This window comes from Rutilus rutilus (assembly GCF_951802725.1).
Source record: "Rutilus rutilus genome assembly, chromosome: 15".
Classification (NCBI taxonomy): Eukaryota; Metazoa; Chordata; class Actinopteri; order Cypriniformes; family Leuciscidae; genus Rutilus; species Rutilus rutilus.
Genome location: NC_140220.1, coordinates 4261070 through 4404927, shown reverse-complemented (window position 1 = coordinate 4404927; position 143858 = coordinate 4261070). Strand labels below are relative to the sequence as shown.

Here is a 143858-nt window from a genome sequence, read left to right as displayed (position 1 = left end):
CTTTGTTGAAGGGAGCCAGAACGGGAACTAGTAAAACGACAGTTAATCCTGTGAATTTCCTCTTGGATGAGCGCTGGTCATTCCAAATACAACTGTACTGGTGAAGGCTTATTTCTGCTGGCCGACTCTGGATAAGTGCGTTGCTGATTCTGTGAACGGCTGCCGGGTGTATATGCACAAGATGTCTTAGACTGCACACCGAAGGCGTCAATCTTCACTCCTAAATCTCACTTTGGTCAGAATACCATGCACAGTTTTACAGAAGTTTAACAGCACACCATTAAAACTGCAGTTTCACTACAATTCACAAACTGAATCCGTGCAGCAATGCATGTAGTGACCCTCTTAAAATCTGCCCGGTCTAGAGAGCTTCCTGATGTGGTTGACCACTGGAAAACAGCTCATAGTTACGCAAAGGCAGACTGGTCATCTTTACAACCTCAGCTCAAACAAAACTTTTTTAATATGTTTCAAATGACCTGTGCAAATCTAGCGCCTTAGTCCTCCCTAAGAAGTGCTCTTTCCGCCTGCTACCTTGTCAACGTGACTTTACCTAGTAAAGCCTAGACTTCTGGGAATTGTGTAAAGCCAACTAATCACATTGGATCTTGCTTTTTTGCCATAATGTGTACAATACACAACAGACTGTCCTTGTTAATTGTGTCATTTGGATGTTTTTTTATTTTTTATTTTTTATTGTATCAGTGACATAATCTGATACATTAAAAAATATATTGTTCCCTTACCTTTAATTTAGTTAACTACTTTTTGAAAGTAACATGTAGCTTATGAGCTTGTAAAGCTACATATTAATTGTGATTTTGTGTGCAGATTTTTCTCTCTCTCCCTCTATCCTCCACAGGTTCCGGTTCCCGTCATCATTAGCAGGTCTGTGTCAGCCAGCGGCCCAGAGGGAGTTCAGAGAGGACCTGAGTTGTGAGATGAGGTGAAAGCCGCCCATATTCCCACAGTGACGGTACAGTCTGTTCACATTATCAGGTTACAGAATCCATGGCAACATGGGACATATTGGCATTCTGGGATTAAGCGAGACCAGCCTTGCTCAATCTTTTTCTTTCTTTCTTTCTCCTTTCTTTACATACACTATTGTTTAAAATGTTGCGGTCTGTACGATTTTGGGAAATAGTCTCTTTTGCTTGCCAAGGCTTCATTTATTCGATCAAAAATACTAAAAACAGTAATATTGTGAAATAATATTACAATAACTGTGTTCTATTTGAATATATTGTAAAATGTAATTTATTCCTGTGATCAAAGCTGTATTTTCAGCATCATTACTCCAGTCTTCAGTGTCACATGATCCTTCAGAAATCATTCTAATGTGTCACATCCAATATGCCTTTTAGATGTTTTTATTAATATGATTATGCATTTGAATCTGCTCTTTAAAAGATGTGCTTAAAGGGATAGTTCACCCAAAAATGTAAGTTTTACTCACCCTTAAAGTTGTTCCAAACCTGTAAGAGTTTCTTTCTTCTGTTGAACACAAAAGAAGATATTTAGAAGAGTATTGGTAACCAAACAGCCATTGACTTCCATAGTAAGGAAAAAAGAAAATACTATGGAAGTCAATGGCTACCGTCAACTACCAAGGCAATATATTTGTGTTCAACGGAAGAAAGAAACTCATACAGGTTTGGAACGACATGAGGGTGAGTAAATGATGACAGAATTGTCATTTTTGGGTGAACTATCTCTGTAGGAGATGTTTTTAGAGAAAGCCCTTGCAACGCCCTAAGAGCCACCCAGAAAACCATAGCAACACTCTCAAAACAGAATACTTGCATAGCAACACCCTGGCAACCGACTGGAATGCCTGGCAGTTACTTTTACATGAGCATTCTACACTATATGCTTCATCCCGCTTTGATTGTGCATGAGTTTTCTCTTTTTATTGGTTGATACTGATTGCTCATTAGAGGCTGGATGGCTTTTAATTAAAAAGCAATTTCGTGTGTGTGAGTCTTAAACTAATTAGGAGCGGCAATTACCCCAAACTGTGACTGCGTCCTCCTACCGGCCACAGGAACAATGGACTGTCTGTCAGCGTTGGTGTTGCCCAAGCATAACAGATGTGTGTGGACACACTAGACAATGGCGTGGCTGGATAAGTGGGTTCCTGATCTCAGAGGCGGGGTGGGGGGGGGGAGGACGGCAGCTTGTGTCCGAGACCAGGGAGAACTCCACAGGACCAGCACAGAGCCGGATCCGTAATACACTCTCTCTCTCTCTCTCACACACACACACTCAGACCTGTCACGGCCCCTGTGGAGACGGACCCTGCTGATCGGCTGCTAATGGACATCTGCCATAAATGCCTCGCACCCGTCGCTCTGATGAGACGGAGATTAGTGTCTCTCGTAGACGCACGTCCGCTCACCTCACACAAACAAAGCAAACTGTCAAGAAATGATGCGAAATCCACTCGGCTAAGTGGAAAATCCCCTGTATGAAGTAACACGCAGTCCATGAGGAAGGACGGATCAGCCGAGATACGTGTCAGTCCTTCTGAACCGGGGCCAATTTTCAAATTAGCACTGATTTCTCCCTGGACAACAGCCGGCTTCTTCCCGAGTTTGCTGCTTTACATAGCTTTTATCTTGGGAAGCTTAGTAGTTGAGTTTAAAAATATAGTTTGCTTCTAATAAAAGTAGCTAACTTAATTAAAGCAATGCTTTTTTTTAATTATTCATTTTTTTAATAATTTCTTTACAGGCAAAATTATGATTGTTTTCAATCGATATTCCCCCGTCTTCCTTTGGTCGGACCAACAGATCAAAACACACGCCATTGTTTGAAATCATTTTATGCCGTGATGCAGGTTGAAGTTTAAACTAACAGAACAATTTTATTAGTAATATTAATATACTATTGTAGTATTTATGTATATATTTGAAGTGGCTTTTATTTTATATTTTAGTTTGAGTAATTTTGATATGTGCTTTTGTCATTTATATTAGCCTTTTTATATTTCTATTTAGCTTTAATTTATTTGACAACTTATTGTATGTTTCAGTTATTTGCCAAGTCCCCCTGTAGTCAATAGTTTTATCCCTTGAAACTCATCCTTGATCACCAAAATGACATTATTTAAATGTTTTTTTCTTAAAAATAAATTTCTTCATGCCTTAAAATAGCTTGAATGTAACTCGACACCCTTGCCTCATTTAGTATGCGCGGTTCTATGAATATGCAAATGAGCCCCGCCTCCACTCACTCACTCAGCTCAGAGATCCACTAGTTGACGATCACACGTTGATCTGATTGGTTACAAGGTAGTTTGTGACGTCAGAAACACCAGCGATTTCAAAGCGTGTTTCTTGAGACTGTCTTTGGTTCACTGCAGTTTTAAGGAGGAAATACTCAGCAATGCTGTCGACTTGGTAAAGCATATTAAAAACACCACATAGACACATAAACAACATTAAAACCTTGATTTTCACCACAGATGGACTTTAAGTTCAAAGGTTTCCATTTAATATTTATATTTTATTTTATTGCAGCTACATTTCAAATAATTAGTTATAAAATAACTATTAATTTATTTTTAATAGTTTTAGGTAACAATAAAAACACTGAGCGGGAGAAAGTTACATATATATATATATCAATTGGACCCATAATTCTTGACAGAACGCACATGTAAAATGCTGTGCAGAGACCCAAATAAATCATTGAATCGTTTGTTTGAATCAGTTCATTAAGCACCATAATCTCTTAAATGAATCGGCCCTCCCAGGACTACATTTGAGAGACGACGTGCGTTTGACTGTTGCTTCAGGTTGCATTATGTTTATGCAGCATAAAAACCAGCCTTTTGTCACACTACACAACTCATTTATTCCTGGAAAGCTCCAGAATAAGTCAAGTAGTGTTGCTGATTGAGTTGCTTATTCCCTCATGCTGGAGTTCAGAGATTGTGTGTTTGCTGTCAGGAACAGCATGGCAGCGTGTCGTAGAGCATGTTGGAATGGCGTGTGAGGACATGTTGGTGAAGAAGGCAGCTGGAGGAGAAACCTGTGTGTGTGTGTGTGTGGCTCGGACTCGCTGGAGGATGAACCTGTGTGTGTGTGTGTGTGTGTGGCTCTGACTCGCTGGCACCTTCAGCCACAGGAATCCCCTCATGTGAACAACTCATTATTCACTTTTGTCCTGTCTTTGTCTCTGTGGCTGAAGCTGTCAAACTTGTCATTGCCGGTGGAGCGCTGTTATTCCTCTGGGATTCTCTCTCTCTCTCTCTCTCTCTCTGTGTGTGTGTGTTGGAAATGGAATCACAGCCATGTGAAATGGATTCGCTGTCGCCCGTTCCTGGTTCACTGAAGGAGATGCTCGTACTCCAGTAATTTTTAATCAGCACAAAAGCCTGTGAGAGTTATATTCAGATGGATGCTTTGCAAATGCTTTGTGTTTCTTCCGGTTCTTCATTTTGTGTGACTAACATCAGATTTGTGGTTTCTAGCAGCATTTATTCATTTTGGTTGACGTTAGTTTATACGCGTAGATTTTTCTAACATTTCAAGTTCTATAAGTTAACATTAGTTGATGTGGTGTGCGCAAACATGACAATGAATAATTATATACACACTAATATTCAAAGCTTTGAGTTTTTGTTTTTCAAATAATTAAAATAAATAAATAATTTTATTCAAGCAAGGATGCATTTAATTGATCAAAAGTGATCATCATATTAGAATGATTTCTGAAGGATCATGTGACACTGAAGACTGGAGTAATGATGCTGAAAATACAGCTTTGATCACAGGAATAAATTGCATTTTAAAATATATTCACATAGAAAACAGTTGTTTTAAATTGAAATAATATTTCAGAATATTATAATTTTGCTGTATTTTTGATTAAATAAATGCAGCATTGGTGAGCACAAGAGACTTCTTTCAAAAACAAAATTTTGAATATACTGTATAATGTTTATTGATTAGCATTGACCTATATTAAATTTAGTTTGTCATCTAGTATTTGAAAAAAAAATTGGTCTTCATTGCTAGTTCATGATACCTGATGCATTAACTAATGTTAACAAATGTAATCCTTTTTTTAAATGTTATCATTATGTCAAGGATGCTCACATTTTGTCAGTGATCATATTTTTAACATGCATTAGCAAAGATGGTTTTGGGCTGAAGAATTGGATATATAATCTTTTACTCTGGTGAATTCTGCTTATCTGTTGTGGTATAAATCAATAACTCTTTTTATTTTGACCTTATCTCTCTTCTGTCTCTTCTCTTCACAGGCCGCTGTTCTGTCATGTGACTATCACTGAGACCCTGAGTGCTTTTTTCTCCTGGTTTGATGGAATTGTCTTGTCTTTCTTCTAGCGAGAGCTTCAGCACAGCTGATCGCAGAGGTCTCCACACACTCCGTGTTCTGGGAGAAAGTTGGAGGAGTTTCATCTGAGGTCACACACGTCTGAGGTCACACTGAAGGTCTTTCTTCATCCACGACTGATATTCAAAAGCCTTTTTCTGTGTCAGAAATCTACAAATGAATGACTGTTTTCATATAGGTTTCCTGAACACTTTCCCCATGGCCCAATCTCACACCATTGGTTGAGGTAATGTTACTGTGGTTTGGCTGCTATTTATTCATTTATTTGGTTACACTTTATTTTAAGGTGTTGTAGTTACATACTTACTCAGATAAGTATATTAATTAATGTTCTTACTATAGAGTAAGAGTCAGGTTTAGGGTTAGTTACTTGTAATTATGCAAAGTTCACTGTTATTACTATAGTAAGTACATGTAGTAACATTTATTCACTGTAATATTCTGTAATTTTGATCCTTTGTTTCTGCATCTAATCACTTTTTTTAAACAATTTTGGTATTTATTTATTCTTTCTTTTAATTCAATTAATTTTATTTATTTAACGTTATTTATTATAATGTTCTGTCATGATCTATAATGTTCAATTGATGTTTTTTCTCTGCATCTAATAACATTTTTAACAATTAAGCATTTCTATTTATTTATTTAAATAAACATTAATTTAACATTTTTATATATTTTTTTACATTTTATTTATTTATTTAACATTTATTTATTGTAAAGTTCTGTTTTGATCTATCATGTTTATTTTTTGTTACTTTTTAACAAAATTAATTAATTAATAAATATTATTATTATTTTACTTAAGGTAAATATTACCTCCCTCCCTCTTTCTTTCTTTCTTTCTTTCTTTTCTTCCTTCCTCCCTCCGTTCCTTCCTCCTCCCTCTTTCTTTCTTTCTTTCTTTCTTTCTTTCTTTCTTTCTTTCTTTCTTTCTTTCTTTCTTTTCTTCTTTCTTTTCTTCCTTCCTTCCTCCCTCCGTTCCTTCCTCCCTCCCTCCATTCGTTCGTTACTTCCTTCCTTCCTTCCTTCCTTCCTCCCTCCTCCCTCTTTCTTTCTTTCTTTCTTTCTTTCTTTCTTTCTTTCTTTCTTTCTTTCTTTCTTTCTTTCCTTCCTTCCTTCCTTCCTTCCTTCCTCCCTCCCTCCGTTCCTTCCTCCCTCCCTCCATTCCTTCCTTCCTTCCTTCCTTCCTTCCTTCCTTCCTTCCTTCCTTCCTTCCTTCCTTCCTTCCTTCCTTCCTTCTTCCTTCCTTCCTTCCTTCCTTCCTTCCTTCCTTCCTTCCTTCCTTCCTTCCTTCCTTCCTTCCTTCCTTCCTTCCTTCCTTCCTTCCTTCCTTCCATCCATCCATCATACATGGTCTCTCTGCCTTGACAAGTCAAAAGCGAATGTTTATTTTGAACCAGAACTGATTAATCATTAATAGGATGTGCATTATGCCTCTTTCCATAGTTCAAAGGCTCGTGAAACGACTGTGTGTGTGTGTGTGTGTGTGTGAGCGTTCCTCACCTCTTGCACCGTAGCATGTTTACTCTGAGTGGAATTTGTTAGTCTCTGTCTCTCTCCCTGTCTCTCTCTCCACACGTGGCTGGGTAAAGAGGATTAAAGTGATGCAGCGCTGCATCTGTCTGTCCTCCAGCTTGCAGCTTTCAGTCCCCAAGCTTTGATGTGTTAAATGGCGCGTCTTCAGTGTGTGTGTGTGTCAACCTGAAAGGCAGGGGAGAGCAGAGAGGATGTAGAAATGCATGTGAAGAAATGAATCATGGGTCTAATGGAGCGCACAGCCTGTGTAAACCATTAAAGTTCCCTCAGCGCTTGACAAATGTACAATATCATCAGCCTGGCAGATAGAAGGATTAGCCGTGTTTTTTTTTCCGTTCGTTTGTGTTTCCATTTGAATTCATCAGCATTCAGGAGAGGTTCGTTTGCTCAATTAATCTTTCTGTATGTCTGTTTACTCATTCATTGGCTCTGTGGCGTCTTACTGCAACACAAAGCAACAGGCGTTCTGATCGCCGATAGCATTCAGCTCAAGCCGAGGCTGCTTAATTCGCACTTGTAATTTGTGTTCACAAATCGCCGTTGATCACGACCCTAGCGTATAAATCTACAGGTATTGTTATTAAAATGAGCGCTGTTCTCTCTGCTCTCGTTGCAATGACAAGAAACAAAAGAAAGCAAACAAAAAACTAAGGGAAACAAAAGGTCAAACAAAAGGTTGTGGGCTTATTCTTTTAACATTTCTATGTAATGATTGTCCAACGGCCGTGTCACTAAGTAGTCTACTGGGGAATTACAATGTTTTTGACATATACTAAAATATGCTTTGAAGTACCTTGGAATGCCATGTAAATATCGTGTTACATGAAGTTAAATTAGTAAGGTATCTCTCAAAGTATGGTATATTGATAGTACCTCATTATTTTTATGACTAAAAATGCCCAACAGATAAACACACAGATATACAACGAAAGAGGGTCCCAAGCCATAGTCTAGAATTATCAGAGAGATTTGGATCAGTAATGACCCATATCACCCTAACAACCACCCAGCAATGGCCTAGAAACCATTTAGAACACTTAGCAACTGCCTAGCAACACCCTAAACACCACCCAGAATAACGTAGCGACAACGTAGAACAGCATCCAGAAATCTGTAGAATCGCCCTATCAGAACACATTAACATCTACTTATCAACATCCAAGCAACGCCCTAGAAACACCTTAGCGACCACCTAGCATCATCCAAACAACAACCCATAACGCCCGACCACTCAGAACATCTTAGCAATTGCTTAGCAACTGCCCAGAAAAGAGACCACTCAGAATGTCTTAGAAACTGTCTAGCAACCAGTCAGAGCACCTTAGCAACACCCTAGCAACCTACCAGAAATTCAGAGGAATGCCCAATCAGAAAACCCTTGCAGCCACTCAGAACCCCTTCGCAAACCGCCCAGTAAACATTAGTAATGCCCTAGAAACCACTCAGAATACCTTGGTAACTCTTTAGTAGTACCCTAGCAACCAAAGTATAACCACTCAGAATTATTAGCGATGGATTTAACGATTGCTGGGGAAATTATTAGTCAGATTTCACCAGTGGGTTTTTAACGGCAAGCACCACTTACCTTTTCTTCTGAAAATGTAAAAATGTAGTGTTTTAGGTTTTGTTGTTCCTGTAAAGGCCCCATTGTTATACAGTACACTTGGCATAAATAGACCTGAAGAAACCACAGAGGCCCCTTAAACATTCGGCCCGGCCCTCCTCGCAAGGTTTCAGCTCCTCAACCGGGTTTAAACAACATTGTTTCTGGGCCTGTAAAGAATACATAGTGTCTGCCCTGGGGTGAAAAGGCTGGGCGGCAGGCAGATCAGGGAGGGGGCCGAGTCTTTATTAACCCTACAGTGGCCAGCTAATGTGATTGAAGAGGTGCCACCTGGCTGTGTGTGTGTGTGTGTGTGTGTACAGTCAGCTGCCGTAGATTGGGGAGGACCAGGTGCTGAGATTCGGCTCTCCTAATTGTTGCCATGTAACAGCGCGCTTGACTGCACAGTGAGGCTTGGGGCGAGAGGATTAGAGCAAAGAAAGACGCTGTTGCTGACACAGAAGTCCATTTTCTTTCTTTCTTTCAAGATCCCCCGCCCCACCCCCTATCCTCCACAATCCCGGCACTCCTCCCAAGAAAGACCTAGGGATGAGGGCGGACAGACAGAGGGAGAGAACCCGGCCGTATTGTTTAATACACTGGAGGTGGAGACCTGGAGTGGATTTTGAGAAAGCGAGATATTGGCTCCATCTGTTTACGAGCTTGATGACTCTGAAACTCATCGGAGACCGAGACACTCCTACACCTCATTAAAATACAGTCGACTGTAAATCTCTGAACCTCGAGACGAATGAAAAAACGCTCAATTGGAGATATTGATGGGCTACTCTTGCTCCAAAAAGTCTGGAATCAAAACTTGAATATTTGAATATGAACTCAAACATTTCTCTCAAAACCAAATTGTTTCTTTATATTCGCTTAACTTATTACTGCATGTCAAGAATCGTCTCATTTGTGTTTTCATTTTTCCTAAATAATTTTTGTCGAAACTCTGAGGCAAATTTGATACTCATGAACAATATAAAATAACATTTAACTCTTTCCCCGCCAGTGTTTGTTAAAAAACTTGCCAGTCGCCGCCTGAATTTTTGATCATTTTCACAACATTTACGTGGCCCCCGAAATCTGAACATGCAATATGTCAAAATAAAGAACAAAGTCTCTGCTTTAAAACAACAACAACAACAACAACAAAATGTTTTATTCTTAGCTTCATGCATTATTTTTTTTATAAATACTTGAATGTGGGTAAGTTTTACAAAAACAATTTTTTTTTCCAAATTCGGAAATCACATTTCTTTTTTCATAGACTACACCGTGCATTGTTTTTGTTTTTTGCTTCTTTTTCACCTGTGTTTTGATCAGGAGATTCTGTACTCTTTCAGAAAATGCGTAATAGCGCCCTCTACCGTATAACAGTGGAAATACGGTAAATCGGAAAATTCCGTCAATGGCAGGGGAGCGTTGTCTCAAAGTGACAAAAAAATTGTCAATGGCGGGGAAAGAGTTAATAGCACTTTTTTTTTTTACCCCAACCAACATAGGTTATGATGTGCATAGAAGTGTTTGTATTGTATTTCTTGTGTGTTGCATTGTGAATGCACTTAAAGGCCATCTGCATCCATGTGTGTAAGTGGTGTGAACACCATACTCAGTGCTGTAATGTCTGCGGTCCTCTGGAGATCTCCGTCTAAAGCTGAATGTGAGAATGACAACCCCTGTCTCAGCAAACACGCAGCGCTTTTACTAGTTAGCCCACCCTTTCCCCCCCCTGGCCTCGGGAGACTCCGTCAAAGCCCGCGGAGAGACGCGAGTCAACCTCTCCTCTGTCCTTTCAAGCTCGTTACAACTTGTGTTTAATGCAACGCTGCTCTTAGAACCGTTCGTCTAATTGTTCGCCATTGTGTTTAACCCATCTGAGCCTCTGACAGCACTCAACAATTGGAAACGCAGTCGCAGGGTAGCAGTTGTCAGCGCGAGCGTGCTAATTTGAATATGCAGCGAACGGGGGGCTTTCAGAGCGAGACAGAGAGGGAGGCCATATTGAGAGCCGCCATCTGTGTCCGTGTCGCTCCGCGCGGCCAAAGCAGGGACATCCCATATGTCACAAGAAGCCCCGCTGGGGATAGCACTCTTGTTGCTGTTTGTTGTTGTTATTTATTTACAAAAGGCCCTAGGAATGAAAAAATCGAGCTGGGTTTGCGGTGCCAGGTCCGAAGGGCCGATAATCTGGCATCGTTAGGTCCATCTAACGAGCAGACTCCATGTCAATTGGCCTCTCTCTGTGTGTGTGTGTGTTTACCATCTGCAAGATGGTATGCGCACATCTGCTGAATCACTGTGGCCCATTGGGCGTTGGACCGACGTGGGACCATGTGGTGCGGTGGCAGAGACGGTCCCCTGAGCTTTCAGTGACAGGCCTGGCCTACTGACATCACAGACACACCTCTTCATCTACTGACATCATGGGTAGGCACTCAACTAGAAATAAAGGTGACAAGTTAGCCTCAGGCTGATTTCACACTAGAGATTTTGAAGTCAGAGTTCGGTTTGTCTGGTTGGTGTGCAAGCTGTTTAACAAACTCAAATGCACATCACCCTTTGAGCTGTATCTGGAGCAGGTTTTCCTCCACCTTTTCAGTCTTATCTATCACATGTTTCCTTGGTTCTGGGGGACAACCATAGAGAAACTAGACCTAAAAATAAATATTAAGACATTATATAGGCTACTATTAAGGGATAGTTCATACAAATTCTGACATCATTGAATCACAGTCATGTTGAACACAAAAGATGTCTGTTTTATTGTTTTGGTCCATATACTGAACTTCAATGGGATCCAATGTTTTGTGTCTTTTCCGAAAAAGAAAAGGTCATGCAGGTTTGGATCTACATAAATCAGTGGTGTCCAATCCTGCTCCTGACTTGACCTGAATAATGCCACTATTGTCTTTTTAGAGCTGCGTTACAGCAGAATTAGTCTCATGTTTGATGAAGTTTGCATCGTTCATTCTATTATTTTCGTTTATTACTGTGAAGCTCCTTTGAAACAATCTGTATTGCATAAAGTGACTTGACTCCTGGAGGGCCTCAAGCCGAGTTTGCATTACCTTTCAAATTGCGCAAATTGAAATTGCGAAATAGAAACACGTCAGTTTTGCAAAAAAACTCCCATATATCGCAAAAATGAGATGCTTTTTCAGGCAGTTTAAAAAGGAATATTTCGCTAAACTGCAATGGAAATTTTTGCGCATTTACAGGTCACCTGACGTAGATGGCGCCGTATGTTTGAACAGAAGACGAGACAGAGCTCTTTATTAAACTCATAAAAGATAAAAGAATTATGGGAATACTGGATTCTAAACCACAAAGAAATGCCACAATCAAGACCTTTAAGCAGATAAGAGGGAGAAACACCTCATATGTGCCGCTCCCAAGTATAAGGGTCTTTCCTTGCCATTAATGCTTGGATAACAAGCCTACGTCTCCTTTGATTAAAAATAATGGCTAGTGCGGTGGCTGCGTAAACCTACCAAATCCGTCGCCATGATTTTTGGAATGACTTAACGCGCGCAAAAAAAAAAAAATTTCAGTCGCATAACATCAGTTAATGAAAATGCCGTTCTTTCGCAATAGCTTTTTATCGACCAAAAAATATATAGTTTTGCTTAAATCTGTAATGGAAACGTGGCTACTGTCCTGCAGACTTCAGCTCCAACCCCAATTAACCACACATGAACCTGCTAATCAAGGTCTTCAGGCATACTGGAAACTTCCAGGCAGGTGTGTTGAATCAAGTCAGAGCTAAACTCTGTAGGACAGTGGCCCTTGAATACCCCTGGCTGACATAAATAATGAGAGAATTTTCACTTTGGGTTAACTATCCCTTTAAGTTGTACTCTTGGTTTTACAGGTTTAAACAATACCAAAATCTTACCTGGAACCTGCTCAAGTACCTCCTGGTTAGGAATCACTGGTCAAAGGTTGGATTAATGTGGACTCTTGAATTGGTATGCAAGAAATTTGTGCTCTTGATGACATAATTTGCCTGTTTTAGTACAATGCATTGGTTGCATCTATTTCAGGATGCTTGTTTTGATAGTTAAACCAAAGAGACAAAACCATGGGATTCTGTTGTCTTCCCCCTCTGAGTTGTTACCTAGTTACAGTGGTAAACAGCTGCTGCTGGTGCTCAACAATGGCGCTCACACACGTTGGTGACACAAGGGTGCCGTGATGACCAAATAATATAGTGGGGAAGAACACCTGTAGTGACCAAAAATGGTGGAATTGGTCTCGAGATTCAGACCAAGCATCTCCACCATAACCACCTCTTTTTCCTCACTTCTTTTCCACATTGCGGAGTGAACATTCTGGGAAATTGACTCAGCCCTTACTGTAAGAGAATGCCCCATAGGCTCAATTAACCTGCCAGCACAGCGCTCTCTTCCCCCTGTGTTAATTAGATGGCTCCAGTGCCTGCCAGAACAGCGCTGAGACGTCGCTGCGCAAGAACTGGGCCGCGGGACACTCCCCTCCCACAGATGCCCACTGAGGTCATCTCTAAAGCAGGAATGGTAACTAACTCCTGATTCCAGCTCAATTCCGGATGCACCCCATTTCAAGGTAATGAGACAAAGACAAAACCTTCCTAGCTTGCAGACATCCAAATGGTACAAAAGCTACCCTTTCAAAAGGTACTAATATGCACACTTTCGATACTGATATGTACCTTTGAGGAACTTATATGCACTCTTTATTTACATTCATGCATTTGGCAGACGCTTTTATCCAAAGCGACTTACATTGCATTGCAAGGTTCACATTTACATTCTTATCAGTTCTTGCTTTCCCTGGGAATCGAACCCATGACCTTGGCGTTGCAACTGTTTGAGCTACAGGAAAGCTGTTTATGGGGTAAATAAGGTACAAAGGTGTTATCTGAGAGTGCACTGGAATTCCTACGGGTCTTCTGCAACTTTTTGGACAAACACGGCAACACTTTCTCCTTGTCATTCATGAGAGAGAAAATGAGTCATACAGTTTTGAGGTGTCATGTTTTAAGGTACGTGCACAAAACATCTTTCCCTGACTAATGCGGTGTCCATGTCAGATTTATTTAGCCCAAATGTGATTACTCACGAGTGTAATTACTTTAACAGCATTCATTTTCCTCGACACACTCACCCTCGTGCTGACGCATCGTGGACTTCTTCCTGAAAAAAGAAAACGCTTGCTGCATAATCAAGCTGTGCCTGTTGGTGCTGGCCGTAAACTGATCTATACCGGCCCTGAAATGCATATGAAAATGCAATTAGTGCGCTTATTTTGAGTAATGGAGATGAGATTGGATTAGCAGGCTCTGATTCCTTCCTCATCATGACAGCGGACGCATTTTCTTGTCCGCTTTTAGCACCTTGTTAAGAAGCGGGAGCTGATGAGGTTAATTGGAGTCTTTCAGCGTAGCTTTAATGACTCGAAGGGGCAAATCTCGCGACTGGCAGAACGCGTGGCACGTCCGCACAGACCCAATTCTCATAGGCTTGGATCTTGTGATTGGCTGAATGTCAACAAGGCAATTATCCGCAGGGATTCAGGTCGGCCCAGTTGAGGAGCGCCAGGGAAGGGCATCTTGATCCGTAGAGGTTAATTAGCTGACCTCATCCAATGGAGGATAACTTGTGAAGGTAGCCGCCGTTTTTCCCATGTGCTGGGATGTTGTACTCCTTTTCTCTGAGCCCTGACCTTCTTTGCTAAAAATTGTGTCTGTTTTTTGTTAATAGCTGCGTCTTTGTATTCTGAATGCTGTCCCTCTTAAACTATCACGCATCTATAATAGATTTGTAGGGTCTTCTGTCTTGGGCTTGTGCCTTGCGTCTGGTCAACACACCCACTCTAGACCACATTGAATGTCAGAGTAGACCGTTGCTGACCCTTCATGACCCTCACGAACGTTAAGTCATCCATCTCCAAAAGGACAAACAATATGAAGTGAACAATGAATTCAAAGGGCTTTCCTTCACTTAAATATGTTCAATAGTAATGGTAAACGGATGCATTGATTTGCGCTGTCCATGGTACTTTGAAACGTTACATGCATGCTTAGTATATTTCACTCAAAAGAACTAATAATAATGTTTGGATTTAAGTACTGTGTAAGATAATACATTTTGTTTAGTCCTTAGCCGGTTTTTCTTTTTATACCAAATGTTCTTTTCGCAAAATTAGCAATTAAGCATTTTGAGAGAGCTGGTTTGGTTTTTGTTCTAAGCAAATTAGAAATGAAATTGCTAAACTGCTTGTAGCTAATTCATTTTTGTGCTTTACTTCAGTACCTGAAGTCGGTACCCAAGTATACATGATGTGTTGATACTCAGGGAGCTAGATATAAACATGTCAACAGTTTAACAAACCATTGCTCTGCCATGACAATAGTTGACCTAAAGGAGAAAACTGACTAATGGCCACTATAGCGCCCCTTGTGACCATGCTGAGCATTTTACAACACATTTCAGATGCTTTAAAGTCACACTGAAACGCGCAGCTTTATTCAGTGTGTTGACGTAATATCCACTGAAATAGGAATACAGGGCGGGGCATATCGAGCAGCTCCTCCCCTTTTTAATATAGCCAGTAGCGTTTCGTTTATATCACAGCTCGGTAAAGCCGCAGTTTCCTCCTAATCTCTAACCGTTTCTCCTCATAATCTCCTCCATATCACTTTAAAATAAAACATTCTGTGCAGAATTCAATTGGGTCCGATACGTTTTGTGGTCTGCGCCGACTCGCGCATATGATCCGCTATGTATTATTGTGTCTCTGGACCGGAGCAGACTGTGTGCGCTACGGGGGTTCGTGTTACACTAACGTGAAACTAGACTTCATTCGCCCCAATGGAAAGCATATTTACACTGTCTGAATCGTTCCGTGTCCCCTATATAGTGCACTATGTGCCCTTCGCCATGAAGAAAATAGTAAATGTGTGAATAAGTGACTCTTCAGATTCTAGAGAGCATTTGATTGGACAGAAAATCTGATGAGATCCATATTGGTGGAAGTGATAGACTGTAAGTTTTGAATGCTTATCTTCTAAATGCGAATTTTGTCATTGTTTTAGAGCACTCTAGCTTATAGACAACAGTAAGGCTAACATATTCATACAAAAAGGCAAAAAACTTCAAGGGGACTTTAATGTTTGGTGATAACATAGTAATGGTATCAGATAGTGCTTTGATTAAAATACTAAGTTACTGAATGATTACCATATTCATAAACTATTGCATTTGAAAGGTTCTAAAACAAAATATTTTTTCTTTCTCAAACACAATAGAATTGAATCAGATGTTACACAAATTCGCTAAAACCGAAGCACTTAATCAACAATGAACTTCCATATAGCTTTGATGCTTTCAATCTGTTGCAGCACAAGTCATTAATACATTGACTAAATGCATAAATAAATATTTAAAACTCAAAACAAAGACACAATCAGCAAATGAGCATTGCTTTTTGTTTGTGAGTGTGAGAGCCCTTTCAGCTGTCCTCACATTGTATTCTGTGCTGAATACCACGGTACTCAGGAAATGACCCTTTATGACATGGTCCTTGTTGCTATGGCAGCGTGGATAGTGATACACTTCCCATTCCCAACAGAACGCAACATATTTTTAATGAAATTGCTTTAGGTGGGAGGTCCGTCGTGAACCTTTGGTCTGCTGTCTTCAATGGATGGCAGATATTCTGTTCTCCCCCAGCTAATAAAGAAGAAAGGTTTGTGTGGAAATGTGCTCAGGACACACCGCTGAGTCTGTCTGTGCATGTCTGCAGGAAAGACGGGTCACAAGTGAGATCTCTTTACAATTTCTGTTATTTATCCTAGTTGGCGAGCAAATGGAAACATTGGGAGACTGTTGATGTGTCTCGTTCAGAGTTTCAGACTTGTCTCAAACTGCTCGGGTTTGACAAGATACCGAAGTCTAAAATAATGTTCTTTATTTGTCACGTACACGTGATGCAAGTGAAATGTTTTGGTTACACTTTATTTTACAGTGTCACTGTTACATATTTGACATGTGTTTGGTGTAGTAATAGCTATAAATGATGCATAATTACATGCAACTAACCCTAAACAAAACCAAACCCAAACCCTAACCCTAACCCTATAGTAAATACATGTACTTCTTCAATATTACTCAGTACTTAAATGTATAGTTACAGTGTAACAAAGACACCTTAAAATAAAAGCGTAACCCTTTATTTTAAGATGACATAGTTACATTTGTACTTAAGTCAAGTCAAGTCACCTTCATTTATATAGCGCTTTTAACAAGATTGTTTCAAAGCAGCTTCACAGTGATAATAGGAAATTAAAGTAACAGAGATTGTTTTGGCTTTAAGTACTAAGTGATATTAATTAACTACATGGACTAACTATAGAGTTAGGGTTAAGGTTTGTTTAAGGGTTAGTATGCATAATATTATGCATAATACTCTATAATGTGTAACTATAAAAATAAACGGTAACACTTTATTTTACAGTGTCCTACTGTCCTTGTTACATATGTTACATGCACTTACCATAGTAATAACAGTAAATTATGCATAATTACATGCAACTAATCCTCAACCAAACCCTGATCCTACCCTAACCCTATAGTAAATACATGTAGTTGCTCAGTACTTAAATATACAATTACACTGTAACAACAACACCTTAAAATAAAGGGTTACACTTAAGTACTGAGTAATATTAATTAACTACATGTACTTACTGTAGGGTTAGGATTTGGTTGAGGGTTAGTTGCATGTAATTATGCATCATTTACTGTTATTACTATGGTAAGTGCATGTAACATATGTATCAAGGACACTGTAAAATAAAGTTTAACCAAATAAACCCGTTTTTTTCTCTCTTAGTTCTTTGTCCCACAGTGCAACTACATACAGAACCAACAAGGAATTATGGACTATCAAAGAGCAATCTCTGAGCAGTAAAATATTAATGAAGGCTGGTTTGTGTTTTTGAACAGGATGCATGTGTTTTTAATGATGCTGGAATTCTGACGTGTGTGTGTGTGTGTGTGTCTCTTCTCTGACAGCGTCCTCAGGTGCATGGTGTTGCGCTCTTGAATCGGGCTCTTTCAGCGATTTGTCACGGTTCTGTTGGGCCCTGCTGCGACGGCACGTGCCAGATCTCCACCACAGCGCTCTGCTCCCTGTGTGCCAGACGGCCCAGCACTGCTGTCACCCGGGCACCGGCTCCAGCCCTGCCAACGCAAGCACACACAACCCCTACCCAGAATAGATGCAGGCACAGGGGCCAGACAGAAACCCCCACAGGACACACACACACACACACACACACACACGCACGCTGTACCCTGCAGCTCTGCAGACTGTTCATTTGCTCGAGTCGGGATGAGACAAGGTCAGATTCAGGCACAGCTTCCAACTTTATGGTTTCATCAATGTTCCATAATAATTAAAAGTGATAATTCTGATTCTAGATTGTGATTGGATGAGACTCTCTTAAAGCCATTGTAAAATATACAAAGGCAAGGCAAGTCGCACATTTTACACACAATGGTACAAACACTAATTCTATTGGCCTATTATTGCATGAATGCATTGGGAACTATAAATAGTCTACATGTAATGTCAGAACTGTGGTTTATTGTGATTATTATTAATAATGTAACTAGTATTTATTTATTGTTTAATCATATTTCTGTTGCTGCTGTTTTCTAAGAGCATTGTGCCTGTAAACCAGTGGTGTTGTAGTTGTGTCTAAAACTGAAACCATTAAAAATCATTTTTGGTAATTAAAATAAAGTGAAAATAAAATAAAATATAGATATTAGATTAAGAGAAGTTGTTTATTTCAGTAAGGCAACATTTCTTATTTTCTCGTAACTGAAACTAAAACTGAAATAAAATAAAGTTAAATAGAAATAAAAAGAAATTACTTAAATGTGAACTAAATTAAAATAAGGGCTAATTCAAAATATTAATAAAATCTAGTATATAAATGATAGTACAATAAAATATTCAAAACACACCACCTCTTGCATTTTAAAGCAATTTAAGCATTTTAGAAATAAGTTTTTTAAAGCAGTTTAAATATTTCTTTCTTTTTCTCTTTCTTTCTTTCTTTCTTTCTTGTACAGTAAATGAGTAATGAATTCTTTGTTGCTGGTGAAGAGGAGGGGTGACGGGTGAGTGTTTGTTTCCATGCATTCATTAAACAGCAGCTGAAACTCAACTGGAGAAAAGAACACACACACACACACGTTTACAGAGGTATGTAAATGAGGAAATACCAAACACTTCTCAGCCAACAATCCTAAACCCCAAAGTTTACAAAGGCAAGAAAAAGCATGATATACTTTTATTTATGAATAATAAAGACCTCTGAGGATTTATCAGCATTTTATCCTCAAGCTAGTGGAAATATGTCTCTCTTTCCTCTATATTTTTGTGTTTTTTCGCCAAGATGCATTTCAGCCTCTGTTGCATGTTCAACCAAACCGAACACATGAAACACACACAGGTTGATGTCATAGATCACATAGTCTGATGTAATCGCTCCAAGCACTTTGGGGAGAGACCTCATCTGTGTGTGTGTGTGTGTGTGTGTGTGTGTGCAGTCTGACAGTGACTGGAGGAGGCGGGAGCTCCAGGTTCATCTGCATAATTATGGTTTCGCTTCCTGAAACACAGGCCACGCCCACCGACGACCTTTCATCAACCCGAATACTGAACAGCTCAGAAACACAGCAATGAGTGTGTGTGTGTGTGTGTTGATGCTTGTAGATTCTTCTGAGGTTGTTCTCAGTTCTAGGGTTTTTTATCATCTACTATTAGTATCATTTAATTTGTTAAATTTACAATTTAAGGTGGCACAGAAGTGCTTCTGAAGTGGCAATTCGGTGTCTTTACACAGACTGTTGCATAAACGCATTTACACAGCAGTTTTAATAGTGTACTTTAGTACTATAGGGACTGAGGTGTGTCAGAGCATGATTTAGTCTGGCTTTTATGCAGCATTATGTCTTTACACAGAATTGTGAGCCGGCACAGAGCAGCCTTAAATCAGTGCCTTACATCAGTTAACATGAACTAACAATGAACAATACTTTAATTTCAACATTTACTAATACATATTTGAATATTTTTTTTGGCATTTTAACGCACTGTGAACTAACATGAACTAACAATATATATATATATTTTTTTTTTACTAATGTCAACAAAGAATCATAAATGCTTTAAAAAAGATAGTGTTAATTGTTAGTTGACGTTAGCTATATGAGACCTCACTGTAAAGTGTTATCTAGTTTTGTTTGTCCCTTTCTGAAACTACACACTTTCACACTTGAAATGTGTGTCCTGTTAAAAGTGTCTGATGCGGTGGTTTTGGGCTCTTGCGGTCTGGTTTGGTGAATGCATCGGGACCGGCGTGCTGCCATGCGCTCTGATCAGTGAATAGATTTACAAGCATTAGGGTCGGGGTATTGTGTGCTGCTTGTGAACAGGAGGTCCCAGTCTTTTGTGTGGATCAGCTGTTCCCCCCCCACAGAAAGCTGTCTGCAAACCTCCTGCTGGACTGTGCCGAGGGTCCGGGGTCCCAAAACACAATAGACATGTGCCACGTTTAACTGACACTCCAAACCGGCCAACACTTAACACACACACACACACACACACACACACGCGCGTGCGCACACACATACATACATAAGGTTATTTTTACTGATACGCATGTTCAAGAATGTCAGCCTTCTGTAGAGAAATGATCTCTTTGATTTCAGAGTTGTTTCTCCAAGACCGTGGAGGGACTTTTGTTTAAAGGGGTCCTATTATGTTTTAGTGTTTTTTATTACATTTTTAACTTTCTTTAGTGTGTAATGATGCTGTTTGAACATGAAAAAGATCTGTCTGTCTGTCTGTTTATCCATCCATCCATCCTTTTGTCTATCTAGCCATCCATCCATCCATCCCTTTATCTGTTTATCCTTCCCTTTATCTGTTCATCCATACATCCATCTGTTCATCCATCCCTCTATCTGTTCATCCATCCATCCATCCATCCATCCATCTGTTCATCCATCCCTCTATCTGTTCATCCATCCCTTTATCTGTTCATCCATACATCCATACATCCATCTGTTCATCCATCATCCATCTGTTCATCCATCCCTCTATCTGTTCATCCATCCATCCATCCATCCAGCCATCTGTTCATCCATCCCTCTATCTGTTCATCCATCCATCCATCCCTTTATCTGTTCATCCATCCATCCTTTTGTCTATCTAGCCATCTAGCCATCCATCCCTTTATCTGTTCATCCATCCCTCTATCTGTTCATCCATCCATCCATCCATCTGTTCATCCATCCCTCTATCTGTCCATCCATCCATCCATCCATCTGTTCATCCATCCCTCTATCTGTTCATCCATCCTTCTGTTTATCCATCCATCCATCCATCCCTCTATCTGTCCATCCATCCATCTGTTCATCCATCCATCCATCCCTCTATCTGTTCATCCATCCCTCTGTCTGTTCATCCATCCATCCATCTGTTCATCCATCCCTCTATCTGTTCATCCATCCTTCTGTTTATCCATCCATCCATCCATCCATCTGTTCATCCATCCATCCCTCTATCTGTTCATCCATCCCTCTGTCTGTTCATCCATCCATCCATCCATCCATCCATCCCTCTATCTGTCCATCCATCCATCCATCCATTCATCTATCCTCTTTCTAGCTATCAGTTCATCCATCCATCTTTCCATCCGTCCTTCCGTCTGTCTGTTTATCCATCCATCCATCCATCCATCCATCCATCCATCCATCCCTCTATCTGTCCATCCATCCATCCATCCTCTTTCTAGCAATCAGTTCATCCATCCATCCTTTCTAGCTATCAGTTCATCCATCCATCTTTCCATCCATCCATCTATCTATCAGTTCATCCATCCATCTTTCCATCCATCCATCTATCTGTTCATCCATCCATCTTTCCATCCATCCATCTATCTATCTGTTCATCCATCCATCTTTCCATCCATCCATCCATCTATCTGTTCATCCATCCATCTTTCCATCCATCCATCCATCTATCTGTTCATCCATCCATCCATCTGTTCATCCATCCATCCCTCTATCTGTTCATCCATCCCTCAATCTGTTCATCCATCCATCCATCCATCCTCTTTCTAGCTAGCCGTTCATCCATCCATCTTTCTGTTCGTCCTTCCGTCTGTCTGTTTATCCATCCATCCACATTTTTAAGAATCTCTGAGCTACAGCGCTGTGAATTACACCTTTATCTGCATGTTGAATCGGATGGAAAGTTTAAATACTGTGCCTAAAAAAGCCTTCATTCTCTTTCACAGCCACACCATGCTGTGTATTTTCACCCTACTGTAAGTTTTTGTTGCCTGTGTGTGTGTGTGTGTTAGTTCACAACAGCAACACCTGCCATACTGGAAAATGCCTTGAGGTTTGTGTGCTTTTACTGTGAGCCTGAAAGTGCAAGTGTTTACTTTCCTCTCCGTGTCTTTGTCTGAGCGCAGGCCAGATAAGAGCAGACCAGTGTTTACTTCTGAGGAGGAGAGAGGGAGGACAAACAGACGAGTGTGACCTGCAGCAGGCAGGTGTGACCTGCGCAAGACACGCTTACACACACGACACCGCCTCAGATGAACAGACGCATTTCCTTTCATAATGACACATTGTTGTGACACACCAATCACAAACGCATGCATTGTAATGCTCTTTCATAGCGGAGGATGCTAATTTTAAATAGAAATCTTTTGATCAATTTAATTCATCCTTGCTGAATAAAATGAATTTCTTTCAAAAAATAAAACATTACTGACCCCAAACTTGTGGTACACATCCAAACGGAAAAAGAAAGATGGTACTACCGTGGTGGTTGTTGGTATTTTATTGTTAGTGAAGGAAGTGCAATTAATCAGTCTCATTCTCTCTCCCAGCATGCACCAGCTCCCTGGATCCGGCCTCAGATGATGGATACCAGCTGAAATGTGTCCAGTTAAATCATTAGGACACACACTACAGGCCAGTCATTCAGAGAGGCAAGTAAAGTCAACATCCAGCCCTCTCAATGATGCTGAACTAACGCTGATTGATCACTGCCACACTGTGTGTGTGTGTGTGTGTGATCGGTTTCAGCTGTAAATCATACCAGTTTGTTGTTTGCTGTATCTTCAGATGCCTTTACCTTGTTTTGTTCTGGTTTGTAAATGTCGGCCTCAGTGTGTGTGTGTGTGTGTGTGTGTGTGAAAGGCTTTATCTGCTGTTATCTCCGCCGGCCCGCTCTGCAGCTGCTCTCCACCTGTCACTCACACAGGGAGTGGTGCTCGTGGTGCTCGTGGTCTGAGCTGTGTGTGTGTGTGTGTGTGTGTGTGTGTGTGCATGCGCATACATGCGCGTCTGTGAGTTCGTGATTACAGGGTCGCAGAGGGTTGCATTCTGTAATAAAATACACTGATGGAATGCATGCAAACATTAATTAATACTGAAGACGAGTATTGCATGTGTAATTTCAAGCAGTGATGTGATTATATTTCATTTAAAGCAATTTTTACAGCATTTTTCTAATTCTTGTGCATATGATTCATATGAGTTTTTTATGAGTTCATGCTACTTAAGAGACTGCATGGAATATTTCTACTTAACTTTTGTATACATTTTTTTGTGCTGATTATATTCTGTATATATTCTATATATATATGCTGTTTACACTAACAGGTTTTATACAAAATGTAAATGAGATATAGGCCTACTATAATTAACAGATTTTTGGTTGAATAGTAGACGAGAACATTTATCATAAATATGAGGCTGGGCAAAGTCGTCACTTGTGTGTTATATGTGTACATTTTATACAAAATGTGTTTTGGTCTACCAAAACAATGGTTTTATTTTAATTTTTTTATATTAAAATTCTTTGTATTACTGTTTACATTTTTGTTTTACTGTTTAAATTTAATTGAAAGGCTATTAAATAACAGGCAGCACAATTAAACACATAGAGATTTGTTTTACACTCTAGATAAGCGTTTCGTTTTTCAAACAAGCACATTCCTCTCCAATCCGTGTCAATTAACAGCATGCTCCTGTTGTGACGACTTGCCCCAGTATAAGGCTCAACATGTGAACAATCACCATATCCTGCCCTGTAACAGTGGAGAAGTCATTCATTGGGATACAAAATGTGACAACTAGCCCCGGGCTCTCATATAACGATATTTTTGTATGAGTTTCTGTCAGATCTGTAAGGCTCTATTTCTCAGCTGTGAAGTGAGGAGGTTTGTGGCCGTGAGTGTGTGTGTGTGTGTGTGTGTGTGTGTGTGTGTGAAGACTCATGACCTTTGGGAGGCGTCTGCATAACAGCAGTGTGTCTGAGCATTGTGGGATTTGGTGTCTATGGTGAACTCTCTCTTCAGATCTGCAGAAAGTCCCCTGCATGCCGACACCAAGCAAGGCTATTTTCTGTTTTCTTTACAGTATTTTCAAAGAATTTCAACCATAATTTCCCTTCTTCCAACCAACCCAGAGACTCCCAGTGTAAATTATTTTTTCTTTTTTCTCTGCATCCCCATTTATTAACTTTAATTAGTACATTGACATTATTACAGTGCATTATATAATGTATAACTGATCATTAATTAATTCAAATACTTAAAAAATGTATCATTTTAATTATTCAATTAAATTTTTTTTCTGATAAAAATATATATGCTAGTATTTCTGGGATAGTTTACAATTAACATAGAAATACTTCACCATTTCTATTCACCTTTAGCTTTTTAAAGTATCATTTAAAAAGTTCCATTTAGTCTCCGTATGATGTCACGAATTCTATAGGAATTAGAAAAATGTTTCAAATAGTTTTAGATGAAGAATTGCATCAATAACATCTTTAATATAACTATTCCCTGCCCTATACCAGTGGAAAAGTAAAACAATCACTTTTAGCTTTTTAACTGGCCATTTAAAAAGTACAAATATTCCATTTGTTCTCCGTATGATGTCACACATTCTACTGGAATTATTTTTTTAAATTTTTCAAAAGTTATGATGCTGCTGATGGTTAATAATCAGTTGTGATGAGGATGTCATTAATCACGGACACACAGACTGTTTTAGGTTGATGTGTTTTATTAAGTGCAGACGTATCTTGGTACAGAATCCAGTTGGACACATTTCATTGTATAAGATGATGATGATGATGATGATGATGATGTATTTCTCTGTGTTCACAGTGTCTGGGTTTCCACATGACAACACGCACCGGAATGTCACATCAAAAGTGGATCCCATTTTGACTTTTTGGACTGTTTATTATTATTATTATTATTATTCTTTTAAGCATTTTTGGACAAATAGCAACTGCAGAAACACACAAGCGCCGAACATGAAAAACGTAACAAATAAATTAATAAACGATTGTATCTAATGCAAGGTGAATTTCAGACTTTCAGCAGACGAAGATCGATCTTTAGATCAATGAATGAAACATTTGGCTGTCGAGACAAATTTCAAAATCAATCACAAATGAATTAGGCGAGCAAATAATTTAAATAAAACATTTGAAATAAATAAATAATAATGATAAGATAAATAATCACAAACATTTACACACACAATAATAATAATAGCAATATAAAAATGAATATCAGCAACTGCAATCACTCCAACATTTACATGATTAAGGCAGTTTTACAGCATGTCGAGATCTAACTCAAGGCATTTCTGGCTACACTAAAGGGAGAAACCCTTGTCAGTAGGTTGTGTTGAAAGCTACAGTCAAAGTCCACAGATTCACAAGCTCTATTAAAGCTAGAAACGATGGAAACGTATGTACAGCCTGTGAATTCAAGGCATGTTCTAGGATTCTTAGGTCTAAAAGCTAAAAGCACTTGTGCGGAGATCCTAGAAAAATAAGCAAACAGTCTAACCTGTTGTACCTCCTCCAGATAAACTACCTTACACGGTTACAAGGTTCTGCATTGACATCGATGCTTCCATGATGGAGAACTTTAAAATGTTCTTCACACTAGGAAAAAAAAAAACAGTTTTTTTTTCTTTTTTCTTTTTTTGTGGAACCAAAAAATGGTGGTCGCTGCGAAAACCTCCTTTCGGAACCTTTGTTTTTAAGAGTGTGGATTTGAAACCAGCAGGATTCGCATCCAGGTGCTCATCCAGGAGGATTCTGTGGGTTAAGGCAGTGCTTCCAGACCCGTTTTGGACAACAGTTGTGTCAGATCCTAAATGTGCACTGTTCTGGGACTGGGAAGCACTGGTTTAAGGCACAGCTTCAGCAGGCTGGACGCACCGGCATCTGAAGCAGGATGACCTGCCTGTTCTCCGACGGGTGGCATTTGTTGATGTGTCTCGTAAGTCCCGGTGAGCTGTAAAACATGGCGGGACAGTACTTGCACGGATACACCTGCGCCGAGTGCTGCAGTCGGATGTGCCTCTCCTGGCTCATTCTGCTCGGGAAGTTTTCCCCGCACACCGGGCACAGGTGGCACTCGGACGCGCTGAGATTCAGAGGCGCTTGGCTTTGGGGTTTATCGCACGCTTCGTGAAGCGCCGTCACGTGCTTTTTCAGGTACGCTTGACGTTTGAACTTCTTCCCACAGTGCGGGCAATCATACAGACCGTCTTCCGACCCAGACTCGGAAAGTCCAGGACTAGGAGTGTCCCTGTCGCTGGAGGTCTCGTGCTCTTTTTCAGGCGCGGGCGTCTTATTGCTTTCCGGGTTCCCCGGTTTGGGCTTGTGCCACCGCCGGTGCGAGGCCAGGTTCGCCGGGCAGCTGAAGAGCTTGTCGCATTCGGGGCATCTGTACTCGATCCGGACGATCCTGGAGCACTTGTGCTGGGCCAGAGAGAAGGGATCAGCGTACGCCTCTCTGCACAGCTGACACACGAACTCTCCGAGCGGCTTGTCTCCTCCTGCGCACTGAGATCTGGGCTTCTGCTCCAGTGGACCTTCTTTAATCTTCAAGCCCAGCACTGGAGAAGTGGTCATCTCGTCCTCAAACTGCAGTTTCCGCATAGCTTTGGCTTTCTTGGACGCGGCTTTGCCTTTGCGCTCTGCGTCGGGTGCGGGTCTTTTCGTGGTTGTTGTGGTGCCGGTTCGGTTGCTGTTGCTGGTGCCGATTTTAAGATCCACGGGCGCGAACGGCGCGAGATCGGAGCTGTTGGGCGCCGCCGGGAAGGACTCCGCTGAAATAGGCGAGCCGAGATTGAAGCGCCTTTCCAAACATGCCCTCTCGTGCTCTCTGCTCACGGGTCGGGTCGGGCTGTACATGGATCGGTAGACTATCTCGGGGTTCCCGAACTGCACCGGTGATACCGGGCGGCGCGCGCACAGCGCGTCCTGCTGCGCGGCTGGAAACGCGCCCTGCTCATCCTCATCCGAGCGGACGCGGTAGGAAACAGGTGTCGCTTTCTTATTTCTTTTGACTAAAAATCCTCTGGGCATCTTCGCCAGCTGAAAGGCACTTCAGACGGGTTGAAATCAGAGGCACACCTGGTATACTATATTTGGACGCGTGCGGCGATCTTTCCATCACGGAGGCATAGCAGCAGTCTTTTTAAGCAGGAATGATGACATTGTTCTCGCCCCTCGCTGCCTCGTCCAATCAGATGGAGCTGGAATCCCTATGGATTTGGAGATGGGAGGGTCTGCAGATTGCTCGGGCAGATGTACCTGAGGTTTATTATATTAGGATGCTTTAGGCACACGCTGGTTCCTCCTCTTTTCACGCTTTGATGCGTCCCGTCAATGCGCACGTGCCCTGCCTTTGTCAGCATCCTTTAGGGGCTCCTTCACTCTTAGAGCATCAGAATTTCAAATTAAAAAGGGGGAAATGGCAACAAAGAAGTCGTGCAATGTTCAATTTTTAATAGGCCCATACTCGCGTTTGACAAGCAGCGCGGTTTAACAAATATGTCTTGAAATCAGTTTGTGCAGCGAAAGGGCTGCAAGGTGCATGCGTAATTTGTCTCGAAACTAATTAAATGTATAAATCAGACGCCTGCAGGCTTAGGACATGTGCGACAGTTGAATGCGGGACGTATTAATCACTCTTTGCGCGCATACATAATTCATAAAAGAGGCTCCTCTCGTTTGCATCACAAAAGACACGCTTGCGCGAGCTGCCGGGACAGACGCACATCATCCTTCTGTTCAAACGGACTCATTCCGGTCTCAGACTCACCCGTGCCATCATCATCAGCAGCAGCATCATCATTGTGCTCGTGCATGTGATGATGTCATTCCAATGCAACGGTCTCGTAATAGCGGAATTTCGCGTAATCTCCGGCGTTATTGTAGTTCCAGACTAGCACGTTTGTTGTATGTGATTTCATAACTCGTTGTGAGGGTTTTAGAGGAACATATTGCCTTTTTTAAATTTCCACATACAATATCTTTTTTTGGGGGGCCAGATGGTTTACTTGCCTAACTTAGACAAGCACATTTGTTGCACCTGATATCTGATGTGCAAACATTTTATTTTATGTTACTATTTCACTTGATTTGCATTTTAGAGAAACCTCTGTAGTTTTTTTTTTATTGCCCTTTTAAATTTTTAGTTATTTCCGAATTCAAGACCCAGCTTTTAGAAAAACACATTTGTTGCATCTGAAATAGTTTCATTTTATTATTATTGTTTTAAACATCAGATCTGGTTGCATTACTACCCATACATGAGCTATATGACGGTGGACTGTTGGATCATGCGCCTGTGATTTTCTGCCCCACGTTCATTATCATACAGCTGCTGCTGCGCTCTCATTCTGCTGCTCTTATCTCTGCTGCCTTCAGATCTCCACTTAATATACAACCCTATACTGGATAGCACATACACCGAGTATTCAAACCAGCAAAGTCAGTTATTTTTAATGAATTGTCACTCAGTACACACCAAATATTTGCATTTGACAAAACCAGAAGCTTTATTTATTTGCTCAACTTCTTTGACCCCAACCCCCCACAATGTGCTCCCCCCCCCCCCCCCACACACACACACAAACATATGGTGCAGCAAATGTAAAGAAATAAAGAAACAAAAGATAAAGTACTGAATAAATGCCCCTAAATGTAAAATGGATATTGATTAGAGCAGTCCCGGCCGGGCGTACATAGTCAGATGGTATCTGTTGTACCTCAGATAATCCAGAACACTCTTTCTCAGAGCAGAATAAGCCTCGCTTTTCTGAAACACCTCGCTGAGACCCGTCAGCTGATCGGACTCTGCTTTATCGTCCACTATCTTCTGAAGAGCCTCTTGAATTGACACCGAACCACTCTCACCCTGTCAGGACAAAACACAATACAAGTCTTGTTTTTAAAATATGCGTGTTCGTTCTTAAAAAAAAACATTTTTGGGTGACAAGTGAGATGTTCTTTAATTGTATCTTATAGTCCCCCCCCCCCACATTTATTTCCACATTCAAGACCCAATTTATTGCAAGATGGTTTGCCAGACGTGGACAAACACATTTTTTATTCTGTAGTTTGTTTTATTTTTAACATCCGATCTGGTTGCATTTCTGCCCACCAGAGCTAAATGTATAAAATACATTGCATTAAAATGATCGGTGCATGACGTGTACATGTGCAACCATGTTACGTATTTGCATTACCGTGTTTATCTGACATCAACAGATGTTTTGGAAAGAGGGTAAATGCTTTAAACACAGATAACATAGATGTAAAGCAAACCGACCTCTAGTTTGGCCGAGTCCATGATTTGGCGCACCTCCTGTTCAAAGTCAGCAAAGCGGTCGTGATAAAGAGCCAAGCACCAGCTCTCTTTAAAATAACTGGGGAAAGAGGAAATAAAAAAGTGACTTTTGGATTTAAAGACTAGTTTGAGGTCAGTATGTTTTTTGATTTGAATACTTTTATTCAACAAGGATGAATTAAAGATCATGTCATGTATGTCATGTTTGAAATGGTCTGGAGAAGATCTGTATAAAGATAATTGTTCCTTTTGCATTCCATGGAAAACAGCCGGCAGGTGTGGAACGACATGAGGGTGAGTAAATAATTACAGAACTTGAATTTTTGGGTGAACTGTCACTTTAACTCTGGATGTTCACAATGTTCATCTAACATCCTCCATATAGCAGCACGGTTGATAAATTATGTTCATGATCGTCTTTAAGATCGGCCGTTCTCCGTAATGACATTGAGCGCCGACCACATTCAGTCACGACAAAAGACCAGTGAAGAATCCCATTTTAATAAGTGTGATCAGCACTGATGGGTGGGTGGCTTAACTATTGTCTCCTGGTGGTGTGGTGAAGCGGATTGCACACCTGCATAAACAGATTACTAATGCAGGACAAAGGCTCTGGTGGTGAAGGGGCAGTGGTGGGAAAGTTTTGGAGCAGAGGTCACACTGTTGGAAATGAATCTTCATATAAAGTGTGACTAGATGAGGACAGATATGATTACGGGTTGGAGTGTCATAAATTATCCTGTGCATTAACTCAAGGGAATTAGTTGTTAGATTTGCTGTTTCGGTATTGAAATGAACAATCAAAACTTGTTCTAGGGTGAATCTAACAAGAACATGTGTAGGCCAAATATCTCCACAAAAAAAAGAGGGAAAACTATACACACACACATATATATATGTATATAATGCGCTCTGAGAATAATATAAAATAACTTATCAGTAAAACATCCAAAACTCTATGACAAATTTGTAATACAACAAAATACCGTCCCCTTTTGTTTTTAGGGTGAAATTTGACTTTCTTGTTAGATTCCTCGTTTTTCCAGCATGAATAAGGTGAGTATCATGTTAAATTGGTTTTAAGAATGTTGTAGTGTAGAATTTTGCTTCATTTGTAGATTTGAAATTAGTCTTTGATTTGACTAATTGTAATTTAGGATCAGCCCTGATTTAGACTGTAACAGAAAAATGAATTTTTGTAACGAGATTTATGTGACAAGGCTGGACCTGTACATGTCATGGACCAAACAATCGTGGTAGCGTGAGCAGAGGTGATTCAGCAGCAGCTGGTGTTTCCTGTAGAGACACAGGAGGTTGGAGACAGGAAGTGCATTCTTCGAGAGGCATGTGATGCTCTCCACCACATCATCCTGGCTGAGATGCAGATGAAAGTAGTTCCCCGTTTCAGTGCGGCCCGTCACCATGTCACGACCCTGCAGGACGGATAATAAAGATGGATGTTTTTGCAACTCTTAGGGTGTGTTCACACTTGTCATGTTTGGTTCGATTAAAGCGGACTCTGGTACGATTGCTCTGTTAGTGCGGTTCATTTGTGAACACTGCCGTCCGAACCCTGGTGCACCAAACAAGCGGACCGAGACCGCTGTAAAGATGGTTCCAAACTAACTCTGGCGCGGTTTGACTTAAATATGAACACAACAGACCAAAGACATGTAAACAAACCAAAAACGGGACATGATGTCACAAGATGCGACCCTAAAAAGGGTCAGTTCGGTACAGGCATCAGAACCGCGTCTCCTCGCAGCAGATCTTCATTTGTGTGTGTGACGGAGGGATTCCTGTCACTGTCCTGACTCCTTTACACATTTTATAAGCTCTTCATGAATTCTCAGCTCCATCGTATGTACATGCATTTAGCCCTACACACAGCATTGTCTTTTAATTTTAATTTGTATATCTTTAGGTTCGGTGTTAAAAAAGACATAGTGAATGCTTAGTAAACCAGGATTAAATGTATCATTTTCTGTTTTGGTCTGGACCAAAAGAACCAAGAGAACCGAACTACAAGTGTGAACACACCCTGGTAATCTACTAAGATTGTTCTCTGATATGATGCAAACTAATATTTGATTTTGACCTGCAGAATTTAAACGTACTTTCTGAGCTGATGGAGCTTCATGGCCTTTGGATGTCGGTTTTGCGACATGGAGATAATTGTAGCCGCCTGGTAATCTTCCCCCTGTGAATTCAGAGTATTTTTTTACAAGTTATTCCTAATAACTCTTGTTTTTACAAACACAAAATTAATAGCATTTCCCCACCGAACACCGCAAATATGATTATAAAGCAGTTTATCTCATATCAGACACTGTGTTTCCGTGTAACAGATGGTCCATTATGCTTTAATCACTTAGCCTGTGATTAGATTATGCAAATTAACTGTCAATAGTGTGGTGTCGGTCAGAATTAGATGAAATGGGGGGGAATCTGGGTGACACAACACAAGCTAAACGTCTTAAACCCCTGCTTTAATGTACAGGGCTTGTGATTCAGAAATTCAGAAGGAGAATAGTGACCTTGGATCTTGGCTTGAGTGTAGAGAGGAATGAGCTGTTCCTCATCAGACGGTGGGTTGGCGGGACGCTCCAGGGTCGGGTCACATAAGGGCAGGAGAACAGATGCCAAACTCTGCCCCACCTCCTTGGAATTAAAGCAGGAATCGCTCCATTGGTCAGCATGGTAACGGCGGGAGTATTTGGTCAAAGGGCCAGCGGCGTATATGGAGGGGTCGTTGGTATGAAAGGTGGTATCTACCACCAAACGGCCATCGAACACTAAACAGGCATCATTGGCGGCCTTGAAGGCGTCGCGGTCGACAGTTTTACAAGAGAAGCTGAAGAACACCTGTAAAAAATTGAATGCAAGTGACAAACATGCAGCATTTAAAGTGTTTTCCACATCATGATGGACTAAACATCCAACGGCTCATATCACGAAGAGCGCAAATGTCCTTGATCTTTTAAAATACTTTGAGGGTCTATGAAATCATTCTGTTCAAATCAAAATGTCCATTTTTGGGTGAAAGAATATTTTAAAAGCACAGCAGGAAGATAAAGGAAATGTTTAATAAAAATCAATTTAGTCTTAAAACTAAAATATGTACATGTTTGGGGTCAGTAATCTATATTTTTTTTTAACTTTTATTCAGCAAGGATGTATTAAATTGATGAAAAGTGACAGTAAAAACATTTATAATGTAATATGGAAATATGAACATCAATAATAATAAGAAATGTTTCTTGAGCAGCAAATCAGCATAATAGAATGATTTCTGAAGGATCATGTGACACTGAAGACTGGAGTAATGATGCTGAAAATGTAGCTTTGATCACAGGAATAAATGACATTTTACAATATATGAAAATAGAAAACAATTGCTTGAATAATATGTCACAATATTAGTTTGTACTCTATTTTTGATCAAATAAATGCTTTTTTTGGTGAGCAGAAGGTGAGTTAATTTATTAAAAAAAATAAAAAAATAAAAAAATCTTACTAACCCCAAACTTTTGAATGGTACTGTGTTTTTTGGCACCAAATCCTTTACTAACATTATAAGCATGTGTAATACGACTCCTTTATACATGTGAACTGATGTTTAAGAATGTTTTCTGTTCCTTACCGCACACTCCAGTCGTAGGATCGGACCATCAGTGGTGAAGGACACCGCTGTCACAGGATCTGTGTGTTGTCCATCGTTGAGTTGCTTCAACAGGCAGTCATGATGAACTTGGACTTCCTCCTTTTCCAGAGCCTGTTTCACTGCGTGATCCACTGAGCCATCATGGAAACAGGAAGATGTGTCGTCTTTGGGAGGATGGACTACGTGAATCCGGCGGCCGCTGACACCGAGGCGCATGAGCGTCTCCACACAGGTGAACACGTCTATGGTGTTTCCATATACCACAGCATCGCCTGCGGACACACACACACACACACAATTCCGTTTGGTGGTGCTTCACTTACACACTTCGCATTTAATAAAGTGGCCTGATTTGACAACCTAATTGTAAAAAGCCACTAGACTTCCTCCACATCCACACCAAAGGTAATTCATCAAGTTACATTCCCTCCAATAGAAAGATGGTTTACTTAACAGTAAAATAAACTTAAGGACATTTACCCTCCACAAGGGGGAAGGGGAAGCAATTTATTACGGCCGTTTGGAGAGATAATATCAGTGGCTATGAAACAGAGAAGGGTCACTTAGCAACCTGGAGAAGGTCCCATTAGGATTGAGGATAGGAAAGAAAGAAGGAAGAGAAGATGAAGGAAGTGATGTCCTTTCACAGCTGCATCTAAACAGTGTCAGAAACCCTCTTAGTGCTGGATTGATTTAATTGAGATCTTTTGTGAAGGATGGCCTTTGATGTTAATATTAGAGTCCTCAAGTATAAAAACTAATCTGTTGGAGCTCACAGAGCGCACATGCATGATCCTGTATAATGACAGATGGTTGGTTTGTAAAATCATTTTATATACGAGTATTAGTTTGGCTGTGTTTAAAATAAAGCATAATATTGCTGTTACCATTATCAGAATAACACATTAATGTATACAAAATAATATTGAATGTGTGTGTGGCTTTGAACGTGGCACATCCAATCACATTTGAGAGCCAGAACTGTCTGTTTTATAGATGTGGCGTTGTCTTCTACACATCTCTCACACATATAATAATAATAATAATAATAATAAACTTTATTTTAATGTAGCGCCTTTAAAAGTAGCATCTCAAAGCGCTTTACATAAAAATATGAAATTAAAAGGTACACATAACAGTGCAGTCAGTAAAAAACTAACCAAACAATTAAAGTAAAAAGTCAATAAAATAGCAAGCATAGTAATGACATGAATCACACAAGCGCTACCCTAAAAAAGTACGTTTTAAGGGACGATTTAAAAACACTAAGGGATTCTGCATTCCTAATCTCAGAGGGCAGGGAATTCCACAATTTAGGAGCCAAAGAAGAAAAAGCCCGATCACCCATAGTTTTTAGCCATGTTGTTTGGACAGTTAGAAGACCAGCTTCAGAGGAGCGTAGGGCACGTGTAGGAGTGTAGGGGGTGAGAAGCTCACACAAATATTGAGGGGCCAGATTATTCAAGGCCTTATAAGTGAGCATGAGAATTTTAAAATCGATACGGAAACTAACAGGAAGCCAGTGCAGTTTCTCCAGGACAGGTGTAATGTGCTCCCTTGCACTGGTCCATGTCAGAATTCTAGCAGCTGAATTTTGTACCAACTGTAATTTGCTTAGGGTAGCTTTAGATACTCCAGCCAGCAAAGCATTACAGTAATCAATACGTGAAAAAAACAAAGGTGTTGATTAATTTTTCAGCTACAGAGAAAGTCAACATGGGACGCAATTTGGCAAAAATGATGTTTTGACTGTGTTCCGAACATGATGGTCAAATGTTAAATTGGCATCAAATATCACCCCCAGATTTTTTAGTTTAGTTTTGAATTGCAAAGCAGAGCCATCCACACTTAAGGTTATGGACTCTGCTTTACGCAACTGATGAGGTGAACCAATAAGCATCGCTTCAGTCTTGTCACTGTTTAAACAGATTTTTTAATCTCAGTAAAACATCGAGAAAGGAAAGACACAGGCATATTGACATCAGGTTTTGAATGTATATAGATCTGAGTGTCATCAGCATAAAAGTGAAAGTTAAGACCAAGTGTTCTTAAAAGTTGGCCAAATGGAAAAATGTAAATACTAAAAAGTAAAGGGCCCAAAACTGATCCCTGGGGAACACCAGAGTGCACCACACTGACCTCAGACTTGCAATCACCCATCACAACAAACTGCTTACGATCAGAGAGGTAGGACTTTAACCACTTTAATGCAGAATCGGAAACTCCAAAGATAGTCTCTAAGCGGGTGATTAAAATAGAGTGGTCAATAGTGTCAAAAGCGGCACTAAGATCAAGAAGAATCAGTATAGATAGACGGCCAGCATCAGAAGCCATTAACAAGTCATTAGTGACTTTAACTAGCGCTGTTTCTGTGCTGTGGAGTTTTCGGAATCCAGACTGAAGTGGCTCAAAAAGATCATTGGAGGAAAGATGAGAAAGCAATTGAGAAGCCACTGTTTGTTCTAAGATTTTGGCGAGGAATGGAAGATTAGAGATGGGACGAAAATTATTCAGATGATCAAAGTTCATGTTGTTAGTTTTTGGTACAGGGGTGACAGCAGCAATTTTAAGTGCTGCTGGCACAATACCAGTGCACAGAGAGTTATTGATAATTCTCAAAACAACAGGAGAGAGGGAATCAAAACATGATTTAAAAAGACAAGACGGTATGGGATCAACTCTAGAAGTTGAAGCTTTCAGTTTTGAAACCATATTACATAGAGACTGGGGGTCATGAATTGCAAAATTAGAGAGAGAGATACCATAAAATGCAGCAATATTTAAGGAGGCGGCAGCAATAGTATGAGTGGTGACAATGTGGTTACGTATATTATCAATTTTGGTGCTAAAAAACTCCAAAAACATATTACAAAGGTGAGTTGAAGCAGGAACATTAGAGAGGCTGTGATTTTTAAGCAGCTTGTTGATTGAGTGAAACAGTTGTTTGGGGTTTCTCTGATTGCTGACAATTATCTGAGAAAGATAAACAGATCTAGCTGACACAATTTCAGCCTTATACTCAAGTAAGCTGTCTTTCCAGGCCTGGTGATGAACAGTTAAACCTGATATGCGCCATCTACGCTCCATCTTGCGACACAAAGCCTTCATAACACGCAGATCATCATTGTACCAAGGAGCGGAGCGTGCAAAAGAAACAGATCGTGATTTCAAAGGAGCCAGCGTGTCCAGGCCAGACAACAGCACAGAAACGTTATCATCCAGATCATCAGATAGAGAATCACAACTTAAAAAAGTGTCAATTAAATCTGAAAAGTCAGTGGGTTCAATCGATCTCCAATTGCGATAATTAATGATGCGAGAAGTGGAAGTGTTCATGACAGGTAATTCCATGTTAAAGAAGACAGCCCGGTGATCAGACAGACCCAAATCAGAGGTTGACAACTGAGACACAAATGAACCATTGGTAATCACAAGGTCTAAAGTGTGGCCTTTGTCATGCGTAGGACAGTCCACGAGTTGGTCTAATTCAAAGCACTCCAATATGGACAAAAAGTCTTTTGTTATTGCATTGTCTTTTATATCCATATGGATGTTGAAGAATTCTTTCAAATCTGAGGCAGATAAAAGACAACATATCTGATAATTCAGACAGAAAGTCTTTATTTGTCTTAGGACATGCAGTCCTGTAATGCCATATATATCGATGCCAGTATATGTTAAACAGGATGTTGTAATGGTGGTCATTTACATATCATCTGCGTGGTGAATGAATGCAGCGCTCAATGCCCTGTCCATGGTGCTGAAGCACAGCCACATCGCACAACACTCAACCTCAGAGCACAGGGACGTTTTCAACCACAACAGGATTTCTGCCAAAACTATTATCAGCTCATTTCTGTTGACAACTTATTCGGAGCCAGGCCCAGCGATGCCTCTCTGGTTGACCCAAATACAAATTCTCATGCCACTAAATTGATATCTTTCCTATGCAGACGGTATAATTAGCATTCACTGATAATTGCGCTACTTCCCGGATTATTAAAGGAGGCTGTAATTAGTAAATATAATAGGCTTAATCAGACAGATAGCGGTGGCTCATCTCGGCCTGTGGAGATTAATTCTTAGCTCACCCTGCTAATATTAATATTCCCCTGTAAATGGATGGAAGGAGATTAGATTTCACTCACGCTAATTAGCTACTTGTTATGCTCTGACAGTTGGATGCAGCTTTAGAAGAACAGTGGCTTGGTTTTATGAGATTATGCATGAGAGAGGCCATGTCACACTGATCTAGACTCGGCTCTATTTAAATGTGCAATAAATGCACCTGTCAGTTCCACGAAGTTGTCCATGAGCCACAGGTGGAGGTTTGAGCAGTCGTGCTGGTCGTTGAGGGTGAAGAGGTTAGACGGAACGGGCCACGTGGATCTGTGCCTGGGATGATGTAGGTTCAGACTGCTGGGGGTCTGGTCAATGATGTCGATACTGGTGAGATTGGGCATCTGAAGGGTCGTTAGAAAAAATAAAGAAAATAAAAATATCTCATATATATACACACACATCTATACAGGGCTTGACATGACCTTTTTGCTCACCAGCCACTGTGGCTAGTGGGTTACTAGCCGGTCAGTATTTGCACTGGCCACAATTTTGACATTGATACCATGGGGAAAAACTGGCATTTAGATATTTTTATTATAATATGGCATCATGATGATCCATTATACTGTTACATATGCGTTTTCTTTCTCAATCTCAACTGTTTATGTTCACTTGAAACAATGACTGTGTTTGCGTGAATACTCGCCAAGATCGGCATTTTGACATTATTTTGTGTGTGTTTGACTGATGAATCGCAATAAGCAGTGAAAAAGAACTCAATTTAGTACTGAGAGGCAGCTTTATGTTCACGCACTTTGGGTGTGAGCACAAAGTCTGCGGGAATGAGTACAATTATGCGCAATCCCACGCTGAAATTCAAGCCAAGTGAGGGTGTGTGTGTGTCAACTCGCTGTCAGAGAGATATAAACATAAATAATAAATAAATACTTGTTGTATTTAAATGATTTACCTATATTTAAAGTATTTATTTCAATTAATTTAATATAATTCATTTATTATATATTTCCTGCTTCTCTCTGCAAATGTATTGTCAGACTCAAATACAGCAGCATCCACACAAGCTGATTTCTCATGTACTAATTATTGTGCTCGGCATGGATAACAAATTAGCGTTGCATTAATTTGCAAACACTTGAGCTAAGCTGGCACATAATACACATTTCATAATTCATAGCAACATCTTGGTTCATTTGAATTGTTAATGTTGTGTCGCGCGTCTCTGACCTGATACTGCAGGCCGGTGCAGAGGATCAGATAGTCATAGTTCACTCTATCATTTGCCATCAGCTCCACGTGTTTGTCCTCGCGGTCGATGGCCTTCATCTTACCCGTCACCACACTGATCCAGGAGCGCAAAGACAGCTGGGCATGATCCTGATCGCTGTAGCAGTGGCTGTAGAGGAACAGATCCTGAATCCGTGAAAAGAGCAGTCTTCAAGAGGAAATCTTTCAGTGAAAGCGCTTTAGATTCTCAATGCTCAAGGTTAACTGACTCATTCACTGTTTCACGCTATAATTGAGATGCTGAGAATCAAGGTTTCATGTCTAAGCTCTTCCTCCAGAGCTCTGATACAGTGTGTCTTATCAGATGTTTGGATCGGTGGATTGGATTAGATGTGGCAGTCATGCAGAACCACTAACAGAAGTGATGATAAACAGCTCAGTTCCTGCTTTTCATCACGAGCACCAGGAAGTGAAACCGCACTAATGTCAAATTTAAGGTAAGACCTCTTGGTCAGAATCTCCTGAGAGACCAAAGCATTTTTAAAGTAATACTTCACCCAATTTTATCTAGATTTATTCGTTCCAGCCAAGTATTATTTGTTCCTCTTTGAAGAAAAACATAAGATGTTCTGCCAAACATGATGATTATGTTTTCCAGTAGAAATATCTAAACATTCTTTAGTCGAGATACACTTAAGAAGTCAAATGACTTAGTCTTAAGTGTTGTTTTCTGAAAAAAATGTGTCTAAATTAAGTAAGTTTATACTTGTTTTAGGCATAAAATGTTTTACACTGTATAAAAGTGTCATGAAAGCAGTCCAAAACTATAAATCTCAAATCTCATTTGCAGTCATTTCTGCATTTTGATCAGTCAACAAATTGTATACATTTCTGCAATTTTCCACTGACTTTATTGTACTTTTTTAAACTTTTTTTTTGAGCTATGCAATTCTGCCATCTAAACTGGTCTCCCTAAGAAATGATTAATAATATTTATTATAATTAATTGACTTTCTGGATTGCAAAATATAAGTCAATGTTTCAAGTTTGGACTTCAGTGAGGGGCCAGAACAGCTTTAATGCTTTAGCACTTCACATCTGTATGACAGAAGGGAAATAACGCATTTTTCCCCCTCTCTAGTGGAGTGGAAATATGCCGCTCGGAGTCTAAATGCCTCTCGTTTGTAATGCATCGCTCACCTTGTAGCCAGAAATCTCATGTTATCATCAGAGCAGCGATCTGGAAGACCGTGAGTGGAGATGAGAGTGAGATTGTTGAATCGAAGATGAGGACTGGTCAAATACAAGCACGAGAGAGAAATGTGTGAGAATCAAACATCTTTTTATCAACTTTCTACATTTTGACGTTATAACTCAGATGCTCATATACTCTTTCAGGTATAGAAAACGTGTCTGGCTATATTTGATTTGTGCTCTTTTGAAGAACAGACCCTGTGTAGAACAGATCTTGTCCATTTTGGATAATGAGGCTATTTTTGTCCAGTTTTTTGTTCTTTTTTTTTTCTGTCCGGAAATGAATACCATTGAATGAAGAGAGGACAGTGACGACGTCTGAACAAAAGCATGCGGGGTGTGTGAGGTTATTCTGCAAACACTCGACGGACAGATGCTGAAATCCCTTAATTTCCAGCGCAGCGCTGGCCTGCATTAAAGCGCTTTCTTCTCCAACCATCACAGTAAAAGCCTTTCCTTTTGTTTTGTCTTTTTTCCCCCTCTTGTTTTGTTTCCTGTGTGTAGAGGTCTCCCCCCGTCACCCTCCTCCCATCCCCTCAGGAGTGTAAAAAGGTCTCTTGTCATGTAAATGACCTGTTTTGTATGTGCAAGAAAGACATGATCTCTATCAGTGGCGGGAGAGGAAATCAGGCTAGCGTGTGTAGAAAGAGGAGTGTGTGAGGCCTGCGGACCGTCACGATTGATCAGACGGGAGACGCTGGACACACACCCGCAGGTCTGCGTTCTAGCGCTCTAAGCCATGCAGACAGACAGAGCTGCTACTGTCATCTTCAGATATCTGTCTTTCATTCACTTAACTCCTTCCTGCATGTTTGATTTTTTGCACAAACATTTATATGCAAATTTTATAACAGCACTTCGAGCAGTGCACAAAATAGGGTTGAAAACTTAAATGAAGTCAATTTATTTATTTTCAACAAATGGATTCATTCTATTATGCATTTTATTTTCTATTTATTTTCTATGGGGTTAAAAATAATAAAAGAAATAAAACAATTAAGAATAAATTGATTTGTGTTTTATTAAATTGTTTAATTAATGTTCATTGCTAAAATAACATTAACATTTTAAAATATGTATCTAAATATGTATAACATTTAAAATATTTCAATACATAATAAATAACACATAATCAATAACATTAAAATAAATTTCAAGACCATGTATACGTTAAAATATTTAATTTGGGACATAATAAATATACTTAATAATAAATAGAAATACAGTACATTGATGTTAAATTAATGTTTATTGCAAAAAAAAAAAAAAGTAATGTTAATTATTTTATTTAATCATTTAATGTTAATAATTTAATGACATTTTTTTTTTTTTTTTACATTTATACAAATATATGAAAATATTACTAATACAAATAAAATGAAAATTGCTCATTTAGCCTAAATGATGTATTCAGTAGAGGTTACCTAGTTTGGGACCAGATGTTGTAGTTATTGATAAACACAATTTAAAGAAACATTTGTTTGATCATACAATTTTTCATACAATAAGTGTTTTTTGTTTTGTTTGTTTTTAGCTTGAAAAATGCAGTACACACTACCGTTTGTGAAAAATTGAGAAAATGTGATTATCTACTACCTTTTTGACTATTTTTATTAATATTCTCTTAGTAATAAATTATAAAATTACTTGAAGAACAGAATTTGTCCATCTTTTATATTAGAAAAAAAGAAATCCAGAATGTGTGTCAATGTGAAATGTTAATCTTGTGTGTGTGTTTTCTCTCCACAGGCTGTTCTTGACCACCAGCTCACAGCGTTCTGGCCTTATCAGCAGCTGACAGGCCTCTATTGTGGCCAGTGTCTGACTGCTAAGTTTAGGGGCCAAGCAGGGGCCAAGCATCTTTATCGGTCCTCTATGGCCCCGCGTTTCACCCCATCCTCAGGGATGATAAAGGACAAGTGAGCGAGCATGAGGGGGGCCAACGGTTTTGGCTTGACAGATAAGCGCTGTCGGCCATGGCCTCCACATTCTCCATTAGTCAGGCGGCCTCTACAGGGGCTGACCGGCCATAAGTTTAGTGGACACTAACTGCCTCATTAGTCAAGTCATTAGCGACAGCAAACACCAATTGCAGCCTAGAGAACAGTGGCAGGGCTAATTAAAGGGCCAGCGCGTGACCTCCGCACACTGCCAGCTCTAGACAGCTGCGTGCCCACAGTGCCTGCCAAAGCAGCAGGAGTTAACACACACACACACACACACACACACACAACCGCAGAGCGACCCCTGGTTGCCAGGCAGTTATCAGCTTTCAGGAAACAAGAACAGCCTTAAATCACAGCTTTGTTTGGTCAAGCGCTCTGCGAGAAGCTGCATTCGAACGCCTGACATCTCCTGAAATCCTCTCGATAAAATGACATTCGGAAAAGTTAAACGTGTGTCTTGTGTACACTGATGTTTAAAAGTTTGGAGGCCAGTCGATTTTTTCAAAAAGAAAGTAATACAAAATATTTATAATTTTAAATAAATGATGTACTTTTGAACTTCCCGTTAAAACCATAAAGGCTGTATCCAGATCTGATGAAGGACCTGCACCTGGACACGACCACAACGCAGTCTTGAAGTGTCAACTGGTCCCTCCCCTGTGAAGGCCTCCCTAGAGTTCTCAACGGGTCGGGTCGGCCCGACAAACCCGACGGGACCCGCGGGTTCGGGCCGGGTTCGGGTCGAAAATATAATCAAATGACTCGGGTTGGGTCGGACCTCGGGCTTAATCTTTTCCGCTCAGTAAAAAACATTTATTAATCATCGCTGCTGTTCACCGTAAAGAAAGTCTGGCTGCTGTGTAACGTGCATCATGGAGAGGGGCGGGGGCAGACCTGACGCCGCTGCGTGTGCGGCTGCGAACCTTTATAGCCTGGAGAAGAAGATGGAGTTGGTGAGAAGTAAACTTGCCGCAGGTGAATTCACCGTCACTACTACAGCCTATTTATATATTTAAAGTTTATTGTTTCAGTTGTTTGTATTGTTAAAAGGCGTGAACATTAAAGGTTGATTTGAATTCCCATCTGCTGGTCATGATAATACGTGTATGAGAGAAAAAAAAAAAAAATCCGACGCGGCGTCGGGCCGCGGGCCGGGTTCGGGCAGATAATTCATGTTTATGTGTCGGGTTACATCGGGTCCGGGCTTTAAAAGCCACGGGCCGGGTCGGGTCGGGTTGTAATTTTCAGGCCCGTTGAGAACTCTAGGCCTCCCTCCCTTCCCTTTAATAATGGAGCAAATAATTCCGGTTCACGTGGCTACGCGGAAGCGATAAAAATTCAGTATTATACATTTTAAGGCCAGACAAGTAGTTTGTTGAGGGTTGGTTTGTAAAGAAGGACTACACGCCTGCGCACATATATATTCAAACGCGCATACCTTTAGACTAAACACGTGATACGCATGTGCGCGCCATCAGCGTTCTCACAGGTTCGTGTTTTTAAAGTTCACGCAGAGAGAACTTAAGGGTTTTCTGTTAGAACGGTGTCGTGTTAGCGCCACCCTAAGTTAATAACTAATGATCGTTGCGACGGAAGTGAATCAATCAAAACTAACTTTAGCTGGACAATAACTTTATTCTAGAGCTGCTGTAGAGCCAAGACGGTCTCTGTTACTTTAATTTCCTATTATCACTGTAAAGCTGCTTTGAAAAGGTGACTTGACTTGACTAAATCCTGAAAAAATGCATCAGTTTCCACAAAAATATAAAGCAGCACAACTGTTTTCAACCTTAATAATAAATGCTTCTTGAGCATCAAATCATATTAGAATGATTCTGAAAGATCATGTGACACTGGAGTAATGATGCTGAAAATTCAGCTTTGATCACTGGAATAAATTACATTTTACAATATATTCAAATAGAAAACAGTTCTTTTACAATATTACTGGTTTTACTGTATTTAAATCACATAAATGCAGCCTTGGAAAGCAGAAGAGACTTCTTTCAATAAAAAATTTACAAATCTTAACTGCCCCAAACTTTTGAATAGTAGTGTACATCACATTTTCAAGAAAGACTCAAGATGTGGTAATTTACGTTTTTTCTAAAATGATTTAAATCTTTTTTTATTTATTTAAATGGTTTAAATATCTGTTTTCTCTCAATCTAGAATTTTTTTTTTTTTTACCACAATGTGGACCTGATATTTCAGTCAAATTCTTTCCCGTCTTTCCCCTCGGAACCAACACTTGGTTGGGAATCATTTTTTTAATAAAGATAATCAATATTTTATTTGAAGAATCTACAAATGGCTGTTTTTCAAATTCAATGCATTGTCTTTCTTTAGAACACAAAGAGATCTCTGTCCAGAGGCAGAAGGATCCAGAATACAGGTATTAATTGGCGTGTGTTGGGCTGAGTGTTATTATATAAAGCCCTAAGCTCAGATTTCATGCAATCATTGTTTCGCTCAAATCCCTGAGGGTCACTCTCACTAATTATAACTACACTTGAGACGATGTTCCCCCACCCCCCCCCCCCCTGGAAAAAAACCCTGTTTCAGACAGAAATGTCTTGCTGTGTCTTCAAAAAGAAATCATAAATGCTATTTAGGGCTTCTTTACCTGTGTCGACCATTTGATTGAAGTAGCGTTTCAAAAACGGCATGCTTACCTGAATGTCAGTGCTTCAAGAAAAGATAAACCAGTGTCGGATGCTCCCACTACCACGATTCTGGCATTGATGGTGACCTTCGGCTCCATGGTGAGTTTTCTGTTTGTGTGGTACAGGGCAAAATGAGCCTGTGAGGAACAAATGAGAAAACAATATCTTTAGTGTCATCTAACCCATATAAATGCTCACCGGTGGTTAACTGGAACGGGTTTTTCAGTGGCTAATGCTGATATTGACACCTAGAGAGTGGGGCGGTCAATAACTAATATATATATATAAAGGACAATTCAATTGAATTACAGCAAATGGGATGTTAATTAATCATTTTATTCAGCAAGGATGCATTAAATTGATCAAATGTGACAGTAAAGTTTGAAAATATATGTTCTTTTGAACCTGAAAAATGTAGGTATCCCAGTTTCCACAAAAATATGAAGCAGCACAACTGTTTTCAACATGGATAATAATCAGAAATGTTTCTTGAGCAGATAATCATCTTATTAGAATGATTTCTGAAGGATCATGTGACACTGGAGTAATGATGCTGAAAATTCAGCTTTGATCACAGGAATAAATTACTTTTTACAATATATCCACATAGAAAACCGTTCTTTTAAATTGTAACATTTCACATTCACAATATTACTGCTTTTACTGTATTTTAATCACATAAATGCAGCCTTGGTGAGCAGAAGAGACAAAAAATATAATGAAAACTACACATTTGTTTTCCTAACACGCGGTTTATCATATTTGTGGTCATTTGAACCAGCAGCTCAACCGGGCCTTATTGTTGAACCCTGGATAATCTCATAAGCCTTAGCTTGTCAATGCAGCGAAATGGTCGTGTGTTGGATTTCAGGTGTATGTTTGTCCTTTAACCAGTGAGTTAACAGCTAACAGCTAATCTTACTTAGCGGCTAACGGTAATTGCAGTTTTCCTAAAAGCACTGCTGATGTCCTACACACAGACTAGTCCATTTGGAAGGGTTTCCCTGCATGACAATAGTTTAATCAGCGCGAGAGTGACAGTATGTTTCACTGAGCACTTATTGAGCTAGAAAGATACCAGCAAACAGGAAAAAGCATTGCATTAGCGAACGCTATAACTCGTCTAAAATATTGAAATGTGCCGAGTTCCATTGAAAGAATGGAAACCCACTCTATAAAAAACAGTGCAGACCACTTCAATAGGCTCTGCACCTAATATGAAGCATTGAAATGGTCAATTCTTCGAGCAGATTTACAGAGAGGGACATGTTTGGCCGTCTCTGAATCAATTGAAAGCGAACAGCTGCCGTGTTCTCCTAATCATTCTCTCTCTGCTTCTCTAATTGGCCCTTGAGCATGAATAATTTGAGGGATTTGTTCTGTGGTACACCTTATCTGATTTAACATGAAAGAATAGAGACGCGGTGGACTCTGGGAAGGGAGAGGCCCAAATTGTCATTGTAATTTAAGGAAACGTAGCTGATTACACGGCCATCAATGATTGGCTCTTCAAAGTCATTCATTAATTGCTGTAATCAATGGCAGGGACTCAAGGAGGTTTAAATTCTGGACATGTTGGGCCACTTGAAGGCAGAAATCAGAAAACGCACAACAGGAATCATGTGCACGGAAATCACACAGGCGTCATTTTCTGAAGTTTTGAATGTCTTAAGTTTTGAACGTCATTTTCTGAAATTTTTATATACACACGCACACTCACCGGCCACTTTATTAGGTACTCTTTGCTTACCAGTACCAGGTGTTGGACTCCTTTTTGCCTTCAGAACTGCCTTAATTCTTCATGTCATTGATTCAACAAGGTGCTGGAAACATTCCTCAGAGATTTTGCTCCATTTTGTCATGATCGCATCACACAGTTACAAATCTCCCGTTCCAGCACATCCCAAAGGTGCTCTATTGGATTGAGATCTGGTGACTGTGGAGGCCGTAAACAACATGACAGCTTGGGTCTGTCTGTCTTTCATCAGCAGTTCAGGTGCTGCTGCTGTAACGCTGTAATGGGTGTTTCTTGACACACTTTGGGGCCCATAGTATCAATTGAGCATTGTTTAAACACCACAGCCAAACTGAGTATTGTTACTGACCATGTCCATCCTTTATGACCACAGTGGACCATCTACTGATAACTTTGTGATGCTATCATGACAATATGGAGCAAAATATCTGTGGAATGTTTCCAGCACCTTGTTGAATCAATGACATGAAGAATTAAGGCAGTTCTGAAGGCAAAAGCGGGTCCAAGGTACTAGCAAGGTGTACCTAATAAAGTGGCCGGTGAGTGTGTGTATGTATATATATATATATATATATATATATATATATATATATGTATATATATATATATATACATACCGTACTCTACCTTTAAAAATTTTGAGATTTTGTAATGTTTTTGAAAGAAGTCTCTTCTGCTCACCAAGGCATGCATTTATTTGATCAAATTGTTTTATTGTGAAATATTATTACAATTTAAAAGAACTGTTTTCTGTGTAATTGTATCTGTAGTGTAATTTATTCCTGTGATCAAAGCTGAATTTTCAGCATCATTACTCCAGTCTTCAGTGTCACATGATCCTTCAGAAATCATTCTAATATGATGATTTGATGCTTAATTCTTAAAAAAAAAAAAAAATTGTGGAAACGTGATACATTTTTGAATAGAAAGTCCAAAAGAACAACATTTATTTGAAACCTTTGCTTATAATGTTAAAATCTTCACTGTTACTTTTGATTAATTAAATGTATTCTTACTGAATTAAAGTATTAATTTCTTAAAAGCTCTCACTAACCTACACTTTTGAATGCATATATTGATTTTGCTATCTATTTTTGTTCTTTCTATTTTTATAATAATAATTAAAAAAGAGAGATTAAAGCATTTGAAAGTCACCCACTGATATCGATAGAATGCTCAGCATTCAGAATTTAAATGATGATATTTGATGATTCATCATATTCAAACAAGTAAAATATGATGTCATTGTAATAGTTTACATACTGAATTGTGATGTGTCTTTCTCTCTTGTACATCTTTAACCCACATACAGCTGCTGTGAAGATGGCACAGAAGATGTGTGGCAATCAATACAGACTGTGAAAGTGTTTGAAAACGGCCCGTATTTTTGTGATTCTGTTCATTTCTTCAAAACTGTTCTTAGATGGTGTTCATCTGCTCCTGATAATGATATGACAATAACGGGATGTCAAACCGGAGCTGACCCTGTCCTCTCTGCTCAGGTAAGGCCAGCACATGTGCGTCCGTATCAAACACTGGTGGACGTGCAGGACTTCTATATGCAGACATAATGCCCTTCGTAACACAACACTCTATTGACGAAGACCGAACAGGTGCTTTAACTCTGATTAATTCATCTGAACCAGACGGAGGATTAACGCAGTCATTGCGCTCTTATCTGCAGGGCTGCCTGGACACCGGCGTTGCTGCGCTACCAAATGGAGCTTTCTAAAGTGGACTGAAGGGTGACAGCTTGTGTTTCTTGCTAATGCACTACACACACACACACACACACACACACACACACACACAACTGCATATGACACAGCAGCTCAGTTCCAAAATCTTGTCATTATTAAATGTAAATCATTGTCGTATTTGTAATGTTTTTGAAAGAAGTCTCTTATGCTCAATAAGGCTGCATATATTTGATCAAAAATACAGTCAAACGGTAATAACAATTTAAAATAACTGTTTTGTATTTGAATATATTTTAAAATGTAATTTATTTGCGATGGCAAAGCTGATATTTCAGGAGCCAGAACTATTTTTTAATAATAAATTGCTTTTATAATAAGCATTTCATTAATGTTGTCTACCATCTTGGATTGATAGCAGTGCATGCAGCGATTGGCTTTGTGAAGAATGAATAAGATGCAACTTTAGCATCTGACTGACTACAAGAAAATACCTTTTGTTCAGTTAATAACTGTTGTGTGACCTCTCAATAAGTAATAAGTGGGTCGTTCATCTTTTACCTGTGAAAGCTGTCCCCTCCTCTATCTCATGCTGAGAGTGTATATGTGTGATCTGTGTCAGCAGAGAAAAAGTCTTTCTCCTTGTGTTACATAAATAAACACAATGCATGAAACGCATATCCTCTTGTCCGCCCTGTGATTTGAGTGCCGTCAGATGAAAAGCGTTACATAAACAAGTTGTGAACGTACCTATGATTCCTTAAAATGGTGTCTATTTAGGATTTGCAACCCACCTATACAAGCTTTTTTAGACTTGTGTTTGTGTTTCGCCAGTGGGATAGACAGCACCTCAAATGCTCTACTGAGGTGTTTTATTGAAGAAAACTGTGAATTAATGTGGGCTGAATGTGCTTTTATAACGCCTCATGATTAATTTAGCTCATTTAGATTGTATTGATGAAGAAACATTGTGTGAAGTGAAATCCCCCCTCTGGCTAGGGGTGTGTGGAATCTCACTCAGGAGTACACACACACACACACAAGCACGTCTACAGCAGATGTTGCTTGTTCTGATGATGGCTGGATAAGAACGCTGCTGCTTTACCTGTTAGAAACCAGCGTAAACATTCACCGCCATCTGCCACCATCCATCCATCTGTTTCTTTACAACTAGATGTTCAATAACCTCAGGCAACAACGGCCCTGTGGTCTGCTTCATATGCGGCTAACGATTCTGATACACAAAACGCATAATGAGTGGAATAATGCAGACAGCTACAACATTAATTATTGATAAACGTAAGTGTGAGAAACAAAGATGTCATGCTGTCCCTTGACAGTTTAGGGATGGAGAGTTACAAGTGTGTCAAATTACAAGTGTGATCATGGCACATTCATTTACTGCACAGCACCATCTTGTGGCACATCATTTCCTACTCAATGTGCATTGTTATTATTATTTGAAATATAGAAGGTTAGGGAGTTAAACAAACCCCTAGCCCTAAGTAGAACAGTTCAGCATGTAACTAGTCCAAAACTGGGGGCAGTTGCATAAACACAGCCACTATGTTAAGACTGTGTCTTAAAGAGGGCCTATTATGATTTTTTCCATGTCTGTCGTTCTTGTTTAATGTTGCTGTTTGAGAATGAAAAAGCTCTGCAAAGTTATAAAGCACAAAGTCCCTCCAGCGGGAGTTATTCTCTATATCAGTGTGACTGTTTCTGAACTCCCTGAAACGCCTCCATTGTAGTCTTGAGTTTCTTCCGGGAACGAACACGTCACAATATTCCTCATTTAAATAATTAATCTGCAGAATAAAGGGGCGGGGCCTGGTGGAGTTGAGGGGCGGGACATTTCCCCAAATGCGCTTGAAGCGATTGACCAATCACAACACACTGGTCCAGCCGACCAATCAGAACACAGTGTGCTTTTCTGAAGGAGGGGCTTCATAGAGACAGGAACTAAACAGAGCGTTACTGACAGACTGGGAAGAGAGAAGCTGCAACAATGGAGAATATGGGACAAATAATGTGTTTTTTGAACATTCAAGCATGAAAACCTAGTAGACCCCAAAAACAAAATCAAGACTTTGTAAAGGGGCATAATAGGACCTTTTTAAGAACTAGTCTGACTTTTGACCAGTCAGTCTTACTTTTCGGATACAAATTAGACCAATCTTTCTTTATGTAACTGACTTAAAAAAGTTATGACCAGTCTTAAAGACAAAAATGTTATGACTAACATGTCTATTCAATCTGCCATTGTTTGTGCTACATTTATAGATACAAATACAACAGCCAAGCATTATGGTGGTGAGTTGCATGGAATAGTTAACTTTAAACTAGATGCTACCATTGTGTTTCAGTATTTAATTGTCAAATTACTTTAAATGCACAGGAATCTGGTTTCGGTCTGACCTGTTGTTTGGTGATCTGCTGGGACGGCGCGTTGATACCCAGCTCTTCCAGCGGGTAGATTATCTGTCGTCTCGGGCTCACCGGCACCATGTAATTCAGCACTGTTGTCAGAGAGTGATAACTGACATTCTGAGAGCAAAGAAGGACAAATTAAGAAATGTTTGAGCAGATAACGTGGAATGAAAAGGTCGCTGGTTTAAACTCTGAACCAGAAATAAAGACTTTTGATTGCAAACTTGTGAAACTCTAGAGCAAGGGTCCCAAAAGTTTTTTGTCAGACCTTAGACCAGGGGTGTCCAAACTCAGTCCTGGAGGGCCACTGTCCTGCAGAGTTTAGTTTCAGTAGAGTTTATTTCAGTAATAAAATAAGGCATTTGTGGTTCTCTGATTTTGGTTAATGGTCACATGACATGCAAGTAAACAGATAAAATATTTAAGCTTTTTTCAAGTGTTTTATTTTATTTTATTTTAAAATAGCACTGTTTATATATATGGTTTATTATTATTATTAGACATAAATGTATTATTGCTGCAAATTACAATTGTCCTGAGAAAAGAAAAAAATCTATATTTGATAATTATAATAACAATTTGACACTACAAGTTACAACAATAATATACTATAATATTCGAACCCTCAAACTTTTATTTTGGACGGAATACTGGTGATGCTGGAAATTATTAGGTCAAATTATATACAATTTTATTATTTAGTAGCTTTTCATCAACACACAAACTCCCATTTGGGAAACCTCTGCTCTAGAGGACACACATGTGAAATCTTTTGCCCACCTTATGGCTGTAATGGGGTGGATGGAGGAGGTAATAGAGGCAGGACTTGTGTGCCAAGCGCAGCACCTCCTTTAAGATATATTTAGCGTGATGCTGGAAAACGGGGTTGAGGAGAATGTGAAACAGTCGACCGTGTTCCTCTCGCTGCTGATGGCTAAAGTACACGAACCTCTCGACGTCAAAGTTGGCTCGGATGAACTCGATGTCCTGGGAGAACGAAACACGCGGCAAACGATTGATGGTAAGAAACAGCAAACACCATGCCACGTCATTAAATATTTACCTCTTCATCTCTGATGATTATCAAACCAATAACTCGCCCCTCGACCTGCGCCACAAATGCCCGGAGAGCAGTTCCATCCTGAGAATGAGAGACAATGCTCAGACATCACAAACACAGGTCTGTCGACGGACTGAGACAGTCTAGTGTGTGGTTGGTGGCAGACCTGGTCTTTTCGGGCCTGCAGGAACAGATCCAGATCTTCACTGATGGACTCCCGTTGGCTGAGACTCTCAGTCAAACTCTGGATTGCTGGGATATCTGATGACACTGCCACACGCACCTCCAACGTCCTGATGGACAGAAAGATATTAGTCTGACACATGAATCCAAACAGCATGCCTGTCAGTATTTTGTAGAATACTTATTTTGGTAGCAATTTACATTAGTTAACATGAACTAACAATGAAAAAGTCTTCTAAAGCATTCATTCATCTTACAGTAGTTAATGTTAATTTCAACATTTACTAATACATTAATAAAATCAAAAGTTGTATCTGTAAATATTATCTAATGGACCCGTGTTAACATGAACTAACAATAAACAGTTGTATTTTTATTAAATAACATAAAAAAATACATATATATATATATTGCTCATGTATATAGTGCTCATTAACTAATGGGATCTTATTGTAAAGTCTTACCTTTATTTAGCATTATTTCTTTAAAAGTAATGAATTAATTTCTTAATGAATGTAGAAATGTTGCCACTTGATTAAAAAACAACTGTGGCAAATATGTTAGAACACACAGTATAATTGATTTATCTTCAGTAGATGATCTTTTGAATCTGGTTTTATTCACTAACAAGGCCACAGTATTGTTCTTTTAGTACATTATGGTTTCAACCATGCTTCATTTTACAATTCATCTCCAAGAAAAGGAACAATGGATGCTTCCTTTGGAGATTGCTTTAGATGATTGAGAGTGTGTGTACCTGAGCAGAGCCCAGCGGTGACACAGGTAGAGTTCCTGCGGGAAGATGCTGGTGTCACGAGGGGCGACTCTGATGAAGGACTGCAGCAGTGGGAAATCTGGAGTCAGTTTAGGCACTGAGATCACACAGAAGTCCCGATCCTGTGGAGCACATGAACACCATTACAATTAATATCATATTTATTAGATTTATTATGTTACATGTCAGATGTAAAAAATGTAAAGCACACATGGACACATGGTTGTGTAGAAATGCAACTGGGTTTGACGGGACTGTTCACTAACGTTAGAAAGTTTCTTCACTTTTTAATGTTTTTGAAAGAAGTCTATTCTGCTCACAAAGGCTGCACTTATTTCTATCAAAAATACAGTAAACAAAGTAATATTGTGCAATCTTATTACAATTTAAAAGAACTGCTTTCTATTATAATATGTTCAAATGTAATTTATTCCTGTGATCAAAGCTGAATTTTCAGCATCATATACTCCAGTCTTCAGTGTCACATGATCCTTCAGAAATCATTAAAATATGCTGATTTATAATAACATATCACATGTTGAAACCAGTTGTGCTGCTTAATATTTTTGTGGAAACACACATTTTTTTCAGCATTCTTTCATAAATGAATAAAAATTGAAATAGAAGTATTTTATAACTTTATAAATGTCACTTTTGTCCAATATAATGCATTCTTGCTGAATAAAATAATTGTGTCTTATTGACCCCAAACTTTTTAAAGATCATGCTTTCTTAAACCGGTATGACTTTTTCTTTCACAGTACTTAAAAGGAGATATTTTAAAGAATGTCACTCAGCTATTTTCCAGATGTGACAAAAACTTAATAATCTATGAATATTCATAATAATCTATGAACTACCTTTGGTACTTTTCTGTAGGGGAAAAAAAGTCATAGAGCAGCTGGAGCAACATAAGGGGGAGTAAATGATGCCAATTTTAATTTTTGGGTGAATTGATACTAGTGTATTGAGTATTTGGGTGATTCCTTTAATAAGCTGATTTATGTACTTACCGGAAACAGTTTAAACAGGTACGGCAAGAAATCGGCTGATCTTTGAGGAAAGAAGACGACAACAGAAATTATCATTTATGAGCATCATCTGTCCTGTAAAAGCAATGAGAAAGGCTGCCATGTTGGGCACTAGAAAGCGAGTGTGGCCTCGTTGGTCCCGCTGTCACTTTAAGCATTCTACTCATTAATTACATGTTCATGCTCTGTGGGTGGGACAGGCCTCCATATTCCACAACAGCTGGCCAATAAGGTGGCACACAGACCAGCTCAGCAGGAGCCAAATAACACTCAGACTGATTTTTACAACAGCTCTTCACTGAAAGCCACTGGAGCTCGGCCAGACAGTTTTCATTTAGCCAAATTTCATTTAACCAGTACAAATTCTACTGACTTTTGGTAGCTTACATACTTTAGAGGAGCTATATTTTTTTTTACACTTTTATAGCTTTTTCCCATTAAAGTCATGGTTTCTTGCACCAAAAGCAGTCATATTAGAGTTTTTTCATGAAACCTGTCCACCCTCTCTGACACCTTGAATTAAACTGGCTGTTCTGGTAGTTGCTAGAATGTTCTGGCAGGCTTTACAATGTTTTGGGTGGTTTTACACTGTAAAAAATTATATTTAAAAGTTGTAAATGAAACAAAGATTATTAGAGTAGGTTTTACAAGAAAATAAAATGTTTAGCCTTCCTACTTTAAATTTTCAAGTTTAATTCAATGTGTTACCATTTCTTTGTCATTATTTGTGGAATTTACTAACATTTCCACCCCTCTGTTCTAGTCTAAGACGTCCTTACCTCATTTCAAACTTCTTTTCCATGGTGAAGAGCTGGATGCAGAATGCATTAGGAGGCCCGTCTGGATTAGAGTCCACTGAGGCTTTAATGCTTGACTCAACATACTCCAGCTAATTAGAAAAATCAATAGAGAGACAAAAGTAGGCATTTTACATGAGATACTTGACATGAACCATATTTTAATAATGGTTCCTAAATATAGTAACCATTATTAAAATGCAAAAGAAGTGAGAAATGTCTCAAAGATGATGTTTAGCTCTGACCTGAGATATGCCAGAAGGCTCGTCTTTACTCTCTTTTTCTGCCGTCAGTTCACCCTGTGAATTTCATTTGGATTAGTAAAGGAGCTGGAAATCCTACATAAATGATCCCTAATGAGCACCGTTAAACATGCTGAACGTGTCTTTTGACACTCACTTGCACAGGTTCTTTGGCTTCAGAAGATTCCTGGGCGTCGGTGACATGGTTTTCCTCCTCCAGTGGTTGCGGTTCTTCTGGTGGTTCCTCTTGATGTGCTGAATTAGTCTTTCTCAGTCCTTCAAATGCTCCAAGTTCAAAGCACTGATTGAGAAGCTTCAAATCCATTTGACCACTTACAGTGACAAAGCCTACGACAGCTCCTTCACTCTGTGTAAGAACACACACACACACACACAAAAACAGTTTAATTTGAATAATATTGCATTTTTTGCATTACAGTAAAAAAAATAGTTTTTTTAATCATATGATAAGCATTATTTGGGGTAAAATAATGGTACTAAATAGGCTTATTTTTCTTAAAGAAACATATAATTCCTTTCTATTTATTTTTTATTTTTGGGGTGAAATATGACTTGGACATGATCCTGACAGATTTCATGAAATTCGCCCATATATAATTTAAAACTCTCATAAAAGACCTAGAAAAACAACACCTCTGTAATAATTTATGAATTTTCTCTGGAAAAAAAAATGTTTTTTGTAATCCTCCTGGGCAATGTAGTACAGTTGCCCTGCTGAATAGACGGGACATTCAGACAAAAGGCAAAACCGCTACAGATGTCTGGACACAATATGTTCAGTGTGAGTATGTCTTGGCAGGGCATGAGCTCTCATCTGCCATATGTTGCATGAACACATGTCAGCATGCGCCGCAGGGGAGAGAGTGGGGCGATCTGTCGTCCTGTCATTCCTGAGAAAACACGAACTAACACAATTCCTGCCCCACTTTTTTTTCAATAGATAGAAGCAAGAGGCATGCAAAATTCTCTAGATGCTCTCCATTTTGTTGTCTAAGAGAAAAACCTGATAGATAAGTAAAAAAAATAAAAAAAAATTCATATGTGCAGATAGGAAAAATGACCTTCTTCTTAAACCAAATGATCTGAGCTTTATTATCCACATTCATTGTTTAGCTCTAAAGATGCTATAAGCTCCCAATTGTAAAAAAACCAAACAACAACAACCGTGACTAACTTCACAGACGACTGTACGGTTCTCCTCATCTTCAGCCTCGATGAGCTCAGACAGGAAGTACGGCCCGTGGGACTCCACCAGTGGCGTGATCTGCTCCGCAAATATGTGCATGATGTCATCGAGATCCTCTACTCTGGGGAATTTGAAGTTATTGCATCGGGAATTTAATTCATCGCTGTGCTGCAAATGTCCTGTATAAACTCTATATTGATAGAAACTGTGTGCAGCAGGACAGAAACAGTCTAGACGTGGATTATGATCGGCTTTACACCAGATGAAATACACAAATGTCTGAGTGAATTTCACAGAAACATGGCTATGTCATATTTCACCCCAAATACAAGTGAAGAAAAATAGAGAAATTATATTTTGCACAGAAAAAAATAATATTTTAGGACCATCACGATTTCTTTCAATTGTGACATTATTTTTTATGTCAATTAAGCACATTTCCCCTATTTTTGTACGGTTTATGGATGTTTTACTTTGTAGTTCTTTGTTATTTTCATTGTTCTTATTGATGATTCTCATTAGTTTTGCATTGAAATATTTGTCACTAATACAGAAAACATTAACAATTTTAAATTTAAATCAGCATAACAGTACCATGATACCAAAATGCTTTACAATTAAAAAAGATTACATATATATGAATATAAATTGTAATTAAATATTTTAACATTTATTATATTAACTAAAAATCGAATAAAATATACTAAATATATATAAATAAAATATAAAATTAAAATTTATTTAAAAAATTTGCTTAATTCTTATGAACAAAATGTCACAATACAGTGAAATATGACCCAGCCATGTTCTTCTCCATTTCCATGAGATTCACCAGTCCATGAGTGAGTGAGAAGTGTTTGTAAACCTGGCTCTGCGGATGTGAAGTCGAGGGCAGTGACTGTGTCGATGACAGACGTAGGCCGAATACTGAACTTCCTCCTTAACAGGAGTCAGGGGTTCAAAGATATTCTCCAGTGCTGCCCCTGATATGAAAAGCATGACAGAAACATGCCTTAACACGTTGAACAATGTTACTATCAATGCCAGCATACAAAACATATCCAAAGTGATAATAATTCTTACCAAGTGAGCCTCTGTAGGGAGTCAGAAGGCAGATGTATTCCAGCTCCACAATGGCATTGAAAACTGTTCTGGAAGTTGCATCGGAAGGAAATAAAAATCTTTGATCATGAAATTTGATATAACGTGATTGAGTGGATACAGGAAGGCATTGCTATACAGTCAATACAATTTGTGCTGCCTAAGGTCATATTCACTCTAACCTAATAACAATTGAAAAATCTGTCTTGTTTTATTAAGTTAAATATAAACCAATGAGCAAGTCTGTGTGTATTCATGTAATAGGGCCGAACTGTAATTCTTATAGGTGAACTTCACAAGGCCTGTTCACCTTTACAAAGGAGTTTGCTTTTACCTCACTATCTCTTTAGCGCCCCCTATGGAGAAACCAGGCTGAGCCACAAAAAGACGCAGGAAAAGAGTGTTCATGGGCTGGAACAAAGAGAAACAAGATTATCAGGGGGCGTTAAAAAAATATATGTTAAATATTAAATGGACACCATGTCATATTTGCTTTGCTTACAGTGAATTTCTGGCCATCTACATGATTCTGAAGTAAATTCTCCCAGCATGCCTGATCCACTAGCTCTTCAATGGGGTGATCTGAGAAAGATGCATGGGCGAGCACTTCACTCTTAGTGGTGCTCAGGGTCACGGCTAAATTTGCTTTCTCACTGCAATGAGAAATTAAAACAAAAATATCCTTTATAATTGTCCAATTTACACTTTAAAGGGATAGTTCACTTTGAAATTAATTTTTGATATGTTTTAGCTTACCTCAAGGGCATCCAAGATGTAGGTGTCTTTGTTTCCGCAGTAGTTTCAATTTTGATATTTTTAGGTCAAACCGTTCTTGTCTGTCAGTCATATAATGCATGTCGATGGTCACTGGCTCAAAACACAAGCACAGAGTCCAAATTAAAACAATTCCCCACGTCCAAATGAAACAATTCCCCATCATAAGTACACATTGATGGCCTAAGACACGAAACGAGCGGTTTGTGTGAGAAAACGAACAGTATTTATATCGTTGTTATCTCTTGAAAACAGCACACGTCCAAATGATCTGACGGCGCGGGCGGGTATAGATATATAAATAGATGTCGCCTTGGCTACTGCAATTCATTGGAACGAAACCGTAGCCAAGCGACATCTAGTGTATATATCTATACCCGCCCGCTGGCGGGTATAGATGTATACACTAGATGTCGCCTTCGCTACTGCAGTTCACTGGAACGAAACCGTAGCCAAGGCGACATCTATGTATATATCTATACCCGCCCGCGCTGTCAGATCATTTGGACGTGTGCTGTTTTCAAGAGATAACAACGATATAAATACTGTTCGTTTTCTCACACAAACCGCTCGTTTCGTGTCTTAGGCCATCAATGTGTACTTATGATGGGGAATTGTTTCATTTGGACGATGGGGAATTGTTTTAATTTGGACTCTGTGCTTGTGTTTTGAGACAGTGACCATAGACCTGCATTATATGACTGACAGACAAGAACGGTTTGACCTAAAAATATCAAAATTGAAACTACTGCGGAAACAAAGACACCTACATCTTGGATGCCCTTGAGGTAAGCTAAAACATATCAAAAATTAATTTCAAAGTGAACTATCCCTTTAAATATGGCACAGAAGTGCTTCTGAACTGGCAATTTGGTGTCTTTACACAGACTGTGGCATAAATGCATTTACACAGCAATTTTAATAGTGTACTTTTGTACTACAAAAGCTGAGGTGTGTCATTTAAGTCTGGCTTTTATGCAGCATTATGTCTTTACACAGAGCCGGCACAGAGCAGCCTTAAATCAGCACTGTAAAGAAGCCTAAAGAAACAAGTCTGAGCAATAACCTACTTCTGATTTTGACTGTGACCTGAGAATGTTTTTAACGTTTCCTGATTTTATATAATCTATGGGTAAATCTCACAATATCCAGCTCAGAAAAGATCATATTTCACACCAAAATCATATAGTATATATACTGTATATATATATATATATATGCAGAGTTCAGATGCAAAGTGCCATCTGAAATTTTCTTATAGAATGATCATATTTATCAAGCTCGTATATTTAAGTTCAGTAATTTCACTTAAATGACAATTAATAGGTAATTTGCATTGCCATTTAAGTGAAATTACTGAACTTAAATATACGAGCTTGATAAAAATGGTCATTCTATAAGAAAATTTCAGATGGCACTTTGCATCTGAACTCTGCATATATATATACATACTGTATGTGTGTGTGTGTGTATATATGCTAATGATATATATATATATATATATATATATATATATATATATATATATATATATATATATAGGTGCTGTCAAATCGATTAATCCCGATAAATCACATCTAAAAGATGTTTGTGTTTATATAATATAGGTGTGTGACATACACACACATGTGTAGTGTATGTATGTTTGTATATAGAGGTTTCATTTTGATTTAGTTAACACTTACAGAAGATGGATGACATTGAGTCTCCCAAACACAGCAACAGCTGCAGGCCTGATCAGATGATCGATCTCTTCAGCATCTGACCATTCTGTCCTCCTCACAGTCACACTTTCAGCTTCACCAGTGGATGAAGTGATGGTGCTCATTTTAAAATCTAATACAATAAACAAATATGATTACATACAGACACAAACTATGTTGTAGCTATAAAATAATAATTATTTTATTTTATTTTCATGTCTACACGACCAGTCAAACGTTTAGACACACAATGAGTTGGATTAATTACGTATGTTTAGTTTGAGCTTCGTCACTCGTACACAATAAATAAGAAAAACAATGTTCATTCACTTACACTGAAGAAAAGTATAATATAAAGACAATATAGACAGACCTTTCGTTTGAGGATACTAAAAAACAGTGTTTTAAAAGCAGTAAATTGCACGTAATATTTAATCTGCAGTTCGCTAACCGTTAGCAAGCGTCTGTAACCATGGTGACGGGAGTCTATGACGTAGCTGAAGTCAAAGGTTACAGCGCGCGTCACGACGGACGCGACTCGCGACACACGGAATTGAAACGTCGCTAGTGCTTTAGCGGGTTATCGAAGTTTAAATACTTAAATAAGCACGAAAAAGTTCCTTATACCAAAGTGACAGGAGCGTGATAATCATGGCGTCCACCGCGGCGGGTAAACAGAGAATCCCGAAAGTGGCGAAGGTAACAAATAATGTTTGATGAGTTAGCATTAGCATTAAAACAACGTGAAGTTGTTGTGTTGTGTTCCTCTGTAAACAACTGCTATATTATATTTTGAGTTGTAATTAAACGTGTTAAACATTGTTTACATGTGTATTTGTTGCACGTTGTGTGTTCAGGTGAAGAATAAAGCCCCTGCGGAGGTGCAAATCACCGCAGAGCAGCTGCTCAGAGAGGCGAAGGAGAGAGAACTAGAGCTGCTGCCTCCTCCACCCAAACAGAAGATCACAGACAAGGAAGAGCTCAACGACTATAAGCTGAGGAAGAGAAAGGTATGAGCGCCATATCTTTATATGATCACGATTATTTGCACAAATACATCATGGTATCAAAGTATACTTGATGTATACCATAGTGCTGTATGTTTACTATTAGCATGCACCATGATATTAGCATGTCAGGATATTGGCCAAAATATGGTATTACAATAGTACATATCCTGTTGTTATGGTATGTGCCCCAAAAACATAATGTTAGCAAGGTACTTACGATAAAATTTGTTTTTAAAGTATGTTAGATGGCAACACCATGACATTACCATGGTACATGCCTGGAAAACAGGGTTTTGTCATGGCATGTGCCCCAAAAAGCATAGCATTAGCAAGGTACATGGCATAAAACATGATATTGTTATGGTTCATGGTTTAAGAACATGACATTTCCATGGTACATGTCCAGAAAACATGGTTTTGTCATGGTGTGTGCCTCATAAACATATTATTAGCAAGGTGCATGCAATAAAACATGTTTTCTGGGCATGCACCATGACAATACTATGACATTACCATGGTACGTGCCCAGAAAACAAAGTGTTGTCATAGTATGTGCCTGACATGACGTGTCCAAAAAAATATGGTATTACCATAGTACATGTCCAAAACATGGTGTTACCTTATTACGTCATGTCCAGAAAACGTTGTTTTGTCATGGTATATGCCTAAAAAAGCATAGCATTAGCAATGTGTATACAATAAAACATATTATCATGGTTCATGGTTTAAAAACATGACCTTACCATGGTACATGTCCAGAAAAATATGGTATTACTATGGCACATGTCCAAAATATGGTATTACCAAAGTACGTGTCCAGAAACCATGGTTTTGTCAATACCATCATAGTGTGTGTATATATATATATATATATATTTTTTTTTTTTCTCATCTCAGGCGTTTGAAGACAACATCAGGAAGAACAGAACTGTCATCAGCAACTGGATCAAGTACGCACAATGGGAGGAGAGCCTGCAGGAGGTCCAGAGGTGAGTTTCTGTTCAGCGTCTACTGGTTGAATTGGGGACTCGAGTTGATTTCATTAACTTTTTTTCTTTTCGTTGTCTTCAGAGCTCGCTCCATCTACGAGCGTGCACTCGATGTGGATCACCGCAATATCACACTGTGGCTGAAGTATGCAGAGATGGAGATGAAGAACCGGCAGGTGAACCACTCTCGCAACATCTGGGACCGAGCCATCACCATCCTGCCCCGTGTGAATCAGTTCTGGTACGCTTTCTCCTCATGATTATATTAGGGTTGTCACGGTACCAAAATGCCAGATTCTCAGCACTAATTTTGGTACCATAGCAAAAACTGTCTGAACTATTTTCTTGAACTACTTGAAAATAAAAATATTAAATTAAATGATTTTATTATTTATAATGCATGTAGCCTTGAATAGAATGGACAAGAAACACATACACATTTCTTAGAAAGTCTATTAGTTTGCATTTACACTCTAAGATTTAATGCACATATCTGTTTTGAAGTACAGTATCTGATTGTTTTGTCCCGTCTGTAGCTGTGGTTATATCACTGTCAGTCATTGCAGTTTTGGATTCAATCGCACATTTAAATACAGTTGAGTTGTCAATCCAGACCTTTGATGCTCTTCACAGAGCGCCAGATAAACACGGAAGTGTTTGAAAGAACCGAATATACTCAGTACTCAGAAATCCTGTAATCATCACATTTTTTTAAATCTCAGTCGTGACTTGTTAATATAGACAATAATGTATTCAGACAAAGATACTCAGTTTTTTCTTCTTGTGACTCGTATGTTTATGCACCAGGTACAAGTACACCTATATGGAGGAGATGCTGGGGAACGTTGCCGGCTGCAGGCAGGTGTTTGAGCGCTGGATGGAGTGGGAGCCGGAGGAACAGGCCTGGCATTCTTACATCAACTTTGAGCTGCGCTATAAGGAGGTGGACAAGGCCCGGAGCATCTATGAGAATTATATCCTTTCATTAATGATCTAGTTTACTCTGAAATATAATATCCAACTTTATCCGGAATTCGGATTCATTCACGTTAAGCAATATATATATTGCCTTGTCCAAGATGTTAATCTGCACAAAAATCCTGATAATCGAGCCGTCGTCTGATGAAATCAAATACACATAAGATAAACACAATATCTGTTTTGCGATTTCGGCTGTACTTGCATGTAAAATTAGAGAAGCAACATCATGTGTTTAACTGAATTAAAGCGCTGCTCCTCTCTCCAGCGCGAGACGCAGAGAGAGAGCGAGGCGCGCGCGCGTGCTGGGAGAGCAGTACCGGCGGTACCGGTAGATTCTCAGAAACTAAATAAGGTTTGGGCGCTTTGTTGAAGGGAAAAAATCGCTAAATGGGTCTGCAATGTCGCTAAGTTGGCAACACTGTGTATCTCCATTTCTCCAACTAGGTTTTGGGCCACGGGTCAAACAGAAAATACGCGCTGCGTTAATCGAGCGTTAAAAAAAATAGTGCCGTTAATATGATTTTGCGTTAACGCGTTATTAACGCGCTAACTTTGACAGCCCTAAAAAAAATCATGTTTATTAATAATGGCTGTTACGTAAAAAATGTAGATACATTCCTTAACAGCAGAGCACTCGTGATGGTCCATCCTGAAGTGAAGAACTGGATCAAGTATGCTAACTTTGAAGATAAGCACGGCTACATCGCTCTCGGGAGGAAAGTGTTTGAGAGAGCCGTGGAGTTTTTCGGTGAGGATCACATCAGCGAGAGCCTCTACGTGGCTTTTGCCAGATTTGAGGAGAAGCAGAAAGAGGTATGACATCCTGTGTTCGTGTCATCCAATAAACTAGATGTTTCCTTTTCATGCGTGACCATTGGCTTTGTGTCTTTCAGTTTGAGAGAGTTCGCATCATCTATAAATACGCTTTGGACCGAATCCCAAAGCAACAGGCCCAGGAGCTGTTTAAGAACTACACCGTGTTTGAGAAGAGGTTTGGAGACAGGAGAGGAATCGAAGACGTGATCGTCAGCAAAAGGAGGTTTCAGTATGAAGAGGAAGTCAAGGTGGGTAAAGCATGATTATATTTATTATTATTATATAATCACCTGGTCAAGACTCACATTTTAAGTGAATATCCAAATGCCCTGAAGTTATATATATGTGCCTCAGACAACTTCAGATCATCTTTGAGGGTTTTCTGAATATTGTTAGAGTTTAATCTGTGGTGTTTCTGTCATTCTTTGAGGATGGAAACTATTTGGTCTTTGCTAAACCAGTTTGTAGTTTTACACAAATGCAAAGCATCAGTTTCTTTCTTAACGACTCAGTTGTTGCTTATTAACATAATTTCCTCCTGTTTAGGCCAGCCCACATAATTATGATGCTTGGTTTGATTACCTGCGCCTGGTGGAGAGTGACGCAGATGCGGACACGGTTAGAGAAGTGTATGAGAGAGCGATAGCCAACATACCCCCCATCCAAGAGAAGAGACACTGGAGACGCTACATCTACCTGTGGATTAACTACGCTCTCTATGAGGAGCTGGAGGTCAAGGTATGATAGACAGCTGAAGTATGCAGCATTCAGTCAAGTCTTGTGATTACATGAGGCAGAGTTTGATGTAATACGTTTTGTTTAGGACCCTGAGAGAACGAGGCAGGTGTACCAGGCATGTCTGGAGGTTATTCCACACAAAAAGGTAAACTTATCATCGTCTTAATGGTTAAAAACATTATTTACACAACCTCATGTCATTTGTGGTGAAATAATCCTTAAAGCTACACTGTGTAATTTTTTTAGTTGATTCTTAGCAAAAAACACTTAGTTCTTTCAAAAATATATGTGCTCATTAATGTATATTTACTTCTTTCAAGTAATAAATTCTCGTAAGTTTATAATCTGCCATTGAAAGTACATACGGGTGAGGGGTTCGAATGCCGGTCGCCATGTTGCCCCTCCATCTTGAAACTACATTAGCCAAAGAGGGACATACCTGTAAATTCAAGCTTCGCCTTTCACGCTTTACACTCAGTGACACAGAGACGAATGCGAGGGGGAGATTACTCGCGACTGCCGGCAGATTTGAAAGATTACTGATGGAGGATCACGCTTATTTTCGAGGACATGTAGCAGAGTCGCCAAGGAAGCGAAAGAGAGAATTAAAACGTCAACGCGACAGGCAAATCAGCAAGACCAAAGTCAATACTGGAGTAACTTTTCCCAGATGGAAAGAGACGCCAGAACGACCTCTAGTATAACTTGCGTTACTTTTCCTCACGTCAATGGGGAAAAAGTATTGTTTACCTTGTAACATAAATCTGTGCTGCGACGGATCACAGGTGATAGTTTTAAAGGCGCAATTGGACGAAGTTGAACTGGAAGCCTTGTTAATCTTGGAATAATACGGCCACCGTAGGAGTTAAAACGCCCTCGAAATTGAAAGGAACAGAAACTAATATTCACTGGGTAGTCATATACAATTTCACCGCTAGATGGGGGAAAATATCACACAGTGTAGCTTTAAACTTCATTAGAAATAATTTATTCTACTCCCTTGTGGAGAATTTGCAACCATGTCAAGAGCTGAAAAAATGGCAGTGTTGTACTTGACTGTATTTTTTCTGTGAAAGGATTTTGCATTATGCTGTAGCTACAATGTCTAAGTTTAATTCTTTTTTAAATAGTTTTCTAATTATACATGTTTTTTATCCTCAGTTTACATTTGCCAAGATTTGGCTCTTATATGGGCAGTTTGAAATCCGACAAAAGAACCTCCAGAATGCTAGACGAGGCCTGGTAAGTGTTTCACCCTAAAGCTGATTTATATACTTTTACACTACTGTTCAAAAGTGTGGGGTCATTGAGACTTTTTTTTTGAAAGAAAGAAAGAAAGATAGAAAAAAATACTTTTATTCAGCAAGTACGCATGAAATGTATCAAGTCACATTTATAATATTAGAAAAGTTTTCTATTTCAAATAAATGCTGTTCTTTTCATAGAATCCTACTTTTTTTTTTATCATATTCTCCACAAAAGTTTTAAGCATCACAACTGTTTTAAACATTGATAATAATCAGAAATGTTTCTTGAGCAGCAAATCATCATATTAGAATGATTTCTGAAGGATCATGTGACACTGAAGAAATGATGCTGAAAACTCAGCTTTGATAAATAAATGATAATATATAAATTATAATAAAAAAAAAATCGAAATAAATTACATTTTAAAGTATATTCGCATGGAAAACATTTATTTAAAATAAAATAAATATTATTTCACAATATTACTGTTTTTATTGTATTTTTGAAATACAGCCTTGGCGAGCAGAAGAGACTTCATTCAAAATGGTAGTGAATATAACCTCTGACCTCTGTTCTTTCAGGGCACATCCATTGGAAAATGTCCTAAAAACAAACTGTTTAAAGGCTACATTGAGCTGGAGCTTCAGTTGAGGGAGTTTGACCGCTGCAGGAAGCTCTACGAGAAGTACCTGGAGTTCAGTCCAGAGAACTGCACCACCTGGATCAAGTTTTCTGAGCTGGAGACAATCCTGGGAGACACAGAACGGGCCAGAGCTATATTTGAACTGGCCATTGGACAACCACGATTGGACATGCCAGAGGTCAGAACGTCAAGTCATGTTAAAGTTTAAAGCCATTTTCCCATTTAATTTTGATCAAGGTCTGATTCAGACCATGTTCAAATTGTGAGTATATAATACCATCCATCAGGCTTTTGAGGAACGTTTATTTTTTCATGTCTCAATCATAATTGTAATTATTGCGATATGTTTTGAAACTACAGAGCTTTAATCATAAAACTAAGCATTTAAATATCATCTTACTAAGACGTATAATTGGGAAATGTAGAGCGAAGACTGATATTTATGTGATTTTATGCAAGTAGTCTGTTATAAAGATCTCATTCATTTACAAGCTATCAGAGTTGTATCTTTTTGGCCATATAAATATTAGCAAGTCCACCAAATTGCATATTTTGGCTTAGTTTGTACCTCTGAATAAAATTAAGATGTGTTCTCCTCCAGTATGAGCTCCATATTCTCACTATATCGGACTGTATGAGCCATAAAATCCTGATATATCAAATGGGGTACTCAACATATTTTTGTTTTAAAGGTTCAATAAAACTTCCATTAAAAAAAAAAAAAAAAAATCGGACTATTATTTAATTTGTCAGGCTTTACTGGGTTAAAGTGATTCTTAACTGTTTCTCCTCTGTATTGTTCACGTCAGGTGCTGTGGAAGTCATACATCGACTTTGAGATCGAGCAAGAAGAATACGACAACACACGAGGACTGTACAAGAGACTGTTACAGCGGACTCAACATGTCAAAGTAAGCAATCAAAATTACGGCAACACAGCATGCTCATTTTAAATACATATCTGACTCATTTGATCCCAATCTCGTCGTATTATAGGTCTGGATCAGTTACGCCCAGTTTGAGATGTCGATTGACAGCGACGACCGCATTCAGCGATGCAGACAAATCTACGAGGAGGCCAATAAGAGCATGCAGGGCTGTGAGGAGAAGGAGGAACGTCTGATGCTCCTGGAGTCCTGGAGAGACTACGAGGAGGAGTTTGGATCGTTGGCCAACAAGGACAGAGTCCAGAAACTCCTGCCGGAGAAGGTGAAGAAGAGGAGGAAGATCACAGCGGAGGATGGGGTGAGAGTCTTTTCGTGTCTGTTTTGTGGGTGTTTTTTCTTGCGTCGACTAGTCATACCTGACACGATGTCATTGGTTTATTTAGTCGGATGCAGGTTGGGAAGAATATTACGACTACATCTTCCCAGAGGATGCTGCCAATCAGCCCAACCTCAAACTGCTGGCCATGGCCAAGATGTGGAAGAAACAGCAGCAGGTTGAGGAAGAGCAGGAGGAGGAAGAAGAAGAAGATGATGATGAAGAACAGCAGGTTCCTCAAGGGAAGGAACCGCAGGAGAGCTCAGAACCAGAAGAGGAGGAACCGGCGGCCCACAGAGAACAGAAGGAAAATGAAAATGTCGATCGCGACGATGATGACGAGAGGAGCAGCAGCAGCAGCAGCGACAGCGAGAGTGATAGCAACCACGAAGACGACAAAGAGAAGAGCGAACAAACAAAGGCGGACGCAGAAAAACAGTGAACTGGTGTGGTTGGAACTTAACATATTATTTGACTCTTTGTCTCTTTTCTTTTGTAACAAAATAAAGGTGCGAACCAAATATTCTTGTGCCGGTCAGTTTTTAATGTTCGCTTTAAAGTCGTGAAATGAAAATTTTCTTATTGTAAACAATTAATCCATGCACGTTTCATTTTTAAATGTTTGACCTGTTTAATGTTTCATCGAAATGTCATAAATGGATCTTCCTGGGGGAAAAAGACAGACCGTTTTTCGAATATCTGTTGCACTTGAACGTACATCACAATACGGAAGATCTGTGGCTACTTCAGTTTCATCAAAACTTTAAAAATGGCATCCTCGAGCTGATTCGCAATCTTGCTATCCATGATGTGCAAAGTATTTTGCTGTGGATCTACACTATAATAACTAATACAGTAAGAATGCAGAGGCAGAATCCTGTTTATTGAAATTATTTACTTCATTATGTACTGAAGCTGTGAATGGACACAGTTACAGGATAAAGTTTATTATACATTTTTTATGTCTAGTCTTCCCTTGTTTTATTTTGACTGCCTTTGCAGTGTTACGGGGAAAATGAGAGAAATTTCAGTGGCAATCAGAGGTAAAGATTGTTAATGATTCCAGTATGCTAATTAGGTGTCAACCTGAACAAAAGTTTAATATTTTGTTTAATAAGACAAATCAGCAAAGTTTTCACTTAAACATTTTTACTTCATGTAACTACATTTCCAAATGTCCTTTAGTTTCAGCTTTATTCACCCAATAGAAAACAACAATTCAAAGAATCCGTCCAAAGCAGTGACTCTCTGACATTTCACATCAATATTGTGACACAAAAAGCAAAATGTCGGCTTTCCCAGTTGGATGTTGATCATTTCAGAGAGCCACTTATTAGTGTTATTCAATATCTTCTGGTCGGACAGGATGCGGAAGCGGAATTATGGATTTCTTCTCTGTGTCTCTGGATAAAGCCTTCCTCATATCTGTCAAAATGAAAGAACAGTTTAAATCAGTATTTTACATAAACATGGGTTTAGCTTTGCAGTGATGCTACAATTCTCAGTGGGTTTTAATACACTGAAAATGTTGCAATTTAAGCCTATTGTTTGCCAGGTGAAAAGTCTGATTGCTTAGTAAAGTTAACAAGCAGCACAAATGTTGCAAGACAGGTTATGCGTTGTCCTTGAGTTCAATATTTAAGGTCATGGGTTTGTTCAAATCTCTAAACTTAAATATGACCAACAAGATCCTTGCCTTAGAAACAGCAATAATAACCTGAATGTGATCATCGGTCATCAGACAATTGAAATTACCCGTAAGTCATGTTCACTACCGTTCAGAAGTTTAGGGTCGGTAATTTGATCAAAAACACAGTAAAAAAAGTACTATTGTGAAATATTATAATAATTTAAAATGAATATATTTAAAAATGTAATTTATTGCTGTGATCAAAGCTGAATTGTCAGCATCATTACTCCAGTCTTCCTTCAGAAATCATTATAATATGCTCAATTATTATTATCAATTCTGAAAACAGTTGTGCTGCTACTGTTGAAAACATACTTTTTTTTTTTTGACAAATAGTCCATTTATTTGAAATAGAATATTTTGTAACATTACAAATGTCTTTACTGTCACTTTTGATCAACTGAATGCTTCCTTGCTGAATAAAAGTATTAATTTCTTTAAAGGGGTCATGAACTGGCTTTTTATATATTTTTTAAATATTGTTGTCTGAGGTCAACTTATGACGTTCGCTTGGTTTTTACATACAAAAACATCAAAACGAATAAGTAATAGGCTATTTTCTACCCTGGTTTTTATGGGCGTGCCGCATTGAAGACTTGGAAGTAATCGCCCACTGCTATGATTGGATGACAGTTTTGCATATTATAATGAGTTTCATGTAATGTGTGAATCGGTGGGCGGGGCTAAACAGGCAGTGTTGAAGTAGGCGTTGATCTTCTTCTGCAGAGGCGGGGTTTGATACCCTTTGACCTCATAGATCCCCACTTTGAAAAACCTGTCCTTCGCTGTGCCTGGTGTCAATAAAAGCTTTAATTGGACTAACAAGGAAGTTTTCAGTTCTGAAACTTACAGGATATTCTTATAGTATAATGACCTCTAAATTTGATTTCTCAGTTCATCACCCCTTTAAAAAAACAACAACTTACTGACCACAAACCTTTGAACAGTAGTGCAATTAGCAAGCAAGTGAACAGCTCACCATAAGCATCTTCGTCAGGTTCACCGTTACTGGCAGAGTAATACTCTATAACCGTTCTGTACACGCTGTAGCCGAGCTGTTTGTACATATTCACAGCAACTTGGTTGGAAACCCGCACAAAGAGATCCACAAAGAATCCGCCCTTCCTAAATAGAGAAGCACAAAATAACTTCAGGACACAGATTTATTGTTATGTTACAGCTAGTACACAATACGATTTCAGTTTTTTTACTGTTCTGCCTGCTTTTTATCTTTACATGCATTATAGATGCTTTTGTACAGTGGGTTGTACCTTTCTGAGATCTCCTCTAACATCTCCATGAGTTTAGCAGCCAGACCCAGTCGTCTGAACTCTGGGGCCACAGAGAGAGCCGTGACGTGCCCGTGCCATTCCTCCCTGGCCACGGACCCTTCGGCCTTTCCCATGACTACAGGAGGACCATTGACACACAGGTTATATACACACACACACACTCCAATCTGACCGGTAAAGGGATAGTTCACTCAAAAATGAAAATTCGGTCATTAATTACCCTCATGTCGTTCAAAACCCATAAGACTTTTGTTCATCTTATGAACACAAATGAAGATCTTTTTGATGAAATCTGAGAGCTTTCTGTCCCTCTTTTGACAGCTTTGAGTCTTCAAAAAGTTCATAAAGAGATCGTAAAACTAATCCATATGAATTGAGCGGTTTAGTCCAAATATTCCGAAGAGACACGATCGCTTTATATGACGAACAGATTGAATTTATGCTTTTATTCTCATTTAAACATTGATCAGCGATCAAGATGAACTTAAGTCTTACGGGTTTGCAACGACATGAGGGTGAGTAATTACTGACAGAAGGTTACACTTTATTTTAAGGTGTCATTGTTACAGTGTAATTATATATTTAAGTACTGAGTAATATTAATTAACTACATGTACTTACTATAGGGTTACGGTTTGGTTGAGGGTTAGTTGCATGTAATTATGCATCATTTACTGTTATTACTATGGTAAGTACATGTAACATATGTATCAAGGACACTGTAAAATAAAGTGTAACCCAGAATTTTCATTTTTGGGTGAACTATCCCTTTAAAAGTAGACATGAAATCAAAATCGACCCTAGTTGTGGGTCTTATTGTGAATGATTCATCAGTGCATGTTTTTTCCAAAGAAAAAATGTTTGTCTTCATAATTTTGGATCAAAACGAAATGATATGCTTAAACTTGAACAACTTTCCTTTTCAGATGACATCATCATTTTCAGCCCCTCCCCTTTAACTCATTCTGGTTTCTCTTTTAGAAACAAGTCAGATTTAGCATGAAAAATGGATAGCTTTCGTTAAAAGTGAAGTCAAACGTTGACTTGAGTTAGCAAAAGTTAGTCTGTCCCTCACTCAATGCTTTCGACGTATAGAGAAGAGCAGCATGAGCGTTCTTCTAAACATGTCTCTTTTATATTCCACAGAAGAGAGAGGTTTGGAATGACGTGTGAGTAAATAATGTCTGAATGTTCACCCTTTACATGTTCTCTCAACTAAAAACACATTTGACTCACTGTAGCCCATCAGTTCCCCTCCTGGAGCCTCTGCTACTATGAAATACTCCGGCCAGTGAGCCAAATATTGAAGATAGAAGGGAATTCCATACTGTACAATGAATGAAAGTTAAGAAGAAAAAAGCTACACTGTAAGAGTCTTGACAGGCTGACTAATCAAACAATATTTGGTTATTTTGAGATAATCAGCATATCAGCTCGTATTTATTTTAAAGGATACAGTTTCTGTCAAGGGGTCCAGATTACTGTGGGATACAAATACACAATCAATATTAAAATTGTAATATTAATAAATGAAACTCGGGATATCACTAGACGTTGTACAACAGGAACATAACAACAATCAATATAAAGCAGCACAGTCTACTAACAGAAAGTAGCACGTGTGAATAATTTAATACGTTTAAGAAACATGCTACGTTCTGTTAGCAGACTGTGCTGCACTATCATGTTGAATATGAACTTAATTAACATTTTACAATAGTACAATGAAGCTGCTTGCTGGTAATACCATGGTATTGAATTGATGGTATCATAGTATTAACTACCTTCACTTTACGCTGGTAACGCTACAGTACTTTTTTGAAATGGTAATTACCTGCGCTATTATATTATGTGTAATTAAATAACTCACATATTGTTGAATTTAAACAGGTCATCGCACGTGAAAGCTCGTAATGTTGTCATTCTCCCGTGTGTGCAGGACGACGCTCCGACCTCTCACCTCTGCGTCACACGCATGACGTTCCGTTGTCTTTTTTAAACAGCGACATCAGTCGGCATGAGGGAAAAATACACATGCAGTTTGTGTTCAATAAACTTTTTTTACTCCATATTTCGTTTGCTCTGTTAGTTCTTCACTGTAAAAGAACAAAAAATCCATTGTTTTTACTAAATAAAACTGGCAGCTGTGGTTGCCAGAATAATTATGTAAAAATACAGTAAAAATGATTACATAAATTACAGCCTGTAAATTCTTCTATTTATTTATTTATTTTTACATTTGATAGATTTTAATCCAACAGCCCTTTTCTGCTGAATTAACAAGGCCAAGCTGTTACTAAAATCTGTTTTGTACTTTTTACAATCTATTACAGTTTTTTTCTGTATATATACGGGAATTTACTGTTTACCAATTACTGGCATTTTATTTTTTACAGTTAAAATTACAATATATATATCAGTGTTCTCAAACGTTATGCAAGTCTTTGTATAGGTCCCTTCATTGTTCAGTGAAAGGGCTGTTATTCCCTCAGGTGTGTAGGTGGAGTGATGAAGGATCAGGTGTTGGATCGCTCTATAAAAGGATCTGTTAGTCTTAGTAGTTCAGTAAGTGCTTTCACTGGAGTGTCACACCTGCAAATGGAGTGGATTCAAGTCTTTGGAGTTCTGGAATGTTTACTATTCTGCAGTGGAACTCTAGTCACACCAAGGTTTGTCAAATGTCCAATTCTATTATAGTAACATGTTTGTACTAGTCATATAAAAGGTGATTAAAATTGTTAAAAAACTGAAGAAAAAAATCATTACTTAAAATTAACAGAATAGAATAGTTACTTAATATAACTTTTGTATTGCTTTTGATGTTGATGATTTAGTGATGAACTGATATAGACATTTTTAGCAAATATGGAAAATCCTGATAGCAAAATAATAATTCTTATTATGCTCAATATTCTTAATCTGTATCTTTTGTCTCTTGACAAGTTTCTGGATTTTTTCATGCTTCGTTATTTTAATACACAGTGTTTGGGGTCAGTAAGATTTTTTAAATATTTTTGAAACAAGTCTCTTATTCTAACCAAGGCTGTATTTATTTGATCAAAAATACAGTAAAAATAGTAATATTGTTAAATATTATTACAATTTAAAATAACTTTTCTATTTAAATACATTTTAGAAATGAAACAAGAAACATTTATAATCAATTTTGAAAACTGCTTCATACTTTCGTGGAAACCATGATACATTTTTTTCGGGATTCTTTGATTAATAGAAAGTTCAAAAGAACAGCATTAAAAAAAAACAAAAAAAAAAACAGAAATCTTTTGCTGCATTATAAATGTCTTTACTGTCACTTTTGATCAATTTAATGCATCCTTGCTGAATAAAAGTATTAATTTCTTAAAACAAATTGTACTCAAACTCAAACTTTTAAACGGTATAGTGAAAGATAGAAAAGTATAGCTGTTTAGAGTTTAATGTTTCTAATGTTAAGTTATATTAAAAAAAGAAAAAAAAAGTTCATGCTAATTCAAAAGTTCATACTCAATTCATGCTAATATTCATATTTAAAACCTCTAATCTTTAAGAAATTTTTTAGTTTCAGCCCAGCAAAGAATCCCTCCTATCTCATATCCGTCTCTGAAGTTCTGCGCTGTGGCGTTCCCACCACAATATCAGTCAGCATTCTGTCAGATTATCCCATCAAAGTCACAGCTGAACTCATTCATGGAAACACCAGTGTGGCCCAAACACAGAGCACTGTCCCAGCAGGTAAAATATATATATCTAAAACATTTCTGAAGACACAACATATATAACAACATATATTCAGATGTATTAATTTAGTCTGAACTCTTTAAATTTACATTGAAAATCGCATTGTCAAACTCAAAAAGGGACCTTTTTAGAATGACCTATACAATGTAAATATAATGTTATACAATACAACTCCACCCTGTTCAAACAAGTATTCGTGTCTGTTCTGCTTTGATTTTAAAGGCTCTACCAGACTACTGTCTCTCCCGCCTGTGAGTATCAGAGCTGTAGTTTCTATGATTGAATCTCCAAATAAAATAAATGAATTGATTACAGACCAGAAGGTTGCATCAGTAGCTGTTTGTCTGTGACCTACATACAGAGTGTACTGTGTTATTTTCCCTCTTCAGGTCTTTTATGATGAATTGAGTTACTGGTATCCATATCAGCTGTACGTTAAGGGGTTTGTTGGAGCTGCTCAAGTGTTTTCAAACTCCACCGCGATGGTCTTCAGCCCCAAGTGCATGTCCATCTTTATCCAGACTGACAAGAACAAATACCAACCAGGGGAGACGGTGAAATTTCGGGTTGTATCAGTTACACCCGATGGAAAGCCGTACAAGGGCGAGATCAACATTTATATCAGGGTGGGTGTCTCAAGTGATTGGTGATGGTTATTTTAGCCCTATTCTGGCAGAATGTGAACAGATACATTAGCAGTGTCATCATGAGAGTAGTGATGGAAGACACAAAGCTTTTAGAAACTTTGAAAACTTTGAACCAATTGCTTCACAAAATGATGACACATGCTGATCAGAACAGTGTGAATGCAGAGAAAACTAAGCTTAAACATGCACCAAAAAAAAAAAAAAAAATCTTTATAATAGGATATTTATAATAAATTGTATAGTGCTTATTTGTTTGTTTTATAGAGTGCTTAATAAGACCAATACGAGAATAATCATTTAGCAGATTATTCTCCTTAGACTTTTATCCAAAGACTTACAAATTAGGAGAACAATAGAAGCAATCAAAGCAACAATAGGGCAACAATATGTAAGTGCTGTGACTAGTATCAGTTAGTCTAGTACAGTACACGTAGCATGGAGGTTTTTATAGATCTTTTTTTATAAATATTAATGGATCTTGAAAATGGCTAAAGACTCAGTAGCTCGAGTTGAGTTAAGCTGGTCTTTCAGAACAAGAACTTGGACAAGGAGTTGTGTAATGTTATTTAAGGCAAATTTGCAGGAGTGGGCAGGTCTTGCAATGTGGTCTGTGAAGTTTAACTTTTCATTAATCACAACTCCAAGGTTTCTGGCTGTCCTGGATGGAGTTATGGTTGACAAATCTAGCTGAATGGAGAAGTTGTGATTAACTGTTTGGTTGGTCTCGGTTCTCGGTTGAGTTAAAGGTGGTGGTCCTTCATCAAGCAAGAAACGTCTGCCAGGCAGGCTGAGATGCGAGTAGCTACTGTCAGATCATCTGGCTGGAATGAGAGGTAGAGTTGTGTGTCATCTGCTCAGCAGTGATAGGAAAAACCATGTTTCTGAATGACAGATCCTAGTGATGGCATGTAGATGGAGAAGAGAAGTGGTCCCAGCACTGAGCCCTGAGGCACACCAGTAGCTAGATTTTAGATTTTAGCTAGTAGTTACGATGTTATTAAACCAGTTTCTTTCCAGCCACAGTCAGACTGATGACTGAGGATATGGCAGAGGGAACAGATATGTCTGTCTCATTTTTATAAGATGGCAAGTGTTATCTCCTTTTATATAGAGTTGTTAGAAAGGGTAGTTTATGCCTGTGATGTGTTTATGTGTCTGTCTCTGTTAAACAGAGAATGTTTTATTACAGTATTTTTTGTAAATGTGTATATTATGTATTATCTCAGGACAGTGCAATACTCCTATATGGAGGTAATCATCTTTATTGTGTTTGTTTGTTGTGGATCTATACGGTTCTTCGTTTACTGTACCTTCTCAAAGTCTATTTATTGTGTGTAGTTTTGTTAGGTTCTTCTTTTATGTTGACTTTTTAATGTTGACTCAATGAGCTTTAAAAGAAAAATTGCTATGTACTTGTACTAGCTGTACTGGTACAAATGGCAAATAAAACTTCAACTTCAAGACTTGAACCAGTGGAGTGCAGTTCCTGAGTTGCCCTTGATCAGGTGGTTAACTGTGTCAAAAGCAGCAGACAGATCTAGCAAGATGAGAACTGAGGATTTTGAAGGTGCTCTTGCCAGTCTCAGAGTTTTAATAACCGAGAGTAGGGCAGTCTCAGTTGAGTGTCCGCTTTTGAAACCAGACTGATTGTTGTCCAGGATGTTCTGTGGAAGAAAGGCAGAGATTTGGTTAAACATGACTCATTCAAGTGTCTAAGCAATGTATGGAAAAGGGGATACCGGTCTGTAGTTTTCTAGATTTACAGTGGGTTTCTTAAGCAGTGGGGTTATCCAAACCTGCTGAAATGCTGTGGGAAAGGTACCAGTGTGAAGAGAGGTGTTGATGATGTGAGTAAGTGCAGGTGCAACTAAAGAAGAAATGCCTTGAACGAGATGAGTGGGGATAGGATCAAGCGGTCAGGTAGTAGGTTGATCTGAAAGGATGAGTTTGGAGACTTCTTTCTCTGAGAGCGGAGAGATGTAGGGGAGAATGTGTGTGTTTGTTTTAAGATGCGTGTGCCAGTTTGTGGTATGGAAAATTGGCCGCTGATGGTTGTTGTTTTATTTATGAAGAATGTGGAAAGTTGTCAGCTGATGAAGGAGGGGGAGGAGAAAAACTAAGAAGAGAAGAAAATGTTTTTGAAAAGCTTACGAGAGTCAAAATTATTTTATTTTTTTTACTCTTTATTATAAAAATGTACCATTAAATGTCTACAAATGTATGAAGTTGATCCGTGATCAGGTAAAAAACCATGTAGACACTGGTCCATGGGTTCACAGAGATCATCAGGGCGATACCCATGAACCAGTGTAGCGGTGAACCGTTGAAAATTCGAAACATTTCAAACCTGTTACGACGTAACAAACACTCTTTTACTGAAATCACGTGACTTTGGCAATTTGATGCGGGCTCCGAATCACTGGTTTGAGGAAAATTATTCACAAAGGTTTCGAAGCATCACGGAGCAGTGTTTTGAATACGGTCTGGAGTACTGAGGGATGGATGGAACAAACCTTATTCCATTGTTTTTGTGTGTTTTTAATGTGAGCAGGATCCCAAGGGGAATATGATTCGACAGTGGCTGTCTGTGGACGGTGTTCTAGGTGTCATTTCAAAAGAGCTGAAACTCTCTCAGAACCCACCGCTTGGCCCATGGAAAATTGTAGCCGGAATCCACGTGAGTTGTGTGAAAACTGGAGTGGAAAGTCACCACCTGGTGAACGACAAAACAGCTGAAAAAATCCCACTGAATTACAATTAAGGAATGACCAGTTGCCTTAGCAACAACGTAAAGCCATATATAACCTTAGCAATTGCAAAGCAACACACAGCACTAAAAACACTAAGAGCACCTTAGCAACTGCATAGCAACAATCTAAAAACACTAAGAGCACCTTAGCAACTGCATAGCAACACTCTAAAAACCACTTTTAAAAAAAGCATTGAATTGTTCTGTCAACCACCCACAACACCCTAGAATTGCTCAGCAAGTTTTGTGCCAACATTCATCGTGCACACCCCAAAAAGTTTTATTTTGATTTAGAATTAAAGGGTTAGGTCATCCAAAAGTGAAAATTATCCCATTATTTACTCCCCCTCAAGCCATCCTAGGTATGACTTTCTTCTCTCAGCCAAACACAATCGGAGTTATATTAAAAAATATCCTGTCTTTTCCAAGCTTTATAATGGGAGTGAATGGTACCTTAGAGTTTGAAGCCCAAAAAAGCACATGCATCCATCATAAAAGTAATCCATACCACTCCAGGGGTTAATAAAGGCCTTCTGAAGCAGAGCGATGCGTTTTTGTAAGAAAAATATCCATAAGTGAAGTTATTAAACGTAATTTCGGAGACCTACGGCCATCTAATATTCTAATAATTACCAAGGTATAAAAACCAGCCTCTTACCTCTTCCCGTTGTTAGTTCTTTCGGCATTCCTCCTCCTCCCCTTCTCCTCCTTTTTGTATTTTTTTATGTCTTGTTATAGGGGGGCAATCGGATCTTGAGTAGCCTAGAAGGTCCTCTCTGAGCCCCTCTATAGCAGACAGCAAGCCAAATCTGTTTGCCACTTACACTAAGATTATATGGGCACATGAACTCATGAATTATAACTTTATAAACTGTAATCACTTCAGGTAACGTCGGTCCACGTTCACAATCGAGTCGAGTTGGAGTAGCGTAATCTTAGGTGAGAGTAGATACCTCTTGCGGTTCAAACAAATAGGGCTGGGCAACAAACTTCAAGCTCCTCTGACATTTTTCTTTAAAAATCCTCATTTTAGACTTCTAATTCATGACTGGTGTTTTGTTTTGCTCTTTCCTCTGGGCTTCAGTATTCATCTATACGTCATGTGTCCGGTCAGAGGTCACTCTTCCGCCGGAACTAGACTCGCGTACGGCCGTTACCAGAAATCGGTCGTTATAGTTTATAAAGTTATAAATATGGATATATTTCTTACAAAAACGCATCGCATCGCTTTGCTTCAGAAGGCCTTTACTAACCCCTGGAGTCGTATGGATTACTTTTATGATGGATCATGGATGCGCTTTTTTGAGCTTTAAAATCTTAAGGAACCATTCACTCCCATCATAAAGCTTGGAAGACCCAGGATATTTTTTAATATAACTCTGATTGTGTTTGACTGAAAGAAGAATGGCACATAGGCCCACACCTAGGATGGCTTGAGGGTGAGTAAATTATGGGATCATTTTCATTTTTGGTTGAACTAACCCTTTAAGGCCTGTTCACACCAAGAACCATAACTACACTGAACAAAATTATAAACGCAACACTTTTGTTTTTGCCCCCATTTTTCATGAGCTGAACTCAAAGATCTAAGATTTTTTCTATGTACACAAAAGGCCTATTTCTCTCAAATATTGTTCACAAATCTGTCTAAATCTGTGTTAGTGAGCACTTCTCCTTTGCCGAGATAATCCATCCACCTCACAGGTGTGGAATATCAAGATGCTGATTAGATAGCATGATTATTGCACAGGTGTGCCTTAGGCTGGCCATAGTAAAAGGCCACTCTAAAATGTGCAGTTTTATCACACAGCACAATGCACAGATGTCGCAAGTTTTGAGAGAGCATGCAATTGGCATGCTGACTGCAGGAATGTCCACCAGAACTATATCTTTATCGTTATCTTTATCGCCTTTGGTGTGAACGGGCCTAGTGATTTAATTTAATGCTCTTTATTCTAACACTGTTATTTTGGACATGCAGGATGTTGTACAGGAGAGATCGTTCATTGTGGACTACTATGGTGAGATTTCACATATGATACTTAGCGTTTATGATCAATGTTTTTTATTTTCCTAGACATTAATCTTAAATGTATGTTTACAGTGCTTCCTAGATTTGAGGTGAAGGTGAACGTCCCCTCCATCCTGCATTATGAAGACACACTGACAGGGACGGTCACAGCAAAGTGAGCGTTTGTCCTGAAAATAGTTGTATTATTCATTAAAAACACAAAAATAATACTTTTTTCTTTTCTTTTTTCTCAGATATTTTTATGGGAAGCCCGTCAGTGGGCTGATGTCTGTGACATATATTCACGTATTCACTGGCCTCGATAGACGTTATGAACACAATGAAATGGTGAGTAGCCCACTAACGGTTCAAATTCAAACGGTTGAATATTATACTATAATATTATAATAGTTTATGTTTGTTTAACTGTTAATCTGACTTCTATTTCTGGTGTAGATTGACGGATCTGCTGATATCACATTTGATGCGTCATTGTACAAACTCTCTTCTGATTACACATATTATGATGGATATGGGACAGAATATATCGACATTACGGTGAACGTCACAGAGGGCGTTACAGGTATGTCCCGTGACCGTCCTGTTGATATGTATCCAGCTGTCAAATAACTTTAACCAATCTGCATGCATATTAATAAACAAATTAAGAGGTCCTTTCGTATTTGATTTGAGATGTTTTTTTTTTCATTTCTCTGCCTGTAGGTTTAACATGCAACAGCAGTGTGAGGGTTTCTATTGTGGATAATAAATATAATCTAGAGTTTCTGCAACATCCACAAATCATTAAACCCTCCACGACCTTCACTGCTCAGGTAAAGACAGAAGAAAAATCATTAGCATTACATTTCGGTCCATATTTTGAGTGAATTTGGTGAATGTCCAGGGGCCACTATGTTAACACTGTGTCTAAAGTACTTGTTTGACCAACTAGACTTTAAAAAGTTCAGACCAGTCTTGAAGAAACAATTTAGACGACTAACTTTTAAGACTAGTCTAAGCTTTCACCCTAAAAATCAGAGGAAAATAAGAAATGACTGTATATTTTACTTAAAAATTAAGATTTTTTGTATTGTAAATATGAATTGTAAAACATCTCTGTTTCATTACTGTGTATATATGTTTTACTTGTAATGATTTATTTATTAAAATTAGCATAAATTAAAGGCAGTACAAAAAACTACAATGATTTATAAATATCTATAATGATATATAAATATAAAAAATGTTTCATTTATGGCAGTATTTAAATAAAATATAATTATTTCCCATTAATGAAAGTATTTATGTAAGATATAATTATTTTCACATTAATGACAGCATTTATGAAAAATATCATTACTTTCAGATTAATGACAGTATTTAAATGATATATCATTATTTTTTACATTAATGACAGTATTTAAATAAATTATAATTATTTTCGCATTAATGGCAGTATTTAAATTATATGTTTATATATTATTATATAATATATAATAATATGTTTAGTTGTCGTGAAAAAAATGTCACGATGCACAAACCTTAATGGTTCTAAAGAATATGCTTAATTTTCTTTAATTGTTTAATTGTCATGACAATAATGTCATTATTCAAAAAAAATTGGTAAATTATCTTTATTAATTAGTTCGAATTTAGTTAGTTAGTGAAATATGAGCCAGACATGACCAACAGGTTTTATGAGATTCATTCTTTCAAGGTGAAGTTAACCAGCTATGACCAGCGGGCCCTGAGTGCTGAAGAACAGAGCAGAAGTGTCCAGCTGACGGTGACCCAGCACAAGTTCAGCCCCTGGACGTGGACGTGGAACGAGAATGGTGCCATGGTGCCTCGCATGATGAACAGCACAACGTCAAGCTTCTCTCCCATGTACGATATTCCAGTCCAAGATATCCAGCTTCCAGTTGCTGCTGATGGGGTGATGTCATTTCAGGTCCAGCTCTCTGACAGCGTTGCCACACTTGATATAGAGGTGCGAACACTTCATCCACATTTTACATGGCCTTGATATGCGTTATGCATTCTAGAAGTATGTAAATTGGGATGCAGCCAAGCACTAAGCAGTGCTTCCTCCTGATGTTGGTTTCAGGCCCGGTTTGAAGACACAGTCCAGCGTCTTCAGCTCTACAGGAGTTATTCTTCACCCAGTGGATCCTACATACAGCTTCACAGAGACAGCGAGCCTCAGGTACTCAAGCTGTCTGTGCATATTTCCAGCTGTTATGTTTGCTTTCACTGAGTTTGCACTGACAGGGTGACTTTTGCAGGTTGGACAGCCGCTGTTCTTGAGTTTGGAGAGCAATTTTAACCTGACCAAATTCCACTACCTTGTAAGTATTTTCCATCAAGGGATAATCTGTTTTATATGGAAGCCCATTTCCACCACATAAGAAAGAACGTGCTTTGGTAAATCTTAATTATGACATAAGTCAAATAATTATGACATACTAAATCATAATTTTGAGTTTTTGATTTAAAAAAAGAAGATAAAAAGTCATAATTATGACATATTAAATCATAATTTTGAGTTTTTGATGAAAAAAAAGATAAAAAGTCATAATTATGACATACTAAATTATAATTTTGACTTTTTGACAGAATTGCTTTGGTAAAATAGAATTTTAAGCAGAATTGCTTAGTCATAATTTTGACTTTGTATGTCATGATGACAGAAAGGGGAAAATATGACAAAAAAGTCACAATTTTTAAATACTAAATCATAATTATGAAATAAAATGTTGAAATTGATTTCACAATTTTGATTTAATGTCATAATTTCAACTTTTTATGTCAAATTATTTAATTATATTAGTTGTTGCATATTTCAAATGATGCAGTTATAATTCGTTACATTTGAAATATATTAACTTTAAATGTAATATTGAATAACACTATAATCAAGTACTTTCATGTGCTTTAGGATGTTAGTCAACACATCAAATTAAGTTTACTTATTTAAAGCACAACAAAAGATTATTAAAACATGATTACCAATGTACTTTTTGAAAGTGTACTTAAAGTGTGTTAAGAAACACATAGTTTCTCTTTCGAAGTACACTAAAGTGACCTTTTATTTCAGTGATATTATACTATCTGCAAGTACACTTTTAAGATTTGAAGTACACTACAATACGATTAAGCACAATTCTTTTTCACACGGGTATCCTGTTAATGATATCTGTAGTAAGGCAATTGGGCATTTGTGAGAATGAGCCTGTGTTTGTGTAGGTGATGTCCCGCGGTCGGGTGGTGGATGCTGGAACGGTAAATTCCTCTTCCTTCAGTCTGAACACAGATCAGTCTTGGACTCCACTGGCTTGTGTGATGGTGTACTACACGCTTCCAGACGGAGAGATCGTCAATGATGCTCTACAAGTTTCTTTCACACAAGTCCTGAGAAACACAGTAAGAGTTCAGGACAACAGAAACATCACGGCATTACATAGTTAGGAAATACAACTTTGGAAAAGGTCAGGGTGGATATTCATAAATGTGATTTATTTTATTCTTCAATTAATTAAATAGTCATTGTTTTAGGCTACTACTGAAGGTCATCTTTCCTACCTATAATTTAATGCTGGTTAATGTTAATATAACCAAAGTTACAGTAAGAAAATCAAACAACAAAAGATTTCTTTTTAAAGCGTTTCATGCTTAATTCCTGATGGATTTTCTTGTTGAATATCCTGAAATATGTCGATTTTAAGACAAAAATTTAACTGCTGAGCTTGACAAAGCCAGTACTGATAAAGTCTGTATAAATGACGTCAGTACATTAAATATGATGGCAGAAAGATCAAACAATTATTATATGAAGGACAAAATGCCATGATGGGGTTAAACAGAAAAATTCAGCAATTCTGAAATTTCAGTCGAATTTATTTTACTCAAATTATATTTTATTAATTTATTGAATTACATGTAACCCATTAAATGCAATTGTGTAGAATGTGGACATGCAAATATACTATTTTGCATATTATTTAATATATTTATTACATTATGTATTATTTTCTGATATTTTGATGAAACATTTAACAATGAAATAAATTTGTAAGTTCAGTCTGCTTTTGCACGCTTTTAATTACAAAAATAATATACGTTCATATAATTAAGTGCAAATTGAATGTAATGTTTTTGGACTCTTCATTTAATGTTAGTTGCAATTAAATGAAAACGAATTATAGTTTAAATTGATATTAAATGCGGTTATTTGAATATTTAATTATTCTTGTTGAATGTCCTTTTCCACTCTGAAATGTGTCACACTAAGTAAAATGGGTTGTTATGTCATTGTAATCATGAATTTGACTTGATCTCAATTGCAGGTATCTCTGAGCTGGAGTCAGGATCGTGCCGGGCCAGCAGAATCTGTATCTCTCTCCGTTTCTGTGTCCGAGCCTGGATCTCTGGTGGGAATTCTGGTTGTGGACAAAGCAACAATGGACTCCAACAAAGACAATGGCATTACAGAGACAAAGGTAATATGGTCTACTAGAGATTATAGATACGCTCACAGAATAATCTGTGACATCAACACTGGGGAAATATGGAGACCCATTGTTTTCCAACTCTCTCACCTGATGTCTTGTCTTGTTCAGTGTATTGAGGTTTAAAGTGTGGGAAATCAACTTTGGTATTTCACACGATTGTTTGTTCCCACAAAAAGATCTCATGATAAGTAAAGCTGGTCATCCTATGTAACCAAATGCCAACACCACTCCCGAATTTCACTTGTTGACAAAAGGAAGAAACTGAGAGTAATTGTATTTATCAGAACTAGGTGAACGGGTTTGATAGTGCAGACACCATTGTGTAGTTCAGTTTGTTGTTCTGGATGTGATTTATAACAATAGCTGGTTTGTGATCAGCAAACACTGACTCCAGAGCAATTTGTCCTGATCTAAGATCAGCAAAATGAGCTTGTGTGTGTATGTGTGTGTGTGTGTGTGTGTGTGTGTGTGTTTTGCAGGTGCTTGAAGAATTTCTGTCATATAGCGGAGAGATGACCCATACAGATTACAGCAGCATGAAAATGGGAGATCCGTATTCCATATTCATGGTAGATCAGACACATGAATGTCATATGATGTTTGATTGTTATCTCAGGAACAGAAATGTATCACTTATTCCCACATGGTTTATGGACACTGTTTCATTCTGCAGATGTGCGGTGTCACGGTTCTGACAGATGCCAGGCTGAATCAGGAAAAGAGTCAGTTGTTCCCTGCATTTCGTAAGTCTTAAGACTAAACCTCCCCAAGCAAGCCCTCAGAACACCCCAGCAACCACATAGTTACACCCTGGCAACCACCTAAAACACAGATTTGCACCACTCACATTTTCTTAAGGCAAGACATATTGATATCAATATGCACTCAAAGTTTTTCCAAGACCAAATTATGCTATCCACATTAATATTCCAGCTCATTTGTTGCTCAAATGTAAGGGCACGAGCAGCAGAATATTGTACCAATTGCAGGTGATTAAGGAATTTAGCTGGTAGGCCACTACAATATCCCTAGAGGTTATGAAAGCTTGGATAACAGTTTCAGCATCTTTATGGTTAAAGGAAAATTTCCTAATAATTTACTCACCCCAATGCCATCCAAGATATCCATGTCTTTCTTTCCTCAGTGGGAGAGAAATTGTGTTTTTTGAGGAAAACATTTCTGTTTTTTTCTTCTAACAATGGACTTCATTGGTTTCATCGTTTTTAAGTCCAAATCAATGCAGTTTCAAAAGTCTTTGAAGTGTTTAAACAGGCTGTACGCGATCACAGCTGAAGAAGAGGTTGTTATCTAGCGAAACGATAGGTCATTTTCAATTTTCAATTTTTTTATATAATTTATAGACTTTTTACCTTCAATAGTTTGGATTGAGCTGATCAACAAACGGACAGGGAACTACGTCATCACGTTGAAAGGTCACGCCGGCGCCGACAGAAGTACCGCCCCACTGTTTACAATGCGACCGTAGGATAGTTCAAATAGTATTGTTTGCTATTATATATATAGTAATAGTATTCAGTGAATATGAATATGAATAGTATATGAATAACATTCTGATGAATATGAATAGTAGTTCAAATAGTATTGCCGGCGCCGGCGTGACCTTTCAACGTGATGACGTAGTTCCCTGTCCGCTTGTTGATCAGCTCAATCCGAACTATTGAAGGTAAAAAGTCAATAAATTATAAAAAAAATTGAAAATGACCTATCGTTTCGCTAGATAACAACCTCTTCTTCAGCTGTGATCGCGTACAGCCCGTTTAAACACTTCAAAGACTTTTGAAACTGCATTGATTTGGACTTAAAAACGATGGTAACCAATGAAGTCCATTGTTAGAAGAAAAATCCAGAAATGCTTTCCCTCAAAAAACATAATTTCTCTCCCACTGAGGAAAGAAAGACATGGATATCTTGGATGGCATTGGGGTGAGTAAATTATTAGGAAATTTTCATTTTGGGGTGAACTAATCCTTTAAGTGAAGGACTTATGCGAACAATATTGTGAAGGTGCAACAAAACAAGATTTAACAAGCTGGCAGATATGGTTCAAAACATAATTTAGAATCAAACAGCTCTCCCAGATTGAAAAAACTGAATTGGGAAAATAAATTAGTGTATTAAAATTAGGTCCATGACATTTAATGATCTGGCCAAGAGGATATAAATTAGAATTAGTAGTGGACCAAGAACCGATCCTTGAGGCACACCACTTAAATATGTATTTTGGATGTTACTAGTCTGAAAGAAGACATGTTATTGAAGCAGAAAAGCTCAAAATTGACCAGTGCCTGAAAAAAAAAACAATGGTTTCCCTGTATTGTCTTCTGGTTCAATCATTTTCTCACTAATGCTCATGGGTTCCACAGCAGGGGAGGGACTCTATCTGAATCATATGGCTGATGTGGGTTTTCGAAAAGACTTTCCTGAAACCTGGATCTGGCTGGATGCTAATATGAGGTACACGAGGAGAAATATGTCTGTCATTGAGCTGATTTTCACTAGGATAATACCTAACTGTATTCAAAATACTTTCTGAGCTATGAACAAGCAACTTCTGATGTAATAACTTTGATTGTTTACGCTATGCAATCACTATCGCAAATCACAAATCTCTGAGATCTCTATATAATCCTAGACAGCATTGAGACGGAATGGAGAGAAAATGGAGACTTTTGAAGACTGCAAATATTTTCCCTAAAAAAAGAAGAAGAGTGTAGTAGGACTATCAGTCATCCTGTAGAGTTTCAGAAGACACCTCAACAATGTCTCAAACTGTGCTCATATTTGCCAAGATACAAGGAAACGTTAGATATCACAATATGAATTTAATTGTTTCCCATCAAATTCTCAAATGGTCTCTATTCACATTAATTTCATGCAAGCAACTGACTCATAATTATTGAGTAAATTAATAATTATTTATTAATAAACATTGACTGTTTTTATTTCTTACGTCGCAGTAATTCTGCCTCGGCTTCCTTCCCGGTGACCGTGCCGGACAGCTTGACCTCTTGGGCGGCCTTTGCCATCGTGATGTCAGAGAATCTGGGTTTGGGCATCAGCGCTCCTGCAGAGGTGAGGCATTGTGTAGGCTACAGTTTACCTATCACTGAATATTAGTATGTATAACTGATTTTTAAAAAGGAGTTTGTTTCTCAGCTCACCGTGTTTAAAGATTTCTTCCTGTCACTGAATCTCCCGGCGTTCCTGATCCGTGGGGAACTGCTACTGCTGGAAGTCAATTTATTTAACTATAAGGATGAGGAGTTGGAGGTGAGATTTGTGTTTGTAAAAACAGTCAGTAACCCAGCTTACGGGGAATGTTCTCTCAAAGTTATGAACAAACAATCTTCCAGTAACATTAATAGAATAATCGTTCATAGTTATCTGGTCTAAAGTTTTCAAAACGTTAACACAAAAATGTTATTTTATACATCGTTAATGGAACGGTTTTAGTTAAACATTCTTCTAACATTTTTTCAATATAACTACTTGTTTTAGAATGTTCAGAGAACAAAAAAAAAAGTAACGTTTCCATAATTTTTGTCAAATTATAAAATTATAACATTCGTATAACCAATAATAAAAAATAAATAAAAAAACTGGACGTTTTGAACATTCTGGGAACATTCAGAAATAATGTTTTTTACAACTTAATGAAAATGCTGCAAAATGTTCCTAGAACATATTTTTGTTAGCTTGGACTGTGCACTCAAGTATTTGCTCAGCATTATTATTATTGTTGCTCAAGTTATTTGAACAAACCTCTGACTCACAAAATGAAACTCTGGCGCACAGCTAAATGAAAGTAAAATAGTTTGTGAATACTGTTCTATTATGTTGACTTTGACACAGGTTACTGTAGGCTTGGTCTGTTCTAAGTGAATTATAGCCTGCTGAAAACAGCTCTCTTCATGTCTTTTTCCGTCACAGGTGATAGTTGTTGTTGCAGAGAGTATGGAGTTTGAATTTGTGTCACCAGACAATAAAGATTTTTCTATGAACAATGTGAGGAAAGTCTCAGTGTTGAGTCAGAACATTACGACGCTCCTGTTCCCCATCAGAGTCACAGCGCTGGGAGAGATTCCCATCTCTGTCAAAGCCACGTCCATCTACTCTTCAGACTGGGTCTACAAGACTGTTCTTGTCAAGGTGATTCATGCCAGCACGATATAAAAAATGTATTTAGACATTATTTTCATGACAGTTAAGCCCATTTTTGTCTCATAGGTTCATGACTACAGTGCATCTGGACATTCTTGAAACATTTGTGATGATTTTATAATTCTTGGAGCAATATTTGTAATGCATTTAAGTTTTTATTTAAACAAATTGAAGACAGTAAAACAATTTAGTTTAGCATTTTGACATTATTTTCTTGACAATTATGCAAATTTTCTCCTCATTTGGTTATGACTGTAATGCATCTGGACATTTTTAGATTTTTTTTCCTCAATATTTTGCTGATTCTATATTTATTACAGCAAAGCAATTTTTTTAATAATAAGTTGATATTTTTATTTTAAATCAATAAAGATAATACAACAATTAATTTTTTTATATTTTTATAAAAAATATCATGACAAAAATGATAAATAAAAAAGCAAATTTTTTCAATCATGTTCATGACTGTAAAGCATCTGGACATTTTTAGCTGTTTTTCTCATTATTTTTGATCATTCTATATTTATTACAGCAAAGCAAAATCTGTAACGCATTCATATTAAAATAAAGATTTACATTATTAAAAAAAATTCATGATAAAAAACAACAACAAAAAAACATTATTTTTGATGATTCTATATTTAACGTACAGTAAATACTATCATAGTGTGTTGCAGCTGGGAATGTAGAAAATCCTAAACTCGTTTTGTGTTGAATGATTTCTCTCTAGCCAGAGGGACTGGAGCAGTCGTCAACTCAAACATTGTTTCTGGAGTTTCCCCTGAACCAGAACACGGTGTCTAGGACGATTGCGTTTAGTTTTCCTGCAGATGTGGTTTCTGACAGTCAGAGGGCCACTGTATCTGCTGTGGGTATGTGTCCTCACCCTGTGTTTCTATTGTTAGAGGTTTTCTGGCTATTATCAGGCTTTTTTTGAGTACAAACATACTTATCTGACCCTCTTCTATATGTGTCTATGTTGAAGGTGATGTTCTGGGCCCATCCATTGGAAATCTGGACTCTCTCATTGAGATGCCTTACGGTTGTGGTGAGCAGAACATGATCCATTTTGCTCCAAATATTTATGTTCTGGAGTATCTGAGAAATACTAAGCAAGCCGAGGAACAGACCAGGAGCAAGGCTATGAGCTACATGATGGAAGGTGAGTGTTGTGAAGTCTTATAGTCCTCCTGAGAAACACAGCAGAAGAAGTCCTTGAGTTAACACGTCTGTTCTGTTTGATTGCAGCGTATGAACGTGAGCTTTCCTACCAAAGGCTTGATGGCTCCTTCAGTGCTTTTGGAGACAGTGATTATTCTGGCAGCACATGGTATACATAAATAAATACAGCAGCTTAAACTCTACCCCAAAAACGTAGGGCCCTATCATACATCCGGCGCAATGCGGCACCAGGCGCGACGCAAGTATTTTTTGCTAGTTTCAGTCCGACGCAGTTATCATTTTCTCGTCCTGCGCCACGTTGTTTAAATAGCAAATGCATGGGCTGCTGGTCTGAAAACGAGGTGTGTTCAGGGACATTGTTGGCGCGTTGCTATTTTTTTGTTATTTAAAGGGTCCATTAGTAATGCCTATAGACGGGTCCACTCTGCTTATTACACACATAGGGATGCGCAGCAGCACACAAACTAGCCAAATATTTAAAATAAAAGGATTACAATGTAAAAGATTAATATTGTGTTCATAAAGATATGGTGGAATCTGGCTTGTCCCGTTGACGGTCTGGTCGCGGTCATTGACCTCGCGCGCACACACACACAGCTTTAATGTTGCGCACGAGCAGAACCGTTTCCTCTCTGGAGAAGCGTTCAGTCTTTCCACTTGCAAATTGCGCCATGTAAATAGCGAATCCGCCATGGCGCGAGCGCAACTTGCTCCCATTAAAGGGAATGGGAGATGAGACTCCGGGAGATGAGATGCGTTACGCCAAAAACACACCCATTACTCATTAAGAGAATAGGGACGACCCTTTTAGACCATGTGCTGGGTGCACCGACCATTTGTCCCGTCGTTAAACTAGCAAAAGTGGATTCGGAAATGCCCGAAGTGCACTTGCGCCGTGCGCTTTAGACCATGCGCTTAGATTGTTAAAATAGGGCCCATAGTCTTTCCAGTTCAGTACTGACTTCAGAACCGATGGGTGAAAATGAAATCAAACACAAATCAAGTGTATGAGTGATTTGTGGTTTGCTTTGTGATATTCAGGCTGTCAGCGTTCGTGCTCAGGTGTTTCCTCCAGGCTCAAGCCTTCATCTCCATTGACCCGGTGGTGATGCAGAGGGCAGCATATTGGCTGTCTGTCCATCAGGACCCTGACGGGTCGTTCAGAGAGCCGGGTCAGGTCATCCACACAGAGCTCCAGGGCGGTCTGAATGGACCTGTGTCTCTCACAGCGTACGTCCTCATTGCACTTCTGGAGGACGCTGAATACAAGGTGAGTTCAGACAGACTCATAGATGAATAGATTGATAGATAGATAGATAGATAGATAGATAGATAGATAGATAGATAGATAGATAGATAGATAGATAGATAGATAGATAGATAGATAGATAGATAGATAGATAGATAGATAGATAGATAGATAGATAGATAGATAGATAGATAGATAGATAGATAGATAGATAGATTGATTGATTGATTGATTGATTGATTGATTGATTGATTGATTGATTGATTGATTGATTGATTGATTGATTGATTGATTGATTGATTGATTGATTGATTGATTGATTGATTGATTGATTGATTGATTGATTGATTGATTGATTGATTGATTGATTGATTGATTGATTGATTGATTGATTGATTGATTGATTGATTGATTGATTGATTGATTGATTGATAGATTGATTGATTGATTGATAGATTATCACAGACAGAAAGATGGATGGATGGATGGATGGATGGACGGACGGATGGATGGATGGATAGACATACAGACAGACAGATATATTATCAGAGATAGATAGTTAGATAGACATACAGAAAGATATCACAGACAGACAGATAGATAGATAGATATCAGACAGACAGATAGATAGATAGATAGATAGACAGATAAACAGACATATTGATTGATTGATTGATTGATTGAAGACTGTTTTGTGTCTCCTGCTAGAGTACATATGAAGGCAGTGTGTCTTCTGCCTTGAGTTTCCTGAAGTCTCGACTGGCTCAGGGAATCTCCAGTAACTACAGCCTGTCTTTAGTCACCTATGCTCTGTCACTGGCCAACAGCACCAGCGCTCCATCTGCCCTCACACAGCTGCTGAACAGAGCACTAGTTGTCGGTAAATATACCCTACACATATACTCTCTGAGGAGTGAAACTATTGTCTGCGGTAATCGACAGCATGCCACAGATGTGAAACATACATAACCCATTAGAAAATAACCGATACATTTCCTTTAATTCCACACAGTGTGGCGACCAGCTGTACTGTTATGGACGAGTGTCGTACCTGGCACAGTAAAATGTGTTAAACTCTAATGTGTTTATAATAGTTGTATGGTGACTCTGCATTCTGGGTCTTTCAGATGGAGTGCCAACTTGGAGATCTCCAGGCGACATCTTGTACAATTCCTGGCAGCCGCGTTCAGCCGACATTGAGATATCTGCGTATGTACTGCTCTCCATGTACAGACTGAAACTAATAGATGAAGGATTCAGTCTGATGAAGTGGCTCAGTCAGCAAAGAAACCATCTCGGGGGATACGGATCCACTCAGGTGTGTTAAACAGACGTTCAACTCATGAAAGACAATAGAAACCGCACTTAGACAGTGCGCAGACCGCACTTATAGGCATTCAGGCTCCTGAAATGAATGGCGACATTTTAGAAAGACTGGGTTACAATGGAAGTCACATGGCCAATGTTTTTGAAGATTTAAAAGCAGAAATGTGTTGCTTATAATTTTATAAAAGCACTTACATTAGGTTTTCTCTGAAAACTCTTATTTGAACTTCAAACAGAAGATATTAGCAAGCATTTTTTTCCATACTAAAATCATATTAACACTTATCCTACATGCTGTACTATTGAAACAGTGAGTATTTGAATGTTTGTGGATTCACTTATTCACCATTGTAAGTGCCTCAGGGTTTTGCTTTTTTTTTTTAAGAAAAAAAGTTGAAATCACACCACAAATGAACCTGGAAATATTCCTTTAAGAAAGTAAACAGGCTTTAACATCTATTGAGGTATTAATTAGTGTCCCAGTGTTTATGATTACACACATCTTTGATCTAACAAACCCATTGATTCAGGGAGATGAATTTGTTGGCAGGCGAATGTTTCAACTGGAAATCAAGATCTGTGAGAGGCCATCGAAGTGAGAAAAGAAAATGTACTTTTAATTTTAAAAAGAGCCTCATGATATTAACCCGGATGTCTGGCTGCGAGCGGTCTGCGTTCTGTCAGGAACACTAACCTCAACGAGGACTAGCAGTTTCCGGGCTGTGAGCTTTGATAAAGCGCTGCAATCATGCTGAAGCCCTTTGGTTTGACACAACAACTTGAATCCAACAGGAGAACATCTGACTGCGCTTGCCAAGAGAGTTTGTTTGAGCATGTAAAGATTAATGGATATGTGGCTGTTTTTGTGCTCTGCTCTGCACATGTGCGGTGTTATTTACCAGGTGGCAGGAGGTTGAAAGCTAGGTTTCTGTGACACAGATGCACCTGAGACCATGTTTACACCTGGTAGTAAGATGCGTTGTGGTCGATCGGATCACAAGTGGACGACGCTAAATACAGGTGTAAACGGGGTCTAAAACGTTTTGAGCTTGTCCACTTTTGACCTCTTCCAGAGGCAGTTGAAAACACATTTGAAGAAATCAGGACAGAAGTGGATGAAAGTGGATGAAAGAGACGGATTAAAACACCAGGTGTAAATGGGAATGTGTCTCCCTCGTCTGCTTGTGATCCGATCAACCAAAAAGTATCTTAATACCAGGTGTAAACAGGGCCTGAGAGATGAACACATCTGCCATTTACACATGAAATCAAAATGGACATGCATTTTCATGCATTTTCCCCTTGTTGAATGCCGGTTTTGTTGTTTTGATCAATTCTGAAGCTTTATTGTAATATCTTTGCTCTGTGTTTTTCTTTATTGTCAGGATACGGTGATGGCGTTGCACGCACTGTCAGTCTACGCCACCATTAACAGTGGCGAGTTCGTGGATCTCACCATCACAGTGAACGGAGCTGCCATGTTCAACATAGACCGATCCAATTACCTGCTGCAACAGAGCCAAGAACTTCCCGTATGTATAATACACAGATCTAGATCTGTGCTGACACCAACTACCACTCAAAAGATTTTTTTTAAAGAAAAAAATACTTTCTTTGTAAATAAGATTATTATTTATCAAAAATGTTTCTTGAGTAGCAAATCAGCATATTATAATTATTTTTAAAGGATCATGTGACACTGAAGACTGGAGTAATGATGCTGAATATTCAGCTTTGATCACAGGAATAAATTACACTTTACAATATATTCAAAAAGAACACAAATATTTTAAATTGTTATAATATTTCACAATATGACTGTTTTTGCTGTATTTCTTATCAAATACATGGTGAGTAAAAGAGACTTATTTTAAAAAACATTTAAAAATATTACCGACCCCCAACAGTAGTGAATAACTCGCAAGAATTTCAAAGTTATCATTGCAAATAACTGCTAACTCTTTGCGACTTTAGTAATTTGTCAAGATCTAAGCGAAGCATGCTAATGTTTGGTTTGTCTCTACAGATTGATGCAAGTGAGGGGATTGATGTTGAAGTGGTGGCAGAGGGTAAAGGCATTGCTTTGTTTCAGGTATGTCTAAACTCGTAGTTAACATCTGCCAGACATCAAAACAGATGTCATTGAACAGCAGATGCAGTGTGTGCGAAACAGGCCTTAATTACTGTGTATATGTATATATATATATATATATATATATATATATATATATATATATATATATATATATATATATATATATGGAAGGCCTTTTAATACGGAAACTTCTGTTAGCACACAAAGGGCCCTTTCACACCTACCTTGTTTGGTCTGGATTTTCTGACTTTTAAGTTTGGTCCTAATCAAAATTACATGTGTGAAACCTCCCCCGGACCACGGTCCGGATCAAACAGACGATATTTGGTCCTACGAAAAGAGGTATCCGGATCAAACTGAACAAAGGTTTGGTTCGTTTCTAGTGTGAAAGCATTTTCTGTATGGTTTGGACTTTCAAACCATTTACAGGAATATTTTTCCTGCGTCCTGCCGGCGACAATAAAATGTTCGCACAACGAGGACGTTCATTTGGCGAATTTGAACTAGCCTCGAGTATAGTTGGCACTGCAGGGAGTAATGCCATAATAATAAAAGTATAGTGGCAACGCTATGCGTCTGTTCATTCATTCTTGTCAAAGTTACCCGCCGAATTGACAACACGCTGACGTCAGACACACATCCGTTTACAAACCAATCAATGTCAAGATGCAGCCAGAGCCCGTCTACGGAGAGACTGCCCACTCCTTATTAAGTCCTATTGTACCGAATTTTGGTTGTAGTTCCACCAGAGTTCCACTGGGGGCGATCGCCCATGAGTGCAAAATGAATTGAAGTCTATGGGGCTAGACGGCTAAATTTGTCTCTTTCACCCGATTGCCGTTGAGAAATCTCAGATTTGATTGTAGGTTTTGCAAGTTCAACATGGGTTATAGGTCGAAAGTTGAATGAACGAGTACTTATGTCCTATCGATTTCTTACAGGTTGAGTTGTTGTTGCCCATAACACGCTAGCATTCTGCTAATGAACTCTGATTGGTCAGTGAAGGACTGATTACGACCAGAGATACCGCTTGATGGCATCGTGGCATCCGAAGCGGGACCAGAAACAAACCAAACAAAAACTCTTCTAGCACGTGTGTTTACCTGTGTCAGCTGTGTTGTGTGTTTACCTGTGTCAGCTGTGTTGTCGATGCCTCGAGTGAAAAGAAAATGCAGAGCGCGAAAGCACCAGCGTGACTGAAGGATTGCCGTAAAGCAGTAGCTCTGGTCGTATGATGTGTATGACGTCATTGAGACTTTAAAATACTTTTTAAAGCAAATAAGTGACTCTAAAAAATCTAACACCCAGCAATGTGTAATTTCTTTGCATCTCCTTTCGAATACAATATTCAAATTACTAGACAAAAAATTATATCCTGAGAAAAGTGGATTTTGATGAGTATACTGCCATAGACCTCCATTCATTCTGCACTCGTCCTGTGAGCGCCCTCATATGGAATCAGAGTGGAACTGCAACCAGTTCAGAAGCCGGAAGTGTACTGAGAGTGAAACTTCTCGCCATATTAGACATTCTCTGATGCAGCCCATATAGATGATGACGACAGGACGCAAGTACGTCATGTAAAGTTCTTTAGTGCGCTCGCATAATTGCAATGTGAAACCAAACCAAAACTAACCGAATGTATACAATGTATTAAAACATGAACTATGGTTCGGACCTTGGTGCGGACTTTCAGGTGTGAAAACGCCCTAAAACCCTGGTTGAGAATTTGGTCTGGTACAAAAACAAATATTATAGCTACAAAACAGCTAAAAGTAAAACAAGCTGCTCGTTGAACAACAAGTGGACCGTCCTGACAATTTAGCAGGATCAAGCTATCACCTGCCAAACAGCAGGTTATGAAGGTTCAGCAGCCGTGGATAATAACTGAAATCCCCATAAAGATAAATAGAGACGTAATGGCTTTCCGAGTCCAGTGTGTAATAATCATACCTTTGATCGCTGGCCATGGAGCACGTAAACGGCCCAGGCGCTGAGACACCAACAACATCTTGAGCTGCTTTGAGAAGCAGTGAAACAGTAAAACAGTGTCCAGATCTCTATTCTTCAGAAGATTTACGACAGCAGACTTGACCTGATGTTTGTTCATTTGTGCTTCAGGCGTGAATGATTCCTCAAATCATCTGACTTGCTGAGGAGAGATGTGCTGTTACTTTACGAAGTGGGATAAAATGGGGAAAACAACTCCCAAAGACTTTTATCATTAATTTTCTCTTACTGTTTCAGCTTACTGTGTTCTACAACGTGATGAACTCGAGAAGGTCTCAAAGACGGCGTGATACACACACAGATGAGGCCTTTTATTTGTATATAGACGTAATGGACAATGAGGAGTTTCGTGTAAACCTTCACATATGTTTCAGGTGAGCGGTTGGACTGAACACACACGCACGACTCGCTTTTTGCCAAAATTATTTCATCATCACCAAAAAATGTGATTAAAAAGTCAACAGAACAATAGGGCTGCTCGATTATGGAAAATCATAATCATGATTATTTTGGTCAATATTCAGATCATGATTATTTTTTCAATAAATGTGTGATGTTTCCAAAGTCAATGAGTAATCACTCATTGACTTTGGAAACATCACACATTTATTGAAAAATACACACACATTTACATAAATAATATAAAAAATTAATTAGATTTACTACAATTATTGTTTAATCTTGATTGTTTTCAAAATATCAAAATCGTAAATCATGAAAATGAATTTTAATTAATTGCCCAGCTCGAAAAAAAACAATATACAGCAGCCCCAAACAAGTATTTACATTTGAGCTGCAATTAAAAATGAATTTGCATTTACATAACAAACTATCAAAAAATATGGCATTTATTTATATAAAAATTTTTTTTTTTAAAAAGGGAATATGCACATTAATAAACATTGAAATAAATGTACCATTTTTATCTGATGTTATCAGGAAGAAAAAAGAAAAAAAACATGCAGCTCAATTAAATACAAATAAGTAGCATGTTTACCAATAAGATAATAAAAGTATAATATTTTTTACAAACAGTTACAGTAATAGTGTCGTTACAGATGTAAAAAGAAACATCAGTGTCGACATCACTTGAATAATAAGATGTATATTCTACGTCATCAAAATGTACATTTATGCATTTAGCAGATGCTCTTATCCAAAGAGAAAAGAGGAACAAAAGCAATTCATCAATGAGCCATCAATAATCCTAATATACAACGCCAGGTTTATTAGACAACTAGCAATATTCTATATATAATGCAAATCATACAATTCTAAGTATTTATGTCCAAATACTTTTTGGGGCCGCTGTAGATATTTATGGAATCACTTTTGAGTAGAAATCTGTCTGAAAGCATAATTTTGTCCATTTCTTTAAGTCTGAGGGAAGGCCAGGGCCTGAGTCAGACGGGTATGGCCATACTGGACGTGGGTTTACTCACAGGCTTCAGTTTGGCCCAAGATGGTGTCCAGATAGATGATCTAGTCAGAAGAGTAGAGACGCCTTCAGGACGAGTTATACTTTACTTAGACACGGTGAGTTCCTCTTAGCAACTTAATTACATAAGGCTGGCCCACATTAACAGATTTTTTCAATTGTATCAGATTTTCTAAATGTGAGAGATCACAAACATGACAATCTCACAATATCTCTCGTGGTCAAACGTGACTTCAGAGTAAACAAACATGGCGGACGACGAGCAAGAAGAAATGGCCATAATAGTGTTTGGACAGGATTTTTGATATTAAATGACAATTTTAATTTAATATTAACCATGTTGGATATTTACGGTCACTCTGAACACACCTCACACTACAGGAAAATCTGATAAGATAACATGTACAACCATCAAGATAATGGGGACTTTACCTAGGAATGAAAGGGGGGAATTGGGCCTAAAATCGGCCCTAATATCTTGTAGTGTGGGCCAGCCTTTACTTATATTCATTCAATATTTCATTATAAGGGTGCTAAGTCTGCACTGCAAAAATAACTTAATTATAATCTTATTTTCCCTATGAAATAAAAAAATGGCCATTTTTCTGACCCCATTGGCAGATTTCTTTTTCTTGTTTTAAGCTAAAACAAAAATGTTGATAAATTTTTCAGAAAACAAGACTTAATATCTCCTGTCATTTTGCTTCTCAAGTAAATGCATCTCTTGATTTAAGAATGTTTATATATTTGTACTGGAAAACAAGACAAATACTAGAAAATCCATTTCTGCTGTGTGTTTTTGTTCTTATGATGGTTTATTTGGTTATTTTTTATATATATGCATTATGCATCGGATGGTTCGTGGCTGTATCTCCAATTTTATCATCTTTCCTCTCATCACAGGTGACCATATTCGAAAAGTGCATTGAAATATCCACCATAATGGACTTTAAGGTGGCCAATGTCCAAGATGCTGTGATGATGATCTACGACTACTATGAGCCGCGTAAGACTCTTTAAATAATTGCTCCAAACAATCTAATTGATGGTCCTTCATATGATGTTCTGTTCCAGTATGCTTTTCAAGTTCCTTGTTTCATCCTCTTATCCTCTGCAGAACGGAGGACAGTGCGGTCCTACACATCTGAGATAAGACAGCACATGTCTGTGTGTTCGCTGTGTGGGTCAGATTGCTCCCAGTGTGGGGCTCAAGACATCAGGGTGACTGATGGGACGTCCTCCATCAGCCAACATCCACTTCTGGCTCTGAGCTTGACCACAGCACTCATCATACTCCTGTCAATCTAGAACTAATCAGTGTACTCTCTACACCGCAACCATTATAATCAATAACACTCTACCACAAGCAAAGTTTGTGTAAATTATTTCAAAAAAGTTTTGCAAATGTGATTTCTTTTTATTATTTTTTATGAAAATTGACATTTAATTTAGTGCAACAATTAATGATTTTTACAAACAGTTTAGACAGAACTTTGTTTCTTTCAATTACTGACAACTTAATGAAAATTAAATATAATTAATTAATTAGGAGTGGATAAGGGATGCTTTTGTTTTTAGATTTTTCCTTTTTTTTATTGTATATTTTTGTTTTAATTTTGAGCATAATTGAAATGGTAATGCAGGGTCAGGTGCAAAACTGATCAATGAACTTTTTAAATGTGAACACTGCGATTCTTAAATTCCTTGTCACCATTATAATAATCCACTGTGTTAAATATGCATCATGTTGTAAATTACCACAATTACAAATTTCCCAGTATTAAATGTGTTCATGTCTTTTTTTTTTTATCTTGTAAGTTGAAACTTCTTTAACTCGTAAATTGGAAATCTTTGTAAAAGTTTTGACTTCTACCAGACTAACGCCGGCATCACCTTAAAAACTAAATATCAGAGGCTAAATGGCTATTTTACCTGGGGTACCTTATTTGTTATGCTTTTTCTTAACAATTCTCTATTATCCTTTTTTTTTTTTGCCATTATAAGTGATGACATAGAAATTATTAATTTAGCTGCTCTGTGTACAATATGGTTGTTGTATCATAATTGCAGCAATTTCACCAACATGAACACTGCATACATTTCATATTTTGCAAATGTTAAAGTTTGAATCCATCATGCAAGATTACACCGTGATACGATAAAACACACTGATGGCTGATTTCTCTTTAGTTTTGTGTTTTCAGTTATGTGGTTAGCATGCTAAGCTAGCCTTTTTATTGTGCGGCCTAACAAACGAATCATCACAATATTGTACACAAACTGTATAGACGCTATAAAATCTATTTACACAATGAGACGTCATATCTTTGCTCAAATACTCAGCTTATAAGGTAATGTGCTTACCATCAGACGAGACTTCTGAAACCACCCAATCAAACCAGTTAAGTTGGGAGACTAGCTAACCACTTTAGATTTGTGTAAGCTGTTTTTTTTCCCAGCATTGCCACAATATTAGTGCAAAGGAATTACAATTTGCCTAACTGATTCTGGGCTTGTAAAAAGGCTCTTGTGGAATAAATAGCAGACCCAATGAGCAGAGGACTGAACCAGCAGGACACGTTAACTGCAAACTTTGACTCTACATCCTGCTTGTTTTCATTTAGTGATGAACGTCTTTGGCCCGAGAGTTGAAAACGAGACAAATGTGCTTCATAGTCAGAGCCAATCAAACACAACACCGCAATTCAAGATGGCAAAACCACAGACTTAGATGTTCTTATGACGAGAGCAGAAGCTGTTGTAGTCACCCTGTGTGAGTGTTTACGACAAAGTATCGTAATGAGCCCAAGATGTGTTTGGATTCATTAGAGATCCATGAGTCTGTTTTACTGAGCATGGTGAGGTTCAGTCTCTTCGTTTCTCCATGTTCACATGATTGAGCCGTACAGGATGTTTTTCCTGCCACCTCATTAGTGCGGCCCACATGGAGAGCTTTATCTAACAGGAAACGCATCATAACACGGTTCTATCCTAACCCGCAGGCCTGCGTTTCTTTTGAAGTCCAAATCCTCCACCTTCACATTGACAGTGTGATTTACGCATCTTTGTAAACAACGGATTACTGATTCAGTGTAAACACATGGATGCTGTGGTGTAAGAGGAACTTATCTCTGTGTCATGATGTTCAATATTTAAGCCCCGTCTGTCCAGCTAGAGATTCATTTAAAAGGATGTTTCAAAATGTATATCAGTTGGTTTGGAGTTATATACTGACAAATAGTTGCTGTAATACAGTAATGATTTTAAATGAGTTGTTAAATAAATAAATGCACAAATTAACTAAAACCGATGCTATTTAAATAATATATACATTTTATTTTTATTAATTTATTCATTGCACTGCAGTAATGAAATGCAAAAAATAGGCTCCATGTTCTTTATCCAAAATAAAAACATTTTTATTTGCTGTAAAATATAACTGTAATGTTCAGTGCAGGTTTGCTTTCATGGACTTTTAGTTTGTAACTTTGTTTCCTGTGTTTTTTTTTTTTTTTTTTGAATGGAATGGAATGGTTTAGAATGGTTTAATTGGCTGTCATAGCAACACATTGTTTTATTGATTTGATTCACCTGTTCCTCATTTAGCCCTTCAGGTAGTTCTCTGGCTGTTATTCTCCTGGGTAGTGTTGCACCAGACGTTCGTAAGTTCTTTCTTAAATTGGAATGTAAAGTCCAGACTAGAGGCTTAGTAACTACAAGCTAGTTTGTAACTAACTCTGTACTTTATTCCATTGCACCACTTGTTCGTAAGGAAGAACGTTGCTAGAAGGTCGTAAGCTCTCCGTAAAGTAATGCGTAGTCACATAATATGACGTTTAGCCTTGATGATCCAATAGCAACCTTCAAATACATGAGCAGAAGTTGTGTTGAAATGCCGTGAATTTCAATTTATCCTTCATTCTAACTTCTTTTGCCTCACATTACTAACGGTAACTAACGGATTCGTGTTAAAGAGCCGCTAACAAAGTAATCTTTTCACATAATGTTCTCTCTCTTAAAATGTAAGCGAGTGTAAATGTCAGCATTATCATATATGTCTAAAGAATTGAAGTCTGTCAGGTAAAAGAAGAGCTTATTGATGCAGTTCAGTCTGTTTAATATTTTATTCCAACTGATACTCCTGATCGGAGGCTGCCGTAAATATTCAGTTTATACATAGAGTTACGCTTCAACTAAGTTTAATGGTGCAACGCAAAAATATTTAGAAGTGCGTGTCAATTCCCTAATAAACCCAAGCCAGTCCTGTCGATATGTTTCTTTCTGTTAACCCCACATTAAAAGGCAAAATTTCTGTCTTTTACAACCTTATTTCGAAGTTGCATAGCCCCTCATTAGCAGCTATAAGAACCATGTGGGAGCAGGACCTAGGTTCTGCCTTCACAGATCACTTGTGGGATTCAGTCCTGAATCGGATACACTCTACCTTCATGTGCCCCCAACATGCTCTTGTGCAATTCAAAGTAGTACATCGTATCCACATATCTAAAACCAAACTAGCTTGTATGTTCCCTGACGTGGATCCAACCTGTGATAGCTAGAGCACACCTGCGTCACTCTTTCACATGTACTGGACGTGTCCCACCTTGAATGAGTTCTGGACATCAGTCTTTCAAACGATTTCTGAAGTTCTTCACCATCAAATTGAACCAAAGCCTTTTACTGGCATTTTTGGCATTGCTCCGAATTTGGGCTTGCCTAAAGTGAAGCTGGAAGTATTGGCCTTTACCTCCTTATTAGCTCGTAGGGCTATCTTACTCAAGTGGAAAGATCCTGCTCCTCCTTCCCACTCACATTGGATTAGGGACATTATGTCCAGTATGAATTTAGAGAAAATACGTTACACCACCCAGGGATCTGAGAATAAATTTGACAAAATATGGCGCCCCTTTTTGACATTCTTTGAGAAACCAACTACAACAATATCAGAGTAGCTACCCCTTTCCCCTCTTTTATTTTATTTTATTTTATTCCTTTTTTTCTTTTTCTTTTTGTGTATTTAGTTTCTTCCTTTTTTAACCCTTTCACCTTTATGTATTATAACTTAGACTGTGATTTAAATCATCTCTTGTAGGAATTCTTCTGGTCTGTTTGTAATTGGGTGGGAGGGTAGGGTATGTTTATATGTCTTTTCCAAAAATATACAAAAATACAATTCCATTGTTTAGTAATTGTTTTTGCAAAGTTGTCATTCAATAAAAAAACCTTTGAACGAGAAGTGTGTAAGTCGTAACTTAGTGTCCATTTACATCAAAACTAGGCTAAGTTGTAACTTACAACCGGTTGGTGCAACCGGACCCTGCTGGTTTTGATGTGCTCCATCATATATATATTTTTTTTGCCAAGTATTATTATAAACATGACTGCTGAGTTTATTGTAGATCCTGCCTCTCCTCTTCCTTTGATGCAACCAACCTTGACAGATGAACAGACCCAGAAGAGATTATAATGGATCTACCAGCAGTCCAGCTTGTCTGCCTCACACAAGAGGATCGTTCCTTCGAGGACCACCTTACCTCTGAGTTTTTAGATCTGGCTCCCTCCTCTTTTGACAATGCCATTCAGTTCCATGCCCCACCTCCGCTGGCTCCTTTCAGCCCCTCGGCTCTTCTTTTGGTGGCTCCGGTCAGCTGCTCAGATCCTCGTTGGGCTTTCCGGTCTCCAGCTCCACCTTGGTGTGTTGATCCCCTCGCTCCATCTTCTCCACCTGGGATGTCATCTAGCTCAGTCCTCCAGCACTTTGGCTCCACCGCGGCCGCTCCTCACCATGGCTCTGCCTTGGCCTCCTGGTCCTTCGACGTCACCCGTTCTCTTCATCTCCTGGGGGTCTCACCTTTCCCGACTCCATCTCTGTCAGTCAGGTTTCTGGCTCCTCCCTCCTCTGGCCTTTGCTGGGTCGCCCTCTGGCTTCTCCCTCTGTTGGCTCCACTTTGGTGTCTCCCTCTGCCGGCTCCTCCAGGGTCTGTTCTGTCTCTGGTTCGTTGTCCACCACCATAGTCCCCTCCCTCCATCCTCAGTTGGACATTTACAGAGCGAGGATGCGTCTTATGTAAGGGGGGAGTTATGTAACGTTCAATTTGGATTCTGTTTAAAATTTCATGGACTTTTTGTTTTCTGTGTTTCCTTTTTGTTTCATTGGTTGTCATAGCGACTCATTGTTTGGTTTGTTCACCTGTTCCTCATTTAGCCCTTTAGTTACTCTGTGTATTTATAGCCCTTAGTTTGAGTCATTCCTTGTCCATTCTCTTCTGTTTATTTGGCTGTTATTCTCTTACATAGTAACTTTGTTAAAGCAAATAGCAACATATAAACATTACATTCCATGCTATAACAGTATCGTTCTGCTGACACATTGTCTATTTTTCTTCAGAATACCATAAGTGCACATGCATCCTTTCACATAAATACATTCGCATCCCTTTCACATAAATACATTCACATCCACAGCCAGTCACAAGGTAAACAAATACAACCTAAGAAAACATAAAAAAATTCTTACCGACCCCAAAACTTTGAACGATATACAGCCTACCAGTCAAAACTTTGGAATAATTACGATTACATTTTTTGAATTAAGTCTATTCTGCTTACCAAGGATGCATTTATTTGATCAAAAATACAGTAAAATTGTGAAATATTATTACAATTTAAAATGTGTTTTCTATTCGAATATATTTTAAAATGTAATTTATTCCTGTGATCAAAGCTGAATTTCAGCATCATTACTCCAGTCTTCAGAGTCCTTCAGAAATCATTCTAATATGATGATTTAATGCTCAAGAAACATTTCTTATTATCAGTTTAATCTGCAATACACTAACATTCAAATACATTTTATTAAACAGTGAAAAATCTAACAAAATATCTATCTATCTATCTATCTATCTATCTATCTATCTATCTATCTATCTATCTATCTATCTATCTATCTATCTATCTATCTATCTATCTATCTATCTATCTATCTATCTATCTATCTATCTATCTATCTATCTATCTATCTATAATTTTGTCTTATATAGCCTAATGAATAATTCAGGAAGTACTTTTAAGGATTTCCACTCATTTCCCATAAGCGAATCCAGCATTTGCTACTCCCCATTCCCACTGTGTTTTCCAAAGGAATAAACGTCAGATGATTTCACATTACATCAAGTTTTATTTTAGCTCATTGTAACTCTAAACGGATGTGTATTAATCCACAGAGGCAGCGCGTGGGAGTGATAAATGAAAGAGGAGGTTCAACACTTCCTCCCCAGCGTCTCAGAAGAAATGATTCAACGGCCTGTATATCCACTTAATTCAGACATTATAGATGCTAACTGACTCAGCCTGAATGGATTTAGGTTCCCACTAGGTGGCAGACATGGCTAAGCAATGCTAGACATGATTACCTTGGAGTGTCCGGACTTGAAGAAGCCTCATGGTAGGCTAAATAAGCTTAAAGGGACAATGTGTAGTTTTTTAGGTATTTTATTATCTAAAATCAATATTTTTGTTCATAAATATGTCCTCAATGGTGTACAAATACCTCTGCTAATTATCTGACTTATCCTCGTAAACGAAGAATTTATTATTTTTATATACATGGGACGGGTAGGTCCACGGAGGCTTCCATGTAGTTCCGCCATCTTGAAAAACTATAATAGCAGAGAGGGACAAAAAGTACCAAGCCAACGCGTTTCCACAACGCGTTTTCGTTCAGAGCCAGCGTCACGTGACTGAAACCAGCAGAAGCGGAGGAGCAGAGCAGTGAGAGGCGCTTGTCACTGCCGCGGCAAGTTTAAAAGGATGCACTGTACGGTTATTTATACACCGTTCATTCATACATATGCTGAGTCACAGGATGAGTCCTCGTCGTCGAAAAAGTCCAAAATAGACTGTAAAAGGAAACGTGACCGGAGATTACAAAAAACATGGGTTAATGTTGGGATAGCTATCAAAAGAGATGCTGAAGTTGCCTGCTTTCTTCTCGACAGGTAAGTCAATGTTGCGGTCTTAATTACAAGCTTTTTTTTCATTGCTTGGTACTTTATTATATAGACAGTAGAACACAATAGATATTTTAAAGAAGGTGACCAGACAGGTGACCAGATGTCCCAGTTTTCTGGGGACTGTCCCGGTTTGTGGTGTTCTGTCCCCTGAAATGTCCCCGTTTTACTGCTCGTTCAAAACAACCCGCAAATACATTGTGTACAGAAAGTGTACTGTTAAAACAAATACATTGGTTGTTATAATTCACACAAAATGGTTTATTTTCATATATCTGGAATGCCTGCCTGAATGAGCGTTTTTCCCCTTTAATTGCTGTGATGTCACCATGAGCCTACATCATTTCCTGTTTTGTCTCCTCCTCTTCCTCTTGGCATTGTTAATGCACTGAAGAGGTGAGTTATTTTTGGCTCCTGTTAATCTTAATTAATCTTTATTTTAATTGTTGCTTTTATGTCTATATCTTCACTGCAATTTATGTGTATATTGTGTTATTTTACTTACCTGTGTGGTTATTTTTGTCATTTTGCCCCATTTAAGTTATATTTTTGTCTTTGGCCTATATGTGGAGATGAAAGCACATGGTGATAAATGTACATCACATTTGTTTAATAGAGCAAAATAAGGGCGATATACTCAGAGGCTGCTTTTATTTGTTTTGTACATCATTTAAAATCCAGTGAAACTGTTTTCCTGTGTCTGTCTCCACAACGCCACACAACGCAGACAAATGTTTATATAACTGGTGTCGCGAGCCACCGGTTACAATTGCAAAAAAGCTCGACCAACAATACAGCAAGCTGCTGGTTATGGGAATAGTGATTATAGGCTTTATGCCGAGCGTCACGTGACCAAATCAGAAAACGGGTCTCCTGACTTCCTGTTTGCTTCTGTTTTGGTACTGACAGCGAATCTGCAACAGTTATTGACTTGGCCTAGCTAACCTAGTTAGCCCTTTTTACTGTTGCCGTTTTATTTGATTTTAACATCTGAATGTTAGTGACAGGATGAAAATGTCAAAGCCAGTAAAGTAACGTTACCAGAAGATAATCCCACCAACAGTGATTTCTGCTGCGTGCCTCAATGCGCGATGTCAGGGAAGTTCAACTCCACTGTGAGTTTCCACCACTTCCCAAAGGAAGAAACCATAAGAAAAATATGGATACGTAATGTGAGACGTGATAATTTGGTAATTAAGAGGACCACCACAGTCTGTAGTAGACATTTCGTCTTCACGCATGCCATTCAAGGTGGTCGACAACGCTTGAAAGAGAGGGCTGTGCCCGTGTTGTTCGCCTGGAACGACTACTGCCGGCAGTCAGACCAAGTGTCTGGGATAGAACACAACGACCAGAGGATGAATCAACTGAAGAGGAAGAGATGGATGTTGAACTGTTGCTTCAGTGCCATGATTATGATGCAAAACCAGAACCATCAGCTTTGGATATAGCATGTGAGAAAATAGAGGCCCAGCAGCAGGTGATAGAGGAGATGCAAAAGAGAATGGCTGAGGTTACACTGAAGCAGTCGTTTGGCTTGGAGAGGTTTTTAGAATCGGATGATGACATCAGATTCTATGCCAGGTACGTATCATGTCATATGATACTTAGCTTGCATACCTCTGTGGTTATGACTTTCTTGCAGACCAGATTGTGTTCAAAACCGTTCATTTATGAATCACAGTAGTAGGCAGAATATTCAGATCCTTTAATTCAGTAAAAGCACTACCTGCATTCAAAACCTAATTATGTAAAAGTATGTAAGCATTATCAGAAAAATTCACTTAAAGTATGAAAAGTAAAAGTACTCATAGTGCAGTAAAATGATCCCTTTCAGTGTTTTACTATTAGAATTAGAATTAGAATTAGAATGAGGCATTCATATGTACTACTGTACACCCAAAGCGCTTTACAATCATATCAGGGAATCTCTCCTCAACCACCACCAGTGTGTAGCATCCACTTGGATGATGCGACGGCAGCCACAGTACAACGGCGCCAGTGCGCTCACCACACACCAGCTATAGGTGGAGAGGAGAGAGAGTGATAGAGCCAATTCAATGGAAGGGGATTATTAGGAGGCCATGATTGGTAAGGGCCAATGGGTGGAATGTGGTCAGGACACCGGGGTTACACCCCTACTCTTTACGAGAAGTGCCATGGGATTTTTAATGACCACAGAGAGTCAGGACCTCGGTTTAACGTCTCATCCGAAGGACGGTGCTCTTTGACAGTATAGTGTCCCCGTCACTACACTGGGGTGTTAGGACCCACACAGACCACAGGGTGAGCACCCCCTGCTGGCCTCACTAACACCTCTTCCAGCAGCAACCTGGTTTTCTCAGGAGGTCTCCCATCCAGGTACTAACCAGGCTCAGCCCTGCTTAGCTTCAGTGGGCAACCAGTCTTGGGCTACAGGGTGATATGGCTGCTGTCCATTTATTAGGATGTTTATGGATTAATATTACTGCTGCATTAATGTGTATGTTTCATTTTACTGCTGTAGATGTTTAAGGTTGAGATTATTTTAACTGTGATATTTTGACCACTCAAATAGGAAATGTCCCTGGTTTCCATTTGAGAAATCTGGTCAACTTATTTTTATTTATTTCTTACAATGGAAGCCAATGGCTACCGTCAACTGCCTGAATACAAACATTCTTCAAAATACCTTATTTTGTGTTCAACAGAAGAAAGAAACTCATGAGGGTGAATAAATTATGACAGAATTTTCTTTTTTGGGTGATCTATCCCTTTTAAGGCCTGTTCACAATACTAGCGCCTCTTTTTTTTTTTTTTTTTTTACAATCTATGTAGTTCTACTAGCCTGACGTCGTCATACTCAGATTCTAGTCAGAATATGAGTCTGATACTGCTCCATTGGGCTGTGATCAAGGGGCGTGTTTCAACCGAATCAGGAAAGAAAATCCCGACTTTAAAATGTTGTCGGAGGGGGCTAAGATCGGCTGACATCCAGGCTGTAGTACTACACCAACAGACGGTAATGTTGCCGTTGTCTGTCACTTTTGCTCAAGCTCTTTAAAGCAGCAAAAATGATCGGCTGTTAATCGTTCATCAGCAGGGAAAAATCTATCGAAAAGTGATTCCAATTATGTTGCTCCACTATGTCGTTATCGTTATAGTTGTGGTGTGGAATTAGGTGATTGTATTGTGTCCCTATACAATCAACGACTCACGCACACACAATTTGGACCAAATCTGTTGAGCAAGATGCAATAGAAGTAGCCTAGACTGAACAGCTCATCTCCAGTGGATAAGGCACCGTCTCACAAACAGAGAGACTCTGAGGCCTGTTTCAGTTTGAGATTAGGTTTAGCAAACACTTGCTTTTCGGGTTAAAGAAGGTGAATTTGTTTTTTAGCAGTGTTTGTTCATCGCAATGGTAACTCAGAGCAGGTTTCACACTGGGCTAGAGATCTAGCATGTTTAAAACCAGACCATTCTCAGTAGTAACTGAGTTATGGTCTGGCAAAGCTTCTTTAATAACTCATTTCCAAAGGGGCGTCACCAACGGACGTCGCTCAAATGCATCTGGGCGCAATTGGATAGACCTAAAACTTCTAAAACCAATCAGAGCGATCGTCGTCGTGTAAAGCCATATGCTGCATCCCAATTCGCCTAAGTTACACTACGCCATAAAAGTATGTACTCTTTTTGTGAAGAAAAGGTATTTACTTTTAAATGTGTAGCAAAAAAGTAGGCAAGCTTTGGGACATAGGCTACTACTTCGTCATCTTTATTGGACGGATCTGTCGCGTGCATGTCACGTAAACTGCCCTGTCAGTCATCTTGTCACAGTTAAAATCCTCTATTAAATCTAATTTAATTTCCTACCGTTTCGGAGAGAATTGTAGTAGCACGTTCATCTGGCAGTGGGTCTTTCATGGAGACTGTCCTCATGTGTTTTTTCAATCTGAATATAATAATGCATTTAAAATTGGTGGCTTTACCAACAGAGTGGACGTCACTCAAATGCCTCTGGGCGCAATTGGATAGGCTAGACCTAAAACCAATCAGAGCGATCGTCATCGTGTAAAGCCCGCCTCAACGTTTCTGATTGGTGCCGCGATTCCGACGGCATGGAAATGGGCTTGAATGAGCTCTTTGCCAGACTACATGCAGAGCAAATCTAAATTTGCCATAAGTTGTCTGGGATTTCCCAGGCTACTAGAGATCGCATTCGCAAACCAAAACTGGACCAATCAGCTGTGTGCAAAGTGACATATGTAATAAAGCCACTCCCACTTAGTTATGCACTTGCATTGAAATAGTCAGATGTTTTCTGTCAGCTGCCTTCTCAAACTTTCGTTGCAGCAGCAGTGTTTATTCCTGCACTGTAAATGTGTTTAAATTCATGATATTTTTCATAATGATCTCATCTTCAGTAGAAAAGTGAACTGATGCCTTGGATCCAACCCTGAGTTGACAGGGAACGTTTATATCGAGCATTGTGAGCCGACTAAACCTGATCTAAACCAGGTTAGAGTTATTTTTTTTTTGTCAACTCTAAATCTACCCTCTTCATTCTATAAACTGAATTTATTCTTTGAGCTGAGATTAATTATTTAAATAGATCATCCAGTCATCATTTACTCAACGTCACGTTATCCTCACGATTAAATTCAAATCATTCAAATATTAGTTCATTTCCACCCATTAACTGACACTTTACACAATAAGTTATGTCTAAGAAAAAAGGACACAAGATTCTACCTGATTTCTTTTATTTATAGTTTTTCAGTTGAAGTGCTCGACCATTTTGAGTTTTCAGAGTTTTGTTTAAAGCAGACATTGCAAGCAAATCAATTTTAAATGTAGATACATGCAATATAATCACTGTGTACTGTATTTTAATATGACAGATCACACTGTTGTACAGTCTGCTCTACTCTGATGTTCAGATTCAGGTCATGGGGAGGTGAAGCGGCTCCAGAAGATGATGCTCTTGGTGGGGTTGTGCCGGATGAAGAAAAGGAAGGGATGGTCTGCAACGAAACTCTCTTCAGTTTCTATTTTCTTACGGAGAAAAACACTCTGGACATTTCCACCACTGCCTCCAGCTGCCAGATCAACGAAACTCTTTTCAGTTTCTCTTTTCTCACGGAGAAAAACACCCTGGACACCTGGATCACTGCCTTCAGCTGCCTCTGTGCCTTCCACATTCACCTGCACAGAAGACTTATGCACCACTTTGGGCACCTTTAACAGTCCAGGCGCCATGCCAGATAAGTCACACTTTTCATCAAACAGATCAGTCATGCCCAGAGTCTCCAGGACCTCCTTCAGATCATATTTCTCCTGCAGCTTAAAGCGGGGCATTATAACAGCCACCTCTGTAGGAATCATATTGTCCGGCTCAGTCCACTCCTGAAGCTTCTCATAAGTGATTGATTCGACCAACTTAGAGGAAGGGGAGAAAAATAAGAGACAGACAGGGAGAGGCTTTTAATTGTTTCCCATTTCATGTAATACCAAACCTACACAACAATCCAAATTTTCATGTATCCTTTATCTTAATTATGCCTTTCCAAGAGAAGTAAAAGCAGTAAGAGAGGTTCAGTTGCTGTTCATGTGACTGCCTGTTTTACCTTCGGTAGCCCATCGCTCTGGTTTGGGAGTATAATGAGCATGCTCAGATCTTTATTCGCATAAGGGATCTCCAGAATCCGAACTTCAGTGGGAAGTGGGTTTTGGCTGTGTGGGATCTTACCCAGAGGAAATGTATTCGTCTTACCCATCATTGGCCAATATACTCCTTTGTCCTGACATTTAAAACACAGACAGATTGGACATTAAGTATATTTTTAAGTATACTATATGTAATAAGTATACTAATATCAATGTAATAGTAGTAAACTTGTAAGTGTACTTTTTAGTGTATAAAAGTATACTTTAAGTTTTAACTTTAAGGACCATTTAAGTGTAACAGTAGTAACTTTGAGAACACAACTAGTTTACATCAAGGTTTTTTTGTTTGTACTGCAACTATACTTCACTAAACTTAGAGGTACTGATAGATTAGTAGTCAAATACTTGTAGCACATTTTTTAATTTATGAAAGGACACACTGAGGTATACTCTCAGTAAACTACTAGTTTAGTAGTTTTATACTGCAAGTATATACATGTACATTTTATTTTAATGAATGTAACATCATACTTATAGTTTGCTATTTCTATATTATTTTTGCACTTTAAGTATACCACAATGTTCCTATTTAGGTACTATTTTTTTTATACTTGAAATATAAAAATGCAAAAAAGGTCTGCACTCTAATTATAGTTTTAAGTTCAAGCAGGAGATAAAAACTGACCGTTTTGGCTGTCTGTCTGCGTCTTGAAATATACCTTTAACTGTACTTTAAATTTCCCTACTAGCATTTTTTTTTTTTTTTTTTTTTTATGTTGCCAGCCAGCACCAGCATTTATGATAATTTTCACAAAATTTTCTTGGCCCCCACAATATTGTGTTGTATGAATATGTGAACATGCAATATATCCAAAAAAAAAAAAAAAAACAGAGCCTATGCTTTAAGAAATAATAAAAAAAATTTTTTTGAACACTTGAATGTGGGAAAGCAAAAACAAAACAAAAAAAAAACGAGACAATCGTGTTTTTGTCAAAGGCTACGGCTGGATCGGATTCAGAACGATGCTCAAAACACAGATGGAGTATCGAGTCCATCGACACCTGAAAGCTTCACATTCATATACCTCGTCCTGGGTCGACATTTTATTCGGTAAGGTCAGACAATTCTGATTTATGCTGTTTAAATTACTGTCAATGGCAGGGAAAGAGTTAAGTTGATTTAAAGTAAATTCCCATATACATTACCAGTCTACTAACCTACACAAAAATTCACATACTCAGAATTGGGAACATATCTGTCAGGGTTGAGGGTGAGGGAAGAAGCGAGGACTCAAGTGCAGAGTTAAAGGGCTTTATTTTAATAATAAAATAAAACAGGAACAAACAAAAACTACCCTGAAGGAGAAAACAAGACAGACTTTACTTGACCTGGACTGGACTGGACTGGACTGGACTTGGCAACAGGATCTAGGCAGGACACAAGAGGTACATTCAACAACGAAACAGCACAGGACTGCAAACACAGGGAGAACAAACAAAGGAGATAACGAGGGAGAACAGGTGGGGTTAAATAAATCAATAATCAGGTAACAAGATGGGAGGGGCTAGACAATCAACAGGAGAACACATGGCACAAGGAAACATACATGACCAGCCATGTGCTCACACCAAACATGAAAAAACCCAAGCACATGGCCAGTAAAACAAATCACCAACCATGTGCTCACACTTAAGAGACATGAACACGCAGTCATGAGAACTCATAAGCCACGTGTTCACACAAAACATGACAACATGAAAGCACACAGCTAATGAAAACACAAGCTGCGTGCTACACAACAAAAGACATGAAACAAGGCGCAAAGACAAGACAAAACAGGAGTGTCAGGGCTCTGTCACAAAACCAAGAAATAGACTAGACAGAAGTGACAGAACCCTGACAATATCTGTTTTTTTCTTTACAAATCAATATATTCCAACAATGTATAAGACACTATGTGAAAAATGTATTTAGGCTACTCAATCAAAAGTGTAAACACAACTATAAGCCAATTTTACTTAGAAATACTTGAGTATATTTTTAAACACAGAACTTGATCAAAAGTACAAGAATAACAGAATTTTCTGTCAGTACAAATCAGGTGTCTTTAAGTGTAATTTTAATTTATATGTCTGAGAAATACATAAAGTAAATTTCTGATAAGTATATAACAAGTAGACTGAAAGCACTGTATAATTTCTTATTTTAGTTTAAAAGAAGTATACTAATAGCATATTTAAAACAGCACATTTATGTAAGGGTTAGACTGAGAGAGACCAGATGAGCTGATAAAAACACTAGCACTAAAGCAATGGGCACAAGAGATCATGCTTTACAGTGATTCGCCACTGGTTGGCACAGCGGTTTAGATGTAGATCAGTTTTAGCGTTTTACCATTTTTAGCAGACAAAGCTGAATTGTCTTGACAAAGTTACCTCGTTGGTTAAAACAGGTGTGAAGGACTTGTCCCACTTATCATTGAAGTGCACTGCGCTGATTAGAACAATAGTCGTGTCCTGAGTCACATCTCCTTTATCCAAAAAATTCGTAATTTGATCTAAAATAGAAAGATAAGAACATCCATCAGAAGAGTGAGAAATTATGAGAAAATTGTCTAGACTATAGTCTAATAGTTAAAAAACAAATAAGCAAAATATAATTGAATTACTCCCGGTATTTTCCTGCACCCAGTTGTTGATTTTTTGTCTCGCAGCATCAGGATTTGTCTTAAAGTCTGCATTCCTCAAGCTGGCCAAACACCACTCCTCACACATGTCAAGGAAATCCTATCATCATCAATAGGAAGAGAGGGAACATGGCAGCATGGGATTAAAATAACACCAGTGTTCTGACTCATACATCTCACTGAATGATGCTTTACTTTACTGTAGATTTCAGGAAGTAAATGAACTATTTGCTGTGCTTTCTCAACCAACTCACGTCATTAAAATCGAGTGTGCTTTCTCCAAACATGCGGTTCACCAGCTTCAGGCTTCTGTTCTTCCCTCCTTTGTAGAGCTCCTCATACAGATCGTGGTACATAATAATTGTCTCAGGGTTAAAATGGAGGGTCTTAGGGGAAACATAATGGGATATTATATAAAATTGAGTGAAATGTATTCAAAGAATTTGAGACTATGAAGTTTTAAGTGTTTTGAAGAAAGCATTGTAAACATGTATTTCGCAATGTAGAATCGCAGCCATCAATCCATTAAAGGGGACCTATTATGTAAAAGTGAATTTTGTTTGAACATGAATGTGTCCCCAGTGTCTTGCACAACCACCCTAAAGGTAAAAATCCACCCACTCCTTTGTTATATTTCCCATAAACAGTGTCTCAAAATCAGTTGTTTGTGTTTTCTATACATTGTGACAATGTAACAACTAGATTCTCCCCTGAGTGAGCTTTTATATGTAGATCCTCGCTAGAGCCGCTAGTGGAAACACAAGAATGTTTATCACGTATAGCTGAGACGATCTAAATGTTCTGTTGTTGGCTATATCAATGAACACAGTGTTTTTCTGATCCACTGTACTACTTTTCCATTGATTTCAAAGCCTCTCGCGCAGGAAACAACGTTCTAAAAATGCAGCGTTTAAACAAAAAAAACAAAAAAAAACTGCGTCTCGAAATTTTGCCACCACGTTTTCATCTGCCTATGCGTTTTCAGAGCATTCATGACCATGAGATGACAGTTTATAGAGCTGTTTGGAGGCTTGAGCTCACCTTAAGCATCTGTTCGGCAGTTTCGCCACAGGCACCCAGGACGACCAGGCCCAATGCAGAGGAGATGCTCAGGGGTGAGAATAACACATTATCTGTGTTGCCCTTACAGAGCACTTTTAACAGGTCAATGGAGAATTTTGAGTTTGCCACAATCACAGGTTCCATCGTTTAAAGCTAGAATGAAGGAAATTCACTTTAAACATCATGTTAGACCAGCACAGAAAACAGTATAGAAGTAGAGGAATGAAAAGATCCGAAAGTGTACATCCTGTTCAAGCCACGGACAAGCAATGTTAATATTACCTGATGTTCTCTCCTAATATGTGAAAGTCAAATACGGAATTTTTATATAAAATCAAAACAACAGAACATCCCAAAACTCTTTAGCTTTAAGAAAGCAATGAAAGGAAGCGTCTTTCCTTCTTAGTGAAAAGGGTTTTCAGCTTTTATCCTGGTCTAATATGCATATGTGCGTTTTACATCCAAACTCTTTAGATGTTATAGTCATCTGGTGGAAATAATGCTGTATAGAGACAATGTTTTCAATAGTACTGCCTTGAATAGGTTTTTTTTTTTATGTATTTTTTTTATTATTATTAGTTAACCTCAAACGAAGTGTAGTAACCAAAAAAATGATACAAAAATAAAATCAATGTTTGTTGGTACCTTTGCCTTCTGAAAGTGTCTGTTTTTATAAGTTTTTATCAGTGTACAAAAATCTCACTGGATTATTACACTGTTTGCAAAATGAATGAGGTGAATCTGAAATGAATATTTCTTACTGACACAGTAAAGCAGAAGATATAAAATCACTATCTTAAGTCAAATGTTTTTTTATGAAACATTTTGCATCGTATTTGTATATAATATGTCATCACAACTATTGCTGTAGTTAAAATACTTACCGATAAAGAAAGCGATGATTTAATCTCTCCTTGATACGAGGTTCGTCTTCACAACTCACACACACACACACACACACACACACACACACACACACAGAGTGAGTGAGAAATCACCCTATATTGTTAATTAGCAACTTCTTGTTAAATATTTATTTCTGTGAAAATGATTCATTTCCTATAAATACCTGTGTAACAATAGATCACATTTTCCAGATATCCTGAAAGATAACCTTAAGCTGGCTTGGCCTCAAAAACAAGATTCCAATTACACCTGTTTTTATTCAATACATGTGTTTTTATACATCTTTGCTTTATTTGTTATTTTGCTTTATATATAAATATATATATATAAATATGTGTGTGTGTGTGTATAATAAATCTGCAGATTGTATTTTTACAGATTCTCACGTCATGCAACATTTATTGGTGCTCCAACCTCACATCAATGCTGAATAATATTATTTGAGACAAGATTAGATTTCTGTATGCTGTTAAAAACAGACACTTTCCAGATAGAGCAAGCATATCTTGGAGAATTGGTGCTGTTCTGTAGGCAAAGGGTGGGCCCAACTATCATATACAGTTTTTGCCCGTTGCTTGAACACATTTTGCAAAACTTCGCTCATTGTGCCAAAACTCTACACACAAGTAAACATGACACAACACTGGGAAATATACCATTCACATCTGTGTCAAATTGAAACTCTACTATCAAAACCTAAACTCTGCTATCAAAACCTAACATTCCTTTGTCAAAATGTAACTCTGATGACAAAATGCCACATACTTGCATCATATATATACACTTTCAGATCAGGGGGAACACACTAGTCTACTTTATATAAACATTGCAGTCTTTGATTTTCACTGTTTATTAAGAAGGCATATTTTCAGGAGGCACATTTTCAAACAACCAAAAAAGCAAATAGGCCTACTCAATATTGTACAATATTGTACATTGCAGGAGGTCGCGACTGAGTGCGTTGTTGTGTTTGGAGCTCCGTCGAATTAATTCAGAAACCTTGATTTTCTTCTTTACACTCTTTTACAAACCTACTTTTTCATTTTTATAGCGTGAACATATCTGGAATACTATTCTCTTTAAAAAACAATCGGATTGCTTTGATATCACTACTTATATCCAACCTTTCAAACTTCCACTACTAGCCTTAGCCTGCTAGCATTGCACGCGTGGTCGCGCCTATCGATCGTCTTATTTACACCCGTATCACTGAAAGCTATAATTCGCCATTATAGACCTTATGCACCAGAGAAACAAGGGCGCCGCCATCTTTGGAAAATTGTCTTTTAACTTCCGTTTTGCGGTCGCTCTGTATATTTATATGGCATTTCTGTCCAGGAGTAATTAGCTTTTTAAGTGGATTTACTTAATGTAAAGTTAACGAAAGTTATCATGAGGACTGTAATGTTTAAAGCAGATGACTTAACAAATGTAAATCGACCGGGAAGATTTTAAAACGAGCCGTTCATTAATAAACACGCAAAACGCTGTGAAAATACAGACCGGAAGTCAAAAGACAATGAGCGCAGCGCTGAAAAGGGGCGGAGCTACATAAGGTCTATAGCACATCTGCTATAATGGCGAATATAACGGATGTGTGTCTAACGTTACCTTTGAGTGCAGGTGAGGACACCTTCGAGCTGCATTCTGTGCAGTTAGAGCTTGAGTCCGTGGAGAAGCAGATCCGCGACCTACTAGAGAGACAGGCCGAACTGCGAGATCGGCGATCCGCGCTTGAAACATCACGCGCCGATGCTCACAAGTCAGTGGTTAGTAACCTTTTGACTCCGACCTCGTCTACTCCATGTGTTTCTCTGCCCAGGACGCGATCATCCCTGGTTTCATTCACTCCGGCACCGACACAACACCATGGACCCTGGGTGATTCCACAGCGGAAGACGCGGGCCAGGACCAGAGCTAGGACCTCTCCGCACATCCCGGCCTTCGAGATCTCCACCCGGAACCGCTTCTCTCCTCTACGCGAGACGGAACGCGAAGCTGTGATCATCGGCAGTTCCATCGTCCGGCATGTCCACGCTACCATAGGTAAAGGTAAGGTGCGCACTCACTGCTTTCCTGGTGCTCGTGTTCTTGATGTCGCTGCACAGGTTCCCGGGATCCTGAACGGTGACGAGCAGCTGTCGTGCTGCACGCGGGAACGAACGACATCAGGCTGCGGCAGTCGGAGGTTCTGAAGAAGGACTACAGGAGCCTGATCGAGACGGTACGCAGCACATCGCCTGAAGCAACGATCATCGTGTCTGGACCGCTTCCCACGTACCGACTAGGACATGAAAGGTTTAGTAGATTATTTGCTCTAAATGAATGGTTAATGTCATGGTATAATGAACAGAGACTGCTCTTTGTAAATAATTGGAATCTTTTCTGGGAGCGACCTAGGCTCTTCCGTGCTGATGGCCTTCACCCCAGCAGAATCGGAGCGGCTCTTCTGTCGGACAACATCTCCAAGACGCTACACACCATATGACATTTTTTTGTCTTTGAGTTGTTCTGTTGTTTTGATTGTGTATAAAAATTCAGCATTTGACTTTTCACATATTAGGAGAGCACATTAATGAACAGGATGTACACATTGTTTTCCGACCAGGGATGTGTTTCCCGTACAACAACGTAACTCACTGCTTAACTACCATAGTATGATGCATTGTTGAAGTAATCAAGCTAGTCACGACTTTGTCATGCTGTTTACGAATGTTCGTTAGAGCTATGTTTTCAGAGAAAAAAAGACTCGTTGAACTATGCTAACAACGGAACTTGTGACCATTGTTGGCTAACGATGCTTTTGGGAATGCACCCCTGGTCATTCTTGTATTTCATTACTGTTTTCTGTGCTGGTCTGTTTTTTTAGGCTGTAAATGATGAAAACTCTGATTGTAATAAACCAAATTCTCCATTGACCTGTTCAAAGTGCTCTGTAAGATCAACAAAGGCAATGTATCCCTGATGAAAGCCTGCTTGAGCCAATACGTGTTGGTGTTTCTCTTATATGTTCTCTTATATGCAATAGGATCCACCTACAATTGTTTGTATTTTGTTCACCTTCTGGAGCACTTTTTTTTTTTTTTTGTACAGCTAATGTGTTATTCTCACCCCTGAGCATCTCCTGGTCCTCCTGATTTTACATTGCAAAATGCATGTTTATGTTTACAATGCTTTCTTCAAAACACTCCTCGCTTCACAATCTCAAAGGGAGAGAACAGAACTTGAAGCTGGGTAATTGCATGTTTAGAGAAAGGACACAAAATGTTATGAGTTGTTTGAGAGTGCACAGTAAATTAACTTCATTTTTAAACAGTTAAAGGGTTAGTTCACCCAAAAATGAAAATTCTGTCAGTAATTACTCACCCTCATGTTGTTCCAACCGCGTAAGACCTTTGTTCATCTTCGGAACATAAATTAAGATATTTTTGATTAAATCTGAGAGCTGGATCACTCCTCCATAGGCTGCTAGGTGACCGAAACTTGCTGGCCCAGAAAAGTTATTAAAGACATCGTTAATATAGTCCAAGTGACTACAGTGGCTAAATCTTAAGTATATCAAGCGACGAGAATACTTTTTGTGCGCAAAAAAAACCAACCTGGACTATATTAATGATCTCTTTAATAACTTTTCTGGGCCAGCAAGTTTCGGTCACCTAGCAGCCTATGGAGGAGTGATCCAGCTCTCAGATTTAATCAAAAATGTTTTAATTTATGTTCCGAAGATGAACGAAGGTCTTACGGGGTTGGAACAACATGAGGGTGAGTAATTACTGACAGAATTTTCATTTTTGGATGAACTAACCCTTTAATTTACTTCCTGAAAAGGACATATTGAAGCGTCATTAATGAAGAGCACTCTTTTTCAATGTGCATGCTAATAATTGTAAAGACCACCTGTCGGCCCAACGATGGAATCCAACGGTGTGGGCGAAGGTATAATGCGTGTATGTCTTTTCAGCTTTCTGTGAAGTTAACTTAATTTCTTTGAATTTTGTTTCAATTTTACTCTAGCTGTAACGGTCACCAGCTGGAGTGCCTTCGAGAGCCACCAGAGGCCACTCCACACTAGACTGTGATCACTCCTTTAAACACTACATTTCCCATAAAGCACTGCCCGGACTCATCAGCACTCATCTCTTTCATCTGTTTCTCATCACCTTATTTCACTCACACGCAAGCTGTGTCCCAATGTGAAGGCTACATCCTTCGAAGGACGCACCATGTAGCCTTCATTGGATTTCCTAATTGCGCAACCAGGTGTTTCTGATCACCGCTCCTCAACGGTGCGAGAGGACAGCTGCCATCCTGATAATTCATTTGATATAGCCTAATTAAATTGAGTAAACAGCTATGGAACCAGAACTGGCTATTGTCATTTTTATGTTTTATATTTTACTGGAGGATATGTCGAGGATGTTTCAGCCCCGGCGGCCGGCGCTGCCGGATCATGTATTTTCGGTTTAGCCCGGTTTGAATATAAAAAAGTCCAGTATTTCTCACGCTCGTCATCGGCAGCTGTCACAGTTGCCAGGCGACAAGAACAATCCTCCGTAGGCTAGACCGGTCCGAGCGCTTCAGATGCGCCCTTTGATGGGACGCTGTAGTTAGCAACAATTTGTTAAAGGTCCCGGTCTATGTGATCCCATGTTTCAAACTTTAGTTAGTGTGTAATGTTGTTGTTAGAGTATAAATAATATCTGTAAAATTATAAAGCTCAAAGTTCAATGCCAAGCGAGATATTTTATTTAACAGAAGTTGACTACAAAAAACGGCTGGATTGGACTACACCCCTCTACATCCTGCTTTAATGATGTCACTAGAACCGTAACCTCCGCCCACAGGAACACAGGCGTATTGATGGCGAAATGTCAACAGACGTGGTTGATGTTTATCTATAATCGGATACCGCAAAAGTTTAATTCGAAGTTGTTAGTTTGCTCTGTCCATTTCACCACGGACTGTTTTTCTAACCTGGAATAATATCAAGCAGACTTCTCTCAGCGTTTCATACTGACGAAGGGGACTATTTCAACTATATTCCAGCAAGCGGTAAGTAGTGATTTAATATGGAAGTAGCGATCACTCTTCACATCGTTCGTTTCTCTTAGTAGGATGAAAATAATCTTACTTAAACTGTGATTAATATACAGAAAGCGATCAAAGAACAATCCCTTTCCAATCGTCCAAGCTGTCAATCACACAGCGCGAGTTTATCTGGACACTTGCCAAAACTCGTTATGAAATCAATGACGCTGTTACACTGCACAACGAAGCTCTTACTGTATTTATATGCCTCATGTTTGCATTGGTGAAATCATTAGTGAGAGTGCAGAAACTGCGTTGCAATGATAAGATCTTTCACGCGATCAACAGACTGTCATCTGCTCAATGCTCATAACTGCAACCTTTTATGTGATGGTAATAGATCTAAATACTTAAAAAACTTCTCATGATTCGTTAATCCCGATAGCTGTAATAGTAATAAACGTATAATAGCTGTAATAGTAAAAGTTTTCCAGATAGTTCCACATGTAATGCCAGATATTTCATATGCAAGCATGTCAGCCAATCACAGCAGAGGGCGTTTACACTGAAGTCTCACAGCAGACACGCCCCTTCAAACAGAGTGTTCAAACCAGGGAATGAAATCAGGCTAGGAAATATGCCTTTTATTTCTAAATTATAACAATTTTTGATCTAAAAAACATACTAACATTATAAGGGCACCCCTGGAAACATTATAAAATAATAAAAATAATCCATGGAATGGGACCTTTAATATTGTGACAATAGACCTACATTTTGTTACTTTAATTTTCGGAACTGCATATTTCGTTAAATATTCACGTGCTTTTTTTCCCTCACATATGATTTTACATTAAACTACACAAAAGTATATAATGTAACAACCTTGAAAATATAGGCATACAGAAGTAAAATGCAGTAGTAGCATAATATAAATACAAAACTATAATAAAAACCCTGACAAGGAGGTTTTCCCCTGCAGAATACATACCTCTAGTTTTACTCTTGATACTAAAAACTTATTAAAAGTACTTTTTTCAGAAATTACTCTTTTTGAAAAAGTAAAAAAACCTCAGTGACATGGCAGCCATCGATTGAGTCAGCCCTGCAAACCTGTTGGTAGACAACTTAGTGGATAGTGGAAATATGCACTCTCACTCTGGAGACCATCCCAGATGATGTCCCACCAGCAGGAGGCCTTACCAGGGGCAGCCCATCCTGGTCCAGCACCACCAGGGTCTCCATGCTCAGCTCAATAAAAGTCTACATCATTTTTTTCTTATTTTATGTACTGTAAATGTTTGTTGATTTTGATATGTTTAACGTATGTTGTTGCAGAGCAAATGAACCATGGCTTGTTAACAACAATAGCACAATACATTTCAGCAAAGACGTGTGTATTAACTTTCTTACTTTGTATTTTTTTTTCTCCTGAATTGCTCTTAAAAAGCTTAACACAGGGGTGCAATCTTAAGTGCATTGTTAACACTGCAAAATATGACACATCAAGACATGCATACAAAATACTTAAGAAATAATATTTCTATATACTCAAATTTGGTTAAAACCTTTGTAAACACAGCTTGCATGACAGCACTACAAAAACACATAAAAGTGAAACCCCATTCCCTTATCAACTGCTTTTCTTATTGTTGTGGGCTTTATAGGGTGAGTGATATTTCTTATAATACACAAGTGAGATAGACTAGTGCAAATATTACAAATAGGTCGTTAAACTAATATTAGCACAAGTTTTGCCTCAAACTACCTGACAAATGAAGTCACGCAATGATGACGAAGGAGTTAAGATGAAGTTTATAATAAACTTTAACTCTGGTTTCGCTAGTTATTTGAGTAAATGAAAACATAATACTTACATTTAAATTTGAATTTGCCGTCCAACACCGCTCCCTAGTCTCGACCGCCTTTAAAAATAAATAAATAAATGCTATCCTCAACGGCGCGCAATGACTTATGGGGTAGAATAGGGTAGGATAGGCCGCTAAGTGTCAATTTATGTATCCTTCCTTTCACGAGGAAACGAAGGGCGCATTTGGCGTCGCTTTTGAATTAGGGTAGCCTTCGTCGCGTCGCGATGACGCAACCGTCCTTCGAATACGGCCGCGGTGACGCAATCGGCCTTCAAATGCGACCTTCCAAGGATGCAGCCTTTGAATTGGGACGTCCTTCGTCGCGCCGCTGTGACGCAATCGGCCTTCAAATACGGCCTTCGGAGGATGCAGCCTTCACATTGGGACACAGCTCATAAATACCTGGTATATATTGCAAAAAAGTTTTTACACTCACATGAGGTGGTATTTCAGTCAATTCGAAAAAGGAATATTCCGCAAAACTGCAATGGTTTTTGCGCATTTACAGGTCACCTGACATGGTGTGTTTGGACAGTAGACGAGACAGTTCTTTATTAAACTCGTAAAAGACAAAAGTATTATGGGAATACTGGATTCTAAACTACAAAGAAATGCCACAATTTATCAAGACCTTGAAGCAGATAGGAGGGAGAAACACCTTCCCAAGTGTAAAGGACTTTCCTTGCCATGGATAACACGCCTTCGTCTCCTTCGATACAAAATAATGGCCAGTTCGGTGGCTGAGATATACGTAAACCTACCAAAATCCATTGCCACGATTTTTGGAATGACTTATAGCGAGAGGAAAAAAGGAAGTTTTAGTCGCATAACATCGGTTAATGAAAACGGAGTCATTTCGCAATAGTTTTTTATCGACATTTAGAAAATATTGCAAAGGTTTTGCGCAAATTGGTAATGGAAACGTGGCTACAGACACAGCACTGGATGGGGTGTGAATTACAGATTCCCAAAGACTGCTCTGCCACTTTCCCTTAAATACCCAGACCAGAACAAAAGGTTGTAAATATTTTCTACACAAACACCTGGTTTTGGGGGAGAGGAGAGGATTCTCAGATATCTTGAAGAGACACCACCCAAAAAGGAGGACAGAATCCTCCTAAGTTTTCAATCTTTTTCATAATACCAATGGCTGCAATGAAACTAAGACCATTTTACCAATCACACTGAGACATTTAAAATGATACCAAACATGAAAGGGAATAAACAATAGATTCACAAGATACATCATATGTGGTATATAGACATTCTCAGTGAACTTTCTGTGACTTGAATCAGGGGGAAGGGAGAAGGGAGAGGGGAATGCATGGATAAGGAAGGAGAAATGTTTGGGCAAGGCGATGTCCTGTGCTCTTTCTTTTGTGTTTTATCGCTTCATTGCAGTTTTTTTCTCAGCTTTTATCTTAACAGGAAAATCAAGTCTTACATAATCCATTATACACTGATTTATAAATGATAAAATATAAAATAGTTAACTTGTTTCCTGTACCGATTATGATTCATGAATTATGTCATTAATGGCTAATGTGTGCATTAGATGTCATGAATGGTCATTTTGATTTGTTAAAATCTATATCTCCTCAGTAATATAGCAGTTTGAAATTATACTTTAAAAAATATTGTTGCAGTGTTTTGCTAGTTATGCAACTGTTTTTGTTAATGATTTAACAAAATCATTAACAATGATTTTGGAATAATGGTTTCCCCCCCATTATTTTATTACAGGAAGTATTGTCCATTAGTTACATATACAAATAAACACTTAAAATGTATAATGAGCACATCTTCATGATTTCTTAACATTTGCTTTAGGAAACCTGCATCCTATGTTTTCACTTTACTTAAAGCCATCAATGATGCATTTATAGAGGTAAGTAACTGTATTATCACTCACAATAACAATATATATTAATAACAATATATTCACTTATATTTATAAATACGTTCATGGAACCATACGACTGACTAATTAATGTTGTGTATAATGGATTATGAGCATGTGCATTGAAAAAGCAAATGCATGACTCGCGGTTCAAACATAGATAGTAAAAGAAATGGACACAGCGACCCCATTGGATTCAACGGAGAAAAGTTAAGTAAATTAGAAGCTCTCACTACATGGATAACCTGCTCCAGATCAGGTTTTATACGGGGTTAGAGATCGCAAACCAAACTGGACCAATCAGCTGTGTGCAAAATTACATATGCAATAAAGCTAAAACCCACTTAGTTACGGTATTCACTTGCTTTGAAATAGTCAGATATTTCCTGTCAGCTGCCTTCTCAAACTTTCGTTGCAGCAGCAGTGCTTATTCCTGCACTGTAAATGTGTTTAAATTCATGATATTTTTCATAACGATCTCATCTTCAGTAGAGAAGTGAACTGATGCTCTGGATCAAACCCTGAGTTGACAAGGAACGTTTATATCGAGCGTTGTGAACCGGCTGAACCTGATCTAAACCAGGTTAGAGTTGTGTTTACTCTAAACCTACTCTGACACTCAGCAGGTGTTTCATTCTCCCTCTTCATTCTATAAACTGAATTTATACTTTGAGCTGAGCTTAATTATTTGAATAGTTCGTCGAGTCATCATTTACAGTAGTTAATTTCCAACCTTTAACTGACACTTTACACAATAAATTATGTATAAGAAAAAAAGGACACAAGATTCTGACAGATTTCTTTTATTTATAGTTTTTCAGTTGAAGTACTCGACTGTAAACTTTTGTTTAAAGCAGACATTGCAAGCAAATCAATTTTCATGCAATATAATCACTGTGTACTGTAATTTAATATGGCTACTCTTTGGTTCAAATTCAGGTCATGGGGAGATGAAGCGGCTCCAGAAGATGATGCTCTTGGTGGGGTTGTGCCGGATGAAGAAAAGGAAGGGGTGGTCTGCAACGAAACTCTCTTCACTTTTCTCACTGAGACAACAACTTTGGACAGCTGGATCTCTGCCACCAGCCACATCTGTGCCTTCCTCGTTCACCTCCACAGAAGACTCATGCACCACTTTGGGCCCCTTTGACGGTCCAGGTGCCATGCCAGATAAGTCACACTTTTCATCAAACAGATCAGTCATGCCCAGAATCTTCAGGACCTTCTCCAGATCATATTTCTCCTGCAGCTTAAAGCGGGGCATTATAACAGTCACATCTGTAGGAATCATATTGTCCGGCTCAGTCCACTCTTGAAGCTTCTCATAAGTGATTGATTCTACCAACTTAGAGGAAGGGGAGAAAAATGAGACAGACAGGGATAGACTTTTAATTGTTTCCCATTTCATGTAATACCAAACCTACACAGCAATCCAAATTTTCATGTAGACTTTATCTTAATTATGCAGTTCCAAGAGAAGTAAAAGCAGTAAAGGAGGTTCAGTTGCTGTTCATGTGACTGCCTGTTTTACCTTCGGTAGCCCATCGCTCTCGTTTGGGAGTATAATGAGCATGCTCAGATCTTTATTCGCATAAGGGATCTCCAGAATCCGAGCTTCAGTGGGACGCTGGTATTGTCTGTGTGGGATGTTACCCAGAGGAAATGTATTCGTCTTACCCATCATTGGCCAATATACTCCTTTGTCCTGACATTTAAAACACAGACAGATTGGACATTAGTGATGCTGATGTGTTATCTGTGCTTATGTCTCACTTCCTTTACAAAAAATAAGTATACTTCAAGTTCATTTTTATTAAGTATACTTAAGTCCAAGTATATTTTTAAGTACACTTTATGTAATAAGTATACTAATATCAATGTAATAGTAGTAAACATGTAAGTGTACTATTTCAATGTTACTTGGGACTAAATTGGCTTACGTTTTAGTGGATAAAAGTATACTTTTAAGTACACCTTGCTTAACAGTAGTAACTTTGAGAACACAACTAGTTTACATCTAGGTTTTTTGTTTGTACTGCAACTATACTGCAAGTAAACTTATACTTACCAGATATATTGATAGTTTACTAGTCATATACTTGTAGCACATTTTAGTTTACAAAAGCACAATTTGTACTCTCTGTAAACTACTAAATTAGTGGTTTTATACTGCAAGTATATGTTTTCTTTTAATGAACTTCATCATACATCATACTTATAGTTTGCTATTAATATGTTATTTTTGCACTTTAAGTATACTACTATGTTCCTTTCTAGGTATTCAATTTTTATACTTGAAATATAAAAAATGCAAAAAGGTCTGAACTCTAATAATAGTTTAAGTTCAAGCAGGAGATAAAGACAGTCTAAACGTTTGCACTGTTTGCCTTCGTCTTGAAATATACCTTTAAATGTACTTTAACTCTTTCATTATTGTTGTTTTTTTGTTTTTTTAAATGTTGCCAGCCAGCACCAAACATTTGTGATAATTTTCACAAAACTTTCATGGCCCCCACAATATTTAGTTGTATGAATATGTGAAAACGCATTATAGAAAAAGAAAAAAACAGAGATCTGCTTAAAAAAAAAAAAAAAAAAAAAAAATCTAACTTCATGCATTCTTTTTTCTTTCTTTTTTTTCTCTTTTTTTTTTAAACCAACACTTGAAATATGAGAAAGTTTAATAAAAAAAAAAAAAGTGACACAAGCTAAGAAAATCATGTTTTTGTCAAAGGCTACGTCTGGATCGGATTCAGAACGATGCTCAAAACACAGATGGAGTATCGAGTCCATCAACACCCGAAAGCTTCACAGTCATATACCTCGTCCTGGGTCGACATTTTATTCTTGTAAGGTTAGGCAGTTTTGATTTATTTAAATTTGTCAATGGCGGGGAAAGGGTTAAGTAGATTTGAAGTAAATTCCTATGTACACTACCGGTCTACTAACCTACACAAAAATTCACATACTCAGAATTACAAATCAGTATTTTCCAACAATTATTATATATATTTTTTTAACAATCTATGTAGTAGGCCTACAGCACCAACTGACGATGTCGTAATGTTGTCGTTGTCTGTCGTTTTTGCTCGAGCTCTTTAAAGCAGCAATAATGATCGGCTGTCAGGCTAGAGTTGTGTTTTTTGTCAACTCTAAACCTACTCTGAAACTCAGCAGGTGCTTCATTCTTCAAAAGAGTTAAGTAGATTTGTAGTGAATTCCTATGTACACTACCAGTGGATTATCCTAGTCTGGCTATCACCAGACCAAGCTCAATCTTCTAAGACTGAACATTGGTCTGGGGAGTCTGCTCTGTATTTTCTACTGCACAAGAGGCGTGATCAATGGGCATAGCTCAAATGACTCTGTACGCAATTGGATAGTCCTTCAACCAAATGTGTTGGGTTGTAGCATTGATCAGCGGTTTGCAGAAGCAGCAATGGCATCGAGCGATTTTTGCAGGTTGTGCAAAAAAAATAACATGAAAGTGAGTGGTATTTACACCCACTCGAGCGATTTGTTTGCTAAACTAAAGCCATTGAGCATTGTCGAGAGGTTAAAAGGAATTGGATTGGATTAAACCCATCAATAGTGCGCCAGGTGGATAAGCCAGTTTGTGATTGGTTCCCGCAAATTTGTAATGGAAGCAGCAAAGATAAAAGTACAGGTTTCCAGCCTGAGCTGCAGGGCGAAATCAAAATCAAATCGCCGGCAGATCAGGCTGGGTCTACCCAGTCTACTAACCTACACAAGAATTCACATACTCAGAATTACAAATCAATATTTTCCAACAATGTAAGTTTATAAGTCCCTATGTAAAACTATGTGAAAAACTGATTTAATAGGCTACTCAATCAAAAGTGTAAACACAACTATAAGCCAAGTTTACTTAGAATACTTAAGTATATTTTTAAGTTGATCAAAAGTACAAGAATAGGCCAAATAACAGAATTTTCTGTCAGTAGTAGTCAATTATCTTTAAGTGTAATTAAGTACATGTCTGAGAAATACATAAAGGACTGAAAGTACTGTATACTTTCTTATTTTAGTTTAAAAGAAGTATACTAATAGCATATTTGAAACAGCACATTTATGTAAGGGTTAGATGGAGAGAGACCAGATGAGCTGATAAAAACCCTAGCACTAAAGCAATGGGCACAAGAGATCATGCTTTACAGTGATTCGCCACTGGTTTGCACAGCGGTTTAGATGTAGATCATCCAGTTTTACCATTTTTAGCAGACAAAGCTGAATTGTCTAGACAAAGTTACCTCGTTGGTTAAAACAGGTGTGAAGGACTTGTCCCACTTATCATTGAAGTGCACTGCGCTGATTAGAACAATAGTCGTGTCCTGAGTCACATCTCCTTTATCCAAAAAATTCTTAATTTCATCTAAAATGGAAAGATAAGAACATCCATCAGAAGAGTGAGAAATTATGAGAAATTGGTCTAGACTATAGTCTAATAGTTAAAAAACATTACTCCCGGTCTTGTCCTGCACCCAGTAGTTGATTAGTGCTCTCGCAACCACAGGATTTGTCTTGAAGTCAATATTCCTCAAGCTGGCGAAACACCACTCCTCACACATGTCAAGGAAATCCTAACATCATCAATAGGAAGAGAGGGAACATGGCAGCATGGGATTAAAATAATATCAGTGTTCTGACCCAGGCATCTCACTGAATGATGCATTACTTTACTGTAGATTTCAGGAAGTAAATGAACTATTTGCTGTGCTTTCTCAACCAACTCACGTCATAAAAATTGAGTGTCCTTTCTCCAAACATGCGGTTCACCAGCTTCAGGCTTCTGTTCTTCCCTCCTTTGTAGAGCTCCTCATACAGATCGTGGTACATAATTTTCATATTGCCAAAGTGGAGGGTCTTAGGGGAAACATAACAGGATTTTGTTTAATTTTGAGTGACATGTATTCAGAGAATTTGATACTGTGAAGTTAGTAGTGTTTTGAAGAAAGCATTGTAAAAATGAACATGTATTTCACGATGCAGAATAGCAGCCACGAATGCATTAAAGGGGACATGTTATACAAAATTCACTTTTACATGGTGTTTGAACATACCACACAACCACCCTATAATGGTAAAAATCCACCCACTCCTTTGTTATATTTCCCATAAATCATAAACAGTGTCTAAAAATCAGTTCATTGTGACAATGTAACAGACTCCGTTTATGACTGGTGAAAAAATCTGCCATTAGCTCAGATCCTCGTGGCTACATGATAAAAAAAAAAAAAAACTAAATGTTCTGTGGTTGGCTGTATATCAAACACATTTTTTTTCCGATCCACTGTGCTACTTTTCCAACTTTTCACAGCCTCTCGCGCAGGAAACGACTTTCTAAAAATGCAGCGCTCAAGTTAAAAGAGGTTTAAACTTTTAAAAAACGCGTCTCGACGCCTTGTGTTTTCAACTGCCCATGCGTTTTTAGAGCATTCATGACCATGAGATGACAGTTTATAGAGCTGTTTGGAGGCTTGAGCTCACCTTAAGCATCTGTTCGGCAGTTTCGCCACAGGCACCCAGGACGACCAGGCCCAATGCAGAGGAGATGCTCAGGGGTGAGAATAACACATTGTCTGTGTTGCCCTTACAGAGCACTTTTAACAGGTCAATGGAGAATTTTGAGTTTGCCACAATCACAGGTTCCATCGTTTAAAGCTAGAATGAGGGAAATTCACTTTAAACATCATGTTAGACCAGCACAGAAAACAGTATAGAAGTAGAGGAATGAAAAGATCCGAAAGTGTACATCCTGTTCAAGCCACGGACAAGCAATGTTAATATTATCTGATGTGCTCTCCTAATATGTGAAAAGTCAAATACGGAATTTTTATATAAAATCAAAACAACAGAACAGCCAAAAACTCTTTAGCTTTAAGAAAGCACTGAAAGGAAGCGTCTTTCCATCTTAATGAAAAGGGTTTTCAGTATTTATGCTGGTATAATATGCATATGTATGTGCGTTTTACATGTATGACATGTAAAATGTTTACATAGTTACATGTTTAACTATAAAGTTATAGTCATCTGGTCGAAAAAATGCTGTACAGTGACAATGTTTTCAATAATACTGCCATGTATAGTTTTTATTTTTATATTTTAACCTCAAACGAAGTGCAGTAACTAAAAATAAATCAAATCAATGATTGTTGGGCCTAATACCCTTTGCTGTCAGAACACCTATTGCTTGATCTGGAAAGTGTCTCAAAAGTGTACAAAAAATCTCACTGGAAGATTACACTGTTTGGTGAATCTGAAATTAAAGCTACACTGTGTGATATTTTCCCCCATCTAGCGGTGAAATTGTATATGACTACCCAGTGAATATTAGTTTCTGTTCCTTTCAATTTCGAGGGCGTTTTAACTCCTACGGTGGCCGTATTATTCCAAGATTAACATGGCTTCCAGTTCAACTTCGTCCAATTGCGCCTTTAAAACTATCACCCGTGATCCGTCGCAGCACAGATTTATGTTACAAGGTAAACAATACTTTTTCACCATTGACGTGAGGAAAAGTAACGCAAGTTATACTAGAGGTCGTTCTGGCGTTATGCACAACCATGCTATGGGTAGACAAGCAACTATAAAACTTTAAAATCTGTGCTCCTCATGAGCTCTTTCCATCTGGGAAAAGTTACTCCAGTATTGACTTTGGTCTTGCTGATTTGCCTGTCGCGTTGACGTTTTAATTCTCTCTTTCGCTTCCTTGGCGACTCTGCTACATGTCCTCGAAAATAGGCGTGATCCTCCATCAGCAATCTTTCAAATCTGCCGGCAGTCGCGAGTAATCTCCCCCTCGCATTCGTCTCTGTGTCACTGAGTGTAAAGCGCGAAAGGCGAAGCTTGAATTTACAGGTATGTCCCTCTTTGGCTAATGTAGTTTCAAGATGGAGGGGCAACATGGCGACCGGCATTCGAACCCCTCACCCGTATGTACTTTCAATGGCAGATTATAAACTTACGAGAATACTTTATTACTTGAAAGAAGTAATTATACATTAATGAGCACATATATTTTTGAAAGAACTAAGTGTTTTTTTTGCTAAGAATCAACTAAAAAAATTACACAGTGTAGCTTTAATATTTCTTACTGACACAGTAAAGCAGATGATATAAAATTACCATCTTTTTGCACCATACATGTATATCATATGTTATTCAACTACTGTTGTAGTTAAAATGAATGAGCTTCTGAAATAGTTTCCCGTGGGGTCTTAAAAAGTCTAAAATTCTGAACTTTAAATTTAAGGCCTTAAAACATCTTAAAAACGGCCAGATTTTCATTCGCGGTCTTACATTTCATTTAGTGAGGTCTTAAAAAGGTTTTACCCTCCTTCATTTCCAGAAACGCTGGCAAGTAGCAAAAAAGTATCGAGTCGTAGCCTACAAAGCCTACAAAACGGAGCTCTAGACCTGGGGTCTCAAAGACGTCGCTCGCGAGCTCCAGTAGATCGTGGCCTGATTTGAGGTAGCTCGCCAACAGGCCGTTCACATATCGTGTCTTTTGCGCGCTCAAGTTCGTTCAAATTGTAGGCGCGCGGTAAGCGATCTCATAATTGAAGCGACGCGCTCGTTTATTTCCAGGCGCAGCGAGATAAAAAAAAAAAAAAAAAAAACTCAACTCTTCAGAATGCCGCAAACGCACCGCAGGTCACATTGAAAGCTCAGTCAACAGGAAGGATGGGTGTGCACCCAAACACTACGGATGTTTTTCTCTTTTCCGTAAATAAGCTACAGCAAGCGGTTTTCGGCGGTGGAAATCCATTTAACCACTAAAACTTTTTTGTCATTGTGGAGAGCGCAGTGCATGGTTGCAATGCAGCGACAGACGCCACGACCGAATTTTACTATTAATAATAGAAGATAAGCTAAAGTGCATTGTGAATGTCAGTAATTTATCTTTTTTTGACTCATTCTTTTAATAAAAAATGATTTAAAGGCTGAAATATGTGAGGTTTATCTTTTTATAAAAACCTAACTTGTACATAACATGTTGCAAGACACTTTTAGAATCTGGCTATCATTTTTAATGGTATTATTTTAATGTTTATGTAAACAAAAAGTGCATATTGATGCTAATTTTATTTGTTATTTGCTGGTTTTCGACATAAAACTTAGTGAATTGATTTCATTGTGTAGAAATAGTAGGCTACTTTTTGAACAGGATTCTGTGATAACCGTGATCATTTTTGTCACTATAATCATGAAATGAAATGTTCATGCCATTTCATCTCTAGTTATGATCAACTAAAATCAACCAGTATAATATGCAAAGTACAATTTTCTATAAAAAAAAAAATATCTGATTCTGTTCTTTTCTCTGACACGTGTTGTTGGGTGTGGAAGTTTACTAATGTGATTGCTTTATCTGTAAATTAAATTGGGCAATTTTAGGTCTTAAATTTAAATCTTTATGGTCTTAATGTCTTAAAAAGGTCTTAAATTTGACTTACTGAAACCTGCAAGAACCCTGACCGATAAAGAAAGCGATGATTCGACCTCTCCTTGATACGAGGTGCGTCTTCACAACTGCCCTACTAACACAAGTCTCATTGCTCCCAGTTAGAAATATATATATATAGAGAGACACACACACACACACACACACACACACACACACACACACACACACACACACACACACACACACACACACACACACACACACACACACACACACACACACACACACACACACACATATATACATACACACATGCACACTCACTCACTCACACATTGGTGCTGCAAGCATTGGTGCAGCATTGGCAACTTATTGTGAAATCTAAATTATCTAAGTATATTTCTGTGAAAATGATTGTGATTTCCTGTAAAAACTTGTGTAACAAGACATCACTCTTTCCAGATAACCTGAAAGATTACCTTGAGCTGGCTTGGGCTCAAGAACATGTATTGATACAAAAAGAAAGCAACAATGAATCTGCAGATTGTCCACATCATGCAACATATGTTGGTGCCCCTTTACAAATCCAACTTCACATCAATGCTGAATAATATCAGTTGAGACAAGATAAGATGCAGATTTCTGTATGCTGTTAGAAACTTTCCATAGAGAAAGCATATCTTGGAGAATTGGTGCTGTTCTGTAGGCATTGGCCAACAATCATTGAATTTATTTTTTATTTGGTTACTTCACTTCATTTGAGGTTAAATGATAAATAAAACATATTCAAGGCTAGCCTGGGTTTCCACATGAAGTTTTCCACCGGTGGCCATAACTTCTTTAGAGTATGGATGTAAAATGCACATATGGAAATTACAGTAGTGGTAGACCGGGATGAAAACTGAAAACCCTTTTCATTGAGAGGGAAAGATGATTTTTTTTTTAAAGGGATACTCCACTTTTTTCGGAAATATGCTCATTTTACATCTCCCCCAGAGTTAAAAAAGTTGAGTTTTACCGTTTTAGAATCCATTCAGCCGAACTCCGGGTCTGACGGTACCTCTTTTAGCATAGCTTAGCATAGATCATTGATTCTGATGAGTCCAGTAGCATTTCTTTCAAAATGACCAAAGAGTTTCAATATTTTTCCTATTTAAAACTTGACTCTTCTGTAGTTAAACCGTGTACTAAGATCGACGGAAAATGAAAAGTTGCGATTTTCTAAGCCTATATGACTAGGAACTACTCTCATTCCGGCGTAATAATCAAGGAACTGTGCGGCTGTACCATGGGTGCAGCAGGCGTAATGATATGACGCAGCGCCTGAAAATAGGTCTAATAGGTTAGACAAACTTAGTCCCGGTCACGTTGGAAGAAGTTACCGAGCTGGGGACTATTTTCAGGCGCTGCGTCATATCATTACGCCTGCTGCACTCATGGTACAGCCACATAGTTCCTTGATTATTACGCTGGAATGAGAGTAGTTCCTAGCCATATAGGCTTAGAAAATCGCAACTTTTCATTTTCCGTCGATCTTAGTACACGGTTTAACTACAGAAGAGTCAAGTTTTAAATAGGAAAAATATTGAAACTCTTTGGTCATTTTGAAAGAAATGCTGCTGGACTCATCAGAATCAATGATCTGTGCTAAGCTATGCTAAAAGTGGTACCGTCAGACCCGGAGTTCGGCTGAATGGATTCTAAAACGGTAAAACTCAACTGTTTAACTCTGGGGGAGATGTAAAATGAGCTTATTTCCGAAAAAAGTGGAGTATCCCTTTAAGCTAAAGCACTGTCTTTGGACTGTTCTGTTGTTTTGATTGTATATAAAAATTCTGCATTTGACTTTTCACATATTAGGACGACACATTAATGTTGCTTGTCCGTGGCTTGAACAGGATGTACACATTGTTTTCCGATCTGGTCATCGCTTTCTGCCAGGACTTTTACGTGCTTTTCCCAAATCACTGAAGTGACGTCGACGTCCGGGTTAGCGGTAGCATGAGCTGTTAGGCAAGTGTTATTTAAATAAACTCCTGATGTACTTACAAACTGTCCAATTTGTACTACTGTAGAAGTTTGGTACCATTCTGGCCATTATTAGTGGGGTAATTTACAAGATACAAACTTGGATCCATTAGCGCCTGCACTAAGCCATCCGGACGATTTCTCTAAATAAGCTCTGACTTTAATAATGTTCAACCAAGGGAAAAAAAAGGCTTCTGGGGGGGTGTTTGGCTCAAGGTCATGGTGCAAAGGACCGTAGCTTGATTTTACTCCGAACCATCCCTTTAAAGCCATCAATGATGCATTTATAGAGGTTAGTAACTGTTTTATCACTCATAATGAATATCTATAAGAACACAATGTGGCTATTAATAACAATATATTCACTTATCTTTATAAATACATTCATGGAACCATACAACTAACTAATTAATACTGTGTATAATGGATTATGAGCATGTGCTTTTAAATATATCTGACCGCTGCATGAGGCAGTTCAGACGAGAAGGTTGATTATCAGCATTGTGCAATAAGCGTGCAGTACCAAATTTGTTAATACTAGGCGGTTATTTCACAGCCTTAACCATACTTCTTATAAAAAGTGTGGGTAGAGATGAGATGATGAGAAAGCCACATGTGACCATTCCCTCTGCAAAAAATAAATGGTATCAGTTTTATAATGAATTATAGCCCCATTTTATTCTTACTTGTAAGCATTACTATTCTAAGAATATATTAATAAAGACTCATTAAAATCTATACTGCATTATAAGAACAGTTATAGTTGCATTAATATTTTTTATAATTATAAGTCATGCATTTGCTTTTTCAATGTGCATGCTCATAATCATTTATATACACTGATTTATAAATGATCAAATATAAAATAGTTCTAGAGACACTTGTTTGCTGTACCAATTAGTTATCAATTATGTCTTCAATGGCTAATGTTTGCATTAGAGCAGGGTTGAAGAACACTACATTAGAGGTCATGAATGTTCATTTTGATTTGTTAAAATCTAAATCTCCTCAGCCATATAGCAGTTTGAAATTATACTTTAAAAAAATATTGTTGCATGTATCAAAATAATTATTGGTCATTAGTTACATTTACAAATAAACAACTTAAAATGTAAAATGAGCACATCTGCATGATTTCAGAAAACTGCATCCTATATTTTAACTTTACTTAAAGCCTGTCACAATCAGAAGGCGGCAGACAAGGTTGGGGTGAATAACAAGTTTATTATAAGTGCAGAGGGTGAGCGACGCAGGGAGAGAATGCAGTTACGATGATATCAGATGTGGTGAAGACTTAGCTGAACTGAAATTATGAATGTCTTAGAAGGAAGATGATGAAGAGAAGAAACATGATGAAGATCAGCGAAGACGAGAAGAACGGGACTTCAGGTCAGTAGATAGGAATTCTCAGGTGAGCAGTCTGTGTCGCTTGTCAAAGATGAGACCAGACTCTGGTGAGCTGCTGAGGGAAGTGTTAAATAGTGCTGGATGATGATAAGTGATGATTTGTGACAGGAAACTGTGATCTGTGATTGGGAAGTGCATGCAGGTGAGGGCCAGGGAGGATGATGGGAAATGTAGTGAGGAGGTGATGATTAACTGGAAACCATGACAGTACTCCCCCCTCCCGGTAGGGCGTCCTGGAGTCGTCTTCTGGAGGGTCAACAGGGACTGATGACTCCAGGACGGTACCGGCAGTTCGGGTGACCAGGATGGAGCAGGTGGCCAGGGCGGAGCCGGCAGCTCGGGGGACCAGGGCAGGGCCGACCCTTCGGGCGGCCATGGCGGATCGACCTTCGTGGCCCTTCCGTGGGAGCCCGGTCAGGCCAATATGGCCGAGGACATACATATACATACATGTATATATCTCATCTTTCAAGCGTCCATACTGGGTCTCCTTGCAGCATCACATAGCGGATCTCATCATCCAGCCCACACCAAAATCCCTCCATAAGGCTGAGGTCACTGCAAGTGGCTTGGTGACAAACTCTGTGACATAATCCTCCAGGCTTCTGCCATTCTGAAAAATAAAAACTGTTGTTCCTTCCATTATTCAAAGGGCCAACATTTATAGAAGCAATTTCAAAGCTTCTCATTTTTAAGGTCTGGTCTTCTGTCACAATCAGAAGAAGGCAGACAAGGTTGGGGTGAATAACAACAAGTTTATTATAAGTGCAGAGGGTGAGCGATGCAGGGAGAGAATGCAGTTACGATGATATCAGATGTGGTGAAGACTTAGCTGAACTGAAATGATGAAGATCAGCGAAGACGGGAAGAACGGGACTTCAGGTCACTAGATAGGAATTCTCAGGTGAGTAGTCAGTAGTGCTTGTCATAGACGTGGAAAGTAAACAGGAACGGCGGCAACTCAGGTGAGTAGTCTGTATCGCTTGTCAAAGACGAGACCAGACACCAGTGAACTGCTGAGGGAAGTGTTAAATAGTGCTGGATGATTGTCAGTGATTATTGGTGACAGGTGATGGTGATCTGTGATTGGGAAGTGCATGCAGGTGAGGGCCAGGGAGGATGATGGGAAATGTAGTGAGGAGGTGGTGATTAACCGGAAACCGTGACAAAGCCATCAATGATGCATTTATAGAGGTTAGTAACTGTTATCACTCACAATAAATATTTATAAGAACACAACGTGGCTATTATTTAACATGTATTTACTTGTCTTTATAAATACATTCATGGAACCATACAACTGACTAATTAATACTGTGTGAGCATGTGGTATCAATATCAACATAATCACAATTTTAATCTGTGTTTTCTTAGCTTCTAAAAGGCAAAGCTATCATGTGCCAAAGCTATTGTGTCAAGCTAACATAGCAAGTTTTATCATGACTATCAGTCTAGGGACAGTTGCTACATGCTGTTTTAATGAATGTCACTAAATGCTGATTTAATGAATGTTGCAACTGCCCTTTGGACTGTTGCAAACGTCCCCAGTCATTGTGCTCAGTTGCAACATGTACACATTTTGCAGAAGTGTGGGTTTTTGGCTTTCCAATACAAAGTTCAATATTGTACTTGCACTTTATTGTACTTGCACTTGCACTTGCACTCAAAAATCTCTGTGCTATCCACATAAGTCTATGTCCTTTATGTCTTGCTATTGTCACTATATGTATGAGCCTCGTCACAAGCATTTCAATGCACAGTTCTTCCCTAGTGTTAACTATGCAAATGACAAATAAATGCCTCTTGAACTCTTCACATTTATTTGTATAGTACTTTCTCTTACGAGAGGTCTCTCGTACTGCGTAAGAGTATCTTACGCTAGGGGAAAATCCTTTTTCCGCGAGATATTGAAGCCAAAAAATTATCCTTAATTTTGAATAATGCAAAACGCGTTGCAGCAGCATACAGACATAGGCAAGACGGCTTGCGCGCCTATTGGCTGTTCTGCGGCAACTGCAGCAGCCTATCGAGCGAGGCCTAGCGTGACGTCAGACCCAATGAGGGTGCTTCGCGCCCGCTGCGTCACGTCCCGCCGAAACGGGCGTGGCCTAGGCCTATAAATACGGCTCGCAGGCAGCTGATATCTGATTTTTTCATCCTTCAAGCGAAGCACACGCATCGCTGGATCCGGAGAGAAGCCGCGCCGTCTGAGAAAGCCTTTTCAGCGGGACGAGTCGTCACTGAAGTCGCTGGCCGCGCCGCCTTCAATCGCCTTCCTGCTGCGCTATCCGGCGTTATATCCTTTCTCTTCTACTGTGCTTTGTGTATGTGTGTGTGCTCGCCGCCGCGACACACACTCTCATTGCACTAAAAGAGCCGGGCGTCTTTTTCAAGACGCCCCTTTCCTGAGGATCACGCAGCTCTCGTGCTCGCTGACGGCGACTGCCCTCACTGCGAGCTAGTTACTGCCTATGGTGACTCTGAGGACTCACCTGGCATCCTTCTCCGAGACTGCTCCTCCGCCCTCCCAACCCGCAAAGCTCGCCGGTTCGCCCGCTTGCCTTGCCTGCTTGGGGGATGATACCTGCTCTCCCTCTGTTCGAGCCGCGCAACCGCGCCGTTCACAGGGGATGTCTGGAGCGGACGGACACGGGGCTGGCTTTCTCTCTCCCTCTGTTCTGTTCGAGCCGTGCAAACTGCGCCGCTCACAAGGGAGGCTAGAAGCTGACGGTCGGGGTTAGTTTTTCTTTACGTTACAAGAAAAGCTACCCTGCCCCTGCGCCCCATTCACGCGTCACTCACCGGCGAAAGGAGAAAAGTGTTTACAGTCCCGTCGTGACCGGACTGACCTCATTTCTCACACATGTCTCAGTTCCCCGATCAGGCGACTGGAATTGTCTATACTGCAGCAAACGTGCCTGTTTTTAATACACGCACGTCTGCAAGCAAACGCCGTAGAAAACATGTTGACGCTCTCTTTTATGCTCGTGCATCTGAAAGCTTTTGTGTCTTCCCCTGTGGGCCAGTGGCAGATTCTCAAGTTTTCGCACGAGAGACCCGTGTTCGATCCCGGGTCTACCGGCAAATTAAATTATGCCGTCAATGCTCGCTCTGTCAGTTCCCTGAAGAGGCGACTGCAGATGTGTATTTTGCAGCCAACGAGTGCGTTGTACAACCCCCTCGCCTGCACCCAAACACTGTTTCTATGGTTTCTGTGCGTCACTGGGAAAAGGAGAAAAGAGAGCGTTTATAGTCCCGCTGCGGCAGGACCGACCTCCATTTCTCATTCCCCTCTGAAGTTCGGGCGACTGGAAATGTCAATATTGCAGTGAACGAGCCTGTTGTAATACACGCACGCCTGCAAACAAACGCCAGCATGTTGATGCTCTCTGTTTCTATGGCAACTTCTCGCTCGTTCAGTTCCAGTAAATGCGACTGTTCCAGTGTATTCTGCAGTTAACAAGTCGGCGAAGCAGCCCGCTTGCCTGCACACAAATGCCGCTTTCACGGCTACCCAGATAAATCCCATAAGAGTGTATTTTTCTGGTGTCCCGGCCACGGCCGATGGTGTTATACGTATGTGTAGACAAAATGCCCACTGCCCAGTGCTCATTCCTACACACAAACACAGCCCGTCACACAGGGCTCGCGCACATGAAATCGACTCAGATTGATTGCGCATTAAACGTAGAAAATGTGCCCACTACCCAGTGCCCACAAACACTACGTTCTACATGTCCCAAGGTTTCTGTAAAAACGAAACCAAAATGCATTCGCTCTGCTCAGGCGGACAATGCTCTTAGTGTTGCAAATGTGCCCGCTATCCCGCGCCCACATCCACGCACAGACATGTCAGGTCCTACGGGAATCGCCCAGCCCTCCCCCTCTCGGTTGACAGCCACAGAAGGGTTGAGCGCGGGCAATCTGCCTGCTGTTATCAGCGCACCCCCCTGCCTCAAATGTCATGAGCACGATGCTTATGTTACAGCACACCGAAGCCCCTCTGTCGCTGACCGAACAGAGCGCGCTTCGCATTCAACCCCTAGCTATCCATGCAGATGCATGGGCAAAGCTGCCTGGGCTAGACATTATAGAAAGAGGCTATTCGCTACAGTTACGCCGACACCCTCGCCGCTACACGGCGCGCGTCGAAACCACGGTAAAAACAGAAGTAGCACATCTACTTTGAGCCGAAATTGTGAAACTATTGAGCAAAGGGGCCATAGAGCCCCTTTCTCAAGCTCAAAGCGAAGGAGGGCTATACAGCAGATACTTCCTGGTACCGAAAAAAGACGGGGGTCTCAGACCCATACTAGATCTGAGGCAACTGAACAAAGTGCTTGCAAAGCGACAGTTCAGAATGCTCACGACCAGAAAAATCCTCGCGCAAATTCGCCGAGGAGATTGGTTTGTGTCACTAGATCTGAAAGACGCGTATTTTCAAATACAGATAGCGTCACGTCACAGGCGATTTTTGAGATTCGCCTTCGAGGGCCAGGCATATCAGTACACAGTCCTGCCGTTCGGCTTATCCCTAGCACCCCGTACATTTACGATGTGCATGGATGCAGCGCTCGCACCCGCTCGCTGAGAGCGGCGCATGTGCCAGGGCTCCTAAACATAGGACCAGACAGACTGTCCAGGAACAATGTTCCGGCAGGCGAGTGGTCTCTACACCCACAGACAGTCCAACTGCTGTGGAAGAAATTCGGCAGAGCGGAAGTAGACCTGTTTGCGTCTCAAGAAAACGCTCACTGTCTGGAATTTTTCTCCAAGAGCAGGGACGCGCTGGCTCATGTATGGCCCCGCCGCCCGCTCTATGCTTTTCCCCCTGTCTCTCTCCTGCCGCAGGTGATAGAGCGAATCAGGGAGGAAGGATGCTCAGTACTGCTCGTAGCGCCGTTCTGGAAAAAACAACCTTGGTTCCCAATTATGATGCAGCTAGCGAGCACTGCCCCGTGGCCAGTGCCGGTGAGGACAGATCTCCTCTCTCAGGCTTGTGGCTCGATTTGGCATCCTCACCCAGAGCTGTGGTCCCTTCACGTTTGGGCCATCAACGGGTACCCGCTGACCTCCCAAGGGGAGTGTTAAACACGATCACGCAGGCTAGAGCTCCGTCTACGCGACGCCTCTACTCCTCGAAATGGTCAGTGTTTTCCAGCTGGTGCGCAGCTCGGGGAGTGTCACCCCTAGACTGCGGGGTGGCGGAGGTACTCTCCTTCCTACAAGAGCTGTTGGACAAGGGCAGGACCCCTTCCACGCTCAAAGTCTATGTGGCGGCTATAGCAGCGTTCTCAAGAACAACGCTTAGGAAGGAATGATTTAGTTATCCGCTTCCTCAGAGGAGCTAAGAGACTGAATCCTCCCAGACCTCCCTCAGTTCCCGTATGGGACCTTTCTACGGTGCTGGAAGCCATGAAAGGTGGCCCATTCGAGCCGTTGGAGACGATTGATCTTAAACACCTGTCTTTCAAGACGGCGTTTCTCCTGGCTATCGCTTCAGTGAAGCGCATAGGGGACTTACACGTGCTCTCGGTGAGCGCGATGTGCATGGAGTTTGGGCCTAATGACTCAAGAGTTATACTCAAACCTAGGCACGGCTATGTTCCAAAATCCCTCAACACACCGTTTAGGGCGCAGGTCATTTCCCTGTCAGCCCTACCGGTCCCTGATGAGGAGGCAGACGCGAGCTTCCTTTGCCCAGTCAGGGCATTAAGAGCTTATTTGTCTCGCTCGTCTGTTTTCAGGCAGACAGAGCAGCTCTTATTTTTGTTCAGCGGGTGTTCTAAGGGACTAGCCGCATCGAAACAAAGCCTATCCAGACGGATAGTTGACGCTATTTCGCTAGTATACGCTTCCAAGGGCATGCAATGCCCGTTGGGTGTCAGAGCGCACTCCACGAGAAGCATGGCTTCATCGTGGGCCTGGTCAAGTGGGCGGCAGGCTGGGCCTCCCCGTCTACATTTATTAGGTTTTACAACCTAGAGGTTCCCGCCTTGCAGGCCAGGCTGCTGTCGGTCTAAATGACCAGTATTGCCTGCCTGATGCTATCAGGTTCAGAATACTGCGTCCACTGAGCACAGCTCACTAAGCGACCGTGCATAATACATAATATGGGCAAAGTATATAAGACCCTTTTTTCCCATCAGTTCAGGCCGTACCCCGCCCTGTCTGTATGATGTATTCCACGTCTAAGTGACGCAGCTATATGTGAGAGAGTGTGGTCCCCCCCCCCCCCCAACGTCCCCTCGCTAGGCCTCGCTCGATAGGCTGCTGCAGTTGCCGCAGAACAGCCAATAGGCGCGCATGCTGCTGCAACGCGTTTTGCATTATTCAAAATTAAGGATAATTTTTTGGCTTCAATATCTCGCTGAAAAAGGATTTTCCCCTAGCGTAAGATACTCTTACGCAGTACTCGTTCCCTCTACTAGAGAGAACCGAGGTTACGTGAGTAACCGAGTACGTTTCACAATACACATTGTTTCAAAGCAGCTTTATAGAAAATCTCTGTCTCTGAGAAACTCAAGGAAATGCAAAAATTGTTGCAACCGTACTAAATCTCCCCCTACGGCCCTGTTCTCAGCACGGTAGTTTAATAAAGGTAGTTTCAGCATTGCATTAACTTATGCCTAAACTACAAATGTTTACCTTTTCAAAACAGTTTATGCTTTCATTAGCGTGTTTTGTGCAGTAGTCCATGATTGAATGACAGGCATTTCGTGTAACGCTAGAATGATACAGCAGAGCAGCCTTCAAGGCTTCTACCATCGTCTACATTGATTTCAGTTCGTCGCGGCAGTACCAGGATAAAATGCTAGCGTTAATGTAGTTTTTTAGGCAATCTCTCCACACCAATCAACCAACTTCCTTTTTCCTGGAAAGAGACGTTTTCTTGTTCATTCAATGCAAACTGGTTAAAATAATGGAAGTGGCTGCATTATATTGAGGAAGGTTGTGTTGTATGTTTCAGCTGTGTGGAAGCAGTGGAGAAACGTCTCATCAATGAATATAGTGTAAGGTTTGACAGCAGTTTTGTCAAGGGATGCTTTACAAACTGGTGGAAAGTCACAGAAAAATGTAATGAGCATGAAAAGTCTAAACCTGTTATACTGCCCTTTTATCTGACGCTGCCCGCCAAACGCAAGACACAACTAGGCATGTTTTGGAGCTAATATTCATGTGCATCAAAGATAAATTTCTCATACTGCACATCCCAATTGAGCATCTCTATGGATATTGTTTCGATGGAGCTTCTAACATGTCAGGAAGGTTTTGGGTGTTCATGCATGGCTTAAAAAAACATGCCCAGATTCCCTTTTCATCCCCTGTGCTAACCATTCACTTGACCTAGTTCTTCGTGAGGTGGGTCTCATTGCAGATTTAATTAATTTTGTTCAGGGCGTAGCTGTGGTAATCTGTGAATCAGCAAAGCCCAACGACCTCTGAGTCTATGTTTGGCTGCGATGAGATGGTTACCTTACTGGCCATATGTCCAACAAGATGGTGCATTTGAGCCATAGCTATCAAACGTGTGTGCAGTGCCAACAGAAATCATCAAAGCACTGGAGCAGCTTAAGTATAATAGAAGTGTGGAGAGAGACAAGATCTAAGATCGGAGGCCTGCTCAAGCAAGCAATGAAAGCTAAACCTACTATGGCCTCCTCTGTTGTGAAGCAATATTCGAGGTGGGCGAGTCAGGAGTTTGCAGCATATCAAAGCCAGCGTACTGAGCTCCCTTGAGTATGCCGAATTGCTTGGAAAGGTGCATGGAGGTCCTTCGGTATGATGCAGTGGTGGATAACATGCTACAAACTGTATCCACAGCGGGACTTAAAATACCAGGTGAGCACAGGGTGACAAAAACCCCAGCCTGTTATCGACACACAGCAGAACCAGTGGCGGATGCACAAGTTGCGCACTACTCATCATGGAGACGAGATTTCAATGAAGCTGTAAAGAAGTATAGAAGAGATTTGATTAAGATGAAATGAAAACAGCAGCTCTCAGAGGAACAAATAGAGGATAGCCTATAGATTCCCTTGCACTTTGACAAAGCCCGACTGGAGATCCAGCTGAAAATGATCGGAGGAGACCTCTGCAGTGATTCTCCCAAGACTGTAAAAGACATCGCGAAACCCTTGTCTAAACTCATTCCACAAACAAGAGCTCAAGAGAAGATGAAAACCTCATCAAACTCTGCCCATAGTCTGCC

General features: G+C 39.0%; 7 protein-coding genes across 8 annotated transcripts; 2 read left to right on the top strand and 5 right to left on the bottom strand.

The window, feature by feature from the left end:
* Positions 1-24682: 24682 nt before the first annotated feature.
* Positions 24683-27175, bottom strand: insm1a (insulinoma-associated 1a). Its single transcript, XM_084432979.1, has one exon. The coding sequence runs from the start codon at positions 26999-27001 to the stop codon at positions 25829-25831; it is 1173 nt and encodes a 390-aa protein (XP_084289105.1). The 5' UTR covers positions 27002-27175; the 3' UTR covers positions 24683-25828.
* A 1397-nt stretch (positions 27176-28572) lies between these two features.
* Positions 28573-58988, bottom strand: cfap61 (cilia and flagella associated protein 61; the record flags this gene model as incomplete). Its single annotated transcript, XM_084433406.1, has 25 exons — positions 28573-28838; positions 29253-29349; positions 30498-30703; positions 31388-31470; positions 31808-32135; positions 32914-33206; positions 37223-37397; positions 38242-38410; positions 39442-39534; positions 44117-44244; positions 49979-50107; positions 50771-50977; positions 51054-51131; positions 51217-51343; positions 51991-52130; positions 53022-53061; positions 53819-53928; positions 54082-54135; positions 54236-54445; positions 55274-55406; positions 56151-56268; positions 56369-56436; positions 56721-56797; positions 56889-57039; positions 58846-58988. 25 exons carry the CDS (start codon positions 58986-58988, stop codon positions 28641-28643), a joined length of 3555 nt encoding a protein of 1184 aa, XP_084289532.1. The 3' UTR covers positions 28573-28640.
* Positions 58989-59384: 396 nt separating this feature from the next.
* Positions 59385-67072, top strand: crnkl1 (crooked neck pre-mRNA splicing factor 1). Its single transcript, XM_084433321.1, has 14 exons — positions 59385-59562; positions 59721-59873; positions 60771-60862; positions 60945-61103; positions 61670-61836; positions 62478-62656; positions 62737-62907; positions 63206-63397; positions 63483-63542; positions 64559-64639; positions 65227-65466; positions 66098-66199; positions 66285-66533; positions 66619-67072. Exons 1-14 carry the CDS (start codon positions 59515-59517, stop codon positions 66991-66993), a joined length of 2268 nt encoding a protein of 755 aa, XP_084289447.1. The 5' UTR covers positions 59385-59514; the 3' UTR covers positions 66994-67072.
* A 569-nt stretch (positions 67073-67641) lies between these two features.
* On the bottom strand, positions 67642-71557 carry naa20 (N-alpha-acetyltransferase 20, NatB catalytic subunit). Its single transcript, XM_084433322.1, has 6 exons — positions 71404-71557; positions 70990-71014; positions 70770-70860; positions 69513-69648; positions 69221-69366; positions 67642-67976 (listed from the first exon to the last, which is right to left on the bottom strand). The coding sequence occupies exons 1-6, from the start codon at positions 71454-71456 to the stop codon at positions 67891-67893; spliced, it is 537 nt and encodes a 178-aa protein (XP_084289448.1). The 5' UTR covers positions 71457-71557; the 3' UTR covers positions 67642-67890.
* A 574-nt stretch (positions 71558-72131) lies between these two features.
* Positions 72132-98080, top strand: cd109 (CD109 molecule; the record flags this gene model as incomplete). Its single annotated transcript, XM_084431711.1, has 33 exons — positions 72132-72202; positions 73093-73265; positions 73494-73522; positions 73661-73897; positions 76470-76595; positions 78649-78688; positions 78772-78853; positions 78933-79026; positions 79135-79261; positions 79402-79511; positions 80396-80668; positions 80786-80884; positions 80964-81026; positions 81925-82101; positions 83025-83177; positions 83669-83758; positions 83863-83932; positions 85574-85664; positions 86168-86282; positions 86367-86480; positions 87141-87359; positions 88102-88243; positions 88357-88533; positions 88620-88701; positions 89595-89823; positions 90511-90682; positions 90930-91120; positions 92514-92660; positions 93155-93220; positions 95471-95607; positions 96613-96769; positions 97575-97677; positions 97789-98080. The coding sequence occupies 33 exons, from the start codon at positions 72132-72134 to the stop codon at positions 97977-97979; spliced, it is 4347 nt and encodes a 1448-aa protein (XP_084287837.1). The 3' UTR covers positions 97980-98080.
* Positions 98081-109410: 11330 nt separating this feature from the next.
* LOC311304449 (leukocyte elastase inhibitor-like) lies at positions 109411-115058 on the bottom strand. 2 transcript variants are annotated; one of them, XM_084431442.1, is made up of 8 exons: positions 114963-115039; positions 114058-114231; positions 113271-113402; positions 112999-113116; positions 112766-112887; positions 111719-111757; positions 110290-110463; positions 109414-110101 (listed from the first exon to the last, which is right to left on the bottom strand). In XM_084431442.1, the coding sequence occupies exons 2-8, from the start codon at positions 114220-114222 to the stop codon at positions 109610-109612; spliced, it is 1242 nt and encodes a 413-aa protein (XP_084287568.1). In that variant the 5' UTR covers positions 114223-114231; positions 114963-115039; the 3' UTR covers positions 109414-109609. The 2 variants fall into 2 exon arrangements, with proteins under 2 accessions (XP_084287569.1, XP_084287568.1); XM_084431443.1 differs by lacking the exon at positions 111719-111757 and having other exon boundaries at positions 109411-110101; positions 114963-115058.
* A 9512-nt stretch (positions 115059-124570) lies between these two features.
* Positions 124571-132400, bottom strand: LOC311304560 (leukocyte elastase inhibitor-like). Its single transcript, XM_084431662.1, has 7 exons — positions 132261-132400; positions 129292-129465; positions 128539-128667; positions 128267-128384; positions 128055-128176; positions 125315-125488; positions 124571-125128 (listed from the first exon to the last, which is right to left on the bottom strand). Exons 2-7 carry the CDS (start codon positions 129454-129456, stop codon positions 124724-124726), a joined length of 1113 nt encoding a protein of 370 aa, XP_084287788.1. The 5' UTR covers positions 129457-129465; positions 132261-132400; the 3' UTR covers positions 124571-124723.
* Positions 132401-143858: the final 11458 nt, after the last annotated feature.

Bases quoted from the DNA above. Each gene is read 5' to 3' on its own strand.
- naa20 (XM_084433322.1), bottom strand. From the start codon at position 71,456: ATGACAACATTACGAGCTTTCACGTGCGATGACCTGTTTAAATTCAAC. The intron at 71,015-71,403 runs GTGAGTTATTTA...TGTATCCCACAG, and splicing joins CTGTTTAAATTCAACAATAT to TAATCTGGACCCCTTGACAG. The intron at 70,861-70,989 runs GTATCCTTTAAA...TTCATTGTACAG, and splicing joins TGGACCCCTTGACAGAAACT to TATGGAATTCCCTTCTATCT.
- insm1a (XM_084432979.1), bottom strand. From the start codon at position 27,001: ATGCCCAGAGGATTTTTAGTCAAAAGAAATAAGAAAGCGACACCTGTT.
- LOC311304449 (XM_084431442.1), bottom strand. From the start codon at position 114,222: ATGGAACCTGTGATTGTGGCAAACTCAAAATTCTCCATTGACCTGTTA. The intron at 112,888-112,998 runs GTAATTCAATTA...TTTCTATTTTAG, and splicing joins GGTGCAGGAAAATACCGGGA to ATCAAATTACGAATTTTTTG. The intron at 111,758-112,765 runs GTAACTTTGTCA...TGTCCTGCCTAG, and splicing joins CACCTGTTTTAACCAACGAG to ATCCTGTTGCCAAGTCCAGT.
- crnkl1 (XM_084433321.1), top strand. From the start codon at position 59,515: ATGGCGTCCACCGCGGCGGGTAAACAGAGAATCCCGAAAGTGGCGAAG. The intron at 61,837-62,477 runs ATATCCTTTCAT...ACAGCAGAGCAC, and splicing joins CCGGAGCATCTATGAGAATT to TCGTGATGGTCCATCCTGAA. The intron at 66,200-66,284 runs GTAAGCAATCAA...GTCGTATTATAG, and splicing joins AGCGGACTCAACATGTCAAA to GTCTGGATCAGTTACGCCCA.
- LOC311304560 (XM_084431662.1), bottom strand. From the start codon at position 129,456: ATGGAACCTGTGATTGTGGCAAACTCAAAATTCTCCATTGACCTGTTA. The intron at 128,385-128,538 runs GTGAGTTGGTTG...TGATGATGTTAG, and splicing joins GGACACTCAATTTTTATGAC to GATTTCCTTGACATGTGTGA. The intron at 125,489-128,054 runs GTAACTTTGTCT...TTTAAATGTCAG, and splicing joins CACCTGTTTTAACCAACGAG to GACAAAGGAGTATATTGGCC.